This window comes from Phalacrocorax carbo, chromosome 1 (assembly GCF_963921805.1).
Source record: "Phalacrocorax carbo chromosome 1, bPhaCar2.1, whole genome shotgun sequence".
In the NCBI taxonomy this organism is placed as follows: domain Eukaryota; kingdom Metazoa; phylum Chordata; class Aves; order Suliformes; family Phalacrocoracidae; genus Phalacrocorax; species Phalacrocorax carbo.
In genome coordinates this window covers 170,324,821-170,468,999 of record NC_087513.1, presented here as the reverse complement: position 1 = coordinate 170,468,999, position 144,179 = coordinate 170,324,821, and the positions used below count along the sequence as shown (strand labels likewise).

The 144,179-nt window shown below is 39.9% G+C and overlaps 2 protein-coding genes across 6 annotated transcripts; one reads left to right on the top strand and one right to left on the bottom strand.

Moving 5' to 3' along the window:
* Positions 1–37,783: 37,783 nt before the first annotated feature.
* Positions 37,784–97,274, bottom strand: RBM26 (RNA binding motif protein 26). 5 transcript variants are annotated; one of them, XM_064440700.1, is made up of 22 exons: positions 96,853–97,274; positions 83,797–83,915; positions 83,096–83,232; positions 82,142–82,230; positions 81,300–81,538; positions 79,228–79,488; positions 76,432–76,671; positions 74,815–74,982; positions 74,322–74,462; positions 73,183–73,294; positions 72,265–72,424; positions 70,697–70,861; positions 67,109–67,240; positions 65,977–66,048; positions 62,729–62,857; positions 60,624–60,698; positions 59,804–59,974; positions 54,679–54,783; positions 51,921–52,130; positions 49,758–49,844; positions 46,542–46,655; positions 37,784–42,359 (listed from the first exon to the last, which is right to left on the bottom strand). In XM_064440700.1, exons 1-22 carry the CDS (start codon positions 96,921–96,923, stop codon positions 42,270–42,272), a joined length of 3,087 nt encoding a protein of 1,028 aa, XP_064296770.1. In that variant the 5' UTR covers positions 96,924–97,274; the 3' UTR covers positions 37,784–42,269. The 5 variants fall into 5 exon arrangements, with proteins under 5 accessions (XP_064296770.1, XP_064296772.1, XP_064296771.1 ...); XM_064440702.1 differs by having other exon boundaries at positions 74,842–74,982; XM_064440701.1 differs by having other exon boundaries at positions 81,327–81,538.
* LOC135312575 (uncharacterized) lies at positions 97,273–107,559 on the top strand. The gene is made up of 4 exons (XM_064447114.1): positions 97,273–97,347; positions 103,851–104,028; positions 104,484–104,643; positions 107,343–107,559. Exons 1-4 carry the CDS (start codon positions 97,279–97,281, stop codon positions 107,557–107,559), a joined length of 624 nt encoding a protein of 207 aa, XP_064303184.1. The 5' UTR covers positions 97,273–97,278.
* Positions 107,560–144,179: the final 36,620 nt, after the last annotated feature.

The following is a 144,179-nucleotide window of genomic DNA, read 5'->3' as shown; positions in this document are numbered from 1 at the left end:
TCCCTGCAAGGGCTTTCAATGCGCACATGGGTTTTGTCAGCCTGCAAAGCTCACTACTGCAACAGGGACCCTCTCCTTCCAAAAAGTAAAATCTAAAAGGAAAACAGAAGAGAAGGAACTCCCGTTTAAGTTTGGAAAGGATTAAGTAACTAGTGACTTTCCTTTTCCTTGCAAACCTACCTGCTGCAGTCAGTGGATTACAACCAGGTGTTGCAAGTTGCTCTGGGAGTTTCCACAGCAATCCAAGGCTTTTCAGGGTAACCCCAAAAGTCACTCGGTTTCTAAGGGAAGATTGTTACTGACAATCAAGATTACACAAAATTACAAAAATTACACCTCACGCCTTAGCTTGAGAGCCAGTGGTCCTGGATCGAAACAGTGCCTTAAAGGATAGGTTTGGATCTTCACATTTCCACCTCAACAGAGCATCTGGAGCAGGTTGGCCAGTAAAAAGGTAGTTGTGACACTGCATCAGTGCAAATCAGCTACCTCTAGGCTTCGTTTTTCACTGTACTACTTGTTCTGGGAGACAATATTGCAAAACTAGTACTGTTAGAAATGGCTAGGCTGAAAAACCTCTGTTTTTTCACATTGACCCCTTTTGGCTTTTTCTGCTTTCACCCAGCTGTGCTGCTTTCTGGGAAAGAACAACCTGAGACACCACAGAGGAGTCTGTAAGGTTCCAATAGTCCTGTAAGCAGATGAGTTAAAGAGCAGAGCCAGGCGGGCAAATGAAACTGCTGGGCAAACAAGTTGAGTCTGTCTCATACTACTGGCTCTAGCAAAATACTTCCATCCAGGTTAGTTACAAGAGAAGGCAATATTTTGTTGAGTTACTGCTTGTGTCTCAAAAGATTCACTTTTGACTTACCTGAATCTGGTGATTTAATGACTTAATACTGTAGTTATTAATAATTGTTTCATTACAATTGACTCATAATTTCTCAAATTCAATTTATGTACAAAATTTCATTTAACTAATGGAATTAATTTAATTATAGAACACATGAAGCAGGTATGTTATTCTAAAAAATCCAATCATTTGTAACAAAGATTGATAAAACATCTCACTAGATACATTTCCATTCCAGTGTTTACAAAGAAACTAATAAATCATAAAAAGCCTTTAAAAATATTTCTTTTATCAAAGTAGGCACGCTGTAAGTATTATAATCTTGCCTTTAAGCTTCTCAACCGTTCCAAAATGGATCCATTTCTGTGCAAAATCAAACATATTCTCAGCTTCTAAGTTGTTATTTGTGTCCCAATAGCTTTGATTCCCTTTAATTTTTATAAATATTCATTTGATTTGGAGCATATTACTATTACTTTATAAGTTTTAGAGTTGTAATAGACACAGGGTCCTAACCTAGCCAATTCATGAAGTAGAACAGATGGTGGTAGTTTGTTTAAGCAATTTTTACTGCCTGTTCTAGCCTTGTTTTAAATGTCCTTCACATTATTATTTCCTAATTTCATACTATTATTACTAATTTTATTACTAATTATATGATGCTGCCTTTTTTTTTCTTTGCAGATAATTCACCTTGACACATGAGCTAATCACTTTCATTACCATGAATTGCAGAAGTAATTATTTTTTAAGCTAAAGCCTTTAGGTCTCTCCGTGTACAGTAAATGAAGGTGTGATTGCAGCTGGAATGAGCAGAGGCTGTTTATGGTAGCTTTAATCTGGTTAGCAGGAGTAGAGACGCCCTGACTGACTCCCCTTAGCATGACCTGTAGAAGCACACTTGAAACTTTATGTTTCGCCTTCTGCACGGAGTTACCCGCTGTCACCAAGTTGTTATCATTCTTAAAGACAGGTAGTAGAGCACTATAACGCCACTGCGAATGCTAACTATTTCAGTGATAACTTGGATTTATCAAACCACCGAACCTCTCTTTTTTCTGTGTGGATATATCAAAAAGAGGAAACAAGGTTCTGTGCAAGTTGTCTTGTTATAAAAGGACATAAAAGGGTGAGGATAGCTCCAAAGCTGTGTAATTATGATGGTTGTCCTTAAAAATGCTCCGCTGGAAAATCACTGTCCAATACTGCCATCACTTAGAAAGAAGAGAGGAAAAATTGTATTTAACCACTGGGGTGGCTGGAATTGAAGAAGTATTAGCTCTTACCCAGTAGGCAATAATTGAGTGACTTAGTGTGATGGCTGAATTTTTTTTTTTTTCTTTTCTGTGAGATCTCATGTTAAAATCATTTTAGGGTAAAAATATTCTGATGCAGCATGTTAAATTTGAGAGACCCATTTTAAAATAAATCTTTGTTCTGACTCATCAGTATGTTGCAGAATTTTTTTTTTCACACAAGTAAATACCAGTTTGTAGGTGATTCAATTGTTTTTTCTAAGCAGATCAGTATTCCAGTATTCCTTCTACAGCAGTCAATATTTGAATCCCTTCTTTAAATGAACAGTGAAGCACCACCCGAACTCTAGCATTGAAGAGGGTCCTTCTATAATTCAGGTCTGCTTCCCACCATTTTGCAAGAATATTTTAAATAAAATACTGCAAAGCATGTACACATCATCTGGGCTACAAAAATACATTAGATGGGCATACATAGCACAAAATGGGGTTTATTGTGGATGGAAGGTAAGCATTCCCAGCAATTGCTCTTAATACCAATTTGCTTACTAAGTGGTACCAGCTCTGTTTTGTGACTAGGACAGAAAATGTTCTAAGTAGGGAAACAAATTATTAGTGCTCTTCTCTTCTGTGTGAAGCTGTGTAAATCCATGATGGGTTGTCACAATTTAAATTATTTTCACCTCTAGGAAAACGTTTATTTTTTTTGTGTTACATAAAATAGGACTTGTTTGGGATAAGATCTTAACTTCTCTGGTCTTCTAGAAGATTGAGATAAACCAGCCATTTTCCCAAAAACTTTTATTTGCCAGTCTGTGAAAACTGCAGCTCTCTTTCTTGTCTTAACTGGGATTATACATCACAGTAATTACAATATATTTGCTAAGTGGAAATAAAAAACCACATTTTTGTGTTGGTGCACATTAAAACTGAGTTTCTTCCTCTTTCCTGGCATGAGAGAATCTGTAGGAACTCATACACACCCACTACATTTTCTGTCCTCCTGGTGAAACACCTTTCTGAGAAAGCAGTCTATATAAGTGACCTAAAAAATTTGTATTGAACAAAAATGATTTTGACGTTTGAGTTTGGCTGCTGTTCATGTATTATGGCAACTTACAGTGCAAATTAAATTTTATATAACTTGGAAAAGTCCACCAAGAACCAAAATGTCTTCAGTCAAGGATGAAAACGTTAACCATTCAAAATGCCTTGGCAAAGGAAGAAAAAACCCAAAAACCTTTTTTGCTCATTTCTATGTTGGATAGATATAGGGCTTCTACTACTGTGTTGGACTGTGCACCTACTGTGGACAGACTGGATGAGTGAGGAGCCATTCAGTCCTTAAAGATATTGGCTAGAGCTTTACCCAGAATGTGGAAAAGATTTCACTTGGGGCTGATGCATTTAAATCTGAGACTCTGAAACCCCTGTTTCCCTCCCAAAGGCATCAAACAAACAGAATTATTTGAGCCAATTCGACAGCATTCTTACCCATTTAAGAGCATGGCAAATGGCTCCAGTGACACCAATATCCAGACCTACACTTCCAGTGGGACCTTCAGACTTTATCCCACACATCCTTGCTTCTCCTAATGAACCTGCTTTTTCATCTCTGCCTGACCAGAATAAGAGGAATGACACTGGAGGCAGCTGTGTTATACCTGTATTAAAGAAAATGGTCCCAGAGAAATCACTGCACGACTGTCTCAGAGAGCCCTGTTCTTCTGCAGGTGAGATGCAGAGGCACCAGTGCCCTTAAAGCACCTTCCCCTCTTCACATCCCTTCTAGTTCCTTCTCTCCCCTACCCTTGCAAAACTTTTGTCATTATGTGCCCAGTGCCTCATCTCCTGTTGTAATCCTGAAGTTGTAATGCTCTTCCTGTTCTGTTTCCTTTTTCATGTTACTCTGCTATTTCTTCTCCATCCTTCTTTTACTCATTCCCGCTTTTGCTTTTTTCTTTCATCACACAGCATATTTTTTCCCAATCCTGTCCCACTGCTGGCTGTACTGTCCCACCCAATTTCTTCTTCCCCAGAAATACCTCCCACATCTTTATTTTCACCTTTACTTTCTGTAAATGGTCAGCTACCCTCGGCATCCCAGGTACGGTGCTGCAGGCTCGGTGCGTTCTCCACCATAGCAGTGTCTTCCTCCACACTTTGTTTTCTTCTCCTTCTGTGCCTTCTTTTCTCCTAAATAAAATGTGTCCATTCAGTCCACAAATTGATATGTACTCTTTATGAGTTTGTGGGGTTGTAATAAGAACTTTGAAACCCTCTTGGAATATCTGACACCCTCCTCTCAACAGCTTTTATCTCAAGCAGCTAATTAGAGACAGTTTAATGTCTCTAATAGTGGCTATATGGTAAAGGACTATGTTGATTAAAGAAATCTTGTTGCCCTTCACCACCTGCTTCAGACAATTTCAGATTTCATTTAAGAACAGGGCTCCAGAGTCAATATTGCACTTATCACTATGCCTTTCTTTTTTTTTTTTTGGGGGGGAGGTGGTTTGGGAAGGACAGGGGAGGATTTGCAGACATTAATATCTAGTGAAGATGGGTGATATGCCCAAGGGCAAACCTTGTGGAAAATTTCTCCAGATCAATGCATAAAACATAAGAAGGGTGGAGCAGCAAATAATTAAAGAAATTAGTCAGAAGGAGTATTAACGTAACAGTCTCGTTCTTGTTCTATACATGCATATACAAACTCTAACAAGATAATGGCAAAGGTAGCCAAATGCATGCACTGCAAAATTGTGTAAGGAGAGTAATCTACTTATTTATTTATAAATAACCGCCATTGTTTGTCATAGTGTGCCATCTCATACCAGTGTACTATAAGGCCTAATAGAGAGAAAGTTCTTGAGAGAGAGAGAGAATCCAAGGCCCTGAATTTTTAAGTTGTTTTGACATGAAAATATTATATACATATGCCTTTTAAGCATATTCATTTTCTAGTGTTTTAATGTAGACATAGAGAGTGTTTATTACAGTGTATTTTAAAACCTGGTGGGAGTTCCGGCCATTTCTTTTACTATTGTCCAGAACTCTTTCCACCAGTTTAGTTTTTAGGTGGATACTATTAGTGCTTTATTGTGACCTGAAGAGTAAATGCGGGGTTTTTTTTTAAGTTTAGAGAAAAATGGAACAACCGTGTTGACACAGGCATATATTCCAGCCTGCTTCACCTGGGAATGGAGTTTAGTTGAGAAGAGTATTCAACCAAGGTTGTTCATAGACGTCATCAAAGGATGCCTTGCTTTTGTGATGGCGATAGTAATCCCTTCTCGTGTCAGTTCCCATTAAGGCAATGACAGTATAACCTTTCCCTTACTATGAGTGGCACGGATGATAGAAACTCTACCTTTTAATTAGGAAAGATCATACACACAGACATAAGTCTGGGCAGGAACTCTGTTCACAGCCACTTCTTTTATGCCACTACCCCTCATTTCCCATTCTGTTTGTGTCTACTCTGTAGTCTTGAGTTGGTCCTGATTTGAGGTATGGGGTGAGGAGATGCTCTTTCTGGTGACAGGAATAAAAGTTGAGATTAAACTAAGTTTGTAGTTTAATTTAAGTTTTCCATTAAAGAAACGTGTAGGATCTCAGTTTTATGCTGAATACGATAAAATACCTTGATTTTAGGAGCTTAGGAATAAAACAAGGACATGAAAAAGTAGATTTACAGAGAAGGAGTCTCTGTCCTTTTTTATGGTAACCTATTGATTAGAGCATGCATCCAGAGTATGAGACATCTGGACAGCAGCCCCTTCTCCCATGAATATTTAATAGTTATACAAAAGGAAAGAGTATCTTTAGAGAAACTAAGAACCTAGTACCATCGCACTGTCAAGATAGTCCCTGGGGCAATGGGAGACTGATAGTCAAATACCATCACATGGAAGAGAGAGTTGAACCTAGGGCTCCTATATCCTGGCATGTCCTAAATGTCAGGTTACTAAGTAAGGGAGAAACATCTTTTCTGCTCGTATATCCTACCAAAGTTCACCAACTGTTCTCTCTTTCTTCACCCTTGTTTACTGCAAGGTAACAGGTCAGGAGAATGCTTGAAGAATGAGACCTGCATGTCTGAAAAATAATTAAAGAAAAAATAATATACAAAGGTTTATAACATTGCCTCTGCCCTTGGTTAGCACTTCTGGGAGTGGTTTCAGAGGTATGTGGACATATTATAACAAAAATAATGCAACAGTTATTCAAATTTGTATAGTATGTTTAATGGAAAATTAAATCAGGAAATTCAACCGAAAAACTCTTGGCTAAATTTATATTAAATAAGTCTTTAAAAAAAAAGAAAAAAAAGAACAGCTAACAAACCCACATGCAAAATAACTAAAAGTAGTATGAATTCAGAATTTGGGAATGATAAGCATTCATCCTTCATTCTTTCCATTTATATAAATATGTGTACCTATTTTCTGGCATGTATTTATATGCTTTCAGTTATGTTTATTCTGCTTTTCCTGCTAAGTTTGTCACCAATAGAAAACAGTTAGAATGTCCCTCTCCTATATGCGGTATATCCTGTTCTATATTATCAAGAAGACTTGTTACTGAGCAAATTAATGTACATATTTTCAGCCTTGCAAACAAGCAGATGTGATCAGTCTGGGTGTGTCCGTATTAATCCTTTTCCTACTTTCTACCTCCCCAGACTGTTTGACCCCTTGGCCAGCATCAGACAAAGGACAGAGTTGTCAAGCAGGAGCAAACTGCTCAGTGCCTAACTCAGATCCTGAAGCAGGATTTATCTAGACTTGACTTAATTTTAAGGTGCAGAGCAAAGCAGTCCTCTTAAATTAGGTAGCTGTTCCCAGTCCACGGGAACAATGAGGTCCACTCTTTTCTCAGTGGAAAGCAGTGGGTGTCTTCAAGGTCTCAAAAAGCAGGGGATCACATCCAAATTTAGATAAATTTAAGGTTTGTTCCTTTGGGATCCTTTGAAAGCATCTCCACCCTTCTATTAACTTAATTGGGAAATGAAGTGTCTGTGGCTGTGGAGATAAGTCACTCATACTGCAGTTTCAGGGAAAGTTAAGGTTCTGTGTTAAGCAGACTGTTTTCAATACTCTGTTTCTACAAGTTCTGTAGTTAGAGCCTAGGATCAAATATAAACAAGTTCACCCCACAATAACTTTTGATTCTGTGGGCTGGTAGTGGGAGTCAAAGCAGTCTATATTTTGCTATCAAAATACCCTTTCAGAGGAGACTATAAATATGCATGAAGATGGTATGACAATAATCTTCTTTGGGTCAAGTGCTCATCCAAATTACTTGATTTTGAAAAGTTTTCTATGAAACCCACCATGTAAATTCACTTTTTGTTTATACTCCTGAGGTTAAAAGTTAGATATGCAAAACAAAACATATGCTCTGTGTATTTAAATTGTAAGATTGAGCTGCAGTTCTTTAAGGGACTTTACAACCAGGTATTCACAAATTAGCAGCCTCCACTATCTCTTCAAGGAGCAGACATTTAAAGCAAGCTCAGATGAACAGCTCTGTAAGCTAAATTCTTCAGGAAGTACTGCTTTACCTGCAGAAAAGCAATATACATGGAGAGGTTTCCCTTATCTGTATTCTGCATTTTGCCTGAACACGGACCGAGAGGAAGGGGACTGGAAAGCATCCCCAAAATTGGCAATATGGAGGCCAGGAGGTTACTCTTCCAGAAATACGTCCTTTAGTTGGAACAAAAGCTCAGAGGAGCCGATCCCTCTTTTACTCTGGCTGAACTCCTAATTTATCAATCTGTAGAAATTTGGATCCTGTGTTCATGCCTGCTTGATTTTAAGGATAAGCAGCACAGCTGAAATCAGACTAACGACTTGCCTGGAGTTCAGATTACAGAATGCCTTTGCAGAGCTGGGCATACTTGCTCACCGCACCTTTTAAGTGAGCCAGTATATAACGCTGGTGTCCAGGAGGAAGACGTGGTGCACCGGCAGCAGCAAAGGCTGCAAGTAATAAAAAGTGCTTTTCTAATTGGCTGCAATAATGTTTAAATTTTCTAATAAATAACATTCACACATGTCACAAATAAGCCCTAGGTGGAATGTTCCAATAGAGATATTTATTTGGTATACTGAACAGATTACATTTACAGAGTTATACTGCACAGCAGGGAAATCACTCTACGTGGAGTGACAGGGCAATAGCCTTATAGCCATCCAGTCCCTTTTATAGCGAAGCACTTAGGCACGCGAGTATTGATTTCGGTGGAGCAGCTCAAGCTTGGTATTATGGATGTGTATTGCTGAATTTGGTCGTGGATCAGTGCAGAAACCAAGCAACCTTTAGGAAAATATTTATAGGATCCAGGTGGAGTGTGATAAGCCCAAGTTCAAGTGAAGGAGGAAGACAGATTGCTTGCTTCCTTGTTCTTATATCACAGGTATAGCTGTCAGAGAGCTGATTTTTAAAATGTGTTAAGAACTGCATTCTGCAGAAGCATAGATGTGCTCTGTCACGAGGAATCTACTCACAACAATTAGTTCATTTTTTAATTAAGAGATTTCATACTATTTGGTACCTTAAGCCATGCAGCTGCTAGTGTTTACCGCATCTCTCTGTGTATGTGTGTTTGGCCCTTACTTCCGTCAAAGTGTTCTCCTCTGAGTATTCCCTTTTTTCCTGTTCAGTGCAGGGATGCATGAGGGAACAAGATGAAACCTGACTAATATTGTTTGGTAATATGGTTGTTTGCAGTTTATTTGCTCTCTGGTGGATTTTATTATAGCTGCTGAATTTTTACTCATTAGTTTAATGGTGGTTATTTTGCAGATTTCTTTTATCCTGTATTTTTTATTGAATCCTTATTCACAATACCACAGTGATTTGAATATGCTCTTCATGATGCAAAATTTAATTAGATACTAACTAAGTAAGTGGTCCATTAAAATATTATTCAGATTGTTCAGGGAAATGTTTTGGTAAACATTTTCTTTGGAAGTTGACTTTTTGGTAAGGGAAATGGAAAAAGATAAATGAAAGTTGCTGTTTATTTTGTCTCTCAGCATGCAAAGGGTGAGATAGTGTGCATCTGAATTACATCTCCATTTGCAGTGGGGGAAAGGACCTTGCCATTAGAGGAATCATAGCATCCATTTATTATGCAGTTCAGGTCTAGACTGGCTATACTGTAGTCCATCAAAAAGTATTTTAGGGGAAAGATGCTCATAATGTAGCAGGGACCTCCACTGTTTGAATGATGATGATGATGACACACTGCAGTTGCTGAAGCCACATAATACACATTGCTGGAAAACATCCCGAAAAAGATTTGAGCTGGAAATAAAGATATACATTGTGTGTATTTAAGTACGGCTCCATTCACTAACAAGAGAGGCTTTAATTATACATGGGTTTTCACAAACAAGTTAGTTCAGAGAGTGTTCAATTCACAAAGGCCTCTTTCTCTATACTCTGGGCTCCCCGTTCTAAGCAGTTTTGCAGCTATTGAAACAGCTGCACAGTTTTTGATTTGGTCATGGATATTTTTAATGTGCACATAAAATGAAGAGGAGAGGGAGGGAACATCCCTCTGCCAGCTCCGTGCAGAAGAGTGAGCCAGCTTGGTTTCTGAAGAATATTGAGAGGGTCTGTGCTGACCTCATAGACCCAGAAATCGAACTTCCCTAAATCACACGAACAGCTTTGAAGGCGAGCAGTTCGCCAAGTGGCAGCACATCCTTTGGTGGCAAGAGGGAGGGAGAGAGACTTGTTAAGTAGAGAGGTGAGTGGGAAGAGGAAAGGTCAACTGTTAGAAGGAAAGAACAGCATGTGAAGCAAAGGGACTAGAAGAAATGTCAAAATTACAAGGGAAGACAATTTCTTTCTCAAGACTGTTTACTGAAACCTTTTAGCCAGAGATCTGTGGTCAGAGGCTGTCCCTCATCCCCCCAAATACACTATTTATTTTAGTACCACGAGGCTTCTTTCTGCATTCAAGAACGCCCTGGTGTGAAGCATCAGCTGCTCTCTGCTGAGGTGTGGCCATGGGGAAATAAAATCAACATTTTAGTTGTGGGGTTCATGCAGACACAGAGCATGGAAACATTTATATCTAGGAAGCATGTTTAAACCAACAGTACGGGTAAAGGGAAAATTAAAGTGGAAGGCAGAGTTCCAAACTGGGGCAGGAACTATTATTCTTTGATGCCACCATTTGGCAGATCAGTAAGACTGTTGAGGGAGAAGTTCATCCGGGAGTTGAACTGGAATAAAAGACAGGGTCTTAGGAAGTGAGCCCTTCGACATGGTTAGTGGGATTTTTTTTTTTCTATGTTAAAGGAGATCTTTCTGGTCCAAAAAGGAAGTCAAGCCCAAATAACATTCAAGGGGCTCTACATGGGAAAGAGCCATGTCTGGGAAAGATGAAAAGGTCTTGGGATACCTTTATAGCCAAGACTGGTTCCTCAAAGAACTAACTTATTGGCTTTCTGACAGTTCCAAAAACATGGAGATTTTTCCCATCAGCGTAATAGATGATACCTCATTTATTATGAATTTACATGTTTAGGCTCACCTGCCATGTGAATTGTTTGAAGTGTCAGTGCTTGCATTGCAACCTTTCTCTCCTCTCGGGTAGGAATAGGAACTCCTACCGATTTCTATAACCACTTCTACAAAACTCATAAAAACATAGTACCTGATGAAATAGAGTTAAAATTGGGTAACGTATTTCAAATTATTATGGTGAGAATGACAGATGCATATGCATACATGTGTGACAGCATACACATACATAGATGATCACAGAGCACTATCATGTGAGCATCATACCCTTCAGAAACAACATAAATTCTAGCATTTGAGGCTGAAGAAAATAATTATGTTGCTGTTTTGTTGATCTGAAAGGTTGAGAGTTTTAGTTGTTTAAAGAGTATAATAAGACTGTAACCAAACAAGAATTTTGGAAATTAACTAGCTATTTTAACATTTTCACACTTTTTTGATCCCAAAGTATTTGCAAGACTGCCTTGGTATTGCCAACTTTGTGGTTCTCAGCCCATTCCAAATCTTCAGTGGAAAAATTGCATCTAAATCTGAAAATAACCCCCGAAACCCCAAACCCTCTCCACAAAAGAACAAAAGAACCTCCGCTATGGATGCAGGTTTCTAGACAGTTTTTCCTCTCTCCCACACCCTGTTGGAGCAGCTGGAGTCTCTGGGGGATCAGGATGCCTTCCTGCCATAGAGATTTCATACAAGGGCATGCTGCAGGGTCCCTGTGTCCTCTTACACATATGGACAAGACAGCATCATTCCTGGAAAAAGGATCTTCTCCATTTCCCTTCCTTACTTTTCCCCAGGTGAGTGTGGAGGAAAACATAGCATTTGTGGGAATTTGTGCCTGATAGCTGTGGGACTCATTGAAACTGTTAGAGAGATCCTAGAAATTATTCTTCCTGTGAGAGCCAGATCAGACAGAAAAAGATGAAAAGGCATTGCAGGAGATGAGGGTGGAAGAGGGTGACTATTAAGCCCCTGTTATCCATCTCAGGCTCCCTCCCTCCCTCCCTCTCTCCTCAATGCAAAACATGATCAGCCAACTGGCACTTCAGCTTGCAAACAGAGAGCAGCAGTTTTCTCTTGTGTGTACTGTTTCAGGTTTCAGCCGTGCTTGAGCAGAGTTGTTTTTCAATGTTTATATTTTATTCAGAAAGCTTAATTGGGAGTTTTTCCTATCCTGCTGAAGCTATGGATAGGAAAAGTTAAAAAAAAAGGCTAGCAAATTACCACTTGCAAGTAATTTTTAAAGCATGAGGCAGCACAAATTCTCTTTAGAGGACCAGCAGTCAAGGACCATGGTGAAGTCATGTTTTCATTGCACTTGTACCACAACAGTGTCAGAGACATTAGAGCTTTTAATTAGGTAATATCACCCCTTTCATGTTTTGAAGAATAATGGAGTAATTAGTGACACTAGAGGTAGTGACTCTTTTGGGCAGGTCTACCCCAACACGGGTCTTTGTAAAGCTTGTGTAATGCTGCAGGTGGCAAGCCTGAGATGTCTGCTCATGCTTCTTCAATGGCTCAAACACAGCTGTGGCATCCCACTTCCTTTCTTCTCCTTTCTGCTTCCCTCTTCCTCACTGCCTGGCAAAATTCCTCACTGAAGACTCTGCATCCACTGTTTCGGGTATCTACTGCTGCAGATGGGTGTTGCTCTGCCAGACTTGCTTGTTACTCTGAACTATATAACAGAAGTGCTGTCTTCCTTTGAGCTACATCTCAAACCAAAGAGGTTTAAAGAAAGGCGTTAGATATAGGCTCAAATGAGAGACTGTGGAGAACTCCAGGACATTTCAGTGACAACCAGGCCCCTTCATTAGGTGATTTGATCAGGTCTATTTAGGAAAAAAAAAAATCCACTCTGCTTATACCTATCCCTATATATTTTACCATCAAAATGGTGATTGTGTGCTGAAGGTATAAGTTTGCATGAGAGTCTAGAGGAGACTGTTTCTCATACAGGTTAGCACAAGACCCTTCTGCAGAAGCAAGTGCTACAGAAATTAAGGAGGTTCCCAGTGAGTCTATCTGGCTCACCCTCATGAGTAACTTGGGATCCTATTACGAAACACACTCCCACTAAGGACAATAGATGGTACAGTCACTTTCAAGAAGTCATTTCGATGCTTCTACTGTTTTGGTTCTTTCTGTTAACTCCTCTTCCAGAATTTCTTGTGAGAGACCAAGCTATCACAGGAACATTAAAACCAAGGGGTTGATCTGAATACTAACCCAATATAGGTCTTTGTATTAAAACTTATTCTGACCTACAGGGAAAGTCTTACAGGAAAAAGGAAGAAGCATGAATCCCTTTGGAAAGTTGCTATGCTACATAGCCAGTTTCTTCTAACTGCTTTTGATCTCAAAAGGTGGAGACATGGGAAACTTTTTCTTGAATCAATAGGTCAGTAGTTTTCTGTGGAGTCAGTGAAAGACATGATGTTGGCATGTAGCCATTTTAGGTTATGGGAAAGATGAACGGGCTTTGCAAGCTCTTATTAGCGGTGCTGTCTGTATATATACTTTAACATACTGCCACTCAGTGATAGGAATGCAGTATGGCAAGAGAAGCTGCACCACTTCCATGAAGGAGTAGACATCTGCCATAAAACAGCTCGTTTATTTTCATTCTATTAGGTGTGTTGGGGAGGCGAGGGGGTAGGTTTGGTTTCCCCTGGGTTTGATCTGGTTTTTATATAAATAGTTTTGTAATAGTCTTTTGTTTCCAGTTCTTAGAGGTGATGAGGCTATTACTAGTTGAAGTCAAGGTGCCTTTTAGATTAAAGCCTTTTACTTGTATATTTACACATGTTCTTCATCATTTCAGACATCTCTCTCTCATGCTTTGCCTGTGGCCCATCTTGTATTTAAAGTTGATTGTGGTCCTGATGTCCAGAGAGAGATGTTGTCTGAACCTCACTGAATCCAGTGAAAATTAGCCTCAGAAACAGAGCAGAAGATTTGAGTTCCTATATTTTATCTTGATCCTATCTTGACTCCCAAGCTATGTTCTCTGGGTTTTACCCTGTATGAATTTTCCAAGAACATAAAAAACCCTTGTAGGAGGGACTGTTACTGATGTAGGACTTCCTCTTTGTTGTTATTGTCCTGAGCATGAGATAAAATGACTCATTCCAGTTTAGTCACAAAAAATTGTTACATTCCCTGACTGTAGGATTTATTTTCATTATCCAAATGCAAGACTAACAGAGTCTTCCTGATTTTTCAATCCAGTTCAATATTACTAAGGGTGACAGGATAGCACACATTGTCTCTCTCATGAATTTGACAAGCTCTACATGAAAACTGTTTGTTCTTTGGGGGTTTGCCCCATTTTTCATGTGGGAAAGCTCTCTTTTTTGCTGATAGAATAAACTGTTGTCATCTCTTGTGTACATTTATTATGAGCTAAACTTATTTCATGACAAGGCTGATGCTTAGTTGTTTTTTTTTTCCTGATACACTTCTAGAAGGCAGTGTTATCCTGTCTTGGTCCTTGGTTTCGTCTTCTAATCTCCATTCTAAATGTGAGCTTAGACCCTGTCTTTTTGTTCCTTATATTATGATAGAAAAGCAAAGATGCAGAACCTTTTCCTTATCATTTAGACAGAAGTAGATTGATTTGGAATGAGAGATTGTTACTACTACAAGTTATATTTTTGTTGTCTTGCTAGTGAATAAAATGAGATAGGCATCAAGGTTTTGGGCAAGTCCTTTTGTCTCTTTGATTATTTTTAGAAATTATAGTAGTTAAAAGATCTCATCCTAGTGATTATTTTGTACATTCTGACCATTTGCAGTAATAATTGCAAAAGCAAGTGGTGGAATGTGAGGTTTTAACCCATATTTTATGGGTCACAAATGGGCTCTAAAAACACTGCAGTCTTGCAATTTCATCTAGAGATAATTATTAGATAATGCCAGTAGTAAATTATTTGCTGCTCATATACTTCCTAATATTCACTACTCATAGGTAATTATTCCACAATTTTAAAGATAAAGTACATTGGAGGCTATTTGCTAGCGCTTTTAAGAATTGTCCACACACTGAGCAAACCATTGCCCCGGCATTTGAGTGTACTCAAAGTAGCCATATCATTACACATGCTGGCAGATACGCCACTGGCAGATAAGCCACTGTCAAACCAGACCAAGGGTCCTGGAGTTGCTGACCTGCATAGAGCTGCCCCTTCATCCCTGATGGATCTCAATAGAATTGCTCTGGGTTCACATGGGTGTAAGAGAGGCCAGAACCTTCCTTTTTTGTCATGTCCTAAATGCACCTAAATGTCTCCATCAAATACATTGGAAGTTTTTGCTTCAGAAAACCCATTTTGGTTCAATTGTCTTGTTCAGATGACTGCTGCCCAGTATAGTAAGAACTCCTATAAGACTTTTCTGTCTTCAAGTAGAGCTCAAAGGCTGAAAGAGAGACCATGAAACCATTTTGACAGTGCAAGCATGTTTGAACTTCCCATTTCCAGGATAATACTGTAAAAATAAGGAGGACTACTAGCTTTTCTTTTAGAAAAGCTAGCTCACTTGGTGATGACTGGCATTAACCATTTTACTGCAGAATAATCAACCACATCATTGCCTATAACTTACATGCAGAGTAGACTGTGCACTGTATTTCTAATCAAATCCATCTTCTATTTGCTTGTCCGTTCCAGAGACCTCAAAACCACCTTTTCTGTTTTAAATTGTAATCAGTTCAGGCAACCCAGATTGCTTCCACACTACCACAGACCCGGCTGCCTCCCACAAAACAGTTCTTCTATGGTCAAGTAATTTAAATGATAAATGTAATGGTAAATTAAATTAATCCAAAACACACTTGTTACCGCCAAGAAAGCAAGATTGGAAAGAAAAATACGTTGACAGCAACATCACTAATACTACCAGTGTACTGTGCTGAAAGCTTTGCATGAAGTTGGTTCTGCCACCGACAAAATCACTTAGAAGTAATCAACAGAAGTGCCAGCGTAGCCTGGACTGAAGCATTCAATATGTCTGTGAGTGAAGCTCTTCTGCAGAAGTCTTTGCAATGTCTTATCACTTTTAGTAATGGCATCTGGACTCCCTTTCTCGGCAAACATTTTTCTGTAAATAAGTCTACTGCATGATGCCTCACATGTTTTTGTATCAGGATCTGGAACCACTCCAAAATTAAAAAAAAAACAAAACAAACTTTAAAATTTCTATTACATTGTGTAAAGCCTCAAAAGAAAAAACCCTACCTGCTTCAATTCTGACTACCAGTAACAATGGCTGAGTCACACTAATAAAACTGTACTCGGTCCACAAAACTGGGACTTAAGGAGGTCCCCTCTGCTGAAACCATCAAAAATAGTTCCCTGTTCAGTGTGTTGGGAGTGTACTTTCCATTACTGGAGACCTGCAGAAAAGGAGACAAATAGCAAATCCAGGGGGACTTTGTATCAGTATCACCTTTTTGGTTTGAATTCCCCTTTTTTCACAAGACTCACTGCTCAAGCAGATGCCCCTCACTAAAACTGCTGCCAGCAGATGGGGGGTACTTGTCAGAGCTGTGCCTGGAAGCTCACAAGGCATGCTGGCACGGTATCTGTGTTAGCTAAAGCCATCAGCATCTCTTTCATAAGTACTTAAGTCATCCCAAATTTTTTAAAAGACTTGTCATTGTTTCTCAAGTAGATAAAAGCTTCACTACATTTCAGGCTACCGATGCTGCCTTCTTCATGAGTTAGGTGATGTTAAACACCACTAAAAATTGATAAAGAATCAAATCGCTGCCTAATTTACAAAATAACAGTCAACTGACACCACATTAAAAGGCTGATCAGCCTTCAAAATTATTGCAGTGTGTTTATTTTTTAGATCTTTTTTAGTCTTTGAAATGTCAAACACAGTGATCCATCTGAGCTGCAAATGTGGATGAACATACACAGGAATGTCATCCGCTTGGAGAAGAGTTGAAAGCAATTGCACATGGTTTCATTACAGAACTTATACCTGTTCTGCATAAAATTCATGAAGAACAATGCAACCAGCCAGCCTCAGTTCTGCTACTTAATTGGTTTAACTTCAGAGAGGAATACCCACCTTTTATGTAACGTGCTGTTCAGGCATGCAGGAAAGCCAGGGTCATTTTACCTGCCTCCTCCTGCCCCTTCTGTTGCTGAAGCTAGAGAACCTACAGCCCCTCATCGCACATTTCTGGTGCAACTCTGAAGCTATGTATGGTGACACATTTTTAAAGTCTTCAGGCTTCACAAAAGAGTTGAGCTCCTGCAGCCAGAGGTCTCTAAACAGAGCATACATACTCACCGATTCTGGAAACTAATGAACTTTGGGAATATGCAGCCCAGCTTACGGGCTCTGTAGAAGCCGTTAGTTCTTGCTTATTGCAATGACATTACATGGGAGTTTCCACTGACTCTGCAATTTCTTGAAAGGCTGTTGTTGTTACTGGTTTTATTGCAGAGAGCTCATGCTGCACGGTACTAAACAGCCAAGACCCTTGACCCCAGATGAGTGCTGAACAGTGCACGGGAAAAGATTTTACTGGAGTACAAGAGTGGAGTACTTAAAAGTCCTACTAGAGCTGAAACTCTCGGTATGGATGACATCTGGAGAAGGTTGTGAAAACCTTTCACTCTGTCACTGCGAACAGTGGGTGCCAAGAAAAGAAGAAAACAAGGAAAAGGGTGGGTTTATTTCTGAATAATTTGATTCTTTAAACAGTTTTCTGTTGACTTGGGCAAAAATGATTAATTATAAATCTTACCTAGCTCGGTGTGTGGCGAATTTTGTATATAAATTACTACATTAAATTGTTAGGATAGGGTGGAAATTTTTTCCCGCAGTTGAATGTCTTGGTGCACTGTGGTTTCATTGAATAAAGTGGTGTAGAAATAATTCATAACAATGTCAACCATTTTATTTCACAGAAAACCTGATCCTCTTTGTCTCTGGTATCCCATTTAAACAGCTTGCTGTTATAGGTGGTTTAGGGAATTTTAAAACGATGCAATACAAAATACAATTTGTTTCTTTTGAGCTAATCTGAAGAACTACATTTTTGATCAGTCACACAGAGAATGGGTAGAGAATTCATTTTAATAAACAATTTCTAAAAACCATGCAAGCAAGACTAGAATGGTGTATACAGAATGAGGGATATGGACTTCTGCCTCGTCAGATCTGAAAACATGCATTCACCATCACTAAAACTTGTTATTAAATGTGGTTAATAGATTGAAAGCAACATTTGTGATATTTTTAGTGCTAGAAAGAAAACTTATATTAAGACTCTTACCCACAAAGCCCTCAAGAATCTGTTTAAATCTTGGTGAAACAAAAGGTATTTAAATCCATGTGTAATGTTAAAGATGTGCCAACATCCTTTGTTGAATATATATGGAATCAAATGTACGTCTTTCTGAATGTGGGTATCAATGTGAACGTCATTTCAATTCTTTTTTCAAGAGTCGTAATTACATTACAAAACAACAGACAGTGGATGTGTGGTTCTGGTCCCAGTGTGCTACCATTGATAAAAGTTTACCAGAAGCAATCATCTCAAGAGACCATAAAGTGAAATATTTTCGGAGGCATCTCCAAATAAAACTCTGTAATTAGTAACCATTTTCTCAAGTGTCTAGAATAAAAGATTCATTAGCACTAGATTTAAACCAAACAAAAAAGCACCAGCAGTTTTCTCTCTGAATTTAAAGTTTAAATTGATAACTCTCTTACGCTTAATTTCAAGCAGTTGTCACTTCTTGTGTTTTTAATCAAGAGTGTTTGTACTTTTTCCCACTAGTAAATATTCACGTTGTTTTGTTCTGGCAACCCTCGATACCAGCAATTTCTCCACCATGGATCGGATGTCTGTTTTTCAGTAAGATCTGGTATACAAACAGGCAGATGCATATTGAGGCACCTCTTTTTTTCTAACATCCTTCAGGGGTGGAGATACCAGAACCAAACACACTGTATCAGCTGCCACATCACATCCTATAAGCTGTGGTACAGTGTGTCTGGTTTGAACACCCATCCAATGTGTATGAGGCAGGTAGGTGTGTTTCAGTGTGGCTGAAATATTGCACTGAAAACTTGCATTCAGTACATCGTATAGCTTAACTCCCCAGAACTTCCCCCTTTGTCGTATTTAACGGATGCATCCTCTTTTGCAAGCTTGACCCGTGCAGACCCACGCCAAGTCTGTGTCTCTTTTGTGCTTGTTACACCCTCAATTTTGACAATTTTATTCAGAGCAACTGTCCAGTTTCCAACCCATTCGCTGCTGGCTCTGTACTGACCCTGCAAAGTGCAGGCCATTTCGTCACGTCACCTGCTGCACACTCGAGTGCCGCGCAGAAACCCAGCTGTCACCGCAGCTCAGAACAACGTTCGCTGAACTTTCGCTCTAGTCAGAAGAGCAACACCAGCATTATACGATAAAATGAATTTTCTGTAAAGTTACAAGAATATCTGAAATTAACTTTGCTGTTACACTTCCATTCTTTATTGCTCATGCTGCGCCTCGGCCATTCTGCAGGAGAAACCTCAAGCTGAATGGCCTGCAGTGATTCAAGCTCAACCTGCTTGGTTATTGTCACGATTTTTTTTCCTGCACTTTTTCTTATATAGAATCTTTCACATCAAAGCAAAGCACCAAGCATTAATCATTTTTAAAAAAAAAAAAAAAGGCCATGAATTAATATTTTAAAAATAACTAGAAGCCAGTTATAACTTTAAGTAGCCAGGCTTCTGTCCACATTTGTGTGTAAATTTTCCTTTCGTAAGTAAAATAATTGTAAATAAGTGAACCGATAATCTTCCTGTTATAAGCGTTGAGACAATTCAACACTAGTGAATTAAATCTAAACATCTGTAATACCATCCAAGAGAAGGTATTAGCTATTGTTTTAAATAAATTTCTTAGCTAAGTGTGTGACAAAAACAGCGTGCTCATATACACTCAGATTACTTTTGCTTTCATGTCTCTCAAATTAAGCAGGGACTAATTTCAGAAGAATCAGGCTGCTGCGCATTTAAACGCTTTAACAAGAGAGTTTTCCAGTACATAGAAATATAGTTATTTTTGATAAACCTCCCAAACTCTGAGAAATTACAGATATTGACTGCTCAACAGAGGAAAGGAAGGCACTTAATTTTATTCGTAAGAGAATATGCTAGTGGGTGCACCATTTTCCATTTAAGAAGCTAGGAATTGGACATAGCACGTAGTCGATGCCAAAGGTCTGCTGACTCAGACTTGCAATAAGCCTGTCCGAACCCTTCTTAAACTTCCCTTGTTTTCAGCCTGGTGAACTCTTTCCTCTCCTACCTGTTCTTTCCAATATAGGAAGAATAAAAACTCAAAACTTAATAGGGGGAGAAGAAAAGGAAGAAGTATACTAGATTTGCCAGTTATTTTTACAGCGGTGTAAGCACAGCAGCACGTTTTGTTCTGTGAATTGCCCTGCTACTGTTTTGTTACTCTTCGTCAGCCACGTCCCGAATTTTGCGCAGTTAGCCCACGAATACGCTTGTTGTCCTTCATAAGCAAGCATTCACACTGAAGCAGCGGCCGTCGGGTTTTCAGGTGCCCAGGTCTTCCTGAGACGCCTTTTCATGCCACGTCTGCCCCGATCAAACTTGCTTCGTTCTTGCAACTCCAAAGCATGTCAAGAGCAGTGAGGATACAAAATGTTTAATGATTTTGAAGTGGAAGTTAGATATTTTCTGAAATGATAGAAGCAGAGGAGGAACTCATATCGAAGCTTCCTCGTAGCTCAGTATAAAGTCAATCAACCATGTGACATGGTTCTATTAGAAACTAAGCATCAATAGTTCTGGTGCTCACGGTACTACTTGTTTTTAATTAAATTACTAAATGAGGGATTATGTGCAGAGACTGCACTGATACAGTAATTGCTTCCAGTGATGAAATTCAAATTTCAAGCCGTGAGCTTCTGTAATACAAATGGATCTTTTATCTAGGCAGAACGTATAGCTGCAGTCAGTTAAAAATAAGGAAATAGCTTTATTCACAGCAAAAGGGCTGTTCTGACATTAACATCATGATTGTTCTGCGTCCTTTTCAAACAAACATGCATTTAAACATGTACTTATACCAGTGCATAAGTTGTACAGAAACTAGAGCTAAACTAGAACCATTAAGGTTGGAAAAGACCTCTAGGATCATCAAGTCCAACTGTCAACCCAACACTACCGTGTCTCCTAAACCATGCCCTGAAGTGCCACATCTACATGCTTTTTGAACACCTCCAGGGATGGTGACTCCACCACCTCTCTGGGCAGCCTGTTCCAATGCCTGACCACTCTTTCAGTAAAGACATTTTTCCTAATATCCAATCTAAATCTCCCCTGATGCAGCTTGAGGCCATTTCCTCTCGTTCTATCGCTAGTAGCTTGGGAGAAGAGACCAACCCCCACCTCACTACAACTTCCTTTCAGAAAGGAAGTTGTAGAGCGACAAGACCTCCCCTCTGCTGGGAGGATACTGTCCCTTTTTTTCCAGGACAATGGTTTTCCCTGCAAACCCTGGCTCCACCTCTGCCTGCTTCTTTAAAGATGGCTGTTGAAATTCATTAAGCATCTAGCTCATCAAGGTATTAGTCTGTGTTACGTTATGTGATAAAAACCTCATCTCCACACACAGAAAGGTGCATGGATGAGCAATGGCAAGAGGGCCAACCCAATTAAAACCCTGCCCAGCGACTTCCAGGCCCATCACAGGAGAGGTGTCAGCCCCAGGAATAAAACCCATCACCTTGAGTCAAGGGGAGCAGCTCTCCAGAGCACCTTTTGGACTGAGGAGCATCACTGCCTCGGGGCACGGGACATGTTAAGGGGTGCAAGGGAAGACTGGTTTGGGCACGGGACTTACTGTAGGATGTGCAGGGGAGGAAGTAGCTGGTGAGTCCAGGAGGTGGGGGGTGTCTGGGGGTAAGACCATGGGAAAAGCTGGCTACTGGAAGCACCAGGACAGTCCCATCCAACTGCTGAGGAGATCTTGGAGGTTGGGTGAGGCCTGCATGTGGGTGTGCGTGAGGCACCTGGAGACAAGAGGATCCAGGGGCAGTTACCAGACAGGCTGTGTGTCAGAGCCCAGTTACTGGAGAGATCCACATTGCATATATATCTATATTTTTCCCACAAATGGGCTTTTAACCCAATCAGCCAGAGGGGAGAACAAGATGAAGCCATGAGTGCCATTTGCGTTCACGTGTATCTGCCTGTGTTGATCTGTGTGGCCGGACGGGCGCATGTATTTATAAGCACGCATTGTAAAGATGCATTTGTGTGCATGTGTACCGGGCATACATTCCCAGCCTCGCCGCTGGTCAAAGCTGGGTGCCTGGAGCTGCGGCAGCCTCCTCTCCACGAGGCTGCTGGATTCGGCAACACCTACAAGCCTGTACTGACATTTCAACGTGTGCTGTTTTACAAATATTGAAGACTTGTGGATCAGCTTAGAACTGAAAGTACTATACATATGGAAGTGTAACAGCAGTGACCTTTCTTTTGTTCATTCATATTGAAACGTCTTTTTATATTCCTTTACTAATGCCTGACTTTCTGCCACAGCTTTGTTTGTATTTTAGTTGAAAAGAAATCTGGCAACAATTAGAACATAAGAAGTTTTTTCTCTAAGTTGGTAGAGTACGTCCAAGTTCAGAGGCACGTGCTGCCAGACAGGTAAGAAACGCTTCTGTCGCCTCTGACGTCTGTGGCTTTACAGCACACCGATAGCATTGCTCTGGCACTGCACGGGGAAGGTAGGCTGTGGAAATCAACTGTGTATGGCGTATGCACATCCCACTTATTTTATTATTTGTATTAACCTCAGCTCATTTTCATTTTATGTGAGTATTTCGATTCAGGTAAAAGGCAGTTTTTATTACATAATATGTTTTGTTATTATTCTTCCACCTTACAACCCTAAAGGTCCCAGTGGCCTCCATTTCTACCATTTGACTATTTGCAGTGTTTCAAAGTAACCATCGGGTGCCCGTCCTTTTTAGCATCTAATTACACTTTGTAGGGGCTTGATTACCAAAATGCATTAAACAATAATTAGATAAGGATAATTTACATCCAAACAATAAAGTTGAAAAGAACAATATAACTGGTAATTGGCCTTGACCAAGGTAAATAATGTCCTCTTTTTTATTTACATTTGGTTTTCCCATAAACTGCCTATTGGGTTGCACAGAAGTAAGAGGCTAGCAAAAATCTGAATCCCCATCCATCAGTATTAATCTCACACTTTACTGAGGCCCCATCCATTTATCTTTCCGACACAAATTAGAAATTCAAGAGTTTTAACAAATGAGCCTGCAAATGTAAACTTATTAGGCCATATATTTTTACTACACACTGTGCAGTGCCCTCCACAAAGCTGTCCCTTCAGAGAGTGTTTTCTTATTTTGTGTTATTGATGGCAGCTAACTAATCACATTTTTAATGTTGTCTTTGGGGAGGGCTGTTTGAGTGAATGTGCAAACTAAACTACCCAGAATAAATCTACCTTATTAAATGCTTGAAATTATGTGTCTTTTACGATAAAGAAACTCTCGAGCATTGTTACATTTGCTAACCTTCTTTTTGCAGAAATCAAAAGACCGGGATTAATTAAAATAATACATCAAAACAGGGGTTTGTACAGAACGTGTCTGCGCGTGAGAGAAAGGCCAAGAAAAATTGGTTAATTGGTCTCTTCATCCCCGCTCTCTTTCCCTCCATTGAAATATCTTTAAAAATTGCTTTTAAACTAACCTTTTTCAGCTAAATGTTGTAATTATCTGGGCTCTCAGAGAATTTACTAGCGAGTGGATCAAAATGCAAACCTCAAGACACAGCCCTCCTCCTGCACTTGTCACAAGAGTTTGTCAAAGCTTCTGCATAGCAGAGAGACTCTCTGAACAAAGCATTTCAGGTTTTACAAGATCAGGTTATTTTACTGAAAGTTTCTGTTAAGAGATATATTTAGTTTCTATCTGTTTATTTCTTTTTTTACATCATAGTTGTTTGTATATGTATTTAAATTTGTATAATTTTAGAGAAGGCTGGGAGGAGACCGATCTGAATGACATAGGCTTTTCTACAAGATCATGTTTAAAAGCTTTTAATACACACAGATAAACATCTGACCAGTGATATCTGTGCTGTTTTATCTCATCATTCTTCGCATTTAACAAAATGATGTAATTACTTCAAGGATCTTTATTACCTTGCTAAAAGGCGGGTTAAATCATTTTAACCAATGATCAGTAGAAATGCTAATTGCCCTTTTATTGCTCCCTTCCCAGCAGCAAAGACAAACACCGGCTATATCCAGATTCTTATCTTTAAAAATCAGGCACATTATCTGTTTTCAAGATTCGAGCAGTGGAGCTGGTTTGGTTTGACTGGGACCTTTAGGACTGTTCAATGTGGTACATTTTATTAGTGACTCCTATAGAAAATGCAGAGGACATCTTCTACTTTTCAGATAGGTAGGAAATAAACTTGAGGACTAATGATTTTATTAAAAAAATATAAATATAAATTTTAAATATACTTCCTCATATAAAAGGTTGGACTAGGTGATCTCTGAAGTCCCTTCCAACCTGTGATTCTGTGATATAAAGAAAGGGAGGTAGCTTTACAAAGCAAGGCAGGGGATGCAGTTCAGTTTGCTTTACGTGTGTAACAGCGCAGATGTCTGCTTCTGCACCAGTCACCATTTAAAATCAGTTCCGATTTGTAGCAGTCGCTTATCGCAACGGTTCCGTGAAAATGAAAATCAAGCACCATAATTCTCAATATCAGCCCAAAGGAAAAAGAGCTTTAGCACAGGATAAGAGTAAGCCTTGTAAAAGGTACACAGATTTTGGTTTACTTTTCTCTATTCTTGCTCAAATACTCCAGTTACTGCAACGGACCAGTGAGTCATAATTTTTCTTTTCTTAATTAGACTTCCAATTCTACAGTACTTGGTAATTAATAAATTACATGGATTATTTTGCATCAACTGTATTTTTATATTAAGCATATGGGTTTGCAGCTCTTGTCCCAAGCAGATTTATTAGATGTAGTCATATTTTTAGCAAATTACTCGAAATTCTGTTTGAATTTTGTTATTTTTAATATGTACCAACTGAGAATGCTGTAGGTGCCACTACAGTAGTAAAATTATCTAGCAGGATTTCGGAGCAATGAATATTCTGCCATTTCAATACAATATATATCCTATAAAGAGCACTTAATGCCTATGAAATTACAAATACTGTTATGTTGTCGAAACCCTATGGCTTGTGCTATGGAGGAAGTCAGGCAAGATGATCATAATGGTCCCATTTGGCCTTATGATCTATGAATTTCCGAGAGTTATAGGTATAGTTTAAGTACACCCTCAGCATGAGTTGCCTTATTATTTACCAGAAAAGGGGAAAAAGTAGCCTTCTTCATGCTTATACTGTAATACAGTAGGTCAACACAAATTTTACCCGTAGGGTAAATAAGTTTTCTTTTTTATATAAAAAGAGCAGGCAATTTAACAGATATCTTTCCTTGCATCTACCCACAGATCATGGAGATGCATATGTGTAACCTGCTAATCTTTCTGTGTGTGCTTATTCTTTTGCATTTAGCTGTAAGTGAAGAGCTAAGCTCATGGGAAGGGGGTCAGCTTTGTATAATGGAATATATAGGGAGAGATGGAGCAGTCGTCTCTTTTACATGCTGATGAAGTTACTTGCAATCTAAAGCAAAACAAAAAGCAAGTTAATGGAAGTTTGTTTATTCTAACATCCAACCTAAGAGACTGAGCTAAGGAGAAACCTTTATTTACCCAAGTGGACCTGGGAAAATGAGAAAATCCCCATGAATTACACGAAGGTACTTACAGAAGCAGGGGAGATAGTTTTTAATCAAACATCAATAGATATCTAGTTGAAGACTAAATGGAAAGTGTACATTTTATTAGAGCTGAGGGAATATGGCAAAACATTTTCCATTAATGCTTGTTCAAGATTTTAAACACATTTCTTGCCCTCGCTCTGCTGTGTTTCTCTGCATTGCCTAGCAAAACATGTTTTGGATCAGGATATTGAAGGACACAGAACTTGAAGAAATTTTGCAATATAGTTTCTGAAATTATAAATCAGGAGTTCACATTTACTTAAGAGACAGATAAAGTTACTAAAGAAAGTTTAAAATCTAATTTCCCTTTTCAGAAACTGCCATTTAATTTTTACTGTCACAAATATTTTGACACATAACGTACCCTGAAAGGTGATATTTTGTTTTGTGGTTCTTGTAGTCATTCTCTTCCATTCTCCTTTTCTTGCACTCCTTCAGAATAAATATAACAAAACTAAACTAACAAACAAAAAGTAACAAAAGTAACTAAATCCAGAGAGAGACAAAAGAAATAAAATAAGGGATGAGGATTCTTTTTTTAATGAATAAAAAATTCCAGGATTGAACAATAAAGTTTCCACATTCCAATATGATTGAATTAGAAACAAAGCAAGAAATTAATGTCTTGTTTTCTTGTTAAAATCCGAGAAAAAAGCGGGGGACAGAATCTTAGCCATAAACATAGGTTTTCCTAAGACCATTATGGTGCACAGGCCTAAATCTTTAATTCCATTCTGCCAGCTTCAACATATCTATGAGATTTCCAGATCAAATCATTGCATGGTAAGAAGAGATAACAGTTTATCAATAGATATTAACCCCACTGTTGAAGAACAGGGCAACTAAGGAAATTTTTATTGCTCTCATTATATGAAGAAAATGGGATTTGGAAATGGTACCTATTTTCATGAGTAGACAAATCTTCTGCCTCTCTGACGTCTTTGACAAAGGCATCTCAGGACATTTCAGCTATGGGGATGCATTTTGCAAGCAGGAGAAGCTAGGAGGGAATATTAGATTCACTATGGAACATCCTGTTGGAGGTTACTCAGAGTAGTCTAAAAGATGTAACAATTTTCTGGAAATCTGCAAGCCACCTTTTTGGTCTGGACCAAGAGCTGCTACTTCAGATTTTCAGAATGAAACCTGTTGGCAATGTAGTTAAAGTTTGTCAGGTACAGAACTGGGTTTTTTCAGCTAACTCATTTCTCGAATTTCCATGGCTCCTCCATTTGAGGTGGGCCTGACATGCTGATGAATACTCTCTTCCAAACACATCTGTATCCATCTTTTCCAAACATTTTATTTTGCAGATATGATTTGTGTATTTAATGTAATTCATTGGCAAACTCGAGAAAGGGCACAAAAGGAAGACAACTCTGGAAAGTTATTAATGAGGAAAGAGATAGAGTAGGATGATTGAAGAAAGGATGTGAAAAAGGAAACTGATAGTATTCTAGTGATCACAAACAAAATGCAGTGAGTATAGAGTACAGCATGAGTTATTTCTCCAGCTGCATTTTTAATGATAGTAGAATTCAGTAGTAAAAATGAGGACGAGAACAAAATTTAATGGAAAAATAAAGGACAGCGATCTCCAACACACTGAGCCGTGAATGTTAGTATCTTAAATTGCTGCAGCTAAATACATCAGACTTTGTCTGTCAAAGCCCTTTAACAGTTCAGCCTGTTTAGCCTGGTAAAAAGAAGGCGGCGATGACATGACAGCTGTTCATGAACGTATCGAGGAAGTAAACATCATGAAGGGAGAAAAGCTATTTAAAACAAAGGATAGCTAACCATAGTTAACCTGGATGTCAATCAGTTTTAGGCTACAAATTACATAGTCCTTAATAATCAGAAAAAAAAAAAGTAACTTTGGGGCATTTTTTACAGCCTTACCAGAGAAACAGATGAAAATATCCTACTGTTCTGAGATGGGTCTTGATCAGTTTATGAAAGGGATTATGCCACATGACTACCACTGTTATCGCTGAACTGCAGTTGACATGAAGGCCACTTCAGGGACCTTTCCCCCTTCACCAATAGGACAAAATGAAATTAAAAAACATTTTAAGCAAAATGTTTTCAATTTTATACAATATTTCAGTCATATCTGCTGACATTATTTTCTTCATTTGAAAACAATTCTTTTGATATTTTAGTACTGCCAGAAAAATATAAATTATTTGTGTATGACTAAATAGCAGCTTTTCTTATCAGTTTTTTTTTTTTTAGAAGCTTTCAATGGTCTTTATAGATTTGTATCCACTATGTCCATGTTATCATCCACCTTCTTAAATTACGATAGTTACGGGTATTCAGAATATAATCAACACAGATACCAACGATGGAAAATTTGGAGATGTAGATTAATTTCTTTGCATATTTGTATAGATAATTGTTTGGCTGAACCTCACCTCACAAAAAAGCAACAAGACATTCGACTGTTTTAATTGGTGACCTTTTGGTGTACATTATAAGAAGTGGCGAGTAAATTATACAGGTAAGAGAAGGTGATCCGAAGTAGAGTTATGACAGCAGTTGTAAATACATTTGGAAAGCTAAGTCAAAACCCAGGATTTTGAAAAAACACAATAATTTGAACAATACAATTAACGAGTTTTCAATGCCAGTTCAAAAACGGGTCTTAATTTCAAATGAATACAGCACCTCTGTAATAGGTACAAAGTACCCAGAAATAAGAATGTGTTTTTATTTACTATTGCCTTTTGAGAAGAAAATCTTAATGTTCATTTTGAAATGATACATATTCCGCCTATATATAATGAAAAGTAAAGACATTTTCAGGGTTTATAGGACGACAAGACAAAATGGCAAAATGCAAAGGCATATACCAGTAATAGACTGCAAAATCAATTTAAGAAGTGCAACTGCAGTTGTCTTTCCCAGGTTTTTAATTATGTGTTTGTTTGCCACGGTGGCCTAATTTAGTCAAGTAGATGAGCCAACATTAAAAGCTGGTAGGAGAGGTAAGTAATCCCCAGGGTGGGCTGCTTGTGTAGAGAGTTTAAAAGCTACATGTACAGAAGCAGAAGCCAAGGCAAATTTGAGAAGGGGGTCCACATGATAAACAGTGAAAAGCCAGCAAATCAAATTTTTCACAATTAGTTGAACAACAACTGTGACAGGTTCAGCGCTTAGCATTTTCATTTGTGTGTTCAAATTTGGTTATCCGTCCTCTTTTATGCAAATGTGATGTGACAGGAGAAGCTGGGAGCACTCAAGCAGGCCGATCACTCACAACAGGAGCTAGGTCTGTACAGCTGAGAGGCCTGGATTAAATGGACTGAGTGCTGAGGAATAAATGACATAAGCCAGGCTGAAAGCCTCATGAAGTGATTTAGAACTTCCACAAGATGATGGCCAGAACATAAATTGTACTTTATCCTCAAATGTAAAAATAGAGGGGAGAAAAAACATCAGCTTCTGCTAGTAAATAACCATGCTTATAATCTTAGTAAATCCAGCGTGCTTGTTGCCTACTAGAATGCAAAAGTTGGGAAAACTACCTCTGATAATCGCTTATGCACCACCACGTAACTATATAACCCACTGTGGTGTTTTTGTGCCTGCGTGGGAGACCCGGAAAGCTGATTAAGCAATTAAAGCGCTCGCCCTACTTTGACAAATGGGAGCGTAGCTGAGGAAATACACGTACAGACACAGAAAATATTTTCACAGTGCATGTCCAAGTAATTTGGCAGCAAAAAAAATACCTGGACAGAGAATTCTATCCTGCTGCAGAAGGTGTAATAATTAAGGTGATGTATTGTGCTAGAAAGCATACTTGCATACGAAGGGCTAAAGGACAAGTTATTCGTGTATATCTCTCCCTTTGTCAGTTTATAGGAAACCACAATTCTATAGGTAGGCTTGCCAGAAAAGTTTCACAGCTTGCCCCTTTGATTACAGCGTTGCATTATTGCTAGGTTAATTTTTAAGATGGCTGATAATACGTAGTGGATAGTTCAAGAGACCTCCAAGCCTTACTAATGATAGGGAAGTTTGAATATAATGCCCTATGTGTATTTCAAATTTAAGATTTTCATTAATTTTCCTTAATAAGGTTTCTTCTCACACTCTATCTCACAAGACCATCATCTATTTTACACTTCCCATTAAATCCCGTAGTTACTATAGTCTATTAATTTTTGATTGCTGATTGCCATTTATTTGTATGTTAGCAAAAGTACTAGGATTTTTTTTTTAGAAGTACCCTTTCTTTTAGCTAATGACATTTATTGCTAGAGGATGGGTTCTTTGCAGAACAGTGTTGTCAATTGTCACTGCCTTTCCAAAGAACAGATCTTCCTCCGGGCCCCTCCATCTACCACTGGAATTAGACACCACTACCTGCTACTGTTGGACAAAGTTTGGCATTTAAAGATACTGCACGCCTCGGACCACATCTGAATTAGTAAAACAAACAGGTCCAGCATATATCATAGGCACTGGAACTTGATTGTTGACACTATTAAATTGCTAGGCCTTAGCACCACAGAGACCTGGATCAGCTATCCCAAGCCAGAGGCCATTCCCAGTGGAGAATGTGGATGTGGTTGTCCTGTTTTGAAGCCTAATAGTGTGTAGGAGAGTTGTTCCATGCCAGTTGGCCTCAGCATCAGAGAACAGTCCCAGCCATGTTTAATTTACTAGTATTGATGTAGACTAAGAGGCTGAGTACCAACATTCAGACAGGGAACAAGACACTGAAATAACCTATGTCTCCAGTGAGTTCTGCTAAAAGCAAAAGCTACAAAGACATGCTGAAATGTGATAGTGCTGGATAGGCAGCAGACTAAACCACAGCACGACTGCATGACATCAAGGCATTCAGAAGCCACCACAGTCTATCACCTTGCAAAATCTTCAGGCAAGTTGCTACAGGCAGGAGCAGTTGGTGGTGCAAGAACATTGATGGGGTTTTCTCACCATTTGGTTGTTGGGATAGAAGTTCAAGTTTTATGCAACCGTTTGCCCTTTGACCCATAAATATTTGGTGTAAAATTCAGGAGGACCTGAAATACCCACATCATGTAAAATTTCATTCAGTGTCTTTGTAAACAGAATTACAGAATTCATGTTGTGGGTTCCTAACACATTATCCCCATAACCACTAAATAATACTAAACAGAGTGGCTGGAGAAGACTACTCATTTTTTGTTTGAACATTTGGAAGGAAAAACAGTTGAGTTCTTCAAAAGGCAATGCCTATTTTTGCATTTAACAGTATTTATGGTATTTGGGTACATTTCAGAGTTTTGCATATGTGCTACTGTCAGCTTTGAGAACTCTAAATTGACCAATGATCCACAGAGGTAAAAGTAGAAAATTACTGTTTGTTGTGATTTCCAGACTCCAAACATGTAAGATTTTTTTTGTCTACCTTTCCTGTCATATTTTCATTTTGAATGCTTTTGATTACCTGATTTTAGAAAACAGTCATCAAAGCATACACAACCTCTCTCGGATAAGACAGTACTTGGTATGGCTCCTAACACTTCAGATGTTGAGTTCCCAACCTGGTCAGAGAAAGGGCAAGAAAGACAGGACCCATTGATTATTTGGACAGTTGGAGAAATATCTGAAAGGAGTTAGGCACTGAAATGCTTTGCACTGCAGAAGTGTCCGCTTCTAAAGGCTCAGCTGACACAATCTCCTTGTTAATGTAACTGTAAGAGTTTAGACCCCTACCTTCCAGCTTATTCCACAGCCATGATGGCCAAAAAGGATCCTATATTCCTATACTACAAGAGCTGATCATCATTTATTTTCCCATCTGAAATGATGATCTGTACACTAAGTTGTTCATGTAACTGCTTCCTAACTTGCCCACTTACGCTACAGGGTCGGTTTAAATAACAGCAAAAATCCATTACTTGACCTGTTTAAGCTAGCCTAACTTGAACAAACAGGCTTGAACACACAAACACTGTTTGACTGGAAAAGGACAGTACTCTTTCAAAACAGCAACTGACTGACGACACAATATACTCCACAAGGATTCATCATAAGGAACACTGAATTCTGAAATCCCTAAGCCACCCAGAAGGAACCACTGAAGTTAAGTTTCTCTAAACTGTTAGGTATCTTGGCTGTTATTCTAAAATTCCACATAGAAGTCTGAAAGCAGAGACTTGTGGGAAAGCACAAGGCAGAGAATCAGTATTTCCTTGCCCAATTCTGTGGATTTAGCAGTATTTCCCAAATCTTTTATGGCAAGTCTTTCCTGCAACAAACTGGGCTGCTCACAGGTGTGGCAAGATAGCGCACAGATTGCAGGAAAGGAAACATGCACATCACCAATTGTTTGGCCAAAAACTTGAAACCTCAGCTTCCACCTGCCTCAGCACCTCCTTCTAACAATTTAATATTTGTACATTTTTGATGAGCACCAGACTTCAACAAAACCAGCCTTGATGCTGTCTGATATAACTGCAAGTCCTGACTGGCTAAGATCCCTAAATGCCATCAGAATTGTCAGTGTTCCCTCCCAACAGTTTAGCTTGTCTACACAGGTCCATTAGAGGCATGGATCTCTTCCTGCTGCAGCCTAGCCTCAGAGCTGTTTTACTCAGCTGGCAAACCCGAGATCTAGGAAGCAAAAGTGGAGGCACTGCAGCCCCGCTGCCCAATGGTGACGTGGAGGAGGAAGCATCTCCCAAGTGGCTGCTGCTACTGACGCACGAATCACGCAGCCTTTGACACAAAACTACTATACTCACAATAAGCTAAGTGAAGATCCAAAAGGTCTGACAAAACTCTTCCAAGGCTTCTCGCATCTCTTTTGAAGGCAATCCTTACCTCATCTGAAAATGCCTTTCCCCCCCCACTCCATCAGAACCACTAAGGGATACACCAAAAGGAGCCAGAGCTCCCACAGCAAAGTCCCTGATCATAAGGCTTTTAAGACTACCTTTTTACTGACTTCCAAGTGGGTACAGACGGTCAGCTTAAATGCAGGGCCCTGCAGCTTTCAATTTAGTGGGTCACTGTTGAACCACAGCACACCTTGTGTTGCTGAGGAACCTCTGCAAGTGTGATGCTTCTGTTCTCAATCGCTCTTCTGATCTTCTGGAAGCACTTCAGCTTCCACATTCTGCTTACTAAATGCTTTGTTAAATACTTTGTCCTGGCTTCTGTAAACTGGGGGAAGAGAAGAGAAAAAAACAGAAGTTGAAGCCAAACACACATAACTCAGAACAGCACAGTAGTGCTGACGTTTCCGGTGGAAGTAGCTCAGGCTGAACCAGACTGGTGGGATGAAGAGCTCTACTGACCCCAGCTCCTCACTCCTGCCCCAGCATCCCCCAACACTAACACCTTTTCAGCCACCTGGTGAAGTAGATTAGGAAGGTATTTCAGTTGGACCACCCCATTTGTGAAAGCACAGCCCAGCTCCTCAATTACTACATTATCACCAGAACAACTGCTTTGTCAGGCAAAAAGGATAGGCAGGAGTGACCAGCCAGGGTTTTCTTTAATGCTGGCATGGAACAAGGCTATTCATGAGAACATTCTGTGCAGCTTAGTCCTGGCCATGAAAGAGTTACTCCTGTTCTATCTAGAAAATGAGTTCTTGAAAAACACTATAAAGTTCAGTAGTGGGCAGAAATTAATAAGAAGATTCTAAAGCTAAGAGATAGCTCAGTATTTGTTAATTCAGGGTGACTCCGGAGAGTAATTCATAAGCTGCTAAATTAATATTTTTAAGGAGGTCATAAAATGTGAACTTTAGTAACTGCTACAGCCAATCAAGCTGCCATCAATCCTGCTTTAGACTACTAAAACACTAGTAATTACCTACTCAAACTACTTTAAAAGTTTAACAAAAGCTTATCTACAGATAGGATTTTAGCATGATATACTGCCATCTTAAAAGTCACAGTGTAGTGAATGTTACTGGTTCATCTTTTTACTATTTCAGATTCCAGTTTCTATAACTTATTCCCTTAATAAAGAGCTATTTCTTCAAAATCAAGAGCTATGTCTTAAAAAAATTCAATATATAGTAAATCTGCAGAGAAGGGCCAGTACAAGAGCAAACACATCTATTTTCTGTATAGGAAGCATTACAGTAAATGAAGATGGAAAACAAATGGCACTTACTTTAAACTCACTTGAAATAATGTTTAGACAGCTCAACACAGAAACAGAAGAAACTAATATATTTAAAATTATTTTAATAATAAGTTTATCAAAACATAAATTTAGTGAAGACATACAAATAATATTGTGGGAAGCTCACCAAGACAAAACTGCAAATACAGACAGCATTAACCTGTTAAAAATTAACAAGGTCTGATGGTGGCTTATGTTCCTTAGTTTTTCACTATATATCGGCAGAAAAATGCGCTCAGTTTCATTCTGTTATACTGCCAATATCCTTACAGAATTTCTAATAGAAAAATTATTTTGGCATTCAGGTCAGGCAGTAAGTCTGCTGACCAGCACTTTGCACGTTAACCATCTCTCAGCGGCCTCCACCATAAGGGCTATGCTATTGCTCTTTGATCTCACTTTCTTCAGGAACAGAATATTCCCACATAAAATCGGCCACTTCGCAACAATACATCTAGATAGACTACACGTTGCTTCTGGGAACAAAGAATTCCAAACTCTAAAATCAGAAAGTGCCTTTGTCAGATTCCAAAAGGTAGTTTTGCAAACTAACTGATAGAATTTTACCACAGCAAAAACCCCAGTAGAAATAGCCCGTAGGACCCCCCAGTGTTCAGATCCCTGAATATGGGAAACAAATATTCACCAATTATTTATTTAGTATTATAAAAGTAGACAGATTTTTTTTCCCCCCTGAAAGATACTGAATAAGTTACTCCTTGATATAGCTGCAAAGCAACTTTTCTATTCTCTTTGTAGAAAGATTAACCCATTTAAATGACGTTCCAGTAGATAAGCAGCTATGGTTCCATCTCCGGGCCCATTCAATCACTGGAATAATGCACAGAAGCAAAGTTTTCAGGTATGAGCAGGTAACACTTCCCTTCACTGTAATTCTTTTGAAAGATGGTCAAGGTTTCAGTTACTCAAGTATAGAAAATCCCGCTTCGTGAACATCTGTACTGCACAATTCCGTACTGCAGCAAAGTTTTCTAAACCTGCTCACTTGCTTCTTGCTCGGTATTTCTATTTTTGTCTTCTTGATAAAACTTGAAATTCTATTTAACCTTACACAATTTTAACTCAATACATGAAGGAGGGTACAGCCTATGGGGGAGTTTTGAAAACAGCAGCAATGAGAAAGGTTAAGATTACAGAACTTTGCAAATAAATAAATAGCATCCTACCACTTTTCTCTAAGGTAAAATATTACCATGGAGAATATAGATGGAAAAAAATATCATTAAAAATTTTATCAAAATACGTATGAAGATAGTATGCCTCCTTTATTTGCTACCAAACTAGTAGAAATAGCACATGGGGGACATATAATTTTAAACATTATCTAATACCTCTCTGAGAGCAGCAGTGGGTAAACGTTAATCATCTCTCAGATCTGAATGCAAACAGGTAATTGTGATTAAAAAAAAAAAGAATTTTTTCAACAAGAATTTATCTTCTCACAATCACTTCTGGCAAGCAAGGTTTCCATCTTTAAGTGAACTCAAAGATACAGACTTCTTGGAAGTTTTCCAGCGTTACACGATGTCTGCCCACAGGTGACAGTACAGATGCCATCGTAGAAGAAGAGACAGAGAATATCATAATCTCCACACAGATGAATTTGTGTGTTAGGAGGAGCGTTTCAGCACTTTCTGATACCATACTAATGACTGAAAGGGAAAAGAAAACAACAGAGAATGAGTCATGTTGTTGGCCTAAACGTGATTTATGCGCACAGCGCCCTCGGAGTTCCAAGCGTAGACACACAAGGACTAGCGGCAGCTTCCCAAAGCAAGACAGTAACAGACGGTGTGTCAGAAGTACCAGGATGAATGAGTATTCATACCGTAGTTGAAAAATCGCTTTGTGTAGTTACACTGTACCAGTTGGCGGAGCTACCATAGCAATTCTTTAATATGTTTAACATGAATCTACCATGGAGCTACAGTGGTGAAATGTCTTCACACCATGTTAGGCTGCCAATTTCCTTGGTAGTTTATATGAAAATGTAGTTATCACCTGCCACTTCTGCTCCCCCCCGCCCTTTCCAGCAATAAGTTTTAGCTTTCCATTCACTGCACATCCCCTATTCTAGAGCACAAACACGTGCTTGAAAGATTAATTTTTATGAAAAGCTTTCACAAACATGATGTAGCTACCTGAATTTTTCTGTAACTTCAACTGTGATTTATCAAAAACTAATTCAACTCCCAGAGCAGAAAAGGAGATGGATATATGCCTCTTGCAACACAGAAATGTTCTTCTGTTTTATTCAGATTTAAACACCTGGAGTCATGTTTTATCATTGGTACCTATATCCAGAGAGAGATACTTTGTTTCAGTTCACACAAATAGAATTTCTGCTGACATGGTAGAGATGTATACAGGTTCTGCAAGAAATGCAAATATTAGTATGAGAATTGAAACATGAAAAATATCACAGAAGTGTTGAAATGGGAGCAAATTTCTTCCAGTTATTGTGTTTCACTTGTGTAGCCATAGTGCCCTCTAGCAGTCGAACGAGAAAATGCAGGACTTTATCTCGAAAAAACAAAAACAAAAACAAAAATCCACACAATTAGAACTCCTTTTTTTTTTAAGCAGAGAAAGGACAGCTTGCAGATGTCAGGAAGAACATTTCTTCATGTTAAAAACAAGGAACTTTAATGGAAAGGACACTTCTCTCAGCTTTTATGCAGCAGAGTCCTGCAGAGATGGGAAGCTCTGTAAAAAGAGAGTTCTTGTACCCCAAAGGCATTTCTGTGCTGCTGCAGATCTCACCTACACTGTATATGCATTAGCAACACAGACACGATTTTGGCAAAAGGATATAGATTTTTGACATGCATAGATCAACATTCGTTTTTGTGAAGCCTTTTTTCTCCTCTACAAGGAGGAAACGTTTTGGCTCAAACGTCTTTATTGCACAAAATTCTGTGCAAGATGAAGAATAAATTATGACCTTTAAAACCTAAGAAACTTTTCTCATTTCCCTAGAGAGCAAATTATTGTATAGAGAGAAGAGCTAGTATGCCTTAGAGCTGAGAAATTATCTGTCTAGCTGCAGATCATTAGGAAAACATTTTGGAGAGGTTAGTGTTTTTTTCTTTGCATGTAAAAGAATATTAAGCCTAAGAAGCAGAAAGCATGCTTCAGCAACTGGGAATTGGTCATCTGCACTGTTTGAGTTTTGAGGCCTGTAAATAACATTTCTGATTTCAGATAATCTCCACAAGCTTATCAGGAGGAACTATAAATACCAGTTTGCCTTTCCCACTCACCCTTTCCTTTTCAAAGAAAAGTATATGCTAGGTGACATAAAAAGATCTGACTCACCCATCAAATTACTACCCAAAAATCTTACGTGAAACTGCAACATAGAAGAGCAAAATTGCGTAAAAATGTAAAAAGACAATTTTACCCTCTCTGCATCCCAAAGGTCAAAATAAAAGCATATGCCTACCGCAGATGTTTCTCAGAAAAATGAATTTTGAAGAGTACCCGCCTCAAAATTTTTGTCTCCCCATTGCTGACAGGGAAACACTGAATTCCAGCTCATGAAGCAGCAGAGAGATTTGCTGAATGTGGTGTTCCAGTCTTTGCCAGAGAAAGGTGAGAAACTGACTTAGTCTGTTGTGCAAACAAAGCAGGAAGGATCTTGGAATTCCAGAATTCAAACTGGAACATCAAAATTATTACAAAATACCAAAGGGTCAGATGAGATGATTTTCAAAGACATGAACTGGTCTCAGCATTACAAGCTTACTGTAAGAAGAAGAAAAAAAATAGTCTTCACTCACATGGACAAGGTACCAACATTCAGATAAGCTTTAGCATTAACACGTATAGAAGAATTTTACAAATAATGACCCATTAGGGAAAAAAGAGAAATTTCTTGTGCAGCTTGTTCTTGAAATCCCTCTCGTTAGTCTTCCCATTAGATCTAAAGAGAATTTAAATAAAAGACTGAAATCAAAGTCTACTTTTGTTGCAAGTATTTTTGATGTCTACAGATTTAAAACATCGTTCAGAATAAAACATGCAGAGACATATTAAAGTAGAAAATGAAAATAATTATTTTATAAAACTACAGTATTTAGGCAACTGTGTGACAAGCACAGTAGTGTGTTTATAAAGGTCTACATGAGTCCACAAAAACTAAGAGTTCATTTTCACCAAGGATCAGTTCACAGCTGTATCGGCTGAACCGAAAAAGATAATTGATAATTTTTAAGAACTTGATCAAGAACTTCTAGTTTGTCTTAACAGGTTCATTTTAAAGTAACCAAGTGCTATAACACCAGTAGAGTAAAAAACAACTGCACTCAGAACAGGATGACAAAGAACAACCAAAATTGTTCAGATTTTCACACTTAACTCAATTACTTCCCCTCCAAACCCCCTCAAATTTCTGCTATTTGTTCCAGTCGCTCTAATCTTGTGTAATTTAATTTTCTAATTGTAATAAAGGTAAGTGGTGTAGGATTGAATCTATCTTCTTTAGTTGCAACATTAAAACAAGGGTGAATTACAGTAAATGGGGCATAGCCCTTTGATGAAGGGTTGTGTATTGCTACAACAGTAGTGTATGGCTGGGGAAAGAAAAAAAAATTCCCTGCCGCTCCCCACCTATATTTAGTGAGACCTACTAGTTCCGGGATTAGTTAAAAAAATACAGGGAATGTCCAAAATCACTTCCTTGAGTCAAAATCAAATTTTTGTCTATCTTTTGTGCTCTTTTACGCTCATGAGACAACTGACAATTACAAATTGTTCATTCCACCTAAAAAACTCTCAAATAAATGTACTGTTATTAAAAGTTATCTAAGGGCTGACAAGACTAGTAGGCACAGCCCATTTGGAAGCCTCTTCGGAGTAGATGGTCACCAAAACCAGATGTTTTAAATTAGGTATCTGAGAACAGCATTGCACCTCAGTTCCCTCAATAACATTTTTTTACCCCTTTCCTAATTAAGGGACTGTTCTCAAAGCGTGGTTTAGAACAGAAACCTATCTTAAGTGCCTGAAGTTATACAAATACTTTTCAATAAGTGCTTTTTCAATTTAAGAAATAGACCTGCTTAGACTTGGTTGTAAAATAAGTCCTGTCCCTTTGTGTTTCACAAATAAATAACTTCTAGTTCTTCTGTGGGTTTTCTGATTTGAAGTAAGTGAGTTTTAAGAGAAGAAAAAGTACAGATAGCACTGGCCATAAGTGATGCTTCAAAGAGGTATTCTTGTTACTTTGTTGTTTTGTAGACAGATGGTAATATAGCCTGAATTACTGACTCCCATTACTTAAATTTTTTTTTATTTCAACCAAATGTGGTTTACTACAATATTGTCATTGATCTACGTGTCAGATCACCTCTTACTCAAGCCCCTTAGCATCTAGCTGGAAAAGAAAACACCTTCTTAAATGTTTACCTTTTTTTCCATAGAAATTTTGAAAAGCTGCCTGGGGAGAACCGAGGTTACTCCGCTCTCGGTGTTTCGGACTAGGAAAATCCATTTGCAGAACTGTTAAAAAAATACAATGATTTAGCTAATCACGGTGGAGGCATACATGAGAATGCATTCAGAAGGATCAGCTAAGTAAAGGAGGGAATGAAAGTCAGCAGGATGCTTAGTCTGTTGATTCGAACAAGGAAGGATGCTGTTTCAGGTGACAACAGATTGCAATGAAGGCTATGCTAATAAGAATCTGGTTGAACTGAAAAGACAGGAGTTGGGGCTAAGGTGGCAGCAAAAAAGGGAGGGGAGAGCAGAGCTAGATAAGGAATACAAGGACAGAGGAAGCCAAAAAGAAATCAAATCAAGAAAGTAATTTGATAATGACAGGAATACGTACAGAATCCAGCCAGACTGCAACCGGGACACCGTTCTCTTAGGCTGAATGTCATACAATCACAGATTAGTTTGGACTGAAACAAACGTTTGGGTTTGTTTCTTAAAGTGAGAGTAAGCCAAGCCATTCTGATCCTGCTGGTTTCCAATCATTCAGTGTCAGAAGGTAACAGCAGGGGACAAAATACAGGCCAGTACAAATTCCCTTCCCTGACACCATTCACTGACGGAAGTTTGGGGGAGGAAGGTGGTAGAAGGAATTTTAAAAGGCTTCATCTCTTTACAGATAGACCAGGGTGCAAACAATTATTAAGAAATGAGTCTTGCATGGATGCATTACCAGGCTGAATTTGAAACAAGCAGGCAAACTTGCAACACTGATTTTAAAATTACTTGATACAGCAATTTCAGATGGTTCAAAAGAAGTATTTGTGTACAGAACGCACTAATAGTTGCCATTAGCTTGTGTTGACTGACTGCAGGGAAAAGGTAGGTTTGAGCACCAAAGCATGCCACACGACCACCTTAAGGCAGCATGCACAGTCCTTCCCTGTGCTGTACCTGTTCTGTAAGACAACACACAAAAAAATTCCACCTCCCAGACTGTCAATCTGGCGCCCTTCGGATGTACTAAATTATTAAAAAAGAAAAGTAGGAAAGCTTGTATTTCATTCAGTGAACTAGAACAGCTCATTCAGAGCACTGGATAAAAAGGTTCTTAAAATATTTTATTTTGCCTGAAATTCAGTGTAAAAGGAAATAAACTTCCCAAATACAATTCCTTATGGCAAGATTTAGAACTTACTGTAACAAGCATGGCAGTCAATTGTGAAATTTCAATGTGAAACTAAGACTATACAAAAATTTTAAGTGCATATTTTTGCAACAAGATATGCATACACACAGGGACATGGGGGAGGAACCACAACAAAAAACCCCCCGAACGGGATCCAAGTCTTAAAAAGCCCTCAAATAACTGAAAAGCATAGAATAAAAACTCTACAGCCAGAGCTCTTCTCTCTGGGATGGAACTACTCCTGCTTCCCTCCATTCCTGTTTCAGAGTTTAAAAAAAATCCCCAAAGGGCAGGGACATGAGTTACAGCAGTTCTCCCCCACCTCCCCTGCAAAAAGACAAAAACACAGACTAAAGAAAATACACTGTTAACTGAAGTACTATCCCCTCCATCTACTTGATAAACGAGATAGTGGTTTTATGCTGCACTCATTAATGAGTTGATGGGGGGAAAAAAAAAACCCAAGCCCCACAACTCTAATACTTGATAAATGCATTTTCTTTTGAAAACAGACCAGCAGAATGCCACTATAGGGAAATAAAAAACAAGTCTTTCTGTTGAAAGAGGTCCTTTACTGCAAAGGACTAGGCAGTTCCGCTTCCTAAGAAACGGAGAAACTTCAGACCTCACATAAGAGGCTGCCCCGTTAGGAAGAGTCAGTTAAGTATTTCTGTGGAGTAGAAACTCTACTAACATTTCACATATGTACATTTTTAAATGATGGACATTCACTATAGTGTGAACTTAGTATCTTCTGAGTGTTACTTTTGAAACAGAAAAATGTAATCATAGAAACACAGGAATAAAAAAAGATGCATTATGGTGCGTAGTCAAAGTTTCTAGAATAATGCCTACCAAATACTCCACCTAATATATTTTCAAAATTACATTTCAGTACTGGATATATTTTTGTGGGATCAAATTTTCTTCTAGAGTTGCACAGTGCAGGGATACAGAAGAAATGCCTTATTGTTGGAATATTATTCTATGTTCTATTTGACTTAAATCAGTTCAAAATTCAGAAGACATCCAAAGGCTTTTACGTAACAGAGCACACACCTGTGTGTTAATGTAAATGAAGCATCATTATGTTGAGGTTTTTTTATATTCAATAGCATTTTAGTATAAGTGATAGTGATTAGAGCTCCTTTTGTGAATATGGGGGTGGGGGTTGCCATTTGGAACGGTCTTTTTTCTTTTCTTTTTTTTTTTTTTCTTTTTTTTTTCCTTTTTTTTCATTATGAAGGACCATTGCCTTTAGCTTTTTTGGTTATTGCTTTTTTTTTCTTTTTTTTTTTGAAGACCATTCCATTTCTTTATTTTTTAACATCTTAAAGTCATAAGGACTTATATGCAAAGCAGTCATACACTTTATCATTAAAACCCATAGGTAAAATACATACACAAATCCAACAAAAGGCTAGTACATAGTAAAGCCTAAGCATACTACTATGCAATATTATGAATACATAACTTTAGAGACTTCGGTTTAGTACTGTTATCTATTCATTTCTGAAAACATTCACAAAGATTTTAAATGCAAATTTTCATTCCGTATCTGGAATAGAACAAAAATTACCTATGTTATAACAACTTTTGGTCATTTGTGTTTGACCAATTCGGTAAATTACAAAGAACCCAAAGAATTCTGTAACTTTCTGTAGAACTATGTAATAAAAACATTGCATATGTTCCTAGTATGATGTCTTTAGCAATCATTTACTGAAATGTAACTCAAACATCAATCTCTCAAAACGTATAACTGACCAGCTGCTTTTTAGCCTATATCCGAATCCAACTTCATCGCAAAACCCCTTTAATACAAAGATGCAGAAGTACATTAGGTAATACTAATGCAACACAGGTGCAGTTCTAGCATTGTCATTCATCAGGTGAATCATCTTCTCCACGAACGAGATTCATTATCCTCCTCCTCCTCATCATCATCTTGAAGCAGTGAGTCATCCACCAAAGATTCTTCCTGAAACTTCAAGAGAAAAATGTGACATTACATTGATCTTTAACATTTTCTGGTGTCAAAAGCAAAATACAAATCCCTGATACTTGCGATTTAATAGAGAAAAAACTTATGTTTTAATTGTAAACAGTAATGCTTTCAAAAAAGTATACTGTGTATTATATACATATATTAATAAATGGTAAACGGAACATGTTTTTCCTTTTCAGTGGACTTCAAAACGACCAGTACACATGCACCTCATACTTAAATAGCTCTTCTGATTCTTCAGCATATCATTTATGCCCAAGCTGCAATGTTCCCATGAAACTTAAGATGATATACAGAAAACTAATGTTAGTTTTTGCACGTTCACAGTAATTATGCCTGTTTTCATCTAAGAGCTTAATCCACCTGTTCCACAGTATTAAAAAGACTGAATCTGAGACACATTCATTTTGACAGCTTAATCAAGCTTAAAGCCAATATAAAAATTTAAAAGACTGGAGCAGGGAGACAGATATTTACAGAAATTTAGACAAATATATTAACGTATTTTCAATTGCTTTCAGTAACAACATAGTAACTCAACAGACTTCACAAAACCCTGAATATTTCAGGTCGACAATTACAGGTTTCAGAGAGGCAAAGTTAAAAAAAAAAAGATAATCAGTGAGTTGTTTTGTTGGTTTAACTTTTGTCTACATATAGACCCAGGGGTGTATGTATGAGCTATCCCCTGCCTCGGAACTTTTTTGATGATTGCACCTATCATAGCAATATCTGCACCAGCTAGAGAAAGGACTATCACACAAGAATCTATCTTCCTAGCAAAGTCTCTCAGCTGTTATCTAACAGTTACAGTCTTCCTTGCTTATTCTTCTTGTCCCAGAAATTTTAGGCTTTTGCTACAGAATTTCCAAATTCAACAGGAGGCGTGAGGGTTGATTTGTGAAGTTAGGGCACTTTCTGGAGAGATGCGGGACTCTAGGCTGAAGAAAGCCTAGAACTAAGCCTTCTCTCTTTCCAGTAAGCTGTTTTACAAGAGAGAGAAACTACCACCCTCACTACCTGTGGAAAGTACATTTAAAAAGCAGCTCTGTTGACACCTGACCTGTCTAACAATGTATGCTTGGGTACTCTGAGCCAGACTAAAAAACAGAAGCCTTCTGAGGACTTAGCCTCTTTCCCTGGTGTCTATATGTCCAGCAGGCTAAAATATGACAGAGCTGTCAAAAAGGAGTCGTCTTGGGCAGCACACAGTGCAGAACTCTAAGGTGCAAAGGCTGCATGGTGGTACGGATGATCAAAAAGCCTGGAACAACTTCCGTATAGGGGAACAACTATAGGTACTGTCTGGCCTGGAGAGAAAGGATCTGAGGGGAAGAATGACAGGAGTCCACATATATTAAGTGTCTCGGAGAAAGTGAAGAGAGAATGTTGGTTTGCTTTTTGATGCAAGAGCAGGAGACACAGAACTTAAACATGCAAGTGGCAGGTCCCATATAAAGATACTTATTCTTGGTAGACATAGCTGAACAGTAGTGTTCCCTGTTGGAGGACATTACAGATGCTATTTGGATTCCAAAGAAACTGGACAAAACCATAAACACTGATCAAGGGCTTTCAACTACAAAAACACCAGATCTCCGGCTCAACAGGTCCCTGAACTGCAAATAACTGCTGACTAAAAGCTTATCTCTACTTACACATCTTATATATCTCACAGATCTTATACATCTGTGTTTGACTCGGTAGAGTCAACTCTGTTCGGCCCCCAGTTGTAGAATGTAAGGCATCTAGGAAGATCAGGTGCTTTCACAATTAAGTGGCTACTCACCAGAGGTTTTCTATAGCATGCAAGTCTAAAAGACCTACCTCAGATTTTATGAGTGGATTAGGAACTGTATTTCATAATTAAGAATGTCACTCTGCTGAATTATCTACCACCTCTCTCGCCCTCCCCTTTTTTTAAAAATCAAGGTACTCTAGATTCAAGTCTTAAGCCTGCTATCCCTCTTTAGCATAGTATTCCCTAGCTGAACTAAAACGGTAGTTTAGACACAGAAAAATGAAGGAAACGTTTTTCATGTGTTTACAATAGCTGCCACACAATGAAGTAGCATGATGAACTGTAGGCACAGGGTCACAAGTACATCAATCATGTTAAAAAAAAAAATCTGTAAACACTGGACCAAGTAAGAATCCTGCAACACTATTAACAAAAATATAGGTAAACTAGTAGTTTTATATTACACATTTGCTATTGCAAAGATTTCAGCAAGCATGCAAAAGCAAGGAACAGCTACGGCTTGTGATTCAAGATCAACTCCTATACGTTTTCCACATGAATAATTAGCCAAGGAATGACTGTAGAAACAGCTCAGAGACAAATAAAAACAGTTACAATTATAGAACAAAATCAGATCTCAAGAAAAGTATTAGAAAAAAAATCATCAGGGGAGAAGTATCTCCCATAAAGATAAACGTTCAAATAATTAAATTATTTCTCAGTAGTAAAAAAACTTGTCACTTCCTCTGTCTACTTAAATTTTGAAAAGTTTTAGATGAGTCCATCAGTTTATGAATTACAGAAAACAGTTTCATGCAGTCTTTTCTCTGAGTTTCTCTTCCATACCCGATGACTCCTGTTAAGGAGAACACCACCACTGAAACCAGATATATCCCACTATCACAAACACTTCTCAGCTGACAAGATGCCATCAAGCATGTAGGCCCAAGGTCTTTATAAATCTGCCCTTTCCCTTTGCCAGGGCCCATCTCATGTAGCTACTATCTTCATTCCCCCTTTTTTGCTCCCTATAGCCCAAACGTTCCCCCCTACACTCAGTGTCTTCAGGTGGGGTTAAAACATGAATCTCACTGTAGTTCACTTACCAGTGAACCTGTGCTTTCCTTCCTTTACTCTGCTGAAGTGTTTGTACATCCCTCCCTGCCCTTCCTCCATTATGCAAAATGGAGAAGTCTCAGTGAAATAGTTCCTCAATGGGACTTCTCAATAAAGTAGACTCCTTGCAGCAACAAACTTTGCTGTTGGTCTTTACAGGAAATACATCCCTGAAGGAGAAGTGACAAAATAGCTAAGATGCTCTGAAGATTCTCCACTGTAAGCTCCTGTTCACTCACAGCTCATTACTATCTGACAACACTGGAGGCTTACATATACAAGGGAAGTAATATTTAGTACGTCAGAATGCACAAATGCCTAATATGAATACATAGTGGTGGAAGTAGTCTACTCTACCTGTCTTTGGCTGGCATGCTAAGAAGAAATTAGTATTTTTGGAGGCAGAAAGCAAACAGACAAACCGGCTTTCTTCAGAAAAAGAACAGAATGCGAATACAAAACGTAAACAAACTAACCAAATTTGGTTGTATCAAAACAATCTTGTGAAACTGCTCCTATGCCAGGTTTGCCAAAATATCATCAGAAAAAAGATACAGACAAAATACTATTACCAAGTAAGTCAGTAAGTACTTTTCTTCAGCTATTATATGCAATTATGTATACACAGTTAACTGACAGTAAATGAATTTGAAAAAAAGACTGCTTGGCTTCTTCCCCAAGTAACATTTGTATTTCAGAGTTCACAAAGATTGGTATTTTGAGTGTAATGCCTTGTATGCATCAAGAAATGTTGTCCAACTATTCCTACATTAACCAAGTGAGACTATTTGGACAAGTCTAATATCCTTCATGTGCTATGAAGACGACTAACACTGAACAGGGGTACTTTAGATGTCTGAATGAAGTTAGTAAATGCTCTAAATTATTCTTTCACCTGTATCCTCCAAGCCGTATCTCTCTATAAAGGAAGATTAGATTCTGAAATTTGATCCTCTAAGAAATTAGTGCCTAAAGTAGATGGTACAAAAAAACATGTTTTGGACAAAATCGTCAGTCTCTCTCATCCAAGCTCAAACACACACGTTCTATTTTCTAGATATATTCTCGAGATTTTTTTGTTGTGTAAGAAATGAAACACTTCTGCAAGGAAAAAAAGTATCTGTACTTGCAACAGCCTAGCAAACAAGAAATGTATTTATAGATAAATCCACTTTCTGATATCAAAATATGAGTTAGTTTCAAAAACCGAAGAATGAATCAACAGATCATTTTCTTTTGAAAAAGCTACATTATTTCATCTGAAAAGATAAAAATGAAAGGGAAAAAAGAAAAAGCAAGCTTACTTCTTCTTCATCAGGTTCAGCTTCTTCTGTTTCAACAGCTGACATACTAGCAGCTGGCTTGTTCCATGCCAACTTTAACTCTTGTCCTTTAAAACGAGATCCATGAATTGCAGCCTAAAACAAGTTTAAACATTTTAGTTACAGATTTCTTTCTCAGGGGAAAAATTAACTTCAGTAATACTTAAATGCCAGAAATAAACCAACAGCCTCCTTTTTCAAAAGAAAATCCAAGTTGTAGTACATTCATACTGAATTACTGTTAGTAGGTTAAAACAAACCAACTTCATTCACTGCACAAGGAACTTGCACATCCTTTCAGGAAAACTATTAAAGTACATTCAGAAGAAAATAAGCTTTGAAAACCATAAAGCATTTGCTGATGTGGGTAACATACTGAGCCAACACCTTCCTGGTTTTTAATATTATCTCGATGGGTTCTTCACCTTTCAAAGACAGACAGCAAACTTTTAATGCATAACTTACTGGAAGAAGTAAGACATCCCACTAATATAAATTATTTCAGATGTATTTTTATATATATATATAAATATATTTAAAAACCGCCAAACAACTAAAAAAAAGCCCCTTTCTGATTACAACTTAATCTACTGGAAAACATTCCACTTCCTGTAAAGCTGTTGTAATTGAAATGTAAAAATTTTAACTTATGGGATATTCATGCCTTTAAGTACCAGCTGCATTAAGTGGCTGCTTTGGAAATAGTATGTTCAAATTAAAGTAACATGAATGAGCATAAATCAGCGTTAGCAACATTCCGAAATAACCGTCATGGTCACAAAAGATTTATAGTACAATCTGAAAGCACAGCATAATGTGAAATGTAGAAACAATTACATGTTCAATGACATCTGAACATGAATTGTGTGATATTAAAGTCCCCAGGTATAAATTTTAAATCTGTACATATAAATTTATGATAAATTTAAAAGATTCTATGCTTATTAAAATGCAGCTCAGGAGCTTTTTGTCCACGGTCTCATCACAATGTCACACAACTAGAATTTTTAAAAGTACTTATACGTGACATTTAGGTCCAAAAACAACTTGTAATCTTTGGAAGAAATTACTACTACATAAAAATGCAACATTGTACAACAGGGAATCTTCCTCTTCCTTCTAGGCTAAAACATATACGGTCATAAAGCTTAGGCCTATTTTCATTTAAGAAGGTAAAATATTAGCTGCATTTACATCACAATTGGCCTCAACAGAGGTTTTGAACGATTACCTTCTACAATTTCTCCAATCGCCAGTCTTAAAGTCTGCTTTAGTACTAAACACAAATTCCAGTGGAATTGTATTTAATATAGAAGAATATCTTAAGGATAATACAGACTTTACTATATTTGATCAAATACAGTTTTCATAGAATTTTAATCTAAAAATGAAGGTGCAGTTAGACACAAAGTTATTTGACAATTAAAACGTTTAATGCTAACTAGATTGTGGACATCACACACATTCTCTGCCCAACCTTCTTTTTTGGGTGCTTCCTATCTCTACACTTCTACATTTGGTTCCAAAATACTACCATTTCAGCGAAGGCTGAAATGACTCTCCGTGCCAATTTTTAGGCAAAACAAGTTATAACAGTAAAAACTGTATTTTGCTGATAAAAAAGTATCTGTAGTAAGATACTGTCAAGAGCGCAGTTGTGAATCATACTCCACCTGCGAGAAGGACAGACTTTATTTGGACAGTCTATAAAATCAGATTATTGTTCTAGGTGACCTATTTTTATTTTCAGGGTATCAGAAGATCCTTGCAATACTTAGAATATTTCTTACATAAAAGACAATGTCAAAGAATATGAAGTTGCAAAATGAAGTACCCAATGTCAGGAAGCACCAAAACTAAAATTCCAACCGTAATTCAGTCCACTTGTGAGTATACTAATTATGACAGCTTTTACCTGAAAGCAGGTATTTCTTATTCTCCACAGAATTTTTGTTCATAGTTGAACTGTGTTCCCTCAAAACAGTTGTACAGCACTGGTTTTTCCAATCAGTCAGTATATACTGTGTACCATTTATCACACCTCCTTTTTTACAGAATAATTACCACCTCCGTACAGTTAGTGCTCATCATTGCTGTATCTAAGAGCTTCTCAAACAAAAATTCTGTGTTTCTGTAGAACATCTTTGGCACACGTATCGAATTGTTTCTCAAAATATGTAACCACAATGATACTGTAAGTATCCAAAACTATTGTGATTGGCTTAACTTGTATTGTAAATAAGAGTATTTCTGTCTATCAGGTCACTGGTAAGTCAAGATAAAGCATACAAAAAGAGGATTCTGGCCAGACAGAACAACTGTGTTCAGGTGAACTCCACAAGATGAACTTCGTGCAAAAACAGAAACTTTGTGCAAAATATAAATATAAAATGAAATCCTTCCACACAACCATACCGTAAATACCAATCCATTCTTTCTGGAGTCCTTATTATTTTCAGGATACTCCTTTCCAACAGTGATGCAAGGATTTTAAAGAAAATAAAATCATTTGCAGAACAATTATGGTCATGATTTTGCGCAGGTTGACATACTGCCTACACCATGGACTGAACAGGGCAGGAGTCCTGCTGAGCCAAATGATCCATATGTAAAGATCCAATGATCCATATGTAAGGATGCTGAATTACGACATACCTCAACTCTGGATTTTAGTCTCTGAAATTCTATACTTCTGTAATTTCCTAAATTTCTAAGAAATATGCTAAAAAGGGGGGGGGGGGGGGGGGGGAAGAGAGAATCCTATCCCACCAAATCACGTTTACACTATCACAGGTTTTCAGGCAAAGGTAAATAAAACTGATCCCAAACAAAATATATAAGCTCACCCTGCAGGATGTCATTTCAGGAAATTTCAGGCAGACTGTGAGGATACCAAGTCTTCAGGTAAAAACAACTGGTAATTAAGTAACGATGAGCCAAGACATCCAGCTATCAATTCTCGAGTGTTTCTCTTAATTTCTCCTATATCCTGTACTTCAGCTTGCTATAAACACCCTCATTTCCTAAGGATTTCAGTAGTTCTGACAGATTTGTTTAATCTAGAATTAAATTTCTGTGTCAGACTTTTAAAATATTTTTAAACAATTAGCAGTATTAAACTTAGTCAAATATAGAAGTATAATGTAACTAGAAAGCAGTTGAATGTTACAGAGTATTTTCAACAGAGACTCTACTCACAGCTTCAGCTTCTGCTCTTGTCTTAAAGGTAATCACCGCATGGAGGGAAGAGTCATCTATCTGGCAATCTTCAATTTCACCATATTGCTTTTAATAAATAAAAAAAAAGCTTAGTGAAATAGTTCTTCACTTCTAAAAATGCTGTCCTAAACCAAATGCCCTCAAAAATCATAAAATTAGAATAGTGTACCTTTCCCAGCCTTAATACCAAGAGTACTTGTCTTTGCAAAGAATACAGTTACTTTTACTTGCATTTCTAGAACACAAAATTGCTGTAGTCTTTGGGTTTCCTGATTATAAGCATATAGGTATGAAGTAAAATCATGACAGAAAAAGAGGTGGTTCTGCTTCAATACTTCTCTTTTGATTAAAAAGAAGGGATCTTGAGATCATTCCATCAGCCTATTATGAAACTTTTCCACAAAATCATTTATTAGACGCAGGGACTGCAGAAAGTTTCAAAAGTTGATTTAAGCACATTAAGAACCTGACCCATCTACTATTGTAATGGTCTGTGTGGTACCACTACGTTTAACGCTGTCATCACTGTAAGCTGCAATGCCCAACGTATCTGTACAGGTCGAGTGCACTGCTGATGTGCAGAGCTGTGATGTGATGTATCACAGAAACAGAAATACAGCTCAGTGCATTTGCATGGAATTTGGAGCAAGTTTAAAAACAGCAAATGCACAACCTGCAAATGAATTAAATAACATTTTTTTCTCAGTGTTAGACTACTGACACTGAAAAGATTTGTTGATGCTACTAAGGTTTTTCTGGTTAATATTTTTGTTAAAGATAGTAAATTTCATACTCCCTGCAATAAAACCAAAGTATAAGAAAACGCTAAGTTCTGAGCAAATTTATGACCGCAAACTGACAGCACACAGCAAGCTTTTACCAGTGGCAGATTCTCTGTCTTCAGTTTTATATTCTTTGCAGTCAGCAAGCAAAGTACATAATGAAATGCAAAATATGAAAGGTGACCAGCAAAATTTACTTTAGCAATATCCACAAGGCAGACTAAATCACAATATAGTGCCATAGATCAAAAAATAACTTGATTCTTATACTTATCATTGACACTAGACTCGGAAATGTCCTATGATTGACCACTGGATTTTACCGCTTCATTTTAAAGTTTTATGTTCTTAGTTTTACACCAAAAATTTATAAAGTCATTGCTCAAACATTTGGTCCACCATACATCCCTACAGAAAGTACTTCTGTTCCCCTTAAATACACACACACGCACATATATAGGTATAAATGTTTGGTCTGTCATTCATCTCTACAGAAAGTAATTTTGTTCCCCTTATGGGTATGATGGTTCCCTTTTCATTCCCCTGTATAGGTATGATGTGGTATATTTAAGGGGAACAAAACATATATGTATGTTTATGTATGTGCATGTGTACACACACATGTATCTATACTCCTGGAAGCATGACACCTTAAAAAACCTAGTATAATAGCGGTGGGTTTTTATAAATTTACGTTTATTATGTTTGCACATAAAAATTTGCTAAAAATTATGTATGTTGATTTATAATTTTTTAGAATAAAAATAGAAAAAAATGTAGAAAAATCTCTGACTTTGTAAGCTTAGAGATGAACAGACAGAAACCTTTTGGCTGCCCTGCCAAGATCCGGATATAGCTGCACAATTTTCATCTTGATTCTTAAATTTATAAAATTAGGCAAAAGCATTGAAAATTTTTGGTGAGAACTCTCATTAAGCACTTGGTTAAGATACTTCAGTAAAGAAACAGACTTCAGGTATTGAAAATTTGGCACTGAACCAGCCTTTGTTCTCACCATCCCTTCAGTTATTTTATCTTTCCACACCTAAAAATTTCTAAAAATTTTACATATATCCTGAACAAACAAATATTTTAAGTCATTACTTTATATTCCCAATTTCATTTCTTCTTAAGAAAAAAAACCAATGCCTTGTAAATGCTATGCGGTTACAGTTATAACTAGTTGGATCAATGGTGTAACTTCTCATTGTTTCACCTTTTTCTGATGCACCCTCTTTTTCCATGAACAGGCATATCATGGTAAAGATTCATTCCTAAACGGCATTTCCAGATTAAGTGAATCAAGAGAAAAGTAATTCAATAGAATGAAAAGAACGTAAAAAGTGAAATTGCCACATACCGCAAAATGAGGAAGAAGATCTTCTCTATCACTTTCTGTAAATGCAGAGATTTCTAATGCCCTAGGTCGATGATCCACCACTGCATGCACAGGAACTCCTCTGCCTCTACCCCGGCCTCGTATTCCTCTACCTCTGCTACGTGATGCACCCCGACCTCTTGCATGAACCCCTCTACCACGAACTGAAGAAAGAATCCCTCGTTTGGCAGCCTAAGATGTTTATACATAACATATCGATATATTAAAATTCATAATCTAAACGTTTAGACAAAATTAAAAAACACATATTCTGATGTTTCCTAAAGACACATTCCCAAACACGTCTCAGAAAGAGCAGCTTACAGGTCTTAAAATAACAAAAGGTGAACAACTTAGTAACACTGAATAGCTAATACTGTTAATTAACAACAGATCAAAAATAAGGTGGAAATAGGAAAAAAGAATCAGGTATTAAAAAGAGTTATCAAAAAAGCCCTTATCTGTGAGGATAATTCCTCTCAGGAGAAAGGAGCTACAGTACAACATTTGAAATTTCATTAACAAATTTTCCTTATCTGGTGAGTAACTACTAAATTTGTATCTTTATCTTTGCCTCTTAATTAGTCTCTGAAAATCCAGCCAGGGCTTTTATTTTAACCAGAATTAATCCAGCTTTTGGCCACAGAATTGTGAGATATGAAACAGAGGCTCTAAGGAGCACCTCTAACAACAAAGTATTTGCTAAAAAGTTGGCTCTGCGTACTCACTGATTTCCATTCCCACAATACCTGTGTATGCCTTCTAAAGAACTGGCATGCAGTCTCCAAGAAAAGTCAAAAGGATGATGATGGTAAATAATTTGCCAAAGTTATTTTAAGTTTCAAAAAAGCACTTTCAAGGACTTAATTTCAATATTTATAACAGGAGAAAAGATCTTTTCAAACCCAAATATATCTGATGTAGGAATCAAATGTTAAATGAAATCACCATAATAATGTTTTTAACATATCCTACAGTGTTTACAACTCAAGCACTGATAGCACTACTTTAATGCATGCCAATGATATCACCCATGAGGAAGATCCATCTGTTATGGCTTTATTCATTAAATTATTCAGACAATTTTACAATAGTATATAGTCCATTTTTTTTAGTTTTCATAAAGAAAATCCTGTAGGTTTGGTGCGGTTTTTTTTGTTGGTTTGTTTGTTTGTTTTTGTGTTTGTGTGCCCCCGCCCCCCCCCCCCAACATTTTAAATGGTTAAATGAATACTCCAGAACATTAAATATTATGCTGTCTCAGCAATCAACCTGTATACTGTTTCGGTTTCTCACAGTAAAATCAGGGCTACCTGAAACAGAGCAGCAGGTTACAAGCCACAGAAGCAACCCATGAATGTTGTGGGAGTTAAAGTCACAATGACAATGTGTGAATAATTTTTTTCTAAAGAATTTGTATGAATACTGAAGAATCAAACAAACATCAAGGGAAAAAACCCATATCCCTCTTGTAAATTATGCAAGGGATACATTTCATGCTGTTCCTTGAAACCTACTGGTATGCTTTACTGATAACCCTGTTTTTCACCATCTGCTTTGATCAGTGTTTGCTAAAGGCCTCAGAATATTCATCTTATTATGAAAAATTGTTTTCCTGAAAGAGCTACAATTTCTTTTCCAACACAAAATACAGACTCAATATGAGATGGAGTAGGATTAGCACACTCAACTACAGCATAATTTTATCTTGAACAAGCACCTACTTTCCTACTGCTATTTTAAAGATCATTCAATTCCCGTATTTATAAATCATACATTTAGAAAGTAAGTTTTCAGTACACCTATGAACTATTATTCACCATCATAATATATTATTAACATAAGCTTTTATGTAATCTCTATTGAATCGGCTTGGCTTGTTAACAAACCTATTTTCATAATTACCAAAGCTGCATAACAACTTAGTTTCAAAGTAAGATTTTAATGCAACTTAGCCGTATGTATGTGCACTGTGTTCATATGTAGTTATACATAAGACATGACCAAACTTCATTAAGAGGGATTTAAGCGACACAGCAGCCTGCTTAACAGTAAAAAGAGATAAGATTATCATGCAATTAAGTAGATATTACACAATCATATATGCAAGACAGTGCAATGTAACACAGAATAACACCCACAGCATTCAGAATTTCTAAAATAAGACACAGATATGAAGAATCTTGCACAGCCTTCTGAATCTTTTTAAAAGCAAGTACTTTAAGAAAAAGCATGTTTCTATACATTGACCACTTCTTTAAACATAGTACTTGCTTTTGGTAAGTTTTCCTTCTCTTGAAACCAATGCGGTAGTAACATTGCTTTTGGCATTTCAGGCTTTTTGGTTACTCTCATTAAGAGGATGATGACAAGAATAAAAGATCAAGCAGTGTTTTTTAACTCTTCCGTATCAAACACACCACCACCTACAGGCAACAATTTAAAAAGACTCCCCACTCTCAAGGAACTATTACTACCATAAATTTATAAAATACCACGTCATCTAAACAGTTACGGAATTTAAATAGATTAGCAACTAAAATGAAAGACAATACTATTTCTCTACCTCAGTTGGATTCAGAAACCAATCTTTTAAATTATTGCTATATGCTTCCATCTACATGTAACTTAATATTGCACCCTGGAAAAAAATAGTTTATGATACAATACACAAGCTAATAAACATATATGAAATTATTTGGTTAAAAGTTAATTGCTACGAAAGAAGAGACAAACATACTTCCAGCTGTAGCTCTGTATATTTTCGTCTTAATTCAGTAACTTCCTCCCCAGCTTGCATCTTCTTGTATAAATCCAGTTCAGTATCTAGTAACTCTTTCTGCATCTAAGAAATTGTTATGGTAAATTATTAGTTCCACAGTTCACATTCTCTACTGAGGAAACAATCTTCCGATAAAACCCAAGAATCTACTGCTATGCTCCTATCAGCAGGCTATTTCAAAACCACAAAACTACTTAAGGATTGGCCAGCACTGGCATCCAGGTAAGGTAGAAGTCTGCCACAACACCTCTATCTGGAAAACAAGTTCCTAGAAACTCTAAGGAAAGGGAATTTGAAAACTAGAAGCTGTAGTGGAATTTTAAACTAAACCAAGCTGTAGCTTGTTAATTCAGATCACAGCTGTAACCTTGCAGGCATACTGCTTATTATGCTAGGTTTCCACCTTCAAAAACAGACCAAGCACAAACTTAGGAGCCTTCTTGGCAAGACAAAACTTCTATGTGTAGTAGTATGTTTCTGAGCTTACTTAGTCGTGTCAAAGCTTTTAGACTACTACACAAAGCCAAAACCAATGGAATATCTTCTAAGCTAGAGAGAGACAAAATAGAAAATGCAAAATTATACTGTAGTTACAATGAGATAAAAAGGGATTCTACAAAAAAAAATAAAAGCTGTACAATTATGAATGAATACAAAACCCATAATCAGTAATGAGAAAAAGCATCTAAGTTAATCACAATTCTGTAATGCAAAAAGCACAGATGGTAGTTCTGTTCAGACCACAGTGGAAAAAACACAGTAACAAGACCTCTGCTAACAAAAGGTTGGTCTCTGAAGCACCCAGTGTTGCCTTCCAGCACACAGTACCTTAAAAAAAATCAGAAAGTTCAACAATATATATGAAACTGAAAGATGTCTCTGAACCCAAATTTACATGATAATTGCAACCACTGAGGTGCAGGTGTTGGTACAGGTGCAAGAAAGGCCTTTATGTGACCATGAAAATTTTATATGAAGTTCTGTTCCGAAATATAAACTTTTTTCCTTTTATTTTTTTTTAATTAATGGAAACAGCAGCAGCCAAATGTTTCAATGACATCACAAATGAAGAATAAAATTATAGATGACTGTGAAACACTTTTACATTTACACTCGTTGATTCAAAACCACAGCATGTAATGTATTCAAAGGCTGGTTGTCAAGAGATGAAGGTTTTGCAGTTGTGACAGTTGGAAACCAAGTATCACCATTGAATGATAAAGAAGGGGTTTTTTTGTTTCTTTGTTTTTTCCTGGAAGCTTTAAAAGAAAAAAAGCTCGATTATTCAACTGGCAACTTCAACCTGAACCCCTTTCAGCCCCGTTTTCTGATTATCTACAGCAACCACAAAAATAATCCATTAGCTCCTGTATAATGATTTTCAAAGTTTTCAAAACTGAAACCTATTTTTCTCAAATCCCACTGTGTTGCAACACATCAATGACACAGCAAAACAACCACTTCTGAAGTTTAACAGCAACTACCAGTTAGAACTCACAAAGCAGCCAGTGACATGAGTGTCATAAAGAAGGTCTCTAAACTCTTGAGGTTTATTTCTAGTGCTCCTAATGAAGACTTCCCTTTTAGAGAGCTCTGCCAGGTCTCAAGAAGAAAATACCTCCTTCAAGACATAACAAGAAGCAGCAAAGGTTTCTACACTCAGGGGGAAGAGTATTTTGTAATCTGCATGAACTGGAATAAGACAAAAATAGGTAAAGATAATGGCACAGCCACACAGGTCTCATCTACCTAATGCTTCAAGTTTGCTGGGTCTTCTGAGCCACCAAGGTTTTAAACACTAACAAAATACAAGAGAACCTAGAGCAAGGTCTTTCAGATAATCGTCAAAGTTGTAAATTTTAACTGAAAGCTCTGTTAATGCCTCACTTTCACAAAGGTCAGATGGGACTGACTGTTTTATCTGTTTCAAATGTTAAAAAACCACAATGTTCTCAGACAATGTACACTCTCCTTCAGAGGAAAGCTATCAATAAAATCAACTTTTCTACAGTTTGGATATCTTATCCATTATGAAATGGGTTTGCTTAAAATGCTTCTTCACCTTCCATATTACAAAGGAAATGGAAAACCAGCTCAAAAGCGTCACTAAAACTGTAATTCAAGTTAGCATATTGCCTCACTTTACTAAGTTAGGGAAAAAAAAACCCAACAATCACACAAGGAAGTGGTGTACCAGGTTGCCACGCAAAGGGCGATATGGGTAAAAGATCTCAAGATCAACAGAACTGGGTTGAAGGGGGAGATCACCTCAAGTATACACATACCGATCCACATAAATGAGGGAGGGCCTACAGAACAGTTTCACAGGGGAAGATCTCATTTCTTTTCTGGGAAACCAGTACCTCTCTGAAGAGCCTGTGTACTAATACGGACAATGTGCGAAACAAAGAGGAAGAATCAGATGTCTGTGAATAGTTACAGGGCTACAATCTCACGGAGACTACAGAAACATCATAGGAAAACTCACATGACTGGAGTGCTGTAGTGGATGGATACAGTCTCTTATGGAAGGACAAGCCAGGATAGCTAGGAGTGGGAGCTGCCCTTTATGTGACAGTGCAGCATGAACACATGGAGCTCTGCCTGGGTACGTACAATGAGCAGGTCAAAAGTTTATGAGTCAGGATTAAGATGGTAGACCAATGCAGGTGACATTGCAGTGGGTGTGTACTACATACTGCACGATCAGGTAAGGAAGTAGATGAGGCCTTCTTCAGAGAATTGGAAGAAGCCTCCTGTTTGAAGACCCTGGGCCTGGATACCTTCTGGAAAGGCAGGATGATTTTCAAGAATCACACCCTCCAAGTTCCAGAGCGTGTAGGAAATAAAGCAAAGGTGGTAGCAGAGTAATTGAGTACGAGCCAGCAATGTGTCCTTGTGGCAAAGAAGGCCAACAGCCTCCTGGGATGCATTAGGAAGAACACCACCAGCAGGTCAAGGGACATGATCCTTCTCCTCTACTCTGCAGTGGTGAGGCCACATATGGAGTGCTGTGTTCAGTTCCAGGCTCCCCAGCACAAGGGAGACATGCTGGAGAGAGTCCAGCGAAAGGCCACAAAGCTGATTAAGGGACTGGAGCAGCTACTGTTAAGAGCTCAGGCTGACAGAGCTGGGAATGTCTGGCTTCAGGATGAGAAGGTGGTGGGAGGACGGGACCTTATCCATGCGTGTAAATACCCAGCGTGGGTGAATAAAGACGACATCCAAACTCTTCTTAGTGGTGCCTGATAATGGAACAAGATGATACCTAGAGAACCCTTCTTATCTCGACCATTTTGAGCAATGGTGTGTTATTGGACTATTTTCTTGTTTGCTCTAAGAATTTACTGGACCACTTTCAGGGTAAAATCACTGTCACATGTTAAAATGATGCATTCACGATTTTCTAGTCAAGCATTTACCAAGTTTTCACGATGAAATTTGCTTCTTCGTTTCTATGCGTCTGGATTCTTCCCCTTGTATTTGAGGAAACCCACAACCAACCTTTAATTATTGGATCAAAACTGTTAGAAACTATTCTTCCTGTTCAAATTTATGAAGCACTGTACACTACCAGCAGAAAAAGTATTTCTCAAAAACATGAGGCTTTAACAATCAAATACAATCAAATCAAATTCTCTCTACAGGTAGGTAACTTCCTCTCAGAAACATTTTCTCACCAAACAATGTCCACTCCCTTTCAAAAACATTAACACCCCCCTACCCCCCCGCCACAAAACCCCCTCATCTTAAAAAAAAAAGAGGAATTTAATCTTATTACGGCACTGTCTAATTTCTGGGATTATTACAATTAGTTTCCCCTCTAACACACAGCAGACTATTCCACTGCAGCTGAATCTGTTTTACAAGGTATAAACTGACTTCCAGAAATTACAATCTATGTCCATTTTCAGGATAAAAGTATGCTGCTTCAGCTTTTTCCTGACTGACAAATGATGTAAGAAGCTACAGTGAGTGTATACAGGTCATTTCAATATTTCTTTTTGGTATTTCTTTTCAAAACTGTACAACACTAATTTACACTGCAGTTACCTTACACCTATATCTCTGTGTAAAATGAAGCAGTAGAAATGCTGTTTCAAACTGCAAACTAATGATCAGTTTCAATTAAATCTGGGTTGTAATGTTACACCAGCTTTTTAAAACAGAACGCCAAACATTAGAAGACTAAGCATTCTGAATACTTAAGAACTGAATAAAAACAACAAGAAAAGATCAAAGCTTTTTATATTCTACTGGAAAATACACTGTACAAAAATCTGCTCTTTTATTAGTATGCACTTCCTCACTTGATAAAGCAAGAAAAGCTTATAATGTATTTAAAAGAACACATTAATTTCTTGAAATGTTATTTCTCAAAGTCTTAATTCTTCATCACCTTGTACCCTGTTTAAGAGCAAATACTTCTATAAAAAGCAAAATACTGCATTTTAAAAAGGTAATATAATTGCATCTTTATGCAGTTGGGAAACTGGTTACAGCCATACACTAACAAGAGTGACAGCAGAGAAGGAAGCTCCTCTCATAGGTACAACCCAAACATGGGCAGCTAGATCAAAGGAAAACTGACCATTATAATCTTCAATCTAAAAAGCTGAATACATTGAAAAATTTCAGTGACATTAAAAACCCCAGAAACTAGTTTCATGCCGCAGTTTGTTCTGTGTATTAAACCTGACCAAAAGAAGTTTTGCATAATGATAATCTTTTGCATAAGAAATACGATTTTCATGATTTCCATTAAAAATTTAAGCAAGAAATAGGCTATACACAAAAGATTGGATAACGCAAAAGAAATCATCATCAGAAGAGTTTTGGGGTTTTTTGACTTTCCAGGTGATGTAATATCTGTGTAACACTGAATAAACCTTTTAGAGAACAGAATGGTTTTAAAATTAACTACGCTCCTTTAAATAGAGGACAAAACGAATCTCACTTTTAAGAGCAGTTCAAAATTCAACCAGTATGGTTCTAAATATTGCTGATGTGGCTGCATATTTTTATTCTGCTGACATGAACATGTGAATTCATCTTATTAAAAAGCTGACCAAAACTTGAATACCTGAGTCTTAGTTTTCATGCTTTTTAAAGGAGCCCCTCCTCCTGGTGATACACCTTTTAATTCATCCTTTAACTTGGTAATGCTATTAGTCAAAATTTCCAGTGTTTTCATTATTTCTGCTTTGTCTTCTGACTTCATGGCTTTATTCTTCTCCAGCTTTGAAATCAACATCTGTCCAATTTAAAAACAAAAAAAACCCAAAACAAACAAAAAACAACAACAACAAAAAATCTTTTTACTTAGCAACTATTACAGACCTGTTTCCCAATATTAATTACAACCAATGGAAAAACAGAATATTGCATTTCTTTTGCTGTGATTTTCCAACTCAACATACAGGGCTTTTAACAGCTTATATTAAATCTTTGTCTGACTCTCGAGATGAATTCATTTGCCAATGAACATCTGATATTGCCATTTCATTTGGACAGATTTGCTCAACATCCTTAATTATTTCAACAGTTTTATTCAACTTAAATGACGTTTTGGTTTTTTTTGCCTCCTAAGCCTGAGTACAGTCATGCATACTTCTCTACATCAATCTTTCCTGCTCTTGTCAAGTAGAACTCAAGCATGTTGCACCCAAATTCAGCAATGGAAACTAAAATTGCATCTACATTGCATAAGCTTGTAGTTTAAGCGAACTAAGTTCACTTAAAGACAAGTTAGATCAAAACTGAGCTATAAAATAAGCGTTCTCTCAGAATGGTATTATCACTCTGTTTTTAGAGCTCATGCTTACAAATTCTGAAGTATTTTAGAGAAGTGAACTGAGATGTTACTACTGAATTGCTGCCTTTCTTTAATGCTAACATTTTACCTTTTGTGTTTCAATGTGCTTCTCTAAGATTTCTTGCTTCTTCTTTCTCACATCTTGTTGAAGTCGTAATGCTTCCTAGAAGCATAAGAAAATTAAATAAAGTTTCTAGATTTTGAAAAATAATGCCAGGAGAATAACATACTATACCTGACAACTATACAGTAGTAACTTGCAATAACAGGGAAAAATTAGTAACAGCAACATAAGGTACTAACAGGCAATATTTCAAATTATGTTTCCGAAAAACAATGCATAACCATATTAGTGAAGGATCTAATGGTCGGTCTTAGTTAGATCTGTGCTGGGAAGATTTCAAGGGGAAGTAACCCCTTGCACAACTCCACTGAAAGCTGAAAGGCAATATAACACACTACTGCAAGAGGTACAACATGGAAGAGTTTAAATGTGCAAGGACAGTATCTTGAAAGCAACTGTAAATCAGGTCTATCACATTCTCCAGTATAGTTACAAGCAAAAAGAAAATACATTCTATTTTCTAAAATTAAAACGTCACCCAAAGAAAACCATCTCTCCTGCGTCTAACTACTGCAACTTGGAAGTGACAAGTACTACCACTCAATCTGCTAAAAACATGATCTTGGCATTGCAATGTCAGGCTCCTACTAATGCTGCTCGAGAGAAAGCAATTGCTTCTTGCTCTCAGATACAGAATGTGGAAGTCTGAGACAGCAGGATGCTTGCAGAAAACAATTAAGAGCTTTGATACCAACATATTTAATGGGATAAAAGAGGACTGGCAGAAGACGACTTCACACCTCTAGATCACCAATCAACTGGGATCAGACTGCAAGTGGATTACATTATAGAAAGAGTGTAAATGCACAACAGCCATAAAAAAAAGAAATAGTAATACGTTTTCTGTATGTCCTCCCAAATACTGACAAATTCTGCTGCATGAAATGTTAGTTTTGCAATACAGCGTGCAATCATTTTTCTGGAGGGAAAGGGAAGATACGTCAATGGGATGAAGGCTAAGAAAAACTAGGGAGACAGAAGGAAGACAGTCCCACAAAATCATGTACTAGTATGTTGTAATAGAAATCTCTGAAGAGAGGAAAGAGCACAAGAGCACATGAAAAAAAAAGCAGATCCCTTTGCACGTCTTCAGTGCCTTCTCTCAAAAAAACCCTACAGCTGTTATGATAAGTCAATAATTTTGTTATGAGCTTTTTGCCATTTCACAGGCATTTAGTGTCTTAACTTGAAAGGTAAAGGCTCTAATTCTGAAAAACATGTTTTAGTGGATAAATATGAAATGAAATCCCCGAATTAGAAGTTATTTCTTTAAAACCTAGACCAATGCCACAACTGACATGCAGCTACAAACTGCTATTGCAAATTAAATCAGGTATTATCTATAGAAGTTTACCAATAGGCTAAAATCTTTGCTTAATGGTTATGCTGCTTTCAGTACTTACATATGAATCTAATTTAGTATGGAACTCTTAATTTGTGGTTTGAAACCAGTAAAATAAACTGGGATTTCCCGAAAATTCTAAGCAAGCTAAACTACAACTAAGTGACCTATTCAAGGACAAACGCTTTTTTGTTACATTTCCTCTCTGACATTAAAAAAAAAGCTTTGTAAAAATTAAAAATGGATACAGAACTATAGTTTGGAAACAATAAGATGCAGAATCATACAGTTCTTAGTTCACTCAAGTGAAGAAACAATTTTGGTCACACGTACGAAACACACTGAGAGTAAAGGCCAGTTTAACAAGAATAAAGGCCGGTTCCAGGAAGGCTTAAGAGAGAAGAATAGAGACTAGTCTATACTCCCTTCTCACTCACAATAGACAATTCATGCCTCAACATGCAGATTCTGCTTCCAGGAAAAAGTGTTTCACATTTTGAACTTTTAGAGAATTTTAAGCCTGCTTACGCTGCCTGAAGGTACTCTGAAAAAAAATAACAAAACAATGCTGGATTTTCTTGTTCTTTGAAAAGAAACCATTATAGTGAATTTAATCTTGTAACTAGTTTCATCTTGACTCTGGAGATGAATATACATAGTGCGCTATCTATAGTGGTCACAACTTCCCAATCTAGGTCCATTTTATAAAGAAGCATATTTAATTTACCTGTTTTTTCTTCTGTGCTTCATTAGAGTCTAGCACGGAAGTGGAAACAACAGGCAAAGATTTCTGTGCTGCCTTCAAAGCAGCAGGGTTGTACACAGTTTTTGTCAAGCCAGTAGAAGTGGATAAAACCTATAGGAGGAAATCATTTTATTTTTTTGCCAGTGAATTTCAATTTAAAAAAAATACATGAGTGCTTAAAAATATATAAGCGTCTTTTCTTTTGTCTGTTTTGATGATATGGAATACAAAAATTTGGTGTGACAGTTATATTTGGAATTGCTGAAGTTAAGCAATTTTTGAAGAGCCAGCATCACATCAAATATCTAAAAATTATAAACATCAGTTTATAAATCCTTTCCATTGATATTTCATATGTACTTCCAAGTTTCAAATACATAAAATTTTATGTATTTGAGCAAGATTAAGGAAACAAAAGACCGAGATCTTCCCAAGAATAACTGAGGTTTTTCATTTTTGTTTTGAAGTTTAAAATGCAATTTTTCATGGTTGCATGATTTTTCCATGCAAAAATTAAACGATTTTATAGACTAAGGTTCAAAGTAGATAGAATAGCCCTTTTTCATATGCAGTTTGTGCAAAGTAGAGCTTGTACAATCAACAAGAATTAACTCAAGTACCGGGAAGTCTTCAACATCATACAGCAAAGGAAGAGACCCCTATGTCTCTCTGTCCCCTTTCCTACATTTGTAACGAGGTATAAAAATTTCTCCGAATTCTGTGTTTACTGAGTACACAGTTGCCTGCTCTTCAGCCTCTCTAAAGTACACTATGTACATCTCCACAATACCTTAAGATTTGACTATTCTGTTTTCTTATCACATTCCTTAAAGGACATTTTGGCCATGTTAGTATTGAAAAATCCATGGCTAAGTGCTGGAGATACTATAGGCCTGATCTTGTCTGCCTTTCTAGCATATCACAGTAATTATGCAATTGGTATAACTTCCAGGAGTTTAAAAATACTTTATATGTATGTGCAAAATTAAAAGATGCATGCAGAGTATTGGTCACCATGCACTCCATAAAATAGACACAATGCCCACCAACAGGAGAAAAAAAAGAGACAGCCAAGAAGCATTAGAAAGACAGAAAAGATACAGAGGTCAGAAGAATTTACAACAGGAATGCTCCATAAACAAGCTTTTCACTTCATTGTGCTATTTATCCTATGTCTTCCCACAGTAAAGTGTTTTCTAGAGTAGGCAGTGCAGAGAAGAGGAAAAAAAAAAAATCAAAGCATGTTATGGGGTATTATAAAAGGTGATATAAAACGCTCTAAGAAGGGCATTAAAAAGGAGATGAAGGGATTTTTTTAAAAAAAACTTATTAAAGTACATTAACATATGCACTTCCCAAACAGATAATTCCTGTTACAAAGTAGCTTTAGGACAGGCTACCAACAGACAGAGGACCAAGTAAAGACAAAAATATTGACACACTCCATTTGCCCTGAACTGACTTCATGGGACAATGAACCATGCTTCCTCTTTATGTTAAAAGAGAGGTGCCACAACAGATGTACCTGCATCAACTAATACAGAAGAGCAAGAAGCAACACATGAATGTCTTCTACATCTCTCAATACCATTCAAGAGAAGGAACAGTGTGAATCTCGTCACAAATTCATAAATTGCAAGTCCCTGTATGGCTCTTAAAAGGCCTCATGATGACTGTTTCACCTCCTTTTCCTCCTGCTCTTTAGGAAGCATAGCTACCTATTTTCTTAATGGAAAACCCTACAATCAGAAGCAAAAAAAATCTAGGACATGACCTCTATGTTTTTGACAGCTATCAATCATCTAATTTCTAATGGTTATAGAGCATTATCACTGCAGCCTAATCCATGTAAAGGGACGGTAGTAGGTAAAAAAAGGTCAAACCAAGTTTCTGAACCCTACTAAAAATACCAAAAGAAACCGCTGCTTCATAACAGTCCATGAACAGCTGAGCAGCTAATCAAAGTCAGTCTGTACTATAAGACAGCACAGAGGAAATCAACTTAGCATGGATTTACTCTTCGTAGAAAAGTGTTTCAGGATAACTCAACTCACAGAATAAGGGGAGAAAAAAAGTATTTCCACTCAAACTGAAAGAGACTTCCTATTTCTACAGTAAGTATATGATATGCATGTAAAAATCTAGTTCAGAAATACACAGTACGTTCTTTTATCTGCAACTAATTTAGGGCAACAAGAATGCAACTAATCAAGCCAACAACAAAATAGAGGCAAGAAGCCAAGACCAGTGCATTTAGGCAGACTGCTCAGCTTGAAATTTGTCAAAAAGACATCTTCTACAACTACAACTCAACATTAAGTATTGTTACCTCCATATGCTAAGTACAGAATAGCATCTTTGGAGTAAATTTTATGGGTTAGATTCCACTAAATGCATTAACTGACATACTCTAAGGGGGTCGGGGGAAATGCAGAATGAAGGGTGCTTCATTCATTTCAGGTCAAGCCAATTCCCAATAAAAAAAGATATATACCTAGGCAGAGTAATCTTGTTACCGAGTAAAACTTGCTGCCTTTCTACCAAAAGTGTTCTCAAATGAATGTTATAAACTCTGGGGAAGCCTGTCCCCTGAGGTGCTAAATAGATCTGGAAACATGCATCACAAACTTTGCTACTAAAGTAAACACATCAACAACTCTGTTCTGAGAATTGCAACCACTGAGCAAAATACATAACTCATAACCACAACTCAGATGCACCCTTCCCGCCCTACCTCTCTGTCCTTTCTACACTGATTAACTTCTACTTTTATCTTTTCACATGTACTGCAAATTGTAGGACCAAACAAGAGGGTAAATGTTTACAGCATCACTTTTAACGGAACACAAAAGCCCCAAAACGGTTTTATAGAAAGGCTTTCTATAGATTCATATGTAGCGTCAATATTTACTTATTACATTTACTTCTGTACTCATCTAACAACTCAGGATCCTGGAACGTATCTAGTTATTTTCATGACTGAATAAATGGAACCTACTATATTAAAAGAAATCCACAGAATAGCAACTTCTGCCCTAGCATGTTTCATTCTTCTTATAATCATTTAGCCATCTGCTGAGTGGCAATACATTATACTTCATAAAACTAATATTTAACAAATAACTTTATTCACAGTTACGAAACTTAGTATTGACACAAGGGGTTTTATAATAAAACTAATTCTACTGAAATTAAATGTGAGAGGAAGAGAATATGAAACATTCTCTTACCTTTTCAGTTGTTGGAGTAACTGGCTTTGACACAAAACCCAGTCTATCCTTCACAGATAATTTAGTCACATTCTAAGAAAACAAAACAAAATTATAGTTCAAATAGTAAAATATTCATAAAATAAAGTACATTTCCTGTGTAATTCCAAGTATTAGGAATTTAGAAAAACACCATTTTTAACTAATGAAACTATACTTTTGCCCAACAATACAAGAATACAAAAGCAATTGATAAAATGAATTTTAGATTATTTTTTTTTAACAGTTAATATACATCTATAAATAGATTCAATAAGACAAAGATAAAGCCAAATCTGGAATCAAAGATTATACTACATCTTTTTGGCAAGAATTCCATTACATACTAGCTGGAAGAGGACTGTCTACACAGGCTCTCTTAAATACACTTCAGTTTTTGTTTGGTGTTTTGGTGTTGGGTATTTTTTTAATGTTATGGTTTTGGGTTTTTTTGGTAATCTGGTCTTTGTGGGGACCAACTGCAGAAAGTTGTTTGAATTTAAACTAGAAACGTTTTCTGAAGTGTAGTGGTCTTCCTCTTCAGAAGTAAAACTAAAGTAGTGGCACAATGCTAATAACAAGATACTTCTAACATAATAAAAATTTAAAGGCTATTTCTAATGTAAGTAACACAGCAGATTCTGTCACTATTCATACTGGTACTGTGGTTACATTCTTCCTGGTATTAAGGGTGATGTACAAATACTGAAAACACTTCTGGATGCTGACCATCAGTCTCTACTGGTTTTAGCTGTTTAAAAGATTAATATTAACAAAAGGATAGCTTTTTGTTCTTCGGATAGAAACCAACTTTATTTTGAAATCTGAAAACTACAATTTAACATTACTGAAATACTTCCAGTCTTTTGGCTTTTTTTTTTTTTTTAAACTAAGTAAAAAGCTACGATACTAAAAATTAAGTACCATGCTTGGGTAAGAAAGCCAACACTGCAAACACCACTCCCAATCAAATTAGATGTACTTAGAGGTAGTAAACTGTAGTGCCTCATATAGGTAGGCACTATATGAGTAAACTAACGGATACACTTATACACTACAGAACCTATTGCAGAAAGAAAAACATGCAATGATTTTTTTTGTCTATCGTACATACCTGAGTGACTTCTGTATTGGCACTCTGTGCTTCTGCAGGTTCAATATTACTTGCAGGTACCGGACCTAATCGCTCCTTGACTGACTGTTTCACTACTGGTAAACTAGGTTGCTGGACTAAGGGTTGTATTACCTGTAAGACCACCCCACCCCCAAAAAAGCACATCATAAGGTTAACAACAAAAGGCTGCCAGATATCCAGCTCAATAAATACACAATTAAATTGCTGCAATGGTATTTAGATTTACACTTCTTCCTTCCTATCATTCAATAGCTTTTTCACTTGATGGCAAAAATAAACACTTAATGAGATTTAGGATGTTATACTGTTTGTGTAGTGCATACAGCAATAAGACCTATTTTGCATTTGCAGCTCACAGAAGTGATCAGACAACTCTGGTCTACTTCGACTATCTTAACTGCCACCTGTTAGAACTGAAAAAAAGTAATACGCAGTGTTCCGATTCCTTTCACAAATCTTTCACTATGAACCATTTAGTTATGGAAAGGCAGAACACAAACTTGTATCAAAGACACTCACTTTCTACAGCAATATGTCACTTCCCATGTCCTATGCGTTTACCTTGGACAAAATAGAAAAAGAAAGGATATGGAGACATGCAGTCACAGGACTGAGGAAAAAGAAAACACAGAAGCTCATCTTTGAACCTGCCATGGTTATGCCCCGAGAGCTAACACTTTGCTTTTTTCCTTTGACAAAAACATTGAACACAAAGACCAAAAAAATATGCTTCCAAGCAAGCCTCCTGTTGTATTTATGACCCTCAGGTGGTCACCTAATCCATTCCTCCACTCCAGGGCAAAGTCAGCTATACCTAAGCCATTACTGACAGTATCTATCTAGTTCTTACAGATTTCCAATGAAAGAGGTTCTATCACTGCTGTAGGTAAAAGTGTTTCAATATCCCTTAGCATTAGAAAATGTGTTTTAATATCTAACCTAATTCTCCTGTGCTGCCTTGTAAGCCCAGTACCTCTTGTTTTATCTACCACAGATGTGGAGACCTTCTGCTTCCTGGCAGAAGCCTTTTATTTGATGATTTAATATGGTCAGCTCCTATCATGTTTACTAAGTACTTGCACTCCTTTGGAAAATTCTTACTGTGGAAATTCTGAAAGTAATCATGCTGAGGAAACAGCAATGGTCAAGAAATTGTGCAATACCAGACACTACTGAAGGGACAACTTAAAAGCCAACTGACTTTACATTGAAAAAATATTCAAAAGCCTGTCTTTAGTGCCTGACAGAAGAAATCTGGCCAGAAACCATTATAAATACAGGTGAAATTAATTCAGCTGTAATTAAATAACACACCAGAAATCTTGACAAAAATTCAAATACTTATAGTATGTGACATCTATAAGAGTTTCCATACTACTTGTAGATATGATACCAAATATTAATTTCAATAAAAAGGGAAGTAAATACTCATGCTCATGAAAGGCTTATGAATGAAAAATACGTGTTTACTGACTCAACAATTTTAGAATTGTTATATTTCGGGGTAGAGGAAGATGAAAATATTGCACTTAATTTTCATTTTGTCTTTAAATTTTTCTTCTCACTGTGTGCCCTCTATCACCCATAACAGACTTCAAATTGTAGCTTCCTGACACATGATGAAAGGCTGTCCTTTGTGAAGCAGGAACCTTTAACACTGTCATCTGGTACCAAGGGGTATTCATGTCCAAACCATCAAGGTTAACTTAACAAAGGTGGTGTGCTGGGAAACTAGTAACAACACTAAAAACCATAAGGACTATTTAAAATTCATGTTTTGCAAAATAACAAATATACAGATCAGATACTTGTTTGGAAATGCACAGTGAAAGCTCCAAGCTGGGTAGCATATTCAGCAAATACGCTGATGTCAACATCTATTCGAGCTATCCTTTCTCAAGAGAGGTAATAATTGTATGAATGCAAATTACGTACTCCACTGCCCTCTTCTGGCTGATCAGATGTAGATCAAGCTTACAAAATAAATACCATTTTGAGTAGCACTAGTTCAGACAAGCATCAAGGATATTCATAAATCTGATTCGAAACTCAAATCTAAAGGGTGATAACTGGGGAGACAGTGAGATAGGCGTCATTAAAACTGCATTTTTTGTAGATAAAAAGCGGGGCTTTTGTTACAAAAGAAGATGATAAAGGAAACCTAAAATGCTGTACAGCAGGGTTGCTATGGGAAACTGGGTCATTGATTCTGAATGACTATATACACCATCCATAGAAAGATGGAATTCAAAACTTAGAACAGCAGCTGAAAGAAACCTCTAACAACAAGTTTGTTCATTATAGCAGCGTATATAAATAAATGAACGGTTCTTCTACAGTTCCTGCCTCATATTTTTTAAGTGTAGAATGTGTTGTTCCACATGACAGCAAATCCAATAAAGTAGGATATGCAAGTATTTAGAGGGACTTGCTACACTGGAAGCTAACTGACAAGACTCTATCCAATAACCTTCATGACCTGGGAGAATCCAAGCTTCCCCTCATGCTTGAGTAGAACCACTACACCTGCTAACAAATCTGACTGGCTTGCCACAGGTTATGAATCTAAGCTTCACAACAGTAATTGCTGTTTCATATTGTTTAAAGGTTGCCAATGCTACTATGCACATGACAACTACCAATAAGTGCTCCCCTGTGCAACTCAATCCAAAAATGTAGAATAGAATATTTCAGTTGGAGGGGACCTGCAATGATCATCTAGTCCAACTGCCTGAGCACTCCAGAGCTAGTCAGAAGTTAAAGCATGTTATTAAGAGCATTGTCCAAATGCTCCTTGGAGACTGACAGGCTTGGGGCATCAACTACCCCGCTACGAAGACTGCTCCAGGTCTGACCACTCTCTGTATAGAAATGCTTCCTAATGTCAAATCCGAACCTCCCATGATGCAGCTCTAAACTACTCCCACACAGCCTGTCACTGGGTACGAGGATGATCAGCACCTCCCTCTCCACTTAAAAATGTAAAATGTCCTTGATCCATTTCCACAAAATTAGTCATTCTAATGCAGCCCTCCTCTTACACTGTTATTTGCACATCCTCTCTCTGCACACATATATACACAGGTACCTCTGTGTAAAACAAATTCTACTGCTATTTTCTATAGTAGTATGCATGCTCAACAGGAAGAGACTGGAAAATCCAGCACCTTTTGGAAGAAAATGGAGATTATCTTCCAAGAAAAGAAATACAACTCTGCTGTCCACCAGAAGAAAAAAACCAAAAACCTATACTAGTTAAAGCAAAATAGGTGTTATTCAGCAGGTAGTAGCATCAAATCTTGCTTCACATCAGATGACAAGAGTGGAATTCTCTGTAAGTCACAGAAGGACTTTCTTTAAATACCTTCAGTCTTATCTTGCTGATCAAATCCTGAACCTTGTATCTGAGGTCAAAGAATCCAGAATTAAAGAGTAACTTTTGGAAAATAATTACATGAAGTATTCATTATTTCCAGAGTACTTAGTTTACTTCCTACAAATATTTTTTAAAAAATTAAGATTATATTTTACATATCATTCTAGATAGACTAGACTTAGATCCTCTACCTTCTGTGTGGTGGTTTGGATTTGCGGTGCGCTGCCTTCTCGATGCCAATAAACTTTAATAAAACGATTATTTAATACTGCTTCAGTACTTGATATAGCTTTCTTTGCTTCCTCATGTGTGGCAAACTGAATAAGGGCACCTTCTGGATCACCTTGATATGCGACCTAAGGTTTAAAACAAAGGAACAAAATTTACTGTATGTAGGATTTTAATTTGTCTCTTGATGATTAAGAAATCAGCAGTTTCAAGGCTTAGAAGCTTACAGTTTAAACCCAATATGTGTCAGCAGATAAATACTTCCTGTTCATGATTCTGTTTGAAAAGCCTCGTGTCAAGAAGCAACCTTGAGATTAAACTTCAAGAATTAAAAACCCCAAAACAAACTGAAGTCAAATACCTGAAGAGTCACACAGTATTTCTAATTGCAAATATGAGTAGCTGTTTGAATGACAAAAGGAAGCACCACTGAAGTAAAGAAAATGTCTACAAAAAATATAGGGTTCAGTTAATAAATGTCCTATCTACTATCAGAGCTAGATGACAAAGGTCATTTTTGGTTCCCCTCCTTTGACCATTAACATATTATTTTAGACACCTTCAAAGGACAAAATTACACCTTTTGTAAGAAGAGAATAGCTTGCAATATTTATCTGCCTATCTGTCTGTCTCTATACACATTCACACAAAATTCTACTTGCCTTACTGAATCACACTGCCTGCTAATACACCCATATTCTTAGGTAAACTACAGAAAGTTTTACAACACATTTAAATGCAATTAAGATAGATTTAAATTCCCTCTGTTCAGACAGGTATGGGAGGTTTATTCTGTACTATATTAGTATGTACAAAAGTATTCTACTACACCTCTTTTTTAACTTCTCAGTGCAAATGAGTAAGCGTATATAAAAACACTAGCTAGCAAACTTGATAAGAAACATGATGAAAGATCAGATTAAGTATCTTAGAGACTGGATATGAAATACTGACAGTACACACAGAGCCTCCAATATGTAACATCAACCTAAGTTAGGCCTTAGTTCTTTGCATCTCTTTTTTATCTTCCTCTAAACGTTTGCTTATTTCTGTTTATAAATGCAGGTCATTCAGATACACTACCAAGTAATTACGAGGGATAAACCACCACTACCATGGAACTAGAAAGCAATTTTATTACAGGGACTGGTTTCTGGACGAGAAAAAAAGGTTTTCTGTATTTACACTTTATCCCCCAAAATACAGAGAGTTTATGATATAAGATCCAAACCTGAGAAAAGGGGTGACGGAAACATATTTCTAATCAATTTTCAATGTTTTAAACAATGTATCTTAAAAGTCTTACCTGTGAGGAAAACATTTGTTCAAAATCTAAAAGAAGGCTAGAACATTTTATTTCTGCTTCTTCAATGACAATTCCATTAACAACGAGATGATGTTTAAGGAACAAGTTAGGAAAATAATGAGAACAGTTTTGGAGAAGGAGTTAAAAAACAACTGCCATTCTCCTTTTAGCAACTATGTCTACTATTAAGGCAAAACATAGTGCCTTCTCTTTGTTAACTCTTACCTGCAAGTTGACTAAGTTTCCAAACTTACTGAAGTGCTCATTAAGTTTGCTGATATTGTTAAGTTCTGGGGGAACTTTCCTCAATTCAAGTTTTGTATTTTCATTTCCAAACTGCACCTTCTTCTGGAAACCTGGACTATTTGTTCTGTTAAAATTTTGCCTGCAACAAACAAAAACCAAGCCAGAAATCCATAGCAAGCTAGCAAACACAATGTTAAGTTGTATACGCTTGCAGAGGAGCATGTGTGTTAAGAGACAAAGAGAAATTTTAGAAAACCATAGAAGACTACAGCACACAGACCCATAGATCTGCAGTTTTCCCCACCGATACTCTCAGCATGCCCCAGCACATAAATGTGCGAGAAAATTCACAATAATTTGCTTGTGTCCCGACTTCCACGCTGCTTCTCTCCAAAAACTGTTTCTCAGCTATTCCATGAATCTCCCCACTAACGTTTCAAATAACTATTACTCAAGGCTCTCTTCAGTCCCACTGTGCTCTTAAAATCCCTTCCAACCTTTTGTCACCACAGGTTTATCTGGACACTAAGTACTGCACCCTATATTTTCTGTCAGTAACGTACCTGGCAAATCAATCCAAAATAGCAATAATACAATTCACATTCCAAAACTACAATCAGCCATCCCTAACAACCATCACACTGCAGCTTCTCTGTTTCTTAGATCATTCCAGCTTTCTTGGTATCACCCAAAGCAGCTTCAGCTATCTCTATACTGCCTTTGAGAAAAGACAGTCAAATACAGATCACTCTATAGTGTGATTTATTTTAGTACAGTCGGCTTACTCACAGTTTAACTTGCTTGCAATGTATATAGATTTATATATGTTTCAGATTACAGCAAAGAGCTCCATGGAATTCCAACTATTAATCCAACCTTGTGTTAATGAGCACTCACTTGTCAAACCAAGTCTTCTTTGTAGGAACTCCACCATCTCCTGCACCAATTGTTCTCTTCCTGGATTCAGCATCTACCACTATTCTCATACTACTTTTATTAGGAGGTTTTTCTGTAAAGAGATGAAAAGATTTTACATTTTTTTGTATTTTCTGTGTATTTGATTGTAAAAAGGTGTTCTGAATTTGCAGTGAAAAGCACAACTTTATTTTGAAGTGACTATGGTGCTTCTTCAAATTGAATCAAAACTTGGTCACCGTCTTCTTAACTATCAGCAGATGCTGTGACAGATCAAAATAGCTTTCATTTTGTCACAGTATCATAAGGAAAACAAAAGAGGTGTGACAGAAGGCATCTCCCTCAAGATGAATGCGCTCACTGATTCACAATGTCCCATACAATACTCTCAGGGTGACACCATTTCTTCTAACACCTGCATTCTACTATTAGGTGTGCACACAAAAATGCTCATGACAGGAAATGCACAGTAGTCCGGAGCATTAACACCTAGGAGCAATATTTAGGGATGGGCTGGGAGAGGCGTGGCTCTTGCTGAAGAACAAGAATCATACTGGGGGACTCCGCGCTGAAAATACACTAACAGAAACATAATAAGACTAAATACAAATAAATACAAATGTAAACAAACCCACATTTAAAAAATTGGGTTTATCACTCTTCCTTTTTCATTTTGTATGCTGCTGCTTCTTCTCAGGGTCATAGGAACTATGAGGTTAAAATTACTCATATATAACTGTCTGCCACCAGATAAAAATTACTCCCTCCTCTCAGCAGCAAAAATCATCCTAAGAGTCTGTTACAGAAATATTAACATTTTTCTGTATCAAAGATATACAAAGTGACCAGTTATTACAGCCAAGTGTAAACTGTGCAATACTCTAGCAAGATATTTCATTTTACCTGTAAAAAGGCACACACAAAGCAACTACAAGCTTAATTCCTCATTCAATTAAACTTCTCTTAATTCCAGAAGAATTTAAAAAATACAGCGTTTTCCCGAATTGAAAAAATTGAAAAAAAATTGAAAAAAGTAGTCCAGTATTCTCTGAAAACTGCCTCATTCTGCATTAATGTAAGAAAACCAGCTAAACTAAATAAGTATAGCTTTGAGATCATACCTCTGGGTGGTAGATCCATATCACCTGATGTGAGTCCTATCAAATTTGGTCTTTGGGCATGTACTCTATGTCTATACATAGGTCTTGAAGTATTTGTTATACTTGGAGCTTCTGGATTATAGCCATCTGTGTCGTACGTTTCTGGTAACAAAGAAATTGTCTAATTAAAATAAATTGCAGTTAAAACCCCTAAGGTTTCAAATACAATATTTCATTTAATTACAAGATACAGTTACAGTCGAAGAGTTGTATTAGCAACTATCCTAAAAAAAACCTGCCAAACTCAGTTCTCTGCTTAAACAGTGAAAATATTACTCCGTAGTCAAGATTCACATTTTACATGCAAACTTTACTTCTGTCCTGAACAACAGAAAAAAGAGCGTTAATTTACTGCCACAGACTAAATGATACAAACTTATTCTCCCAAAGAAAGAAATTATAATCTCTAAAAAATACAATATAATATGAATCAATGTTATTCTATTTAGCAAACCTTGTGGGCAAAGCCTCAGTACTACACCTGCTGTAAAAAGAGAGGGTGGAGCAGGAGGCGGCTGGTGATGAATACCCGTTGTAACAACAGTAGGAACTGAGCTAGTTGCAGAGTTTGGGGGAGCATCCATGCCCGCAGGCTGCAATGGGGGAAGTGGAGGGGGTGGTCCTGTCAAAGACAAAGGTAAACACTGCATTCATTTATTATCCACTAGACTTACACGACACTCAGCTCATGAGGAAATTGATCTGAAATGTTTTGAAGGCTATTTACAAAAGGGGGGGTAAGAGGGCATGTATACAGACATGGTGCTGTACCATTCTTTCATATGAAACCTTCCCCACAAGCAGAGGACTCAGATTACAGAGAAAAGCATTTGAATAGTTCAACAATTCTCCAAACACCTTCTTTCTAGCAGTAAAACTTAATTGCTAAGCCACTATTTATCTTCACCAGCAGAAGATTTTTAAAGCTCTATAGAACCCCCTCAAAGACACAAATTCTATTTTTTAATAGTCTGTAACAAAAGTCTTCTATGATGACAATAACCAACTTGATTTAAATTATTTCTGCAAGGACCCAAGAAGATACCTACAAGTCTGGTAGAAAGTCAAAGGGATCCTTCTTAAAACTGAGGGTTTTTTTGGTTGGTTGGTTTGACTTTTATTACACCAGGTAATGTGAGACTTTCAGAGCAGAGCAGTCAAGCCTGACCTTCAATTTAATCATTGGCAAAACCACAGAAAAAAGATACAAAGTCACATATTTGGACTTTCCGCACAGATCTGGAAATAGCAGGTAAGGCAGAACTGATCACCCCAGCAATACAGTTACTCACTATACTAACCGATATAAATAAATTCAGTTCTTTCTTAAATATACTATCAACCGGAAATGAAAATGATTTAAGAAACTTTCAAGCAATATTAAATATAAATTGTTCTTGCATAATTTTACCACGTGGGACATCTGAGTTAATAAAAAAAGAGAGAAAGGAACAATCACATAAAACTTAACATAACCGTTTTTAAACCACACAAGGGAACTGAATACTAAACTGCTATTTTATAAATGACAGCCAGGCACACAAGTCTTCACGTAATTTTTAGTACTTGCGCCAAAGTACTTTCCAATGAAAGACTAAACAAGCTGGAGAATTTTCTTAGTTACAAGTTTAGTTACAAAATTAATTGCAAATCACGTATTCTCATGTGTAAACTTAACGTGGTCGTGAATTCTCTTTAAATTCGTTATTACAACTGAAATGCCAAGTATCTGTTGTTTCCAGGATTTTCCCTTCTTCTCTAACAGTTAAGTTTCAGGCAACTTCTCCTATAAAACTCAAGGAATTGAGTTTTGCCATGCCCTGATTTTGCTTAATCACAATAAATATTCCATGTTCAAGATTCACATTTAACATGCAAACTTTACAACAATCAACTATGCAACAATTACTACAAAAAACAATCATTCTGGGGTAAGCTACGCTATAGTAGAGCATAGTACAGCTTTCTAATCTATAGCTAGCATTCTTAAAACAGCTTTTTGCACTGCACACAACTCAAGCAACATCCAGGTTTTTCTACTAAAAAGTGTTTCGTAATCTTTTTTAATTACCTGTTACAGGTGGAAGGCTAGGTGGTAAGGGGCCTGGCGGTGGCACTGGAGGTCTAAGGTTAACAGGAGGAGGACTCAGAATTGGTGGAGGGGGAGGAAGTCCAGGAGGAGGTGGTCCTTCGACAACAGGGGGTTGTGCTGGAAAAGGCAGAATGCCAGGAAGATTCACATCTTCTACCACTACTGGATCACTTCCATGATCAAAAGGGCACATGTCTCCTCTCATACAGAAACCCTTTTCTGAAACATCAAAAACAAAAAGAATTGTTAGTATTCAATAACTGTAGCTTGATTCAGAGTAGATATGAGATGTTATATGTGTAATGTAACACTTGGCAAATTAAGAGCTTCACATACCAGCAGGAATTTATATTAGAAAATTAAATTGGCCATTTAACTTTATTTTAACAGTCAGCACACAGGAAGATTTCAGCGACATTCTAGCAAAATAAATACAGGAGTATAGATTTTTCCTGAAGAATTAATTCTGCACTTAATTGTAACAAACTGAAAACAGAATGAAATCTAGGCGTCATCACATTAACAAAAACACGGTGTTTCTAAGTAAAAAGTACAGATACTGGGATTGAGAAACCCCTATTAAAGTTAGAAGTTAATATTATAAAATCCCAACATGAGAAAATTCACTCCAATTCTTTGTTCTCTTTTGCAATTATTTCAGGAAGAATTAGAATATTTTGCCAGTTTAATGTGATTATGTAAAAGCAAAATATTTTGTTATTTACATATATAGGTATTGTGTATGCATATATATGTATATATGTAAATATTAAATACACACATATAAATTAAAATGAATATGCACTCATCTCTTTTCTTTTACATGCAAGTAAAACACTGTGCAAGTCCAGAGGAGGGCGACAAAAATGATCAGAGGGCTGGAAGACCTCTCCTATGGAGGCAGGCTGAGAGTTGGGGGTTGTTCAGCCTGGAGAAGAAAAGGCTGGAGCCAGATGTTATTGCAGCCTTTCAGTACTTAAAGGGGGCTTATATGAAAGATGGGGACAGACTTTTTATTAGAGCTTGTAGCGATAGGACAAGGGGTAATGGTTTTAAACTAAAGGAGGGTAGATTTAGACTGGATAGAAGGAAAAATTTTTTACAATGAGGGTGGTGAAACGGTGGCACAGGTTGCCCAGAGGTTGTGGAGGCCCCATCCCTGGAAAAGTTCAAGGCCAGGTTGGACGGGGCTCTGAGCAGCCTGATCTAGTTGAAGATGTCCCTGCCCACCGCAGGGGGTTGGCTAGATGACCTCTAAAGGTCCCTTCCAACCCAAACCATTCTACAATTATATAATGATCTGTTTAGCAACAGCCCCCACAAAAAAACCCAAGACAATGCAATGCAATAGGGAGGAAAAGTTCAAAACATCTTCTGATAAAATAGGAAGAAAGCCGACAGTGTCCACTTCCTCAAAACATGATTCCGAAATGCAGTCTGTATTGACTTATCTTCAGGAAGAGTTATAGAACACAAACTGAAACGTTAAGGAAAAGTTCTGCAGAGGGTCAAGTAAAAAAATGTGAAAGTGCAGGTAGGAAGAGCAGTACGTTGGAACCAGCTAACCAGGGAAGAGAGAGATGAGCTTATGAATTTAGAAGACACAAACAGCCACGAGAAAAGCAAGTGGAAGAAACATCTACTGGACATTTTAGTAACAGTCAGAAACGGGGGGGGTGGGGGGGGAGCCAACCACGCCAGTAACAATTTGAGAACTGTATTACTGTTTTCCAACACATTACCATTTGCTCAATATGCACAAATTGGAAATCATAAGGTGCTACAGAAGACAGACTGTTAAAGGCACAAAGTCCTAGTGTCACGCATTAAGATGTTACTTCAAAAATATACTAGCCTGCACATTTTATTCCTTTCTAAAAAACCTGTAGAGCTGGGAGACCATGACACAGCATTCTGCAGCTCATCCTGCATTAGAAGAAAACTTCAAAACGAAACTGCACTTTCACAACTTTTTCCTCCACAGCATTGCCGTGACGTATACTGGCAAAGCTATTCTTCACAAATACAACTCTGCCAATACTTGAGAGCTAACACCTCCCATTTCCTTTACTTATAAATAAATTCTATTCTAATCAGAGTTCAGAATGTAAACTGGCCTAGATCTTAAATCTCGTCATTGTGGTAATAAACAAAAAACCCTCAAAAAAAACTTTAGGAGGAAATTTAAATTCTTCTGAGCTAACAGGCTGACTGGCGAAGCCACTGCCAACTGCAGCAGCCTCTTGTGTGGATTTTGGCATAAGACATGCAAAATGATAGCTTAAGACACAGCTAAGCACAAAAAGCCACTCAATTTTAACACCTACATGGAAAAAATGGGTTAACATGAGCCTGGGAAGTTGCAGCTCTAGACCTTTCTCATTAAAAATTATCTCTTAGATAGGATGGAATAAAAAAATAATTATGAGGTCAGTAAGGTGCTAATCATGGTCAATATTATCAAATACAGCATTTGGCTTGAACGTAAGACAGAAAACCTGGGTAAAACTGGATTTTTAAGAACCTTTTCCTATAAATATACTATTTTTCATCTATATAATTCTAGTAACTTCAAAAGCTATACAAACACTAATAAAGCAAGCTGCCTAAAAGCTAAGTTAATAGGAAGTGGAATAAAATTTGCATTCAAGAATTGTGTAATAGAAAAACCACAGTATTAGAGGAGTTGAGGAAAAGGAAAGAAAATTACCTCAATCTTTTCAAAAAAGGGACAATCATAGCTGCAGGAAGCAATTACGAAGAATACAGACTTACCATCATAATCTCTACAGCGTTTCTTTGGCAGCGGAGGTCTTCCATAGGAGTTGTGGTCCAGCTGCTCTTCATGGAACTCTGACCAGCTTTCAGTAGTGTTATTTCCATGATGAGCAGGAGCAATAACAGTAATAGTGCTGCTCAGTGTAGGGACAGGGTAGTGGCCAGATGAAATATTTGTCACAGAAGAAACTGGTGTATAATTGTTCTCTAGTGGATCTGTTCTATCCATATCATATTTTGGCTTTCCCAAATCCCTTTCTGTATTAAAAAAAAAGTTATACTGGATGATTACTTCGGCACATTTTCACCAGAAACAGGCACTAACCTGTTTAAGTATCTTTATTCCACATGAATTCAACTCAAAATATAGAAATAACAATGGAAATGTTCTACAGGTTGCCCAGGGTGCCTGTAGAGTCTCCACCCTCAGAGTTATTTATAGCCCAACTGGACAGTGTCCTGAGCAACCTGCTCCAGTTTATCTGCTTTGAGGAGGAGTGTTGGACTACATGACCTTCAGAGCTCTCTTCCAACCTCAACTATTCCATGATTCTACATTCCAAAGGCTTAATCAGAAAAATAATAATCTTGAAAGTACGCAGTCAGCCTCTGGGGTATTTCAGTAACAACTATACCCACAGTAAAGCAGAAACCCTACTTCACTTCAAGCAAAGTACATCTTCTGTAGCGATGCATATATTCTAAGAACTTCAGATTGAAAGTTCTTCCGAATAAAAGGAAGTAATGGGCAAAAAAAAAGGTAACCACCACTTGAAAACTCTATAAAAGTTACACATCTTTAATGTTTCAAGACACTGTTATTGTTGTATCTTGATGTTGTTTACCTTCTTTTTACCTGCATTCAAATGCATGAATTTATCATGTGCAAAGCTTTGTCATGACTGGAGAAATAATAGTGCTTGTCAGGTGTGGAACATTCCTGGACAGATACTGCAGTAACATGACCTTTTGTTCTGAGAAGATACAAACTGTTCACTTAATTTTCTAATATGACCATCAGTAAGTATCCAGATCAAGACAGAAGAGCTCTGTCATGAGGTGAGTTGGTAGACTCAAATAACCCTACATTAAAGGAACATCAATAAAAATGCCTTAAAGATGGCAGAGAACTGTGGATAAAACAGGTTTTTCTTAATGTGCTTAGAAAAGGAAACAAAGCTGTCATTATAAGATACCCTCCATAAGATGTTAGCATTGCAGTTAATGTGAAATAACCCTTAAATTAAGATTTAGTCACATTTTGATCTTTTAGTTAAACTGCTGCACACTATTTAACTTGCTCGTTTTTAAGTTGTTTGGAAAATATCTGCTCACATATTTTCAGGAACTCTGCATCCCTACTTTCAAGGCCGAGTTACCACGGCCCATTCTACAGAAAGAAAAATAATACACAGAAGGTAAACCAGACTATTTTTACCTCTACATTTTTAAAGACAGAATAAAGATATAAAATGACTCTCAACGCTCTTTTCCAATTTATCCTAACAGTGTTGGGGGGAAAGCATTTTTTTCAGCTGAATAAACAGCTTTGCTTTTAAAGGAGTTTAATTTGAAAACCTACTGTACTGAAGTCTTAAGTCCTACAGATACATGTGCAAATAAAAGTATTTACTGTAATAATTTCAGCCTGTCCCTATGACACCAAGGAGGGGACAAGGCAAACAGAACAGAGCTGTACTGTTCTGCTTGACAAGTCGTTTGCTGTCAGACAGGTAATTTCTGCCAGTTCTACCTCCGTAGATGAGTATTAATTTCTATATCTTCCCAAACCAGATCCTGAGTTTCCTGAAACTTAATGAAATGTAATTAACTCAAGATTTTTAAGGAATGTTGTAAGAGAGGCAGAAAAGTGGCCTAGACAGTCAAGGGTCTTAGAGAAGAATGGAGGGAAAGAAGGCAAAACAAGCACTGAAAGCAATCACATATGCCTTATTTCCACAGAAAACCAATCTAAATTTGAACAAAGAAACAAGAACAATACAGGAAATTTGTTACATCTTGAACATAGTGTTTAAGTTTAGTGTCTAAATTTTGTAGGCAACATTCACCGTATTTTAGAGACCAACTGTTGGTACCTCTGCTTCGTGTTCTGCTTCGTGTTCTGCTCCGGTCTCGATCCCGATCCCGCAATCTCTCTTTGCTCCAACTTCTACTCCGACTCCTGCTGTAGCTCCGACTCCTCCCTCTTCTTCTGTTATATCGATCCCTGTAGGAATCTCTTCTGGGAGGATTTCGGTCATAATCTCTCTTCCGAGAACGTTCATCTTTTTTCCTTTCATCACGGCTTCTAAACATGCAATTTTATATGTTAATTACAAGAATTTCAAAGCCATAATTTAAAACCCTAACTACCACTAAAAATCTCAAGAAATGGCAATGGAAAATTAGAGAAAAGATACAAATGGAATCTAACTACGGCCCTTCCTTTCTTCTCAGAAGACTTTTAGAACTCTTTTACTTGGTTTATGCATTTTACTTTTACTATCCATAAGATTTTAAAACGTATGTAAAGCTCTGTATCTGCCCAATACTGCACCTTCCCCAAGTTGGAAACACTAAAAAGGTTAACAGTTACGGAAGGGAAGGCTTCTAAATTAAATTTAACACAATTCAATCTCAATACTGAGCAGAGCAAGCGTTGTAACATAAACCACAAATCTAACATGAGTCCCAAAACTCAAATGCGATAGTTGTGCACAATTCAGAGGCAGTTTACACTGTCACTTATATACTCACCATTTAACTACATATGCATAAAAGCAATAAAAGTCTTATTTTTAGGCTTATTAGGTGACCATACAGAAAGAAAATATTTAACTTAGTAACACCGTAAAAATCCAAACCCTTCCGATTACTGATAGAATACAAGAGGTTAAGCAAAATTTATTACCTGGTATCTCTGTAGCGAGAACTTGACTGAGGAGGGCTGTGATTTAATCTTCTAGAAAACTTTTTCTCTCGCTCTTCCTCTTTAACTATCTGAATTTAAATTATATACATTAGTTCAAAACATGAGTACATTATCATGGAGACTTCTACACGATCAAATAAAAAAATGCTGAGCGACGTCAGCAGTAACACTGAACTGAAACAATATTTTTGCATCTAATGCAATTAGAGAATCTTCATAATGTATTAGATTTCTATTCCTAGGAATATTCGAAGCATGGGTTGGGAGAAAATAAAGCAGAATAAGCAATCCTTACTGTGGTGCACTAAAAAGACATCTGCTTTTGCTACAGATTGGACAAAAAACCATACTAAAGTGCAGTGACGGATCTGGGAAGACATCAATATTCAACGATTGACACAGTAATGTCTTCTTTTCAACAGCAGGTTAGCTGGTTCAGATCACAGTTAAGCACTTTCATGCAGGCAAACCTAGGCTACTGCTGAAAAGGGCAAACCTACTCTTCCAACTCAAAGAACAATATAAACAATTGTGTCGGAACAAGGATGTGGATTAAGCAGCTGGAGGAATGAGGACTGCCATTTGGAATGGCAGCTTGGATTTATGGTGAACTAAAGGGCAGCATAACTACAACAGCAATCATGGCCAAAGAACTAACGTGGGTTGTACTGCAACTCCTACACAACTCAGTAACTTTATTTACATTTGCCTAGTCAGAACCGCTTTGGTTTACCTTAGAAGCACCCATCTATGCTTAGAAAAACTGTGCAGCAATACTCAACATACTATGCACAAATCTTCTGACACTTTAATGCTGTAGTGTAAGTTTGGGAACTATTATTAATAAACAAAGAAACGATGAAGTTGAACCATAAAAGCAAACTACAGAAGTGAGGAAAAAAGACAAATTTAAAACAAAAAATCAGTGCCTACCTCTTCTTTTTTTGTCTCTTTTTCTTGGTGCTGAAAAAACTCTACTTTCAGGCTCCCTGACGATGGCTGTTCTGGTGGAGGTAGATAGCTTTTTGTATTCACAGCATCAAACAGTTTTTCCACAAATATCTGAGTTTCTAAAAGTAAAGGGTGTACAAATAGCCATTATTCAAAACTTCAGTTAACACTTGCTTTAAAAGAAAATAATAAAAAACAAAAACACACACAAAAAATTAACATTCACCAGGTTAAAACACTGAAGAGTATTATTTTTAAATACTCTGCTGCTAATTTTGTATTATAAAAGGACATTTACAGAGTCAAAAAACATGTCAATAATGACAATGTTTCATAAAGGTTTTCAACCATTGAATTATTTAATGTCTTTTAATAAAACCTCTGGAAGACTATTTCTGCGATGTATACAGAGCTAAAATACTTCTAATCCTGGCACTAACTGAACACCCATAATTTTCCTCCAGGAATATCAATAGATACAAAGAATATACCTAATATATGCATATTGTGCTACACACCTCTTTTTTTTTAAACAAATTACTTCACTAAAATTGAACTACTTACTTCAAAGTAAGAAAGCTAATAAAAGAGATAAACATATGATTCTATGATAAAGACTGTTTGAATGAATTAAACAAGAGAGGCTTTTCACTCAAGCTTGATAGTTATGACAAAGACCATACCTTTCTGAAGAAATACATCCAGCTGATCAACACACAATGCCTTCAGCTCCTTTTCACTTTTATCCTTCTTTACCAAAGCCAGAACATATTTAGCTAGGGCAGATGGATCTGCATCACATCTGCAAATAGATTAATTTAAAAAAATTAGAATAAATTAAATTACAGATGTCTGAAACTTGTATGACCAATACATATAGAAGACCTTTCCTACCAAAGTAAATGAAAAACACTCAGGTAGTTTTAAAGACAAAGTCCAGATATGCAAGACCACTAAGTATCACCTTTCATTTCCAGAGAAGCAATTGCCTAGAAAATTTCCAAACGATATTCCACAGTGCACATCATAGCAAACTATTTAGAACTATTTAGAATGAAACAGCTCCAACTGCCTAATAGTCTTTAAAACGATTAAATATTTCCATAATTTCCATATTTTAAATAAATATTAGCAAACACATAAAATTATATTATATAATATGTATATAATACAAATATATTTGTATTTATAAAAAAAATTTAAATTGTATTACCAAAATCAGTAATTCTGCGTGTAACACTAAGTGACAGTTAACGAGGAAAAGTCAATCTGCCTAATTACAAATGAACACAGTGATACAGCAGAAGAGATCTATGCTACAAAAAAAATTCAGACTCTCAGAGAGACTCTCTTAAATACATTTTTAAATAATCTTATTACTACCTACATATAAACACCATAAAAGGCAGATTAACTGAAAAATCTTAATTTTGAAAGCCTAAGGAAAAAATGTTTATACAATATTGTCATTGAAATCTCCGTAAGAGGTATACAGACAATGAAATGAAATTTAAGAGATCATTATCCAGTTTACACATCTGAATTTAATCTAAAATTAAGTGTGGAACACTTCAGTGTAGAAGCTGATGGTCTTGTGCACATCAGCGAAGAACTTTGAACAGAATAAGCTGTATATTCGCATAAAGTAGAACATTATTTAATGTAACTGATATAATATCGTTATAAAGTTTCACAAACAGTAATCTACAATGAACTTTGTAGTGGTGTTATAGAGCAAAACCTGCCAAAGCAAGCAAGAATATTGCAGAAAACCATTCCATGATTCATAATTCAAAACCAGTAACTAATGAAATGGTTAGACATTGGTTTATCAGGCAGAACAGCAGCATGTTCTTAAACCATTTAATCCCATTGTTTAGCACAAACCAAAGGAAGACCTCAGACCCCACAGAACCAGGCAGGATAACACACGCATACTGGTCACGTGATACAGACAGCTTGTTTGGGTAGTGATCAAAATTAATACAGGTGTTTCAAAGAGTTATAAAGAGATGAAAAAAAATAAACTGATGCATCCTAACCGTACATTCTCTCTAGCATAGTAAAATTAAGTAAAATTAAACTGCAGTCAGGAAGTTGCACTGAATATGAATACACACAGACAGTGTTCCAGCACAGAAGTCCACTAGTCACAATGATGGAATAAAACTGCAGTTCCCAATCTCTTCCACACTAAAACAAGTGGCATTTCAATGCTGAAGCTTAATTATAAATCTAAATGTTGATCATTTAAATGACATGTATTTTAGACACTGGGCAGAAGAAACTAAATCCTTCACCATATTGTGCTACCTAATTCCTCTCTCCAAAAAAAAGCTCTCTCCTGCACAGCAAGCAACATCCTCTGTGCAACCACATCCACTAGAGCAAATGAAACAGATCTGTCAGCATCCACCCTCAGATCCTCTGGATAGCCTAGGCCCAGCACAGAGTGCTCTGATATTAAAGGTCAAAGCTTCAAACATAACTCAGCATCCTCTAGAAAGCAGGCAATAGCAGAATTTCATGCTGTAAAAGCAACCTGAGCTGCTAGGGGATGTGCCACAGTATTCTGTATTAGTGTGTATTACTCACAGATACAGGAGATGGGAGTTGACAATCAGTCTACATTCCAAAAGAATCAGCACACGCTAAACTGACAAAATGCAAATACATACTGTTAACTGAAAGACAGACTGCACACCGATTGAAAATTCTTTAGAAGTGTTTTCCTTCAACCATCACATCTGTTTTGCCCCATGCAAATGTAACAATTCTTTATCGAGAAGAAAACTCTGTCCAGTCACCAAGTCATCTCGGAAGCAGGCACATAAATAACCTCCTACAGCAAGAGCAGTAGGACTGCAGTATCTCGTTTACACTGCTGGCACCAGAGCACATCATCCAAGCAGATTATCTGAAGGCCCCATGTTGAACAGAGTGTTCATCATAGGCTGCAGCGAGGGTTCTTGTCCAGTACAGCCCCCACGAGGATCTAATGCTAGCATTTCATAACTTCTCAATGCCTGAATTCACACTTTTTTTTACCGTTCCTTAATGCAACTTCAATGTCACTACAGAAGAGTTTCATCCCTCTCCCAGCTTCAAGCTGAATCATGCCTCAGAAAATCAGCGTGCTATTTTCATATTATCTATCTATAGTCAAAACAGGAAAATAGTTTTGGGAGGAGGAGACACTTTTCACGTTGTAATTCTCAATTCATTTCTTCTCCTTTCTAGTCTCCACAAAAATCAGTTAAAACATTACAAGCTGAATTGTTTTATTTCGCTTTCCACATATTTGGGTCTCATCTGGTAATATGGTCAGCTGTCACTGTTCAAAACCTGCTACAACTGATCTATATGATGACACATGCACGCAAAAGTATTTAGTGAAAAAAGAAAAAAAAAGGCAGACTCTAAGGTAAAAATCCACTGTTGTTAGCCACTGAAACGTACTTTAGTTCTCCAGCTCCTATGATAGTAACTCTAAAACAACTTCATATTCAGTTTAAAGTAAGTGCTCTCTCATGAGCAGGGAAAATCTTGTCTGCAAAGCCACTTAGGCTCCAAAAGGTGTAAAAAAAAAACAACTCAAACAAACAAAAAAACGCAAAACCTAAAGAAACTTGTTTAAAAATAACAATTAGTGCTTTCTCCCCCACCCAAATTATAATTTTGGGAATCTTAGCAATACTGTCCCACCCCAGAATCTCAGGATTTCAACCCATCCACCCAACTCCAAGATACTCTCAAGAAAATATCCTCACTAAGAATGTACATAAATGTAGTTTTAATTTCCAAAACAAAGAATCACTCTCCTGTGGCACTGTCTTTGCATTTATCATTCCATACGTGATACAACCACATACGAACAATACAAAACAATCACACTGAACTCTATTACTATTATTCAATATGTCAGTGTAGAAATTCCCTTGTACACAACAGGAAGAACTTACACGCTTTTAAGATAAAATGGTACTTATTTTGGCTATTCAACAAATACTATTTTTTAATACTAACAGATTAATTACTTCAAATTCATGCTATTAAGTAATAATAAATACAATGCATTTTGTGGTACAGTGAGATGGAGAAAACGTTTTTGTAATTTGACACTACGATTTTAAGTTATTTCACTTTTTAAAATTGAACTGCTAATGATCTTTACACAGCCAAAGGCTGACTTCCTTTTTTATGTACTAACTAGAATCACAAGTCTCCTCTTCTATAACTGTTCTTCAAAGCTTGAAAAAAAAGCCACGGCTGATCTGTTTTCTCCACACTATTGAGAAGACTATACTTGTTTCTGTAGCTAGTATTTTAGAGATTTAACAAGGTTATAGTCTGATCTTTTACTGCTTTTCAGACTCCCATAAAATGCTTTACTTTTTTTTTTTAAGGTCATGCTAAAATTAAATTGCTAGCAACCTGGAGTGGGGGAAAAGAGGAATAACTGGTCTCAAAGTAAAAAAGAAATATAAGCTTTACAGAGCTATGAATACAGGAAGTCTACCTGAAAATTTTTTTTAACAGCTATTAGAGTTCTGGATATTATCCGTAGTTAATGGTTTCGTTTGGGGGAGAGCTGCTCTTTTAAAAGCAATTCCTTTCTACTTTTTCCAATCAAACTTAAGTCTGAAATGTTGTCTATAAATTCTCCATGCTTTGGTTTAGTCAAAATCTGCTGGTTTGGATTATGAAGGCCTTGAATTTTTCTGATAAACAAGTTCTTATGTTCTCTAGTTTAACAGTATTTTCTTACAGAATAGTAGACTCTGTGTGTGAATAATATGCTATCTGCTTGCTGTAACTTTGTTGAGCATACACGGATTTTTCACCCATTCAGAGCTTGCTTTATCAGTTTCTCTGAACCTCTCTCTTCTATTTTACACTTTTACAGTTGACATTGTTTTATTAAGTGATGTCACTTACAGGAAAGGCACCTATTCTGATGGCAGCAAAATATACTGCGTAGCACAAGGACATATCATACAGCATAACACATGCTGTATTCTTGCAGATTATAAGATTAATAAAGATACTTAACTAACAAATCAGAAAAATGAAAAAAATCAGAATACCTCCTACACATGTCAAATAGTCTAAGCTGCATTCAAAATTAAAAGTAAATTTATATTTCAGTTCTAGTGTTCACTGAATGATACACATTTTCAGTTGTTAGATACAGGTTTGAATCCTTAGCTTGAATATGGCGCAGTACATCACAGACCTGAGCATAAATGGAATCTGTGCATTGAAAGCGTGACAGAAATTTAGCGATAACTGCATTCTTATGCTAAAATTTGGCTACTAGAAAAACATTCACATGCATTTAAACACGTAAAACTATTTCTCAGCGTTGAATCCCATATCTACGTCCCTTCAACTTTTTATAGGCATGTGCTACAATAAGCATCAGTAATCACATACGTTTCTCCTCCTGTTTTCTCTTTCTGGTTTCTTTAACAAACAAAGAAAACCCAGTTGGCACAACTAACCTGAACTCTTTTCCGCTGCAGCAAGTACATCCCAGTGCTTGCTACAAGTAAACACCACAGCATGTTTTCTTACACCCACTTTCTGAATACATGATCCTAACCAGTAATACTAAATGTTTTTACCTCTAGTAATGCTTTTTTGCAGTCTGTACTATATCAGTCAGAGAATATGCAGTGTCTACTGCTCTGTATTAAACAAGCAGGATTGCTCTGGTAATCCTGCTGTAATAAACAGTACTTAATATACAGTCATAGATGGAAGGACTCTCTTCCTAGAGCTTTACGTGTTCTTCAGAGAATGATCTGGATACCTCCCCAATTGCTAATCACCAGAGGAAAGCTTCAAAAACGAAAGTAATACCCAATCAAGTATTTTGTTCAACTGTAGGAGCAAGAGTTCGCAACTGCAAAAGCCTCACAAAAAAGTTCAAAATCCCTCTTTCAAAATCCTTTGTTTCTGATCTCATCTGGCTTTGCAGTCATTATTTGAAATTAGCATTTCGAATAAAGACAATAAAGTAGAAGTGAAAAGCTGAAGTTGTATGAGTAAATTTAAGGGTTTTTTTTAATAATGGATGTTTGAAAAGGAGAAAGTAATTTGGCTGAAGAGGACTCGCTTCTCTGAAGTCTTCCTTTTTTTAATTACATATTTTGCAATTCATTAAACACCACTCAATCTGTTTCCAATACTCAAATTTACGTATTTTAAAATATAAAATTCTAAATACGTTCACTATATAATGACAGGCGTCGGCGTCAGCCTTAACTTACAAGTTCAGTGGACATGGAATACTGATTAAAGTTGTTGGCAACTGGTTTGTTACTGGTGTAGCTGTACATACAAAAACCCTTAATAGCAATCTTATATTGACTTGGAAAGACTTTGCCAAAATAGTAATTCAACAAGGCAGATAAACTAAACCAGCAAAATACCTTTGTACAAAAATATAGCGTAAGAACCATTTAAAAATATATCAAAGAGAAGCATACAGTAAATATCTCTCAAGCCTTGAGAGAACACACACAAACTCTGAATGCAGTACGCTGAGGACATTTTGCCAGGTTAGTGCTTAAGAATATGTTTAAGCATCAGTACAAAAATACATATTAAAATGAAAGACAAAACATGCTGTTCATTTGCGTATTTTTAATGTAAAAGCTATCAAAAGGGAACACAGATCTGAAAGCCTCTGTGGACTAAATATTCTGCTACCAACTGGGAACTCTGGGCATGTCTCCCCAACAGAGCCCTGAACTCTCCACCAAGTAAATACTGAATATAAGGCCACTAGGACTCCAGTTACAATACTCTCACTAGCAGGGAAAAAAAAAAAAAAAACAAAACCCAAAAAACAAACAAACCCAAAACACCTATTTAACACATATTTAAATCGATTGTTAACTATCCTACTCTAGTCTGACTTCCTTGAATAACTTCTTCCAACATGACAAAGCACAGAATGAGTAAAGATACATATTCTAGGCTTACTACAACCTGAAGCCTTTTAAAGTATTAACTAATTAGCTTGAGGAAAGGTCTGAAATAGCTAAATGCAGGTTATTTTCCTCTTAGAAAAACCCACATCTCCAGTGCTACAAAGTTCCTCATGCTACAATTCATTATTTAGGTCTGTTCTTAATAAGCAAAGTAGCCACTTGGAACTGGAGCCTTAAAAAAAGTAACTATTTCTGGTAATTTTTTAAAAAGTAGAATCTATAGTATTTGGTGCAGATGTGGTATTATGCTGCTCTAGGACATACTACAGAAATCAGTTTAACAAGAGATAATCCTTTAATTTGCTAAAAACCTCACTCGCATGGCAAAACAAACGGCTGCTTAAATTTTACAATTATTAGACAATTCAACCATTACACAAAATTATTTTGATTTTTTAAGCTTTTTGGCAATATAACTTAATTCACACTTTTCTACATTACTTTTCTTTGACAAAAAACCCCTACTATTCCAAAGTCTACCCTCTAGTGAAAACATTTGGCAAACGAATGCAAATTCCCAGAGATATATATAAAAAGTACTATAGGGGACATAACTTTTTACTATCTGGGAGGAAAAAAAAGGGAACAAAAAAATCCCATGCTGAAGCTGTCAAACAGTAATCTGACAGTTTTCACAAAATGAACACAGTTACTCACTTAGGGGGAAAAGTGTGCTTGGGGGAGGGAACAAATGAGGACAGAAAGGAAATTTCCATAAAGTTTCCTTGTAAGGAAAACACTACTCGATCATTTCAGATATATTTCATTGCCTCTATTTCAAGCTACTGCCAGGACACTCAATCTAGACTTCATTTTGGACACAGAGCGCACATGCTACTTTTTTTAAAATGGTAAAACAAACTATGTGAAGGTTTTCGGGGTTTGTTCTTAATTTTTTAAATATGAATGTACAGACCAGAAAGGTGCTGCAAGCCCTGAAACTAGTTCCTTGACAAATTTAAACTACTGCAATACAGTGAAACCGCAAAAGCATGCCTGAAGTCCTCCATGCAGTGAATGGTCTTTCTGTAAAGAAAATAACACATCAATGCATGTTATTTGTTCTACTCTGATCCTGAGAATTTACAACCTAAATTTCAGAGTCTAGTTTTGCTGCCCAAAGATTAATATTTATACTTCTCTAGAATACTGCTCAGTTCTTAACATTGACAAAGGTGGACATGGTTATGTTTGAAGGCTGAGACACATGCTTCGTATTTGCAGGGCTGAGTGGGTGCAGAAAAACGTATGTTTCATGTTGGGCAGAGCAGCTAGTCTAATTTAGGCAGTTGTACCATTCTGTTGTGTTGCTACTACAAAAGATTTATAAAAAGCTACACTGTTCAATAAGTAAAATGAATGACAGACTCATTCAGCAAGATCTGACTTTTATCTTGAGACACTACTGTAGATGAGAAGGATCACTCCTGTAATGCTCACTTTCATTAACTCTTGAACAGTAAAGTAATAGAAATACACTGAGGAATGCAACAGCCTCCAATGCTGTTACATAAGTTACCAATGTCATTACAGTAGTTCTACATTATCATGATACCCAGATCTGACATGTTCATACAGCTGCAACCAGGAGCAGGCAGCTTAAAATGCCACCTCTAGATTGAAGACAGCTCTCATAAGGCAGAACAGCTGTCAGCTTTCTGATTGTCCAACGCACACATTCAATGCAGAAGGCAAAAATCATGATAGTGTCTCTATGACTTGTGATGCAGGCAAGGGGCTCAGTGTAAGAACAAGACAGGTTTCCTGTAACAGCAATAATTTTCACCTCTTTATTTTCTGCTTCCAACTACCCCTCATCATGTCAATATTTTAGTTCTATCATAGCATTTTTACACAGAAACTTAGCGGTATCAGCACCTCAACTTAGGAACCTTCATTTCTCAAATACAGCAGCTCTCCATGAGTCAGGTGAACAAACTATCAAGTTTCATAACAGATGCAGAAGAGTAGCTTCACTAGTGTTAAGAGGGACATTGCAATGACATGTATTTGCACTTTATTTATCTTAGTTATAAATAGCTTAAAGTGTTAACACAGTAAGTGAAATGAAGAGAAACATCTTTCAAACTTCGTAGGAAGCTTCACGGGAAATCAGAAGGAAACATCCAGGTGGGCCGATGAGTGTTATTGGTAGGAAGGTATGCCACGCGTATGTGGAAAGGAATGACGAAGTTTCTCATTTTAACTTATTTCTATTCTTTCTGTATCTTGGCTTATTAGCATATTCCTTACACCATTGTTAAACCTTTTTTATTCACTACCTTTCTTAAGTTACTGGGTGAAAATAACTAACCCGCAACCTATTAACCACTATGCAAAGATCCAAACAGCCAAAAAATACAATGAGATTTAACAAAGAAAGGTTGAAAAGCATGACAAAAAATAGAACAGTGAAGGCATAACTGAACGCCAGAGCATACTGACAGTTTGCCATAAAATATTCCAATGATAAATATACTCAAAATATTTGTTTAAAGAATTTGGATTTTATTCCCTTTGACATAAGTAGTTACAACACCATGACCACTTACTGAATTATCCAATGCAAAAAGACTTTCAATTTTAATGAGGTATGCCTAAATACCGCACAAATGTTGTAGACTTTTTTCATCTTCTTGCAAGTCTGATTTAGTACATGAACAAGCCTTCATAAAAATGTAAACACAGCAAAGTGGAAAAAAATTAGATATGGGAACCTTAATCAAGTTGTAAGTAAAATTCAGTGGGCCGGCAGAAGAATTTAATTAAATTTATTTTACACAAAGTAATTAAAAACAAGAAAATTTTCCTCTGTAAAGAATTAGGGCAAGGGGGAGAGCATTACAACATCTTACAAGGCAAAATGGTGAGTGCAGCATTAGTACAAAAGAGCTAATTTTTTTCACAGGAAGAGATTCAAGCAAATTCAAGAAAAAATGAAAAAGGTATCCCTACTTGGAACTTTGCCAAGCCAGATCATCATATTCCAGCAAGGATTATATACAGTTTATACAGGATCTGGAATGCACTTGCAGGAAAGAAACCCATCACAATAGCTATGGCTCAGTGAAGACCTTGTTAGTAGAGAAATTAGGAATGACACAGGCATGATGTTATATTCCAAGTTTAACATTATTTTCAAACACTTTACAGGAGCCATGCCATGGATAAGAAAAAGCGTGTAACAGTAGAAACTAAGCATACTGCTGTCTGCAAGCAACAAAGTAGACTGTTGACAAATGGCTTCTTTACAGAGCTGAATGGGGCTGAACATACAAGACAGTTCTAGTCAAACACAGAGCCGCCACAGCACAAAAACATACTCTTGCCACTTTGTTTACACTGGTATTCCCTTCACGTAGATGTATCTGTAATAGTTCTGTGTTCATACTTAGGAATTCTCTGTAAGCCAAACTGAGCTGCTCGAAGAGTTACCTCCAAAACCACAAAAGCCTCTCTTTGGAGAGCTGCAGAAATTCACTAGCATTCTACCAGCCTCAAGCAGAGCTGGACTGTGTATATGCTCCAGCACGGAAGCATTTTCCATTTCTGCCTCACTGCAACACAACTCAGATAAGGAGTGCTTGCATAGAGCATCACCAAGGCTTTGCCACAGGCATTAGAGCCACCCAAAACAAACAACCAAACAACCCCAACAACACCCCCCCAACCAAACAAAAATTACAAAACTGAAACCCTCCATCAACCCTCTCCTCCAAACATTCTTGTCCATGAACAGTGTTTCCCAGAGGCACCAAGTGAAAGCAATCCAACAAGCAAATGACATCCAGTCCATACAATTAAAGAACACCTTTGTTTTATTACACTAAAAAGTTAGCATTCTTGCTAATGCTTTAACATAGTTTAAAGAAAAATTCATGACAAAATGAAACAATCTTCATAGATACTGCTATCTTCTAGTTCTGAAACATGTTTCAGAAGCACACGTTATGGCCTTTGGAACAAGCTACATCCTGATTAAAAGCTGCTAGCTACTTGAAAACAGGCAACTCGGAAAATGAAGCATGTTCGAACAAATCAGCTCTAGATAACTAGCGCTTCAATATAGACCTACGTAGGTGTGTATAAAATTTATTTACATTTCCTCTTAAATCCACTTCTCCCCTTAAAACTACCGAGACAACACCTCCATAGTGACCTAATACAGTGGTGTCTACCTTAATCTAGTTATGAAAGTCATCTGCCTATCTTGCAGCTAAGGGCTTCTGAATGAGCCACGAGATAAAAACACTTAGCACGGGGTTTTGTTTCATTGAAAGGCAAAGACAAGTAAAAAATTATTTTCAGGCTATGGTAACACCTCCAGACTACCAGCACTTAGGCACCATTGTACTAGTACTGCACCAACAGCTGTTACTTCTTTAGAAGTAACTTCGTCAGAAGTAACTGCACGCTAAAATTTTCATACAGCCAGAAGCTACAGCTGTAGGCACACTTTTCCGATAGCCGATAGCAGAAGCAGCTCCAAGAGTATTTGACTGCAAGGAAATGACAATACTTCTTCACGAATTCCAATATTTATTGGAACAACGCGGGACACTGCACTAAATTGAATGGCAGTTGAATTTAACAGTCCCTGCTGGCTTGTCTCCTCCCAGGGGTAAATTTCAGAGAACTCAACATCCTCCAGGTCAGCAATTCCCTACCCCACAACATAGTTTGCCAGCACAAGAACCACATCTGAACGGCTCAAACACCGCATTTAACTTAAAAGAAACATTTTGTTCTGCTAAAAAGCCGAAGATAGCACTGATCACAAAAATTGAAAATCCCAATTTCATCCTTTAACCGCTATCACCAGCAGTCATCACCATTCAGTATTCAAACAAATAGAGAAACAAGGAACAACCTGAATTTGTTACCAGGCTAAGAAGTTACTACTACACATCACTAATGAATGGGGCTTGAGGGGAAAGACTGAGGAACCATACTGATCTGCAGCTAACTAACATCCAGCAAACTTCTGATACTTTTTATATGGTGAATAGGAAACTTTTATTATTCACTGGTTAAAGTTTAACTTCAGCTCCTCGTGCATAATACTCAAGAAAGAGCAGAAGGACAGTATGAATGAATTTTGGATACAGAGCTGCAAAATCAAAAGAACATAATGTATTTACTCAGCAAAGGGATTTTGAAGTCAACTGAAGCCCTCCTGTAAATGCCACTAGCGGACTTCCAGTTTCAGATTTCACAGAATTTAAAAATGTTCCGTGTAAACTGCTGACCGACTGAGAGGTAAGTACGTATTATTTATCACTTCAAATTACCAACATGTATTTTGGAAATGACAAGATTTTCCCAAGTTAAATACCACCTGTTCCAAGCCTCTTGACCAGCACACTCTAAATACTGATATCAAACTGCTGATTACCATTAACAGAACATTCAGGCAAGAAAGTATCCAGAAACTAACAGGGAACATTCTGCACCAGAGGGCAGAATTAAAAAAAAAAATCTACCACAGTCTTAAGGATCAAACCTTTTCTAAAAAGGCACTCAGCATAACTTTGCTGCAGGCCTAATTCAAAGTCCACTGAAATTAAGTGCACGACTCACCTATTTCAGTGTGGTTTGGATTACACCCAATGGGAAAAAAACACCACCAAAGCCACCTCCCTTAAAACACAAGTGAAGCTCTCCTAAAATTGTTCCAGCATTTTATAAGTTATTCAAGTTATTTCAGCATAAGCCATACAAACTATATGTGTAGATACATATACTTAACTAATAGCTACGGAAGCCATAAAGCAGAGGGTTTTTTTCCTATTTGATAGTATCAGAGTAAAACTGACAGTGGCCAAACATCTCAGAAGAAAAGTTAATAGCAGAATTAATTTTTAGGTTCTAGTTCCATTGACTCAGATCAAGCCCCAGCAATTTAATTCAAACATGTTAAAATGGTGTTTCAATATGACAAGTCAAGTGCATGCCTTGATCTAAAATGTCTATAGGCACCACACTTCCAGAAGATGAAACCTTCAAAACCAAGTTTACATCTCAGTTCTTCTAAAATATCATTCAGAGGAGGAAGACGTGGACTATTTGCAGAGGAGCCCCAATTACTCACATGAATGTTATGCTCAGAGGCCAAGCAGGTATTCACAAATAGGCAAATTACTCTCTGGGGCTCCTACTCCCAAGCGTTCTACTGATGCAATTTTTATTCGTGAGGAGGGAAACAAGCGAGCGTCAAATGTTCAAAACGACTGGGAACGACGTGCGTGGAGTCCGTGGAAGCTGCTATTGGGAAAAATACCAGGATCCTAGAAAGAGTCCCAACGGCACCTGATCTCTCCGGGAGAAGGTCACTGGCCAGGCGGCAGGCCCTGGTGACTAACCTGGCCCCCACGGCGGGCCGGGCGCCCGGAGCACCGGGCTGCACAGTGCACAGGCAGGCACATTATCTCCCGCTTACCCTGGGCTACAAAGGGAAAGACGAGTGCGGTCGCTAGGGGGGGGGGAGCTGCGGCCTCCGCAGGGAGACGGTCCTACCTCCCGGCCGAGGACGGGGTCGGGAGAGCGAGGAGACGACGCGCCCCCACCCTCAGGGCCCCCCAAAGAGGAGGGCCGGGCCGAAGGGCGGGTGCCCCTCGGGATGCCCTCACCGGGGCCTCTCCGGCGCAGCGCTTCCCTCCCCTGGGGATCCCCGTCTTTTCCAAGGGAAGCTTTATTTTGGAGGGAACGGGTGAGAGAGGAAGGGTCGCGACTACTCACATGGGCTCCAAGGTTTTGCTGAGCCAGGATTTCAGCGCCTCGAAGTTTTCTATGATCATTTTAACCACCATCCAGAGCGGCCCGGGCCCCCCGCCTCCCCGGCAGCACCAGCAGCAACGGCGGCGGGGTCGGCGCCGCCCCGCCGGCCGGGACCTCGGCTCCCGCCGCGCCTCCCCTCACCCGCCGAGGCCGCGGCCGCCTCCCGGTTCGGTAGAGACCGCCTGGCCGGGGCCAGAGGCCCAGCGCCGCGAAGGGGGCGGAACCAGCCGAGCGGCGGCTGCTCCCTGCGGGCCCCGCTCTCGCCGCTCCTTGGCCGGGGAGCGCGGTCCGGCCGCTCCGCGGGTTCCCCCCGCCTCAGCGGCGGGCGCGAAGCAGCGCGGCCGGTGACGGGCCCGACGAGCGGCGGGCCCCGAGCGCGGCCCCGAAATGCGCCGCCAGCCCCCCCAACCCCTCGCCCCTCAGCCGCAGAGCCAGACGGAGCCAGCCAGCGAGCAGGTAAGATGGCGGCGCCCCGCTGCCGCGAGAGTAAGGAGTCTCGCGAGGAGTGGGCGGTGCGCGGGGGCTGCCGGGAGGCGGGGCCGGGCGGGGAGGAGGAGGGGGAGGGGAAGGGGGAAGAGGAAGGGAAGAGGAAGGGAAGGGAAGGGAAGGGAAGGGAAGGGAAGGGAAGGGAAGGGAAGGGAAGGGAAGGGAAGGGAAGGGAAGGGAAGGGAAGGGAAGGGGGGGGAAGGGAAGGGGGGGAAGGGAAGGGGGGGAAGGGAAGGGGGGAAGGGAAGGGGGGGGAAGGGGGGAAGGGAAGGGGGGGAGGGGGAGGGAAGGGAAGGGAAAGGGAGGGGAAGGGAGAAGGGAGGGGAAGGGAAAAGGAAGGGAAAGGGAGGGGAAGGGAAAAGGGAGGGGAAGGGAAGGGGAAAGGGAGGGAAGGGAAAGAAGGGGAAGGGAAAGGGAAAAGGGAAAGGAGGAGAGGGGAAGGGGAAGGGAAAGAGAAAGGAAGGGAAAGGGAGGGGAAGGGAAGGGGAGGGGAGGGGAGCAGTGCTGGGGTGCAGGCTGTGGTCACCATTGGCATGTCCCTGGTGGAGGCAGCCAGGAGTGGTCTGTCGCCGCTGCCCCATAGAGGGGAGAGCAGACCCCCAGCCTCCTGGGTAGTTGAGAGAGTCCTATAATAAGGAAACCCACCCTGGAGAAGTGGGAAGGGAGGCACAGCAAGGCCTCCTTCCACCGTGATGCAAACTTCCATAAGTGCTTGCAACTGACAGAAAAAATAAAAATAGTTTTTTTCTTTATAAAAAATCTTAGAGAAAAAAAATTTATCTGAAAACACAGGAGTTGGCAGCAAAGTCACGAGCCTTCCTGACATTGTCCCTGTGTGGGGTGGGATGGGGCGCTGCTGTGGACCAGGGGCTGCCGACACTGACATGCACGTGGTGGTTCCCCAGCCGGTTCAGGCCCTACAAGGTGGACCTGATGGAGGTGCTGAGCCCAGACAGAGGTGCTGAGCTCAGACAGCTGCTCAGTCACCCCCAGAGGCAAAGGCAGTGGCGGGGCACAGCCTGGCCCCCTGAAAACCAGTGCCCACCGGGGTGGGGCCTTCCCATGAAAAGTTAACGTACACCGCTGCTTTTGCCAGTACCCTGGATTAACCGAGTGCTGAAAGCAAATGTCTGTGGTGAATTTACCTCAGGCAGTTTGATGGGCTTGCAAAAGACGGGTGTCTCACCTGAGCCCCCGAGTGAGGCATCTTGCACAGTCACCGAACAAAGGCAAGTATTTCAAAGAAATTGTTCGCTGTGCCTTTCTTGGGCAGAGTAAATAACTCTCGAGCTGCCTGCCTGATTTTCTCAGATAGAGAGCAACTTCAGATAATCAGGTTCAATCAGGTGGCAGCCATGGTCTTGGCTGACCTGTCAATTTATGAGCATCCTGAAGTCCTACCTTTGTCACTGGGAGTTGGGACAACAGCAGAGGGAGCCCTAGAGGTCAGTGGTGAAGGTTAGAAGACGTGTTTGGATATAAAGGGGATGCCTGCCTGTTGTCCCAGCATGGGAACTTCTTCAAGATACATCCCCAGCTTCATCTTGCCCACAGGAACCCACCATGGACCACTAGTACTTACTTCTGTTTGAAAAGGCTCAACTTTACTTTGCTGCATCTGTAACGGCGCAAGGGTCATTGACAGTTATGACCCTTATTTACAATTTTCCATGGCTCCGAGAAGCACTTGACCTCAGCAGAGAGACTGCCAAGAAATCCAGTATCTGAGACAGCTAAATAAAATCTGGAAGATGCTAAGGCTGCCTGTATGTGATTATTTGTGGCTTGATTATCATCCTTGAAAGTTTGTTGAAAACTGGGCAATGTAGCAAGCCAACCAAATAAACTGCCAGCTTGGTAGGTGCTTCAATGACAACTTCCCAATTACAATATATACCTTAGTTTCCTTGCATACTGGAGAGTGAACAGCACATCCGGTCAGTAGACAGAAAATTACCAGAGCCTGAAATTCTCTGGAGAGTGTTGTAGACATCTAAAAAGTCCTTGGCTCATAGTCACCAACTTGGAAGTTAACTCCCCCTGAACATGTAAAAAGGGTAACGAGGCTTGGGAATCTGATGGGTCTTTGAAGGGACAGACACATAGAAATTAGGCATTGTGATAAGAATCTAAATTTGGTTTTGGATCTGGCCCTTAATCCTTTGCAAAAGCCAGTGTCTAGTGGAAATAATTCAGGCAAGCATTGTGTCAGTCCACTTCACTGTCATCTTGGTAACTACCTTTGATCCTTGAATATACAATGGCCAGCGAGAAAACACAGGCTCTAAGGCTTCCCCACACAAAATATATGGATATAACCAAGGTAGCAACTTCTCTGTTTGACATTGCATTTTCTAAACTGCTTTCCAGCCATTCAGAGGCACAGTGCTGTAAGTAAATTAAATTTGTGATCAGCAAAAGGATTTCACAAATACATTTTATGCACTGGATAAGACTTGTCTGCATGTGGAAATTTTTGAACATTACTCTCTTGAGAGAAGTACACTGTTATCACACTTCTGTGGGGATATTCCTCTAGAGCAACTATAATAAATAAATAATAAAAGCTGCTGACATTTCCAGTTCTAGAGTTTGCAGTCTTGAAATCTTAAGGCCTTATGAAGATTAAGGCCCCATGTCTTCAGAAGTGACTGTAATGCAATCTTGCAGGCAATTTTAATTTCATTTCACAGCAGGAATTAGAGGAATACAAAGTAAAACTGTTTATTAGATCTGAGGAAACAATTTCCTCTGCAATATAAAGTGGCTTCTATACATAAAGTGGTTTCTATTGAAGACACAACATCTTTAGGTTCTTAGTAACAAATAAAAACACAAAACAAGGAATAGTCTTTACTTAAATCAAACTTCAGTCACACGTGAAATCAGTACTTTAGCTGAAAAAATTCCTGAAGATTATGTTTCATTTAATGCAACATAATAGAGAATCTGTGCAAAGGGTCAAAGTAATTATTAACTTCTACAATGTCATATTTCCGTGAAAGAAATAAGTTTCTATTTCTCGTATAGTTTTTCAATGTAAAATTCATGTACTGTCCAAGGGAAAATAAAGCATACCCTGAATTTCATCCCTACCTGTGCAATTAAAGCCTTGAAGAGGATAACAAGGAAAAAAATGAATCTTTGAAAAGATTGGAAAGCAGCAAAAGTAGAACTCTCCTTAGGTTTCCTCTCTTAGGTTTCAACAATTCAGCACTTTCATTTAACAAATCAGTTCCTGTTGCTAAATGGTAGTCATATTCTGTGTCATGTATATGATCTATGGATACCAAACATTTAATAGGAACTAAATAATAGAAATCTCAAAAATACGAACATGGACATATATATTCTGTGGATTAATATAAAAAGTACATTTTAACATCAATAATCTCAAAATATAAATAAATTTTATGTTAATAAAGTAATACAAATCTAGTCCCTTTATTTATTCATGCATCAGTATTACAGATTCCTAACAGCCCTTTTGGCTTATAAAAATTTTGTTGAATTCTTCAAAGTAGTATAGATGTTTTCATATATAATAACTCCCAAGGTTCATAGGTTTGGTGTGCCTTAGTTTGCAATAGTCTTATCTAACTCAACTGAGTGACCTTTGACATTGAAAAATAACGTTTGTATTTATTCACATTTTTATTGTTTCACCTAGTCAAGTGAGAGCTGAATGTTGCCAGCCAAGACAGAGATATCAATCCTTCTTGAGATTTCTGAGATTTTATTTCCGCTGATGCCTCTCCACAGCCATTGGACTAGTGCTCATAAACAATCTTCGTCAATGTGTAAAGCTGCACTTTTTAAGTGTTAAAAGATTTTTCTTCAAAAGTTGACATTTTCTTAAATGTCCATAGATCTCTTTTCAACTCAGATTTTTCCCTTTAATTTTTTAATTAAAAAAAAGTAGTTGTAGAAGACAATAACTTTTGGCCACATCCATCTTTTTGCCGAACCTATATTACCTTCATCACTCAGTGTATATGTCATACAGAAAAAAAAGCTTAATTATTATTCTTTTTTATTTGTTTGTGTGTTTATTTTTTATTTTTTGTTTTAAGTGAGTTTAATTTTTTTGAAGCTGCCAGACTGGTCTATGGCATTATGAAATTCTTCAATCTATCCTTCTAACGCTTCATCTTTTTATTTAGGAAAATGTGATTGCATTTGCAATTGGATTTAAATATTCATCTCTGATTGTAGGTTTTCTACTAGTGTTAAACGTGATTCTGGTTTTGCATAGCGGATGTAATCCACCAGTTCCAGACTTGGGGCCCCTAGTGTCTCCCAGAAAAAACATTTAAGCATTACAGGCCTCAGATGTATCGGAATGGATGATCTAGAGATTAAGTGTTCTGTGTCCTTGCAGGGGTACCATGGCCCTTAGCATCAGAGCACAGCCTAAAACAGCAGTGCTGATGGAACTGAAAGGCATCAGGATGGCTTGATGGAACAAAAATATTTTTGTATGTTTGGATTTTTAGTTTGTACTTTGTCGTGTCCCAACCCGAGAGGAGGAGGGAGAGCGACCAAAGTTCTAATGATCCCTTCAGACTAAATTAAGGTGAAATGACACCAAATGATCAGTTATTTTTGTTTCAACACAGAAGTAACTTGAACTTGAAAAGGCAACTCGAACTTGAAAACATGGAAAAGCATTGATGGTGGGGGTCCTTATTAAGAATATTTTTAAAAGAAGAAGAGGAAAAGAAAAAGGGAGGGGGAGAGAGAGAGAGAAGGGGGGGAAGATAGGGAGATATCACCACCCTTGGATCCAGCACTAATGACGACAGACGTGACAATCCTCCAGTGGTGGGTGTGCACCACTCTCTCTGTTGTAGTGTCTTTTATAGTCTAAACCCTGCCTCCAGTTATGCCTCCTGTGAGCTGGCATGGTTCTTGTCCCAGAAGTTTCATGATCTTCAGCGCAGGAGCCATTGTGAGGGGTGGTCACGAGGGGTCTGTTGGGCAGTCAAAAGCCCCTTCCTCAAATAAATTTTGTATGACCTCTGCAAGTAGCTGTGAGGCACAGGAGAACCTGGGACTGCATATCCTCCAACGCACCCCCCATGGCCTGTGTTCATCAATTTCCCACCTGCAGTTCACTTTACAACAGTGTTTGAGACATTAACTCTTTCAGTCCTTCACATACTTTCACTGAGTTTTGCTGTTAGTTGCTATTCAGATATGGATAGATGTACATTTGTACATCTGCAGATGTACTGTGTAGAAGTGGTCAAATTATATTCTTCATGATACTTCTCGCCTACCCTATAGTGAGTCTTATCTCAGGAGGCTGCAATATGAGCTTTAAGGATAATGTCATGGAATGGATCCAGACCTGAATACTCCCCTTCCGTCCTTCACAAATAGCAAATGTCAGTCAATTGCTGAGCATCTGAAAGCTGAGGCACCTCTGCCTGCTCCCATAAACACACCTACTAGTGCTTCAACAGAGCAGCAGGTCAGCTTCGTAGTACTCTCACTTCACTGCCTCAGAAAGATCAACATTTATATGAATGTTTAGTCCTTTGCTTTTTTTTTACTGTTGGCTCCTGAATAGTGAATTGAATCAAACTAAGCCATTGCCACTTAAAAAGTGGGGCCTGTAAAACCTCTCAGAGCAGATGGTCTTTAAGACCTGAATGTCTTCCTTTAATGTTGAAACCAAAAAAAGTTTAATCAAGAAAAGTTCTGTGGATATTAGACAACCTTCCGTGACCATGGTCTTTCTATACAACAGACCTAAGCCATGGTGGGACTGTGTGTCTCTCCTGCTTCTGTTGCTGTAGGAGAAGATGGGTGATATAGCTGGAGAAGAGGGGTCTATGTGGCCCTGGTTGAGCAGGGGTGTCGGAACGGATGGCCTCTGAGGTCACTTCCAACCTCAACCATCCTGTGGTTCTGTGAAAGGCTTTTGGCAGAGTCTCCCAAAGACAGAGGGGTCTGTAGCTGGTGCGTGTAGCATTTAGCCTGAGATTGCAAGTCACAGAATTGAGCATTGCTTTTTTCGAACTGACATCAACAGCTGTTGAACAAGTTTGCTTGAAAGCCAAGGTCAGAACAAGTTGTTACAGTCAAAAGTCAAATCTACAAACTCAGTGGGTTTTATTTTTGTTTAAATATAGAGACATTACCAGTAGTGGATATTTAACAACATACATCGCACTTCTGAAGTCACACTATGCTAAGTCTACATTGTATACCTCTAAATGACCTTGTGTTTTAAAAAATAAAATGGGTTGGTTTTGTAATACAAGATGCTCATGTTGTGGAACCTCATTAGCTTCTACTAATGCAGGGACAGCTTGTTGTGTACTCATTAGCTTGTACTAATGCAGGGACAGGATTGCTCCACTTTGCCGATGGCAGCAAAATTAAGCTTAGCCCCTGCTTGCACCGATGGGAAGGATGACTGGGAAAGGGTGTAATTAATACCTCATCTTCTTCCCAAAATGCAGTGGAGCAGGAAAGACATAGCTCATAACTCTGCCCCTATGACACCAACCAGCAGAGCTTCATCTTCCAGAAATCTTTGCAGTGCAGTCAGCAAGTACCAACTGTGTCATTCTGGTCTGCGCAAGCAAACGATTACGGGGCAGAGCCACACCACACCTGCATTTGTGCCTGCACATGAGGGTAAGTAGCCCATGTTCCCCAATTCCCTCAGGCAAACCACTGTGATGGAAGTGGCCGCGAGGCCCCCTTGCCTTGCAGGCACACGGTGGCTTCATGAGCCTGGCCAAGGCCCGAGGCAGCTGTGACACTGATGACGGTGCTGTGGTCTCAGCCTTCATGTCATGAAGCACATGCTGTGTGGGTGGGATATACTGCCGGGGAAGACAGCCTGTCTTCCAAGTACTTAAGTAGGCCCATCCGAACTGTTATTTCCAAACTCCTGTCTACCGTGAGCCTTACACACCAGCTAATGCTCTGCCCCATTTTTGGTGCTATGCCTACAATTTTGGGTGACATTGCACAGCACGTGGACTGTTGACTCCTGGAGTGGCAGAGTTTGAGTTGGTGCTGTCTAGCGTATGTTGCTATGCAAATCCCATGCAGAAATAGAAGATGCTGTATCCTTTCCATTTCAGATGTTAGTCATACAGAAACCATAGACGGAAGAAAGCAGGATCTTGATTTTGTCCTTCCTGCAACCCCTTATGCCCAGCCCACCTTCCCATTAAATTCAACAAGTGTAAAGAAAAATTATTTTTCCGAGCCGGCGTTTGTGTCTGATACCCCGTGCTGGAGGTAAGGCATTCCTGAGCCACGGTATGAACATCCTCTGCCTCTGAGATGGCTCAGCTGTTTAAGATCATAATCAAACTTACAGTAAATGAAAAGAATAATCACAAGTGGAAAACGTACTGACTGGATTATTTAAAATCACTGCAGTATTACAAATATTGAAAAAGTGCTCTTGTCCATTGTGCAAGGCTTTTTTGAATTTTTCAACTGTTAGATATTGGAAAAAACTTTCATGAAATATGGAAATAATTTTTTTAAACCAGTTCAGATTCTATTTGAAGCAGCTTTTAATTTTTCTCTTTAAGGAAGCTGAAACAGTAAGGTGCTTTATGGATTTGTTCTCTCTGTTGTGCACAGGCCTCAGCCCGATATCAGCATGACTAGGATTTGCTTAGGTCAATGCTGCTGCAGAGCCAGAAGAGGGAGCACAGAGATTGTTTCTTCTTGGTCATGCTGTAGAAGTAACCTGGATTACTTTGCAGAGGAATATCACTAAGTCTAATTTTAGAGGAGGTATTGTAGAATACTTTTTATCTTTTTTTTTTTAAAAAATATCTTTTTAATAAGATTTAATTAAGGGAAAATTAAGAACTGGATGTTTTCATCAACTTTTCTCAAGCAAAACAATCTGTAATTTTATGAATGGCTGGTACAGTATTTTAACATTTTTATCACCTTTTACAGAGCATTTTTACACTTTCTTCTGCAGCTACTGAGGAGGGTGAAGTTTATCAGAATCCAAGTATAGTAGAAAAGCTTGATTCACTTCAGTCTAATATTAGAAAGTGTCTCTAAGCATGTTGTTATATTTGTATTCTACTTCAGAGCATATATTTACTCAGTAATTTTCAGATATATTTGTATTAAAAGCAGTATTTTAAAGATACAGAGGATATATAATTTCTCTCCAACTTTTTAATAGTAATTGTTAGAACTTCTCATATCTCACCACTGTCATAATTTCTTATGATTCTCAGTTGTTAAGATTTCTTATTCCACCTAGATGTTCCTGACTTTGCAGAGAAAGTCATCAGAAAGAGCCTTGTTGCACCCTGATAATAATTTCTATGACTTAATCTGTTGATATAGGAGAGTAGCACTGCTTTCCTGTAGCGGGACCTGTATGAAGCATTTTTAAGAATTCCCTGAATAAAATTAAAGTGTATAATCTGTGTGACATCTTTGTGGTACTGAAAAAAGATTCACTCTTATGCCTTTGGTTTTGCCTAAACTCGCTTCTGTGTGGGATTTATGAAAGCAGGACCCAAGATCATCCATGGATTACTCTTTCCAAAAGTGGACGTTTGCAAGGGATGTGTGGCATTATGATCTTGGCCTTGTCCTCCTGGATAAGCACTGTTAAATACTGCACTTAGTCTTCAAACTTTGGCCCTTTTGCTACTCCCTGTGAGATAAATTACAGCCCCAGTAAATGAACGGAAGCTTAACCAGGGAGTTTTGGCCTCACAAAAGTGTAAGTAGATTTTGCGAGAGATTTTAATGAAACTAGCTTTTTTCTTTTCTTTCATGCAAACATCTGTCTTTTGAATAGTACCATGTGCGTTCCTTCAAATCTGTTCCTAAACTCAGTGCTCTTTGCAGAACTGTCTGTGGGAGGTCGGATTATTAGTGGTGTTTATTTGTATTTGAAATCAATCTTATAGACCCTATGGACTAGGTTTGAACTGCAGGTCCCAAAGGCATTAACTCAGGAAAACTTCACAGACAGAATTATTTTGGTTGGCATCAAAAAAAGATAGGGAGAATATTACTTATATGTATACTTTCAACACATATTCCTGTGCTGATGCTGCAGGATGGTCATGTTCACAAATCCAAAAGTTTATACTTTAGCATAGTTCTGTTGAAGCCAACAGAACTGCAGCCTACAGGAGTTTCTTCATTTGGCATATTCATCCCCGGGATAGCCCTACTGCAATAGTGATTGAATTTGGTTGAAAATTCCCAAATTTTACAATTAAACAATTACCAAAAAAGAAGAAACAGAAAACAAAAAAGAAAGAAAACCAAACAGAAACAAAGCATATAGAACGGTACAGTAGGGGAAAGGATATTTAAATGCCTGTTACTAATTGCAAGGGTGAAGGTATGCCCTGTAGCCAAAGAACGTTTGTGTTAGGCATTATGTAGATGGAGAATAACTTGTTAAATCTCAGTGAGATGGAGGGGTTTCAGGTAGGCAGAAGTGAGCATTTTGAGACTCCTGTGCTCACAATACAGTCCTTTGGTAGAAGGTCCCCACCAGTAGCGGCCCCTGTTTGTGAAGTGCCGGATACTCTGCTGAGCTCCCAGGCAGTAATTCTGTATTTTGCCATTGGAGAGAAAACAGACCAGAGAGAAAGCCACAAACCTTATAAAATTCAAAACATAACAGAACATGGCAGTGCATATTCTGGCAGCTGGCACATAAGTCATTGTCATCAAAGACTCAATGGAGGCACAACGTCCCAGAAGTACATTGGGTTGCAACAGACCAAGACCCAGTCCTTCCCTCCTTGCACAGCATCAGCCAATGTCATAGACTAAGGACACCAACTCCAGCAGTCTGTGGTTATCTGTAGACTAACAGGACCTATTCCAGAGGTCATTTTTCTCTACAGATTATCAGCAGCCCAAATCCAGGCAGCATGAGGTCTCACAGTGATGTCCATGACTAACAATTCAGCTTCTTACATACAAAGGGTTGTAGTGAATGGGGCTACATCTGTTTGGCAGCCAGTTCTAGGGCCAGTTCCGTTCAATATTTTTATCAGTAGTCTGGATGCAGGAGTTGAATGCACCCCCAGGAAGTTTGCTGATGATTCTAAACTGGGAGGTGATGTTGACACTCTCAAGGAACAAGAGGTCTTGCAGAGGGATTGGGTAGACTGGAGCATTGGGCAATCACCAGTGGCATGAAAATTCACAAGAACAAATGCCGGATTCTTCACCTGGGACAGAGTAACGCCGAACACAAGTATAAATTGGGAGAGAGGTGTGGTTGGAGAGCAGCCCGGCAGAAAGGGATCTGGGGGTGCTGGTCGACAGCAGGCTCAATATGAGTCATCAGTGTGCCCTGGCAGTCAAGAGGACAAACTGCATCATGGGATGCATCAAACACAGCACAACCAGCCAGTCAAAAGAGGCAATTATCCCACTGTTTTCAGCTTTGGTGAGGCCTCAACTTGAGTACAGTGTGCTGTTCTAGACCCCACAATTTAAAAAGGATGTTGAGGAGCTTGAATGTGTCTGGAGGAGGGAAATAAAGCTGGTGAAAGGCTGGAAGACATGTCTTATGAGGCACGGCTAAAGACTTTGGGCTTGTCTAGCTTGGAGAAAAGGAGGCTGAGGGGTGGCCTCACTGCTCTCTGCAGCTTCCTGAGGAGGGGAAGTGGAGAGGGAGGTGCTGATCTCTGCTGCCTGGTACCCAGTGCCAGGACACGTGTGGGAATGGTTCAAAGCTGCGTCAGGTTCAGACTAGACATTAGGAACCATTTCTCTGCCAAGAGGGTAGCTGAACACTGGAACAGTCTTCATAGAGGGATGGTTGATGCCCCAAGCCTATCAGTGTTTAAGGGGTATTTGGACAATGCCCTTAATAACATGCTGTAACTTTTGGTCAACCCTGAAGTGCTCAGGCAGTTGGACTAGGTGATTGTTGTAGGTTTCTTCCAACTGAAATAGTCTCTTCTCTTCTACTCTGACCCAGAAATTAGTCTTTCAACACAGAGAACTATATAAAATATTTGTAATATAGAACCAATGCTATGCTTTTAGGTGACAGTCAGAATTATCCTTCCTGCACTAATTTCTACTTAACAATTTCCACACCATCTCTTCCTGACAAGTCATAAAAAGGCCAGATTTCACCACTTCTATGTTTATGCATTTTCAGTTAGAGGTTCCAAGGGTGCTTAGCTAAGGCATTCGTGGGGATGGAGCTCAGCTCCATGTTCTTCTGGTACAACAAATTGCTCAGCTTTGTTTTTTCAGTTTTCTGTTTTGTGGTTTGTTCCTGCTGAAGACAAGTCGACCCCACTGGATGCAGCCAGGTCAGCCACTGCACTTGTGGCAGCAGCAAGCACAGCAGCAACAGGAGCCAAAGCTGTTCCCTTCTACTACAGCAGTGACTTGTGATGGCCCATCCTAGCTGTCCTTTGGATCCGCCTCAAAATAAATGGCCAGGCAGCACAAAAACCAATTTTTACAAGGTAGCTTTAACTATTCTTAAATAACAGTTCTCTGTCTCAGGCCACCATAACCAGTAATGCCATGGGGACCCCCTCAAGCTGCAGGAAACATTGGTTGCTACTGTAGCTGGAGGCAGGACAAATGTCAGTATGTGTTTTGGCTTGTGAAGCTCTTAAGCAGGCGAAGAACAGCCCTTCCCACCTTAGCCGGAAGGTCTCCTGAGAAGCTAGAAATACCTGTGGCTGCTTTTTGGCAGGTGCTTTAGTTTGTCTGCAGTGTCAAGAGAGCAGCAGAACTTCCAAGAGTCCAAAGTCACTTGTCTTGGACGCATTTCAAAAGAAAGAGACAACAAGGCTGGCTCAAGTAGACAGAAGGACTACTTTCTTCCCTCTGCCAACTGTCTTAAGCATCGCAGGAAGAGTGGGAACTGAGCAGGAGAAGGAAAAGGCAGCTTGGGTCTCACACAGCTCTTTCTCTGCCCCTTCTCACTGGATTTATGAACAGAGGCTGTCACTGCCACACTAGAACACAGTGAGGCAATATCTCCAAGGATACATGTATGTTAACATTTTGATGGACACTGGAGAAAGCCACAATGAAAGCAATTACAGTAGATGCGGTTAGGTTTGAGAGTGACTTTAACAGCCTTTTGAATCAAACATTTCATGGAAAGATAGAGGGAACAGTATCCTTTGTAGCAATTGCTGCAACAGTGACTATTTATCATGGGGAAGAAATCTCACTGCTTTGAGGAGTAAAGATCCTAATGATGGAAACAAATACTGCAATTTGTCGTGGTTTAGCCCCAGTCAGCAACTCAGCACCACGCAGCTGCTCACTCACTCCCACCCCAGTGGGATGTGGGAGAGAATCGGAAGAGCAAAAGCGAGAAAACTTGTGGGTTGAGATAAGAACAGTGAATCAAAAAGTGAATAAAAAATGTGAGGGTAGCCAGAAGATACATTTCAGGTCATTTTTCTTTCAGTTTTTCTTAGCCCAAAGCATCTACAGCTCCTTCTATATTTTTATACTGTTTTTTCACATGCCCATAGAGCCAGAGTTCTTGCCAACATTGTTTCAATTTGTAATAAATACATATGCATTTTGCCCTTCTATCAGAATTTATGGTGAGTGAACTTATTCACAGGAAGTATTTAGTGCAGAATGATTCCTATGCAAAGGTAAACATGAAAAATGATGAAGGGAAATTTTCTTTATATCAGTTTAAATAAGGAGTTTCTTGTGAAGATAATACAGCTATGTTAGGGAGAGATTAGAATTAGCCCAATTAGAATCAACCAAACAGGACACTTCATTAGACAAGTACCCCTAAGACTTTGGACATATTGCCTGAGCAACTGATCGTGCTGACTACATAGGAGAAGGGCTAGAGAGTTCTTAATCTTCTCCAATGGAAAGAACAAACTGTCCATATTTGTTAACATAGTTTTTGTAATTGGAAGAAAAAAGGAAGTATGATACCAGTTGCCACAAGGTGTCACAAAAATACCAATTGTTTCCATCCTGCAGACATCTTCAGTGCCATTGGTTACTGGTACGAGTTGGGCAGCGTGTCAGTCTGGTCTGGGAAGAAAGCAAAGCAAAATTCCTGACTTCTTTTTCCCACTTCTAGTGCCACTACAAATGCATTAGATATCCTCTGAATGTATTACATTTCATTTCATTTTGTTTCAAAGGCAGCACTTGAGATTAAACATTCCTCAGTGAAGGATGCTGTTGTCACACCCTTTTGGGAAAAGTCCACACTAGATGCCAAAATCTCTTCTTTTTAGAGAGTCTACAATCCAGAGATTTGAGCATAAAGAATGCTTTTTTATCACCTTCATTTGTGTGAATGGCTCTGTATTTTCATTCTGGATTGACATCAGTTGAGACCGTCTAGTCTGTGTGTTTTGTTTTAGTTCTTTTCTTCAGAAGTAAGTAAAAATAGTTTCCAAGCCAGCATTTACATAATTTTGCCAAGAAGAAAATGGACTAGGGAGAAGACAAGCCACTTGTGCAAGGTTCGAGAGAATGTAAGGGGAAACTGTGGAACTGGACCCAGGCTTCCCGCTCCTCTTTCTCCCTCCCTATTAGAAACCCTGTAGATGTACGTGTGGTTTCCTGTTTTCCTCATGGTTCCCTGTTGGAGTTCTGTCTCTGATAATGACAGACTGTTAACTTTCAAGGTTTGTGAATAATACTTGAACACAGGAAACATAACAGAAAGAGAAAATGCATCTCTTCCCAACCAGCTTGACCTGCCTAGGTTTATCTTAGCCCTGCCTTTCTTTTTCACATCATTCCCATGCTGCCCAGTATTTTGAAACCATTTCGGTGCAAATTTTGGCATAGAGTTGCAGAACCTATGACGCTACTATGTGTGCTGATAGGGAGGATTGCTGTCATTTACCTCCTGTAGCCAACACATTCCCAGTCCGAATTTTTTCCCAATAAGCAGGATACGCTTGCTTTTCTTGCATGAAATTTTTGCTGCGAGAGACTTTTTGAGGCTTTAATTTTGTGATAAAGCTACACCCTTTTGTGCCAGCCATACCCTTTTTCCAATGAATTGGACAACAGAGAAAGACAAATCTGATGATGAGACACTGCTAAAGATGTTAGGGATGAAATAAAGCAATGGAAATCATGTTGTTGTGTATGTGGAGTCTGCCCATGTGCACATGGTATACATCTGCACTGAATTCTTTCACCCTGCGCTTCCAAAGAAAGAATTGGTAGATTCTACAGCTTAAATGAAAAAAAAAATAGACCAGTTGGTCCTCTGACCTGCAGAAAAATCCTGCTGGTACGAATCAGTTCATCATTTCCTTACAGCTTGTCATGGTTTTAGCTGGGATAGAGTTAATTTTCTTCACTGTAGCTGGCATAGTGCTATGCTTCGGACTTAGTATGAAAACAATGTTGAGATAACACACAGATGTTTTGGCTGTTGCTGGGTAGCGGTTGTACTAGTCAAGGACTTTTCCAGCTTCCCGTGCTCTGCCGGGGGCACAAGAAGCCGGGAGGGGAGGGGGCACAGCTGAGAGAGCGGATTCAAACTGGCCAAAGGGATATTCCGTATCATGTAACGTCATGCCCAGTATGTTACCTGGGAGGGGCTGGCCGGGGGGGGCAGGCAGCAATTGCGGCTTGGGGACGGGCAGCATCGGTGGGTGGGTGGTGAGCGGTTGTATCGCTTGTGTTTCTGTTTTTTCCCTTTTCCATTTTATTATATTATCATTATTGTCATTATCATAATAATCATTTTTTTAATTGTAATTATTAAGCTGTGCTTATCTCAACCCACAAGTTCTTTTGCTCTTCTGGTTCTCTCCCCCGTCCCACAGGGGTGGGGGAAGCGAGTGAGCGGCTGCGTGGTGTTTAGTTGCCAGCTGAGGCTGAACCACGACACAGCTTTCTTTTAGAGGAAAAATGTCATACTGCCACCATTTTTGTAAGCACAACTATATGTAATAAACTTTGTATGTAGAAAAAAAACCCAAACAAGGGATACTGGAACCTGAATGTTCAACCTTGGATCTCTGTCCAAGACGTGCCAAAATCCAGAGAGATTGCTGTCATCCATAGCCAATTCCTTATTCTCTTTTTCTGTTTGTGACTTCTGGAAGCAGCAGCGAGTGCCTTCATACTCATTCATCCACCGCATTCCTTTAATAGCATGGTTTAGTGACTTATGCTTAGGCTAGTAATCTTGGGGGTGGGAGGGGGATGTTCACTGCCAATATTTGGAATCTGAGCTGAGGTATTTGAAACAGCCATTTAGTTTTGACTGCAAGTGCTGTGTGTTTCTGTTCTTTGTTCCTTTTCTACATTCAGAAATTTCCTTCTCTGCTGTATTACCCAAACGTCCCATTCAAGTGGATGTTCCTGCTATGAAATAAATTTGCTAGAATATTCAGAGAAATGGTGATGGCAGGGGAACAAAAGGAACTGCAGCGAATTTTGGTCCCCACTATATGTCAGCCAAGTGCATTATTTTTGTTCACTATGCCTACTTCAGAAGGCATAATATGAAAAATTACAATGGAGAATTCCTGAACACACTTAGAATCACCTGGAAGGAGCTATACGTACATGGGAAACAATGATGAAGGATTATCTGGGCCCTCGTTCTCATTCTGTCATAGCTACCATTGGTTTTAATGAGAGCAAGGTCTGACGGTGGATTTTGGCTTGGCAGAATTCCTTGGGAGTTCAAACTTCACCATTGAGCCATGTTAGAGGGCTCTTGTGTTCTCTCTGCCTCTCTGCTGCTGCCACCAAAGTATAAAGAAGGATTTTGAATGCAGAAGCAGTTTTGTGGTCAGCTTTCGTTATTGGAATGTCTCTTGACATAAAGGAAATCTTTGGCATATTATTAAAACTTCGCCATTTTCAGTAAGGAATTCTTTCTGTGATTTGTACACACTGGTTGATTTCTATTGCTATTCTTCGCTTTGCTTTACTCAAGCTCAGTTTTAGCCCCCATTCTTATTGCAGCTGTATTCAGGCCTGGCCATTTGAGCGCAGATTTATACAGCAGTGGAGTCAAAAGCCCTTGTGTTCACTGAAGCCTCCCCAGGCTTCCACAATCTAAATGATGAGTATGATAATATCAATCCCTTCTACCCAGTGATAAGGAATCCTGCAGAGGAGTACTATGAATGGGGATTGGGTTTCACAGCAAAGCACAAATTGCTTGTTCTCCTCTCAGCCTTGTTCCTAATTCCTGCCTTTTTTCCCCCCTGTCTTTCTCAAGGCAGGTTGAAGAGACTGCTGAGGAAATGTCTCCTATTGGACCTGATTCTTGTATTCCCTTATGGTTCATCAGACAATTCTTCTGATGAAAAAAAACATTTTGTCAAGTGAAAACATAGCCCCATACTAGGTACTATGAAGAAAATTAATTCTATCCCAGCTGAAACCAGGACACTACCACACCCTCATCTTGTCACCCTGTTTACTCAGATGGATGGTCTAGAGGAACTCCAGTGAAACGAGATCACAACTCATTATTTCTCCAGAACATTCACCAGCACGATATGAAGTCTAATGAATAATATATGCTGTAACTGTCAAAATGACCGAACAAGGGACACTTGTGGAGACATAATGCATTTTTTTCACATACAAATCTGCAACTTTCAAAGATTTACAATGGGTTTTCAGCCATAGGGCCGATTAGTGAGGTTCAGGGATCTGAGCTAAATCTCTCATGCATTTGACTTCTGTGGGACTTATGCTTAAATTAAGACTATTCTTAACTGCTTATGTTAACCTTTTCTTTAGTCAAGGCCTAAGGAAGAGGGCAGAAAAATGAGACAGTGTCAGGGTGAGCTACTGCCTTTCTAGCTTCTGTGTTTGCCATAGGAAGTGTGGATTATCAATCCAAAAGGTAATTGGGAGAGTGAAGGGCCAAAATGAGTGAAAAAGGAGGGGCAGACAAAGCTATCAGAAGACACCCTTTATAGGAAAGCAAGGTAGATGATGACAACAAAGACTGATTGTGACAAAGGGAAATGGCTTCCGGTCACAGAGCAGATAGTCTTGCTGGATTTAAAAATGTTGTATATCAAAAAATTTTCTTAAATAAGAAGTCTTTATTAGCAGTTAATAAATATGACACACATCCTTTTTTAAACTGTCAAAAAGTTGTTTAATTAAATAATTTACATTGTGTTTCTTGAAGCTTGTGAAATGGAGATGGTTAGAACAAGAAATGGGGGGGAAAAAAATCACCTTAGCCCCAGTATTTGTTCTTAACTGCACAAGCTACAAAAACTGTATGCAGAATGTTCCCACCAGGTCTCAGCTACAGGGATACAGGATGCAAAGCTCCTTGGTAGAAGAGGGAACTAAAACTAGGGTGGGATTCAGCTCACTCTAACGTCTGTGCCTATGTTTGGACTAGATGTCCACAGAGCCATGAGAGTGGGTGGATATCAAGGGCTTGATGCAGTAGCCTACCCCTGGGCAACATTTGGGTAGGATCTGAGATTCTCCAGGTGTGCCCTTTGGCCTCCAGCTGTCCCCTCAGGAAGACAAGTCTGTCCATAGGTCCTGCATCATATCTGCTGGGCTTGAGGTGCTAGTTTCATGATGGCATTTAAATGGCATTAAGTTGCCTGTGTGTAGTAAATCGCAATAAGGCCCTAGGCAATACAGTCAGTTAAGTCTACAGGTGTCCTAAAGATGTCTACTTTAGGAAAGCATTAATAACTTTTTACTCCACTAACTCTAATGGGATCTTGGCATTTTTTTTTAATATAAAGATCTGCAATAGAGCTATCTGAAGTCAGAGGAGCTGAAACCCGGCCTGGGTGTCTTGTGTTTGAGGGGGTGGTCTCAGTATCTCTGTCTAGCTCTTTAAGACAAGCTTTTACTCCTCTCTCCAAGGTCAAGGCTCACTAGTGGTGTCAGCCTAGACAAGCTCTCCAGGATTCAGCTGTTGTGTGCAACAGGAAAGAGCAATGTTTTATTGGCAGAGCCTCATGGAGTGGGCTATGGCTGTCCATGCTCAACTGTGGCTGAAGCGCTTTTGGAACAACCAGGGAGAAATTTAAGTTCTTGGACAGATCATTATTAAACGCTTGGATGTGGTAAAATATTGTGTGTCACCAGATGGAAGAAAAAAATTTAGTTTTTAAACACTAACATTTACATGCCAAAACATGCCTTTCTTCCTTTCTCCCTTCCCTCACTCTCTCCCTCCCTTTCTTCCTTTTCTTTCCACAAAAGGTCAAGGCAGGCTCACACAACAGTTTGGGGTTTATTTTTTAGCTTCTCAGGTCTGGCTTGAGCAGGCAGGACGGGTTTCCTCTCTCTGCCAACCATCTAAAGCATCCCAGGAAGAATGGGACCTGGGCAGGATGTGTCTGCACCCCACTGGGCTGCACTCTTTGAGTCTGCTCTGCTTCTTGGAGTATCTCCCCTCCCCGTCCTTGAGACACTGGGGTTCGGCATACAGCTGCTCACTCGAGGCGGCAGCTAGGCAGCTGCTCTTTCTATTGCAGCCGGCAAAGTCAAACTCCTCTCTAGTTTTCCATGAGTGCCAACACCACCTTCTGTCTGGCCATTATGTTCAGAAGAACAAAGTTGGTGTTAAAACTGAAGGGACAACCCTGACAGAACTAGCTCCAGTTAATCATGCCTTTACCTACCTAACAACACTTGACTGCAGAGGTTGCCAGGCCCTTCACAGGAAAACAGAAAGTGGAAACCAGCCAGGGAAGAGGGGAGCGACGGCCAGCCAGGCAGGAAGAGGAGGAGGCTGGAAAGTGAGCTCTCCGGGCCGGCCAGCTGAGGAAAGCCAAGCAGGGCAAGAAGAACGAGGAGCCCAGGTGCCTGGCGGACCCTGTTGTCCATCTTGCAAAGGCGCTCAACACTACTCTGAGTACAGGAAGTATGTCCGAGGTGCACAGAGGTGGCCCCAGGCAGGAAGCACGCACCTGCCCTCGGGAGAACGTGTAACTCAGGACAAGCATACCACTCCGGCGCTGGCAGTTTTCATTTTGCACTTGCTGAAGCTCTGGTTGTGCAAGGCTGAGCAGACACCCCCGCAACGTCAGAAGACTCCCAATTTTGAGCTCTTTGACCCACGGCCTACATAAAGATTTAATATAGGCATGTATTTGCTGGGGAGGTAACTAAAAAAAAACCTCTATGCACCTTCTGAGGAGTGAAGCCTGCAGAATTTTAGGTATATAAGTCTTGGAAATGTAAGACACCTTCCTGTGTAAGAAACACAGTTTGTACACCAGGATTTGACATCTTCGTCATCACCCACAGCAATGTGTCAATAAAGCTGTTGGGTCAAGAAACCTTTACTGTGTTACAGATCTGAAACTCAACACTTGCACCAGCGCTCCCTAAACATGTTGTTCAACTAAAAATAGACATCACTGTCACCAGCAAAGGGTATCCATGAGGGAAGGATATTTCCTATAAATATCCTAAGATACATGTGGGTTAGTGCAATCTAATGAAGAAGATGCAAACGAACCAAAGGACAGAGCTTTGAATGGAGGAAGTAGGATGCCTAGAAAATGTTCAAAGGAAACTTGTCTGAGAGTTAAAATCCTTAATATTATGCCTTGTTTAAAAAAACACCAACCAAAAAGTTTTTTTGTTTGTTGAGCAACTACTACATTAAGAACTTGTAAAACACTATCTCCGAAGAAGCCAATCAATTTTACGAAGATTTTCATCAGGAACAGGATTTCTTCTATACTTGTCTTACATTTTCAAATATCACGCTGTTGTTTTGGGTGTCTAAATAGTAATTTTCTGCCTGAGACACCTGAAGCAGGGCACATTTTCAGAGGGCGATTGCTCAGAATTTTCTGATTGTAGTGATTTCTCAAAAGCAGGCACATTTATAACTTAGATGAGGAGCCCAAAAACTCATTCAAAATAATCAGTGACATTTTAAAATTTAGGCCATGGAGTTAGAGACATGAAAACATTTTTAAAGAATAATTCAATTGCCTGCTATAACCCTTTCTATGTTTCCATATTTATTTGTAATCAGAAAATGATGGCTTGAAACTCATATGGTTTTCAGAGAATTTTGGTAACAACTCATGTGAAAAAATAAAATCAGAATTTTTAACAATATTAATGAGGACAACGGATAATAATGCAATTTAGAGTCACAACGGGACTGCTACAGAAATAATTCCTTTAAATTTATTTGCCATGAAAGCATAAGCACAAGACACAGAAATGGAGCTCTTTCAGCTCCCAAATTTCACTCCTATAAACACTTATAATTTCGTTGTTTTAAAAACCAGTGCTCCTCACTACTTATTCAAAGAGAATGGGAGGTGCAGAAAGCCTGAGGACAGACGCTGGGTCAGATTATGAGGGAGAAAGAGGAAGGCCCAGCTTTGCTGAGTGAGGAGTTCTCAGCTACGGCATTCAAGGAAAATACCAGCTGGCTCTGAAGCCCAGCCAGATTTAAGTGGGTTAAATTAGTTCACGTATGGCCCCATTAAAGTCAGTTTGTATTTGCAGTCAGTGGGCAGTCTTAGCTGAGGGCACAAAATAACGTTGGAAGAGATAATCTAATTGTTCTTTGGCAAAAGTTATAAAGCTAACTAAACAGTAACTTAAGTAGAGTACAGTTAATCTCTGCACACACACTCTAACCATTTTAATAAGTGAAATTAAAGTAGTGACATCTTAGCTTTTAAACACAGTACAAATACCTGCAGACATTTTCTATCGATTTTATCAAGACTACAGCCCAAGATTATACTGGGCTATATATAGCCCAATATATATGCAGACAAAATAATCCAATATATATTGGATAATTATTCTTCTAAAGGATAATGGGCAGGAATAGATTTTGAAAATCTTGAAAAAAAACCCAAAAAACCCAAACCTGAAAGAGCCAGTGAAGAACTGGTGGTAAAAGGACTGCATATGTAGTGAAAGAGATGGAGTAGGGCAAAAGGCAAAAAATTCATCGGGGAGTGCAGCAGTGGCAACAGTAAATCCTGCTGCTGGATGCTAGATTGGGGCAGAGAAGGGGGTTCCTGGGGCCAGGGAAGCCCGAGGAAGAGGAGAGCAGCCACCAGTTCCCGGCAGCTCTCGCAAGCGCAGCTGACACAGCCTGGGCAGTGCCAGGAGCAACCACGGGAGATTTAAACGGCCCCACGGAGCGCGAGCGAGCAGGAGCGCAGCCAACGGGGCGCAGCGCGCCAGTTCGCGTGGAAGGGCGCTGCACCCTGCTCGCAGGCCCACAGCCCAGGGAAGTGCTCTAGGTCTCTGCCAAAATGGTGGGCACTTGCTTCAGAGCTAAAACCAGCGTTCCCACGGAGAAAGCCCCAGAGAGGTCTGATGCATCCACCCAGATGGAACTGGTAAGGAAGGAGGCTTCCGTACAGGCAGCAGGTTGCAGCGAGTGCCCAGACCCTTCTCCCGGTGACAAGGTAAGTACCCGCACAAGGCGCACACGGGATGATGACCTGTTGTGCCAGGTGTCCGAGTTGCAGGAAATGGTTAAAAGACCACAGTATTAGTGGAGCTGAGGCAGAGATGGATAAGTGGTTTCAGAACCACATTCCTGTAGTGGACACCACCGAGAACGAGGCACCTTGGACCCTGGTGAGCCACAACAGCAGGGCTCCACTTCAGTCTCCACCCTCCAGCATCGCTACCAACAACCGATGTGAAGCTTTAACAGCTGCAGACACCCACGAGCAAGGCCTGCAAGGTGCAACTGTACCAGCAGCACAGAGTGGATACCATAAAAAGAAGAGACGAGTGCTCGTAGTGGGTGACTCTCTGGTAAAAGGCACTGAGATGCCCATCTGCTGACCTGACAGGCAGTCACGAAAGGTTTGCTCCTGTCCGGGAGCTATGGTCTGAGACCTCGCTGAGAGGGTGCCGCAACTTGTCAAGAGCACAAATGACGCTGCAAGCCAGAGCCTGGGCAGAACCAAGGAAGACTATAAAGCCCTGGGGGAAAAAGTGAAAAATATTGGTGCCCAAGTCTTCTCCTCCATATTACCTGTTGGAGAAAAATGGGCAACTAGAAATAGGTGAATAATGCAAATCAACTGGTTATGTGGCTGGTGTCAGTGTGAGGGTTTTGGCTTTTATGACAATGTGACGTTCTTCAACAACTGTAGGCTGCTAGGGCAGGATGTAATTCACCTGTCTGGAAGGGGCAAGGGAATCTGGCAGCAGACTGGCCAACTTGGTGGGGAGGGCTTTAAATTGAGGGACTCAGGGGGTGGTGGCCAAAGTGGCAATGCTAATGCCATCACATCCAAGCGGGGAATAAGCCAGGCCAACCAGAGCAGCAACAAAGGTGCCTTAGCTGCCTCATGAGAGGACAATTGGGAGACCAACCACCTCAAGGGTGTGAATGGCTACAGTGGATCCTTGTGCACCCCTCCAGGGAAACCTGCCTGCTCAATTACCTCTCTGAAATGCCTGTACACCAACACACGCAGCATGGGGAGTAAACAGGAGAAACTAGAGATCTGTGTGCAGTTGCAGGGCCACGATCTGATTGCAGTTAGAGACGTGGTGGGATAGCTCATATGCTTGGACTGCGGACATGGATGGCTACAGGGTCTTTAGGAAAGACAGACCAGCAAGGCGATATGGGGGTATTGCTCTTTATGTGAGGGACCAACTGGAATGCATCAAGCTCTGCCTAAGAGTGGAGGAAGAACAAGTCAAGAGCTTGTGGGTAAAAACTAAGGGGCAGGCAAATACAGGCGACACTGTTGTGGGTGTTTGCTACAGGCCACCTGATCAAGAAGAGGAAGCTGATGAAGCCTTCTACAGACAGCTGGAAGTAGCCTCGCAATCACAAGCCCTGGTCCTCATGGGGGACTTCAACCACCCTGATATTTGCTGGAAAAGCAACACAGTGAGCCATGCACGATCCAGGAGGTTCCTGCAGAGCATCAAGGACAACTTTTTGATGCAGGTGGTGGAGGAGCCATCGAGGCGAGATGTGCTGCTCGACCTTATCCTAACAAACAAGGAAGGGCTGGTTGAGGATGTGAGAGTTGCAGCCTTGGCTGCAGTGACCATGAGATGGCAGAGTTCAGGATGCTGCATGGTAGAAGCAGGGCGACAAGTAGAATTACAACCCTGGACTTCGAAAAGGCCAACTTTGGCCTCTTCAAAGACCTGCTTGGAGGAATCCCATGGGCCAGGGCCCTGGAAGGCAGGGGTGTCCAAGAAAGCTGGGCAGTATTTAAGGATCACTTCCTCGAAGCTCAAGATTGGTGCATCCCCAGGAGGAAGAATTCAGGCAGAGGAGCCAGGAGATGTGCATGGATGACCAAAGACCTTCTAGAGAAACTCAAATGGAAGAGGGAGGTTCACAGTGTATGGAAAAGGGACTGGCCACTTGGGAGGAATATAGGAATGTTGTCAGGGTGTGCAGAGATGCAACGAGGAAGGCCAAAGCCCACTTGGAACTGAATCTGGCAAGAGATGTCAAGGATAACAAGAAGGATTTCTTTAAATACACCAGCAGTACACAGAAGACTGGGGCCACAGTGGGGCCACTACTGAACAAGGAAGGGGCCCCTGGTAACGCAGGATGCAGAGAAGGTGGAACTACTGAATGCCTTCTTTGCTTCAGTCTTCACTGCTAAGGCTGGCCCTCAGGCATCTCAGCCCACAGAAGAGAGAGAAAAAATCTGGAGGAAGGAGGACTTCCCCTTGATTGAGGAGGATTGGGTTAGAGATCACCTAGGCAAACTGGATCCTTGCAAATCCATGGGCCCTGATGGGATGTACCTGCAAGTGCCGAGGGAGCTGGCAGATGTTCTTGCTGAGCCACTCTCCATCATCTTTGAAAGGTCGTGGAGGACAGGAGAGGTGCCTGAGGACTGGAGGAAAGCAAATGGTCACTCCAGTCTTCAAAAAGAACAAGAAGGAGGACCTGGGAAACTATAGACCAGTCAGCCTCACCTCCATCCCCAGAAAGATGATGGAGCAGTTCATCCTGGAAGTCATCTCCAGGCATGTAGAGGACAAGAAGGTTATCAGAAGTAGTCAACATAGGTTCACCAAGGGAAGATCATGCTTGAACAACCTGAGAGCCTTCTGTGATGGCGTGAATGGCTGGGTCAATGAAGGGAGAGCAATGGATATTGTTATCCTGACTTCAGTAATGCATCTGACACTGTCTCCCACAGCCTCCTCACAGGCAAGCTAAGGAAGTGTGGGTTGGATGAGTGGGCAGTGTGGTGGATTGAGAACTGGCTCAACAACAGAGCTCAGAGGGTCGTGATCAGTGGGGCAGAGTCTGGTTGGAAGCCCCTGGTGTTCCCAGGGGTCTGTACAGGGTCCACTCCTGTTTAATATATTCATCAATGACCTGGACGAAGGGACAGAGTGTAACCTCAGCAAGTTTGCTGACAATACCAAGCTGGGAGGAGTGGCTGATACAACAGAAGGCTGTGCTGCCATCCAGTGAGACCTGGAAAGGCTGGAGAGCTGGGCCAGGGGGAACCTCATGGAATTCAACAAGAGAAAGTGCAGGGTCCTGCCCCTGGGGAGAAACAACCCCATGCACCAGCACAGGCTGGGGGCTAAACTACTGGAAAGTGTCTCTGTTGAGAAGGACCTGGGAGCGCTGGTGGACAGCAAGCTGACCCTGAGCCAGCAATGTGCCCTTGTGGCAAAGAAGGCCAGTGGTATCCTGGGGTGGATTAAAAGGAGTGTGGCCAGCAGGTCAAGGGAGGTTATCCTCCCCCTCTGCTCTGCCCTAGTGAGGCCACATCTGGAGTACTGTGTCCAGTTCTGGGCCCCCCAGTTTAAGAAGGATGTGGAACTGCTCGAGCAAGTCTAGTGGAGAGCTACAAAGATGATCAGGGGACTGGAGCATCTGCCTTACAAGGAAAGGCTGAAAGACCTGGGTTTGTTCAGCCTGGAGACAAGAACACTGAGGGGGGATCTTATCAGCACTTATAAATATCTGAAGGGTGGGTATGAAGAGGTCGGGACCGGACTCTTTCCAGTGATGCCCAATGACAGGCCAAGGGGCAATGGGCACAAGTTAGAACACAGGAATTTCCACCTGAATATGAGGAAAAACTTCTTTCCTGTGAGGGTGCCAGAGCAGTGGCACAGGCTGCCCAGGGATGTTGTGGCATCTCCTTCCCTGGAGACATTCAAAACCCACCTAGATGCGTTTCTGTGCCCCCTGCTCTAGGTGTGCCTGCTCAAGCAGGGGGGCTGGACAGGATGATCTCTGGAGGTCCCTTCCAACTCCTACCATTCTGTGATTCTATGAAAAGGAATATGGAAGATATTATCAGTGAACTGGAAAAAATTCTGATGAAGAACAAAAATGCGCCTCTTTTCATTACAAAGAACACAGTTATAGAACAGTTGAGGGAGGATTTGCGTATACTTCTTAATTATCTTAAAAGCAAACAACTCCTTCTGGAAGCAAATACAGAAGACAATTTTTAAATGAAATTGAATAGGATATCAGATTGCTTGGGATCAGCAAGGTAACATACTGGTAAACCTCTTGGTTGATTATTAAAAGCATAAAGTAACAAAAAGACTTTAGAAACTAGGCTTAGTAGTTAGGAAATAGTGGAGCAGATGAACATTTACACATACCAGATTATGAGAAAGCATGACGAGATTAAAAGAAAAGATTATCATGGCATCTCTACCTTTAATGCCATCTTTATTACATCATCCCAAAATCAAAGGAAATGGGAAGGGAACATCAGTATGGGACTTAGAAAAATGGTACCCCTGGGTGATCAAGTATTTTACATTTGTAAGTTATTCAAGAAAAACATGGAAAATACTATTCAATATATTGATTTTAACAAATCTAAAAAAAAAAAAAAGAAACAAAACATAATGACGTTGTGTAAAATAGTCTTGGATTTTGATGAAAATTTTGGAATCTCAGATAGAATATTTGAATAATAAAATTAGATGCTTGGAACTGAAAAATGTACTATACAGGTAGGGAGGGGAAATCTCTCTTCAGTTTTGTAACAGTTCATGAGTACTCTGGGGTGTACTCTATCCTCTTCAAAATGACTACTGAAAAAATGGTTTAATAGAAAGTAAAATTCTCACAATACCACAACTACAGAAGAGTTATACTGTCTTTTTAGATATGCTAATCATTTGGTTATGATAGGAGATACATAATTTGTGGAATTGAGTTAAGAAAAAGGAAATTAAGATCAACAAAAAACCCCACCAAACTTATTGTTATAAGCTGACAAATGATATTAGCCACCAGCCTGTAAACATAAATATCAGTAAGATAAAGGAATTTAAATGCCTACAAACATTGTTTGAGAATTATTTGGGGACAGAGAAAATTAAGGCCTGGGTGCACAGACAGAATGCTTATAATTATTCTTCAGATAATTTTAGATCCAAAAATTAATTGCAAAATACTGTCTCTTATGTAAAAGATTCTTAGAAGTTTTGTTTTCTATGAACGAAACATTTGTGTAAGAAAGACAATTCAATATATTATATAACAAAGTCCCAATTCATGTTTGGGTCAGTGAATGGGGTTTTTTCATTACATTTATAGGAACATAATTGCCATTTGAATTTTCCATTGCAGTGTCATTTTCCTAGGAAACACACTGATTCTTTCACTTTCCCTGAGCATTTTTCCCTTGTGGGTTTTTGAGGAATCGTCACCCTGCAGTGACTGATGAAGAATGTGTGTTCTTTAACAGAACTAAACATTTGAGCTAGTTGTACCAACCAAAAATATTAAAGTAGAAGGGTGTGATGCAGTGCTGTACAATACTGATACAACTGTTTTTCTTATTAAAGCAATCTGAGGATTTATGAACATTGAAGTGCTTAGGTGCAAGTTACCCCCTAGATATTTTCACGGATCATTAAAGCCAAAAGAAGTTGTGCACTTCAAGGAGTGAAAACCAGGCAGTGGTTGTTTTTCCATCTTTGAACATCTAACATGAGGATTTTTTGTACATATCTGGAGCCTTAAAGTTGTTAGTTCATCAACCAGTTTTTATACATAATCTGCTTGAAAATGCAGTGCTGTAACTAAGAGGGTAAAGAAAGATAAGAAAACCAAGTCAAGTCATTCATGTTGCTATTCTTGTCACAACTGTTTGCTGGTGATAACCTAAGCCTTTCTGTGTGCATAAATTATGTACAAATAGCCTATAGAAGGAGCATTTCTGGGCACTTACTGAGCAGCCAGAGTAGGGGAAAGCCAATACAGTGCTCAGAGGGAGTGATCCAGCTGGCATGTCTCCTAGCCATCAAGTTTCCTCTGGCATTGAGGAAGAGCTCTTTGGGCTGTACTTGTTCAGTTTATTCAGACCAAGTCCTTTTTAAAAATAGGACCTATATAATTTATAATCAGGCCCTAAATCCATACATTCAACTTAAGCAACTGGACTTCCTGAATTTTCGGAATCTGGAAATTTCTGCATCAGCTGGCTGGTCTATATTAAGAAATCAAACGTACCAAGGACTGTTCACTGGCACTGAAGGCAATTGACATGGAGCAGCCCCACCTCCACACTTCTGCAGCTAGGCTCTCCAGGACAGGGTGGCCTGGCCTAAATTGCCTATTGGGTATGGTGTGTTGCCCTCACTATTACCCAAACCATGCCTGGGAACTGTTAGAAAGCTGGGCAAAGCCCAGACTTCTCCAAAGGATTGCACTTGCAGTTTAGTGATATAAAGCATGAAATTACAGTGCCTGAAGATTCCCCCCAGTCTTTTTAAACTGCCAGCACAGGCATGCCTAGTTAGCATTCCTAGGTGCTCAGGATTTCTAAAAACAAGGCCTCTTTTTTTGTTGTTTTGTTTTGATTTTGTTCTTTTTCTTTTTTTACTCTTTTACTGTTTCCGTTTGGAAAAGATTAGCCTAAGCCACTTTGTTTCTTTACTAGTATCAGTGAGAAAAGACATTCCATTATATCTTTCCCACTAGACTAGGATGGTCTTTCCAGCTTTTCACCACCTCACTTTCTCACATATGGGGTTACACATTAACCTGTGAAGGTCAGATGTGGACTGATGCAGCACTTTGGAGAGTCAGTCCTGTTCCTTGTACTGTACTTTTTAGGCACTCAGACTGTCATCCTTTTGCTTGTATTAAACAATATCTTACTCTGAATAGTCCACTGAAGTTAGTGTGATTGCTTCTGGTGGAAATAAATAACAATGGTGAAAAACACTGGTATGCGCAGTTCCTGGGGGTCACTCCTCTCCATATTTTCCGAGGGTTTATGATTTCTTCTGGTCTCTGTCACACAGCAGTTGAAACTTGGAGCCTTTCACAATGTAGTAAATTGATAAAGGAAAGGCAAAATAGATAGCAGTGCTGATTTAAAAGTTAAAAATTAAAGATGTTCATGGTAAGACTGAAGCTATATAAAAAATAAGAAAGATGCCAAGTATTTCCATCTTTTCATGCCCATTTAAGCTTTCTAGCAAAAATAAACATGTAGTTATTTGGTTTGAAAGAAAACATATCACGAACTTTCCAAAGACAACTCTTACAAAGTTACCTTTGTGAGTTGCTCAGTTTCACTCATAAGCAGATATGTATCCTTAGTTCCTCAATTATTCAGTGCAGGACCAGCACAGGTGGGTGCCATGAGACATACTGCTGGGGGCCGTGTCATGTGAGGGCAGAAGGACTAGTCAAAAGAGAACTGCCGTCAGGATTATATAAAAGGAAATTTAGGGGCAGGAAAAACCCTAGATTTAATTGGCATTAAGGAGTTGGGTCAGAGTCTAGTCACATGTTTTAAGAAAACATTACTCTTTCAGACCTCAGCTTGTTTCGAGATTTCTTTTCTTTACTATTTAGAAAATCTGAGAAAGAAAACAGCAGTCTACCTATATTTAAGTGTGCCATGGTACAGCATGCCCCAGAAAGTGGCCATGAGGATGTGTTCAATTCTCCCTTAACTGACAATTATAATCTGAAAGTTGACTCAAACTGAGTTCAATCATTTTAATTTAAAATTTAATCAAAAAGTTTTCTTCTCTTCCATTTGGATGAAGACCAAAAAAGTTCTTAAAAGGAACTCCTATTCCTCCTGATTTGCTATTAAAAAGAAAAAGTGTATTTTGTCAGAGCTGTCGGCTTTTTCTGGTATCAGTTTAAGCAGGGAATTATCTACACATAAGACCTTGAAACTATATTTTTCTGTTCTAAAATACTGTAAAAGAGAGCAGCCAAATGACAACAAAAGCAAGATTAAGGCATCGGTTTCCTCCATATGTAAGTAAAAAGACACTGCTCCCTACTGAGAGTGCAGCAAGCCTTAGATTCCCTCAGACAAAGGGGAAAAAAAAATGAAGCAGGACTTTGTGGAGAAGCTTTAAAGCATCTGGTACAATTATTAGCATGGCTGCCTATTGTGCTTACATCTCCAGTTGAGTTGCCTCAATACATCAGCTGTGCAAACACAGAAGAAGAAGCTGGAAAATATTTAGTATATTTTTCTTTGTTCTTCAGAGAGGCTTTTGGTCTTTGGTTTTTTTTCCCCTAAGGTGACATGCAGGGTAAAATCCATCCTTTTGTTATGCCACTGAAGACAGCAGAACTGAACCAGAGATTATTTTTCAAAAAAACTTCCTTATAGACTATACCACAGTCAATCAGACTAATGAGGATATCTCATGTGTATAAGAACTTCTGAGATCTTGATTCTCATTTTTCATCCAGAAGTCTTCACTTTCAGGCTGTGCAAAGGGCTGCGCATTGATTTTGAGACTCCAAACTCCATCTAAAACCCTGTAATATTCAAAATGTTTGTGTGACATCAGTAACATAATTGCAAAAGGAGTAACACCTGGCAAAGGAGAGGCATTACAAATAGGTGCATAGAATGGTTACCACATTCTCAGATACCGACAATATTAATTTTTTTTTTTACCTGGGCAACATCAAAAAACCAAAATTGCATATGTTATTAGAACATTGTAATTGAAATTATAACAATCAATCACAGTCATTATCAAAATACTGTTTTTTCTAAAAAAGAAGCAAGCAAGAATCTAATATGATTTTTTTAATTGTTCACAGCCATTAAAAAAAAAAATCTGGCTCGGCACTCCAGCTTACTGTTTAGTGAGATTTTCCATACAAATCAGGACTGAAATTCATGTTTCTAAACATCCCTCACTTCTCAGACAGTCATAGGACTTGAAGTGATAGTGTCCTGATCAACACGCACTTTTTATTTTACCATAGCATATATTTTGCAGGGAAGCAATAAGCAACTGAATGGAAGTAATTGTTTCCATATTTGAGCAATGTCTGCTTTAGTAACTAAGGACATGAAGATCAAGTCTTACCAATCAGGCTTTTAATGAAAAATATAGAAGGCTTGTATGAGACCACATTTTCATACTATTTATTTTCATTTTTGCCATTCAGGTAGGTGATTGTTCTGCATATATCCACAAAAGTACTCACAGGTTCAATTTAGCCGAAAGAGAAGATGCAGAGTTCCATATATAGAGACAGCATAAATTAATCATTGGACTGAGTTCAGTAAAAATCATGAATAAAGACAACAGAAGACAGAGCATACAGTATTAGCTGTAAATCCTGACAGTTTTTTTTCTGTCAGTGTCTACTGGAAATGCAGTTATTTAACCTAGAGTTGTAAAAAAAGTCTAAAGGAGGAAGAGAAGCCTTTGAAACCTAAATGGGTAATTATAACAATACCAGCCTGAAAAAAGTAAACCCAGGCTAGCAAGGTTTTTCCTAGATCACTCATGGTCAGGAGTCAATATTTGAAAGAAAAATTCTGGAGACATAACGGCAATTAATTTTGCTGAGTCATAAATATGGTTCCTGCAAAGAAAATGTGACTCTTCTACAGTGGTCTTCAGGCAAATAACTAGAGCATGTTAGTACAGAAAGACTCCTGTGTGCAGCAGATGTTCCAATGAAGACCTTGCAACAGTGATAGCATTAATGATGCCAAATAACAACAGCAAAAAAGATCATTTTGGACAGTGTTTGCTTTCTTAGGATAGATCTATGGCATAATATAGAAGACGACCTTCTGACCTATAATGAAGCATGGGTATAAAGCAGGTAGGATGGAAATTTGTAAACTACAGCTTAAATTTTCTTTCAGGTAATTCTTCATCAAGACTTATCCTGCATATGTTTTCCCAAGTGTAAAATTTACATGGGAACAGTACTGTTTATGCCATTTCTATTGAGATGTCTGAAACATAAGAACATATGTAAGTGTTTTCAAGGCTGAAGACTAAAAAGTAGGATGATTCGAATTTTGAAGGAGAGCATTTACACAAAGTGAAAAAGGAAAGCAACATTATTTGGATGGGTATCTGAGATGTAATTTTATCTACTCAGTTGTTAAAGACTTTGGGGTGGGTTATGTTTACACTCATGTTTTGAAACAATTCTTTCCTAGCTTTAGTTTTCTGTTCCTTTTCTTAATCATAAAAAGAATGGATCCAAGCAAACAACTCCTATCCCTTGCAACCTAATCCAGGATAAAATACACTCTCATTCTAGAGACATAAACATGTGAGCCCAAGTAGCATCCTAACCGTAAGGAGAGCTGAACACATCTTGAAGGGTGCTGAGGGTTCTCAGTTCCCATTGGCAGTAGGACTGTGTATGTAATTAGTGTTTAAGGCAATGCAAGTACTCAAGCTAGCTAAATCTGAGACACATAGCAGGACTACTTGTATTCTTGAACTTAAGCACCCACTTAATTTCTGTGAAGTCACAGGAGTCACATCTTTTCATCCAGTATTTTTTGTTTAATCTATATACCAACACACGTTATTTCAGTGGATATGACTTTTCATCAACTTTGTTATTTAGAAGGTATCTTCCTTATAATAGGTTAGCCAAATAGATGCAAATCAGTCTCTAAGATAGATTTTTCTGTAATAGTCTGGTACAAAATTAACCTGCCAATATGTACGAAGTCTGCAGTTTGCAATAATTATGGAAACAAAATGTACATGACTATGGCTGAGATGCCAAAAATAAAAGAATGGTAATCAGTCCTTATTTCTGTGCTCAGAAATCTTAACTTTGCACCCTGTTGTGAATTAGCAATGCAAACAAACTTCAAAAAGAAATACACATTGCCAAGGCTCAGTCACACATATGACTCGGGGTGCTAATGTTTGAAGACAAAATACACCACTTAGAAGCAAGAGTTGTGTCAGGAACACCTACGCTTCCAAATGCAGTATCACATTCTTGCTTTGAATTAGTATGAGCAAAGATGTTGTTGCTTGAATCACAAAGGCAAAGGGTACTGACATGCAAAGTGATAGAAGAAAAGCAACATAAAGTGACTTCATATAATGAATATACATGAAAAACAAGCAAAGCTCATAAAGCACAGAAGACTATAAAGGCATGAAAAACCATGGTTATAATTAAACTAAAGACATAGTTTTGAAAAATCTGAAAATCGGAATCGTATTGACACCCCATGAGATTTATGGACTATTTTAAATCGAAGCGTAACTTTGGGATATTTTTCTCCTGTATAGGAGATTCACACACTGAAATGGATTGAAAACCACTGAACTTTTTCACATATATAACCTCAATAGAGTGTTCAAGGGAAAAATCAACTTTATCCCTATGACAATTTATTGATGTACTTAATTATAGTGTTTGTTGCCAACATATTATTAGTAACATAAATAAACATGGCAATTTTTTTATGTCTATATATACAGCTACAAAATATATGTACAGATTATGTCAGAGTTACTGTTAAACTGGTAAAAGGGGCAAGATGCTGTGGTAGCATGAATGTTATTTCTGTAGCCTATTTACAAATTACGTAAAGAAAGGTGTTTTTAAACAACCCAACTTAAAAATCAGGATGTCTCCCTTTGTTACAAATCAAAGTCCCAGCAGAAGCACCTAAATGAGCTATTTATAATTTTGCCAGCATCGAGACAAGCTTAGTAACAGCTGGAGCATTTCCTGAGGGAGAGCTGGCCCTGCTGTTTGTTCAGGAAGAAGCCACAGCTCTCTCACTGAAAGAGAGAGCCCAGGGCCCAGGATACAGCCCTCTGCAAGGCCTAAGGGGACAGAGAGAGATTGGGCAATTAAAGAGAGATGGAAAAATCCATACTCTACACATTTATTGGTTTAGTAGCAATGAGGTTTTGGATTGAAAAAAAAAAAAAAAAGAGTTTGGAGAATACAGTCCAGATTTCAGGTATCTTTCTTTTGGGGCAAGTGTTATAACAGTTATGACACTGTACAAAAATAACTTCTTCCTTTCCCTCCCTGGTATCCAGCTGGGCCCTTCGGGGAGCACAGACACCCAGGATGGGATCCACCTGACCTAATTTTGGACACTTAATAGGTCGATAATTAGATCTTAGTTAGCCGTCTGGACTATCTAAATAATGAAGAAAAGGGCAGTTGTATGGCACTGTTCCTCTCAATTAAAATAAATACTTATAATAAATAGGTGAAATTAATCACATCCTAGAAATGCTGTTAATCATAAAGAGAGCCCAAGGTGACTAACATAGATGTAGATTGTAAATACACAAGATAATTTGGGCTGGAAGGGACCTCAGCAAGTCTCCAGTCCAACTCACTCCAGTCCCTGCTCACTCAGGTCATACCAGGTTGCTCAGGGTTATGTTCAGTCAAGTCTTGACCACCTCCAAGTACGGAGATGGCACAACATCTCTGGGCCTGCTTCCTCACCCAACTGTCCTCATGGGGAAAAAATTCTTCCTTATATCCAGTCTGTTTCAGTTTGTGCCTGTTGCCTCTCCTCATCCCACCATGCACTGCTGTGAAGACCATGGCTCCATCTCCTTCCTGACCTCCCCACAGGCACTGGGGGCTGCTGTTAGATGTCCCTGCATCCATCACTTGTGCAGGCTAAAAAAGCCATGGTCTCTCACCTTCTCCTCACAGGTCAAGTGCTTCAGCCCCAACTACCCTGGTTGCCTTCCACTGAACTTACTCCAGTTTCCTGGGGTAGTCCAAAACTGGGTGCATTATTAATAGAATCATAGAATGGTTTGGTTTGGAAGGGACCTTTAAAGATTATCTAGTCTAACCCCCCTGCATGGGCAGGGACACCTTTCACTAGATCAGGTTGCTCAAAGCCCCATCCAGCCTGACTGTGAATACTTCCAGGGATGGGGCATCCACAACTTCTCTGCGAAACCTGTTTTAGTGCCTCACCACCCCCATCGTAAAATTTTTTTTCCTTCTCTCCAATCTTAATCTTCCCTCTTTCAGTTTAAAACCATTATGCCTTGATCTGTCACTACAGGCCTTGGTAAAAACTCTTTCTGTCTTTCTTATAAGCCCCATTGAATATTGAAAGGACACAATAAGGTGCCCTGGACCCTGTCATCCTGTCATTTAGATCTGTCTAACAAGTGCTAAGTAAAGCTGGGGATAATCACTCCCCTTGACCTGCTGGGCTCCTGTTAACCCTACCCTTGATGCTGCTGGCTGTCTTTGATGCCAAGATGCACAGCTTGCTGTCCCCCAGGGCCTTCTCTCTACAACTGCTGCTCCCCAGGCCATCAGTCCCCAGCCTGTATCACTGCCAGCGGGTCCTCCTTCCCAGAGGCAGGATTTTGCATTTGTTCTTGTTGAGTTTAATGAAATTCCTGTTAGCCCATTTTTTTCCAGCCTGTCTAGGTCTCTCTGTATGGCAGCCCTGCCTTCCATCTTATCTACTGATCCCTCCAATATATATCATCTGCCAGCTTTCTGGGAGTGCACTGCATGACCTCCTGCAGCTCACTGATAAAGATGTTAAACAGGACATGTCACTGTTTAGATCCTGATTGATACTAGCCCCAAGTAGAACTGCCCTCTGAGCCCTGTAATCCAACCAGTTCACCCATGTGGATTTTAGTGTCCTAACATGGATACAAGAACATTATGGGAGACAGCATCAAAGCCTTCCTAAATTCAAGGTAAGTGTCATCCTGTGCTCTTCTCTCATTCCTAAGTCCAGCCACCTTATCACAGAAGGCAGTCAGGAGAGTCAGGCATGATGCACCCATGTTAAATCCATGGCGACTGTTGCAAATACCTTCTCCATGTTCATGTGCCCAGAAATATGTTCCCAGCGGACTCATTTCATAATTCTCCCAAGGACTGAAGTGAAGCTGACTGGCCTATAGTTGCCCAGATCACCCTTTCAGAATTTTCTGAAGATGGATGCAACATTTTCCTGTAGTCATCAGGGATCTTCTTTGATCTCCATGAATTTTTAAAGATGATAGAAAACAGCCTTGCAAGAACATCAGCCAGCTCCCTCAGCACTCCTTGAGAGAGCACTGTAGGTCGCATGGGCTTGCTTGGCATGAGCCCTCCAAAGTAATTCCTGACTCAATTCTCAACCACAGACAATTGCTCTTCTCCTCCCTGAACCCTGCCTCTAAGTACGAGGGGCCTCATGAGCTTATCTGTGTCTGCGGCCACCTGAATCACCCACTGCCCTCAGCAAGAGGCCTATATTTTCCTCGCTACAGTTTCAGTTTTCTTGTTGTTCCTACAGATGTAAGGCTAGGTATATTGAACTGTAATTCTTGTTAATGTAATGTGCCTATAGGTCAAAGGCAAGTTAGGAGATAGCATGGTATGCAAAATAGTAGTATTGTGGATGCCTACATTACTGCAGCTTTAGTTAACGAAGTATTTAAATATGATAAGTGTCTTTGATTACTGAAGTACTAAAGATTTTTTAAAAAAAGGTTTGTTTAGGTGTCTAAAGTCTGCCTAAAGTGAAAAAGATATGTAGGTTCTGAACTCCAATTTTGGGATGTACTTAATAAGTACCATGCACTCAGGGCCTGATCTTCTTTGGGTCTGATGTCTGGTAAAATTAATGGTGCCAGTGCAAGCCCTGGTGTTTCTACATCTACACAGTAGATAAACCTGCACTTCCTTTAACTAAAACAAAACAGTTATCCTATCCACTGAGCCCTTTTAACACTTAACAAGGCCAAGTGCTGGGTCCTGCACCTGGGTCACAACAATCCCATGCAGCGCTACCGGCTTGGGGAAGAGTGGCTGGGAAGCTGCCTGGCGGAGAAGGACCTGGGGGTGTTGGTCAACAGATGGCTGAAGATGAGCCAGCAGTGTGCCCAGCTAGCCAAGAAGGCCAACACCATCCTGGCTTGTATCAGGAATAGTGTGGCCAGCAGGAGCAGGGAGGTGATCGTGGCCCTGTACTTGGCACTGGTGAGGCCACACCTTAAATACTGTGTTCAGTTTTGGGCCCCTCACTACAAGAGGGACATTGAGGTGCTGGAGCGTGTCCAGAGAAGGGCAACGAAGCTGGTGAAGGGTCTGGAGAGCAAGTCTTATGAGAAGAGGTTGAGGGAACTGGGGTTGTTTAGTCTGGCAAAGAGGAGGCTGAGGGGAGACCTTACCACTCTCTACAAGAACCTGAAAGGAGGTTGTAGTGAGGTGGGGGTTGGTCTCTTCTCCCAAGTAACGAGTGATAGGATGAGAGGAAACAGCTTCAAGCTGCGTCAGGGGAGATTTAGATTGGATATTAGGAAAAATTTCTTTACTGAAAGAGTGGTCAGGCATTGGAACAGGCTGCCCAGAGAGGTGGTGGAGTCACCATCCCTGGAGGTGTTCAAAAAAACGTGTAGATGTAGCACTTCAGGGCGTGGTTTAGGAGGCCTGGGGGTGTTGGGTTGACAGTTGGACTTGATGATCCTAGAGGTCTTTTCCAACCTTAATGATTCTATGATTCTATGACTTAGTGAGGAGAAGCAGCAGCGGATCCTTTCCTCACCATGAGAGGGGCATAAACTGACAGGGGTGAGACACAAAACTGAGGGCATTTTTGCATAATCTCAGGTAATGTAAAGATGCCATGAGAGTGCCACAGACGTAGGTTATGCAGAGCACTGGCCACCTGTCCTTCTCAGAGGGATCCAGAACATGTTTACTTGCAGGATGGAAAGAGCTTAAGTTTACTTACTTCACCTGGGCTTAACACCGCATTTGAACTGACCTTGTGCTGGAGTGGCTAGCTAAGTCCCTGTGGCAGGTACACCCCACCACCCCCCCCCCGCCCACCACACCCCCCCCCCCCCCCCGCACACCCCCCCCCCGCACCTCCTCTGGAGATGGGGCCTTTTGACATGGTGATCGCCGGCTTTTCGCGCCCGCCGTGCCTTGCCGTGCCCCCAGGCACGTACACCCCTCGGTGGTGGGGAGGGTGAGGGAGGTGGGTGAGGAGGGAGAGGCGACACCCCTCGGCAACACCGGGTCTGCAGCCAGTGAGGTGCCTGGGTTCAGAGAAGCTTCTGGATCGTGACGAATTATGACCGCAGCTCAGATCCGACCCAGGGTCGGAGACCCCACTTTGAGGGGTGTGCTTGGAACAGTGGGGCGGTGTGCGGAGTGTCTCCCCGGGGGCTGGGACGGTGCCACGGGAAACTTCCCCAGTTGAGTGCCTTCACCTTCCGCTGGGCGAGTGATTCCTTCGGGATAGATCCTTGAGTGAGCCCTCGGTACCCCCCCACCCCCATCCGGGCGAGCGATTTCACCTTCTGGGTACCCAAGAAAGGGAGGGAGCTCCTTGTGTGAGTGTGTGTGTGTGTGTGTGTGTGCGCGCGCACACACTTCAGGCCATCATTCTTGTGTGTAAATGTACAGTAATAATACCCCAAGTGACAGTTGGAAGCTGTTTTGTATTAAATCATACTGGAGGGTTGACGGAGCTCAGTTTACCCGCTTCTCATTGGTTTTTATTGTGGTTTTGGCTGCTTTGTGAAGTAAAGTTGTTTGGGCATGTCTTTTGTTCAGTGTACCTCGGTGACAGTCCGGGATGAAGGATGCATTATCAGTGTATGGCTATTTCATTGTCTACTCCATTTTAACCACAACAGTCTTAAAGGGCTTAAAAATCTTTAGCTCACTGCAGATATTCAAATAAGCTGATCTATGGCTTTAGCAAATCTGTTTCTACTGGGATTTTCCCCTTTTTTCTACCTTTTCTCTGTTTGAACTTTAACCCTTAAGAGCATGAGCTGTCCCATACAATGTATTTGTTCAGAGCCCATAGTCATTTGGGATCTCTATAGACATATTAAAATTATAACAGTGATCAATAATATATAATGTGTATGCATTTAATAACTACTATCAGTTATACTACTGGCACTTTATGTTATAGTTTTACAGTATCCTTAAAAGTTTTAAAATATTATGTCTGGCTTACAGCACATGTACATACCAACCTCCATAGGCTAATCAGAGGTGCAAGGTTAGTCTGCTACAGCTTTTAGAGGTTATAAGCCATTCCAAAATTACATTACTTTTTAACATCTACAGGGCAGCACTAATGCACAAAACAGGCTTTGAGATCCAGAAATATTTTGCATCATGGATAATATGTCAGCAACTGTTCTTAGATCTTCAACTTTAACATAAAATGTTAAGATGAAAAGGGTGTGAATCTTTTACCTTTTGGAAGGCTTGGCTCCACACAGTTATTAAACAAATCAGCTAGTTAATTTGCATTTAATTGAAAGTCCGCTGTGTATGCTTAAACTAAAATGAGACTACAAAGCAATGCATTTTTTCAAGCTAAAGCTGTGACCATTTCACAGTTTGCTCCTCTTGCGTGATGCACAGTGATGGCCCTTGCATTACTCAGGATCAGGTCACTTCAAAAATGACTGTAACATTTTCTCACAGAAACTTGAGGAAAAAGACTGGGTGGAAATAACAATCTAGATGATCTGCATGCTCAGTGATCAGCATGTGCAGGAGGAAGGGGCTAAATGGTAATGGAAAAAACAAGGGGCCTGAGGGTAAAAGGATGACCGGAAATGCCTCAATTTGAAAAGCATTTCTGTTTAGCATAGAGCCTAAACAGCCACATCAGCCTCTGCGTCTCATGTCTAGGATGACCTGCTGGAGTCATGCTGTGGGGTTCTGAACCCCCAATAGAACACAGAATCATAGAAAAGGTTGGAAAAGACCTCTAATATCAAGTCCAACCGTCAACCCAACACCATCATACCTCATTATCATATAACCAGGTATCTCAGGCAGAAAATTAACATTTAGATACTCAAAACAACAGCGTGGTATTTGAAAATGTAAGACAAGTATAGAAGAAATCCTGTTCCTGGTGAAAATCTTCGTAAAATTGATTGGCTTCTTCGGAGATAGTGTTTTACAAGTTCTTAATGTAGTAGTTGCTCAACAAACAAAAAAACTTTTTGGTTGGTGTTTTTTTAAACAAGGCATAATATTAAGGATTTTAACTCTCAGACAAGTTTCCTTTGAACGTTTTCTAGGCATCCTACTTCCTCCATTCAAAGCTCTGTCCTTTGGTTCGTTTGCATCTTCTTCATTAGATTGCACTAACCCACATGTATCTTAGGATATTTATAGGAAATATCCTTCCCTCATGGATACCCTTTGCTGGTGACAGTGATGTCTATTTTTAGTTGAACAACATGTTTAGGGAGCGCTGGTGCAAGTGTTGAGTTTCAGATCTGTAACACAGTAAAGGTTTCTTGACCCAACAGCTTTATTGACACATTGCTGTGGGTGATGACGAAGATGTCAAATCCTGGTGTACAAACCGTGTTTCTTACACAGGAAGGTGTCTTACATTTCCAAGACTTATATACCTAAAATTCTGCAGGCTTCACTCCTCAGAAGGTGCATAGAGGTTTTTTTTTAGTTACCTCCCCAGCAAATACATGCCTATATTAAAACAATAAGCAAATACCAATATCCAATTCTTTTTGCAAAACCTGACAAAGATTTAACTTCATTTCACTTCATTACAGGCTAGCCATTACTGTGGCCAAAGCATTGCTATAAATACCTACCTAGAGTAGAAGGGTCTCTGTTAGTGGATCCCGAATTAGTATTTTGGGAGAGACGTCAAGTTGGAAAAGAGGGGGGGTTTTGGAAGAGGTTTTTTCTGTCACACAGCATGACTGAAATACATGATGAGCCTATGCTGCAATGTGGGGAGAGGAAAGAAGAAAAGGGCATTTTGCTAGAATAATCAGAAGTAACATGCAAAAAAATCACTGGAGATCAGGTCAGGTCAGAGTGCTTTATGAAATGCAGAAAATGTGATTATCATCATCTGTGCTTGTGTCTTCATTCCTCTTTTCCTACAGGAAAAAAAAAGCAAAACGATTGTTGCTTATATTAGATGTGCTACATCTTTTTTATTAATGGCAAAAACCAGCACACTATTTCATAAACGGCAGGTAGAAAATCCTTGTATATTTCCTGATTTTTCTAGGCCTTTTTGTCTTCCTGGACAGTTAAATATCTGAAAGAGAGAGAGGTGGAACACAGAAGGAGAGAGGGAGAAAAAGGAAGGGAAGGGATAGGGATCCTTCCAAATACTTAGACTGGCCAGACATACATTTGACACTTTATTTCTGTAAAAATATAGCCAAAATTTTAGAAAGAAGGACATATGAAGAAATGCTAAGAATTGCAGATGCTCCATATCATGTATTCCAGCAAAGGCAAGGGGAACAGGCACGTATCGGTCATTCAGTCCTATTTCAAACAAATCACTCTGTCAGTACTCAGGGTTGAGACGGCTCTGTTTGCAGATGGCTGGGATGCCTGCTGTCATTTCCTAATGTCATGGAAATAATCCTTTATTTATTAAGTGTTTTGGTTGCAATATACATTGGGACATCTGTGCTACAGACAAGAGAAAGGGGCTCAGCTTTGCATTGCAATGTGTTAGCAGAGGCGCTAAGTCTGTATAAAGCACTAGCAACTAGACAGCTGCCTGTGCAATAGCACCATCGACTCCGGTTAGTCACTAAGGACCAAATGCTGATCTGCAGGTCTCAGTTGACCACAGAGGCAGGTAAATGGTAGGAGAGACCACACTAAGGTCCCATCATCTGACATTTCTCCCTTTTCAGTGCATAGGGATTTTTTTTTTCTAAACCCCCTTGGTTTTGCCATAGTGCAGAGCACCTGGCAGTTAGGAGCGTAATTACATAGGGCAGCAATTGCTGAGAGCATCAATTGAGCCTTTGCCCATGAAAAAAAGGATGGCATTGCCTCTGAAACCCTTCAGGTGCCAGCCAGGAGAGTTGGACCTGAATCTCCATGCTCCTGCACAATGCTGGCAAGACCTGCAGATCAGCTGTGCAATTCCGTTACCCTGTTGTGGCTGGCACTTGTATTTTTCCTTCTGAAAGGAGCTCGACCCCATTAGACGTCATATAAGGCTCAAGTATCAAAATGACAGAGGTTATTTAAGTATTTGGAGCTTTTGGAAAGGCTGCTTTCAAACCTCTGGTTACGCCTGACAGAAAGGGGTGTGTTTGCATCAGTCCAGCAAGGGCTGATCTGCCAGAGCAGAAGTGAGAAAGGAATGTTTTACGTAGCTCATCTGGGCTTATTAACCTAGTAGAAACTGCAAGCTAGTTATGGTAGAGCAAGAATTACAAGAAAGGGCATGCTGCTCTCATTGCTTTCCTAATCCACAGACTCTCTCCGGGTGCTTTCTTTTCCCTTTTGCACATGCAGGATGCAGATGGCAAGGTAGGGGGATATGACTTCTGTCATTCTTCCTGCTTTTTACTAATAGAGCTGAAAAGTCACTCTGAGACAAGTCTTCTGACATTAAATTACTAAAAGCATATGCTCAAAGAATGTGAAATGACTACTCTCTAAATTGCAAAGCCACTAAACCAGAATGGTTCTCATCGTATCTATATTGGCTTAAGGGGAGGAAAGGGAGCAAAGACACTACATTTGCAGGTTATACTGTAACGTCTATCCAAAAAAATAGAAAACATATCAAAAAATGTGTCTCTAAAATACTTAGGTATACACGATTGTTGGAAAGAGTATTCTGCTGTGTGCTGCATACAAGTACTTGCACGGACCAAAGAGCGGCAACGGGTGCTCCCTTCTTGTATTGAGCACGCTGGTTCAGCATCTGCCTGCTGAGAAGCAGTTGTAAATAGAACCTAAGTATTTTGTAGTATGGAACATGCTGTCCAGCATAAATGTTGTCCCTCGTGTCCTTCCCAGACGATATACACTGCCAGGTGTAAGACACTCCATATAAGCTGAAGGTCCCATGCCAGCTCCCCGGCTGGGGAGATGTGCCAGCTGGTGGGTGGTGGGCATTTGCTGGCAGAGCCGATGAATGAGCCAGCAAGGGCTCCTGCGAGGGGTGGGATGGGTCCGAGGGTGGTGCGGGGCTGCTCTGGCTTAGGGGTGTGTGAGTGAAATCCGCCTGCCAGATCAGAAGGGCATGGGGCCTCTTGCCTTGCCTCTGCCAAGGTGGTGCTGGGGCTGCACCACGCCCCTTGAAGCCCAGGTGTCAGAGACCATCCAGAAGATCCAAGCAGTAAAAATAAATCGGCACCTGCAAGGACAGAGTCAGAAAGTGCTGATGAAACCATGAAGGCAGGAGCAGGCATGACTCTGTCCCCCGTTCTTTGTGAAATATGCTCTAAAAGGGGTAGTTCTTGGCATGGGAGAGAGAGCCCTTACTGGCAGTGACTACGGTGCTGCTTTGGCCCCTTCTCAACACGTGCCGTACCCTCAGACCTTGGCGAGTCAACAGAGATGTGCAGTGCCCCTTTGCCAGGCAGTAGGGCTTGGCAGGGAGCCCCCAGGGAGCTGTGATGTGGTCCTTTCCAAAATCTAAGCAGCACTATCCCTCACTGTCCCTTGCTAGAAACCCAGGTTTGAAGGCAAAATATGCTTCTTTTTTAATGTCTGGGTTTTTCTTTTCCCCCTCCCTCAATTATCTTAGGTGAAATGTGAGCTTTTGAAGAAGGCTGGTATCTTGGTGCCTACAGCTACTTGGAACACCTCCTTGCTGCATCTTTGGGAGTCGGAGAACACCAGCCAGTGCGAGGAGTGCCAGCTGGCATGAAGAGAAAAGGGGGACTTTGCCTCTTTGTGTAGGCCGTGGGTCAAAGAGCTCAAAATTGGGAGTCTTTTGATGTTGCGGGGGTGTCTGCTCAGCCTTGCACAACCAGAGCTTCAGCAAGTGCAAAATGAAAACTGCCAGCGCCGGAGTGGTATGCTTGTCCTGAGTTACACGTTCTCCCGAGGGCAGGTGCGTGCTTCCTGCCTGGGGCCACCTCTGTGCACCTCGGACATACTTCCTGTACTCAGAGTAGTGTTGAGGGCCTTTGCAAGATGGACAACAGGGTCCGCCAGGCACCTGGGCTCCTCGTTCTTCTTGCCCTGCTTGGCTTTCCTCAGCTGGCCGGCCCGGAGAGCTCACTTTCCAGCCTCCTCCTCTTCCTGCCTGGCTGGCCGTCGCTCCCCTCTTCCCCGGCTGGTTTCCAATTTCTGTTTTCCTGTGAAGGGCCTGGCAACCTTAGCAGTCAACAGTGTTGTTAGGTAGGTAAAGGCATGATTAACTGGAGCCAGTGCTGCACTTAACCAAAGCTAGCTCATTTTATCTCCTCTCCCCAGACGAGCTCTTCAGGTGCTTGATTTTGGGAGCAACTGGAGGCACCTGCAACGGAAATGTGGCAGTTAGCAGGTGGCAAGGACCTGCCGGCCCAACTGCTACCTTAGCTCTGAAGAGCAGATCCCTTGCACGGGTGTGCTCAGCTGAGCTGAGGCGGTTCTGGTGGGGTCATTGCACTTTGTGCCAACCTGCACCAGCCTTACTCTGCACTTTTGCAGAGCCGCAGGCTGGTGGGTGACCTTGCGTGCTCCTGCAGCAGCAGTCCCACCTTCTGAGAGGGGAGGCTTTTGTTGTCACGCTGTTTCTGCTTCTCTCCCGGGTGCTGGCGACTCCTCAGCCGACGCACCGGCCAGCCCCGGCGCCTCCTCCTCAAAGAGTTCCCCCTGCCACTCAATAAGGAGCTCCACCAGCCGCGTCACCTGCACACAGCAAACCACTGGTTTCCACTGAGGTGGCTGAAATCGGGTCAAACAGCCTTTGCCACTCCCGAGGCCCTTGCTTCTGCGCAGCTGTGGGGCTGCTCTTCCCAGCAGCTCCCCCACAAGCACTCGCTGAAGAGAGGAGGCAGCCAGGTACCTCTGCACAGCAAAGCTCGTGTGGGCCCAGAGGGCTGTAGCCGGCTGGTAAACACAGCCTACCTTCCCCGTCACCTCCACCAGGACGTCCAGGGGCAGCGTGTGCTCCTCGGCTGGCCTCAGGAGGTTCGGCCCCACGCAGGTGGCCGGGTTGCCAGCGGTCATCCTGCTGGTGGCCGCACTCCTGCTGATGTTTTGCAGCAGGGAGAGCAAGCTCCTGAGGAGCAGGAGGTTGGCCTCGGGCAGCTTGCTGGCCACCCTGAGGGAACAGGAGAGCACAACGTTAATAAGACAGACGGTGTCACCACAGGCCTCCCAGGCTGATCTCACCCAAGCCCACCCGAGGGAAGGCTCCCTGGCCACGCCTGGTGTACAGCAGAGGGACTGCCTCCCTCCCTCCCTGCCTTCCTGACGAGAGTCCCTGCTCCCGTGGAGCCAGCCCAATGCCTTGTGGAAGCGCTCCAAGGAGAGAAATGCTTTTGTGTGCCACTTTCCCCCCAAACCCCGCCCCAGAGCCGCAAGAGGTGGCTGGCAGAACACATGGCTTCTTGACGGAGGCCGTCGCTGTGCAGGCAAGGGCCAGGCTCTGCCAGTCCCTGCGCAGCAGGCAGGCTGCTCGCCACACTTACTCCTTCAGTGCTGCCAGCCTCTCCTGCCTGCTGGTTTTCTCCAGGGCGCTCATCCACTCCTCGTAGAGCTCTGCCCGGAGGAGGCTGGAGGGGATCTTGCGGAGGAAGTCCTGCAATGCCAAGGGCTCTTCTGGGTGAGGCTTTGAGCGCTGCCGCCGGGAGCACAGGCAGCATCCCCGGCACTCTGGCTCACGAGCAGGCGGCTGGGTTTCGGCTCCTGCTCTTGCAGGTGCCCATCAGCACCAGCAGAGCCAGGAGCTGCTGGGCTCTAGGTCAGCAGGGTTCACCTTCAAGGTGACGGCCAGCAGGTGCGCAGGCTGGCTTTCGAGGTGGACCTCCGCTCCGCTGTCAAGGGCCCCCCTGAGCTCCCGGCAGGCACGCTCGTTGGCTGCCCACCAGAAGATGCCCTCCGTGGATGGCCCGTGCTGGTGGAGGAGAGCCAGCAGGTCCTGCAGGGCACAGAGGGGGACGGTTGCCTGGCTGGAGACAGGCCCTGGAACAGGGGAGCCTTCCAGAGGGGCAGGGGCAAGTGTGGACGGCTCTGCTTTCAGTGGGGCAGGATGGAGGGTCGGCTGGAGGTGGGTGACGTGGGGAGGAGCTGGCTTTGTCTTGAGCCCCACCCAGGGTCCCTCTGCTGGGGACACCACGTCTCTGGAGGAGGCAGAAGGATGGGGATCCCCCGGCCAGGCTTGCTTACCTGGATGGGCTGGGGCAGCGTGCCGTCCTGGCTGCAGAGAGCTGCCAGGGGCTGGCCAAAGAGAGCCCCCCTGGCACCCGAGCCCAGCGGCCCAGGTGCCTGTGCAGCGGCCGAGGTCCCTCGCTGCGCAAAGAGCCAGGGCAGCCCCTTCCTCCTCCCGCGGCTCCCACCTGCTGTCAAGGAGAAGAGAGCAAAGGGCCGTGAAGGAGAAGCGGCAGGCGAGGGCCCCCGGACCCTCTCAGCACTGTCCTCCCACTGCCAAAAGCAAGGGAGAGGCGTCATTTGGGAACGAGAGGCCGCGGGGGCTCAGCCCTCTCCCGCCGCAGAGCGATGAGGATGGACGTGCCCTGCAGCAAGGGCAGCAGCAGCAGCCCCAGTGCAGCACGTGTGCCGCCTGCGCGAGGAGGAGAGAGAAGGGGCCGTCCTGCCCACCCCCGTCTTCGCCAAACTCACCAGCTGAGTGTTCAAGTCCACCTTCGCTGCCAGAGGGGCCGGGTGCTGGCTGCTGCTCTGCACCAGCCTGCAAGAAACACGCTGTGCTCACCAAGCAGCCCCGCAGCAGAAAGGGCCCTGGCGAGCTGCATCGGCCCCTGGCCATGTGTGAGAGGCGGGGACGGCTGAGATGGCAGCCCGAGCGACGCTCACCTCTGCCTGGTCCTTGACCAGCCCCTCTCCAGGCTGCTGGCGTGTAGCGTTGTCACCTGGGCAAGGGGAAAAGAGCAGAAGGTCAGAAGCGATGTGTGCGATGCTGGGCTGGAGCAGCCTCTGGGGGCAGAGCGGAGACAGGAGGGACACTCACAGCGTTGCGGCCACTCAGCTCCTTGAGCAGGAGCTTGATGGAGGGCAGCTGGGTCACCTGGGCTCCCTCCACTCCTTCTGGTGGCCTGTGCGTGGGAAAGGGGCACAGAAAGAGCTGTGTGAGACTCGGACCGCCTTCTCCTTCTCCTGCCAGCCCCGGGAGCACTTGCGAGCTGCCCCGAAGCAGCTGGGTACCGCCCGGCAGTCGAGCGCAGAGCGGCAGCAGTGCTGAGGATGGGGCTGGGCAGGTGTTGGCTGGGCACAGCAGGGAGAAGCAGCTCCGCCAGCTCTGCCCACTCAAGAGCTGGCCACAGCCAGGGAGGCACCTCTCCCCAGCTGGGGAGCAGTGTTACCACCTTGTAGAGCTACGCCTGGAGCGTCCCGCCACGATGTGAGCACGGGGCCCCCAGGCTGCGCTGCCAGGCAGGGCTTACCCAAGCAGTGTGCTGACCCAGAGCTCCTTCACCGCCCGGGAGCTGCAGAAAGAGAGGAGAAACAGCCTGAGTGCCCGCAGCTCCCCAGCCTGCGGGCAGAGGCAGGCATCGGCACAGCCCTGCCCCATGGGGACGGCCACAGAGGCAGGACGAAGCCCCGCGGGGCAGGACAGAGACGCTGCTCGGCTCTGCTGTGGGACCATGGGCCGCAGCAGCGAGACTCACCGGAAGGTGACGACGAGAAGCCG

Bases quoted from the DNA above. Each gene is read 5' to 3' on its own strand.
- RBM26 (XM_064440700.1), bottom strand. From the start codon at position 96,923: ATGGTGGTTAAAATGATCATAGAAAACTTCGAGGCGCTGAAATCCTGG. The intron at 72,425-73,182 runs GTGAGTGCTCAT...TGTTTGTTGCAG, and splicing joins AAGAAGACTTGGTTTGACAA to GCAAAATTTTAACAGAACAA. The intron at 62,858-65,976 runs GTAAGAGAATGT...TTCCTCCTATAG, and splicing joins TTACTCCAACAACTGAAAAG to GTTTTATCCACTTCTACTGG.
- LOC135312575 (XM_064447114.1), top strand. From the start codon at position 97,279: ATGCGCCGCCAGCCCCCCCAACCCCTCGCCCCTCAGCCGCAGAGCCAG. The intron at 104,029-104,483 runs GTAAGTAGCCCA...TTTCCATTTCAG, and splicing joins ATTTGTGCCTGCACATGAGG to ATGTTAGTCATACAGAAACC. The intron at 104,644-107,342 runs GTAAGGCATTCC...TTACATACAAAG, and splicing joins TCTGATACCCCGTGCTGGAG to GGTTGTAGTGAATGGGGCTA.